Source organism: Plectropomus leopardus, chromosome 18, assembly GCF_008729295.1.
Source record: "Plectropomus leopardus isolate mb chromosome 18, YSFRI_Pleo_2.0, whole genome shotgun sequence".
Lineage (NCBI taxonomy): Eukaryota > Metazoa > Chordata > Actinopteri > Perciformes > Serranidae > Plectropomus > Plectropomus leopardus.
In genome coordinates this window covers 9833950-9978128 of record NC_056480.1, presented here as the reverse complement: position 1 = coordinate 9978128, position 144179 = coordinate 9833950, and the positions used below count along the sequence as shown (strand labels likewise).

The 144179-nt window shown below is 41.0% G+C and overlaps 1 protein-coding gene across 1 annotated transcript; it reads left to right on the top strand.

Moving 5' to 3' along the window:
* Positions 1-38619: 38619 nt before the first annotated feature.
* Positions 38620-125307, top strand: efna3a (ephrin-A3a). The gene is made up of 5 exons (XM_042507169.1): positions 38620-39112; positions 111309-111610; positions 111864-111929; positions 113449-113526; positions 125189-125307. The coding sequence occupies exons 1-5, from the start codon at positions 39003-39005 to the stop codon at positions 125305-125307; spliced, it is 675 nt and encodes a 224-aa protein (XP_042363103.1). The 5' UTR covers positions 38620-39002.
* Positions 125308-144179: the final 18872 nt, after the last annotated feature.

Here is a 144179-nt window from a genome sequence, read left to right as displayed (position 1 = left end):
TCCTCGCGCCACATTTGCACTCTTGTTCCGTCTCTTCCTCTCCTTAGTCTTGCCCTCTGTCCCGATCTGTCTCTCTCACGCTCACTTCTCCTCTTCATTTCTCTGCTAGTCGCACTGTTTCTCCTTCTCTCCACCGCTCTATCGACCCTCTTGGACATCCTCCTCTTTACCTGCACAGATGGTTTCGGTGACTCCTCTGAGTCTTAATTATTCCGTCAATTACTGTGGGAAAATGTGCAATTAAAGTGGACAGTTATTTTGCGACGTGCGGCTCCATATTTATTAGGGTTACACCTGATTTCAGGGGCTCGTGAGGTTTTCGATGCCATCTTTTCTGTCGCCTCAAGGTGTGCGTGAGGGACATCTTGGGGGAATTAGCACATTTTATTTCCCTAATCTTTTTCACGGCAGGGATTCCTACTAATGGATGAAATAGTATTGTGAGCATATGGCCTATGAACAATTATGCCGAATTCAGACGACACAATATCAACTCGATAATAGCCCGACACAGCGTTCTGATGTTGCCGGCTTGGATTGTGAACGACAGTTAGTATCATAAGCACCAATCAATCGTTTTATGTCATGTAATATGAAAGTAGACAACAACTGACAACTTGTGTGGGACAGAAAGTCTAGCATGTTTGATTTTTTTTTTTTTTTTTTTGTCGGCCACGACTTTCCATCACGACCTTCACTGTGACCGAAAGGCACACAGAGCGATCTGCTGTTGTAGACAGCTTTATTGCAACAACACCCCAGCCTTTTTGATATGCTCTCTAGGGACTACAGTTAACACCACAGAGCACTGCCGTTAGCAGAGAGCTAGCAAAGAAATTTAATTCTTCATAATGGAGAAGGATTGTGTAAACAAACATTTCATAAACGTAACAAATTGTGTCTGGGCCTCTACTTACCAGAGCTGCCGAGGGTTACAGCTTTATTTGTAATAGGCAAGGGTCTTCATTTTTTATTCCGAGTATGTTTATATTTTTCTTTTTTAATCTGCTCACGTTTGCCCCGTTACATTTAATGCATCACGCCGTCATATCAAACGCAGCACATTCTGTATCCGTTTCAAATTAAAAGCCTCTATGTCATTTTGATGGAAAGACTCCCTTCATTTTATAAAAATGCTTTTCTATCGAAACATTTGCAGGAACTTGTGGAGAATTCAGTGACTTGCAAGGTTTATTATAACAACATTTTGGCTGGGACATAAACACACAGTGACTAAAATAATAATAATAATAATTATAATAATTACAAAAAGGACAATAATAATCCGGTGACATCATGCAAATCGTGAAAAACAAGCACCGATCGACGAATGGACATGTAATGTGTCATGTCTGTCAGCCATCTCATAAAAAAATATTATGACTCCAAAATCGCCTAATCTGACATAGTGAGTAGGAATGGACATGTCATTCAGTCGGAACCCGGCATTGGATGACAGGTCGCAGATAGTTTAGAGATGAAATAAGAATTTCAGCACGTGCACATTTATTCTTCTGTAATTGCATTGATCTGTTTTTCTTGACGTGCCAATCTCACTCGGGCTCGCTGTGCTCATCGCTGGCTTCACAGCAACCCACCGAAATTATTTCCCTGGGAATGAGTTTGTCAAATCACGCACTGCGGTGCAACCAAACACTTATGTGCTGTGTTAATCCGTTAGAGTACTGTTCTAGCCCAACCTTTGGGTCTGCCGCTCTCCCTCTGCTCTTCATTACGAGGCCTTAATCCTGACAGCGACACTCCACACACAGGGCAGCGAGGAGACGGACGAACAACAGGAGACCTGCTTATTCGCCGAAAGCCCAAAGCAAACACTGCAGCTGCTACGGGTGGGTGATGCTGACAGCTAGAGCGGCGTGTGGGGGCTACAGAGAGAGAGAGGGGGGGGTGATAGGTGTGGGATATGCATACGTAGACCTGTACACAAGTATGACAAGCAGCAGGGCAATCTAGATTAATATCCAACGTAATCACAGAGAGAGAGAGAGTTGCGGAAAGAAAAGGGAAAATTTGAAGGAGATACTTGGCTGACAAGGAGAGGGGAGTGTGTCGTGCGAGGAGAAAAGACTGAGAAGAGGAAGCTGAAGAGAACAGCAAATAAAAAAAGGGTAGAGAAGTGGGAGGAAGGGGAAGAAAGAAAAGGAATACGAGTGAAAGATTAATAGGGAGAAGACGGAGATGGAGGATGGTGGTGGAGTAGAGTGAAGGGCCCATGGCGCCACTCTAAGTCATCCTAACCAATGAGGACCTGGATGCTGAGAGGGCTTGTTCACAGCAGGCAGCTGCTAGCACATCATTTTGAAACCTCTCTCACATCCCTCTCCCCCCCTGTCTTTCCTGCTCTCCCGCTTCCTTTTGCTTAGATTGCACGTCACTTATTATGAATTGTTTATCTTATTGTCGGTTTGGTAGAGGCTCAATATGAAGCTGCTGTCTTGGCTTGTAAATGAGATCCTGGATCATGGTAGGAGTAATTTGGATTAAAAAAAGGTTAATTAAAAATAAAAAATAACATAAAAAATCTCTTCTCCTCCTCCTCTTCTTGTTCTCTCCATCTGTAGACTGGCAGTAAACATACAGGGTGTAACTGGGCAGAAACGTCCTCCTGCTCATTAACGAAAAGATGTCAAGGAAGCCTAAAATAACATGATTCGTGAGTACATTTCACTCTTTTTTGAGGGATGTTTTAAACCTGTACAAGTTCAAGGGATTTTCAAAAAGCTTTGTTTTGTAACACTGTGGGTAATATGTGTAAATGAACTGTGGTGAACTTCCCTTGGTCTTTCCAGCGCCAAAATCTCCCTGCTCATCTCTCAGCCAGTAAACGGCTGAGCTTGCATCCAACACCCGACAACATGAGGGTTTTTAAACCAAATCACAATGTTTGTTGAAAATAATTTTGGGGTAAACCCCCCCCCCCCCACACACACACACACATCATGTACATAAATCGAAACGGTGCTAAGCAAACTTTGCCTCAGTTGGTTAGTTTTTGGCCATCTTAGAAAAGTCCCACCGAAAAAAGTTGAAATGATTGCTATTTTCAGAATATTTTCACGGCTTTCCTTTCTGATGGGAAACTGAAACATTTATCTTAATGCTGCCAGACTTGATGGACAAAAACCGTACATTTACTTGAGTTGCGTGGTTCGTTAGTATGTAAGGTAAAGCGAAGATTGTACTCTAAATGTAGTGTAAACTTGATTTAGCCCACTGAATGTGAATCGAGGGCATTTCTGTAAAAGAGCCGAACACTCAGTCAATTTTCCCTGAATAAACAATAGTTAATGATATTTATTTTTCGGAGGGTACAATATGTTTTATTGTGGCCCCGACAACAGAAGCTTGGCTTCTGTGCTGGTAGATCTGGTTGATCAAAGCTAGCAAAAGCAAGATAAAATAAGCACAGCAGATTGATTGATTGATTGATCTGATTAATCTTTATTTCGAACATGTAAACATGTTAAAGAGTAAGTAAACAAACAGAAGAAAAAAAACAAGGAAAGCAAAATAGCATTTACAAACAAGAACAAGTATAATCCCACAAAATTAGAAAATAAAATATAAATAAATAATATAAATAACAACAAAGTACCAAAAAAAAAATAAAAATTGTAGTTACAGTAGTACATTTGGCAGTTTTGAGTTCACATGTCTGAAAAGGAGCGGGCCGAAGTAAAAAACTTAAACATCAGATAGGTTGGACCACCATGTTTTACTTTATAACTTTAAACATTACAGAAATGCCTGAAAATTGCAACAGAAATGAACAAGTTTGCCTGTTTAACATTTGAAATATTCTGCCAGTTGTCAGTCTGATTGTGACTGTTGGTGTAACGTCACTGGTGCAGCGCCGTGCATTCTGGCAGTTTTGGGTTTTCTTGAGCAAAAGTGAACGCCACAGTTTTCTCTGGTCATATAGAACCAACTTCAAAAGTACTGTCATCTTTCTACTGCGTAGCCAGTCCATTTTTATGAAAGCAACATCTTTTCAAATGTAAAATACTTTAATAGTATAAAACATAAAGCTGATAGAAAACAATCATAATGTAGCCACCAACCTACCAGACATGTTCTCAAGTCTTTGGTGCCTAACTTCAGTCTCATCACACTGACTGACAGCTTGACAGAGGCCACATTGTGTCAGTTCACACTGTGGTGTCAAACATTAAGTCCATACTATCACTCCATTGAAGTTCAGTGAGTGAAATAGAGAGGGGAAAATGTATCGCACACTGATAATTCACAGTTAATGGGAAGCATGAAGAACAGCGGGGAAACTTATCAGCCGCATGATGTAATGTTTACCGCCTTTTTAATTAATTATGAAAATTAGCCGAAGCGGTAGGCACGCTGAGAAGTGAAATCAGATCTTTACGCTTATCGCTGCCTCACAGCACTCACAGTGCGCCGTTTGAATGACATCTCAGGCAGAACGCACGGTCCCACACACTGTCCCTCACAAGCCCACACACACACACAAACACACACGTATACCTTTGTACACACAGACATTTAAAAATACACGTACACTTGTACATGGAAGCTCATAAAGTTGACATTAATGTATGCAAACATTAAACACACAACGACACAGAAAAAACAAACTGCTATTGATTGGATTTACAGTTTTCAAGGTCTGAATAAAATTAGATTTTGCCCTTTGATCCTTGAATGATGACAGAGTACTCCTCATTATATTCATCTGTCAAAAATGGACCGCAAATGTGAGCTCGCCTGATCTATATTTGTAAGCATTGATCTGGAAGGAAAATAGGTGAACCAAATATGCACAGCGTAACACAAACAAGCAATTACTCCAGTGGCTGACATGACATTTCTGTGGTGTTAGTTTATTCAAAAAACATATTTTTCTTTGTGTCTCCAATCAGCGTTTATTCTTAAAGGAGAGGGCTTTTTTTTTCTTATTGCAGAGGAGAAAAACGTTCTTGGACTGTTAAGAATATGTGGGCCGTATGTGACACTATAGTAGTATCATTATCGTGGTGTCTTTGTTTCAGCTAGTAGTGTTTATCTGTAATTGTGCAGTACTGTAGCGGGGAATCTCCTCTCTGTTAGGTCTTGATTACTCATCGCACAAAGTTGGTCCCCGCAGGATGGAGATGGGCAACGAGCAGAATCCAATATTCCACCTTGGAAGACAACCTGCTCTGTTCCCATCATCTCCAGCCGGATTAGGGAGCAGGATATTTTCGAAAATGAGAGAGAGGGAGGGAAGATGCACTGCCAAGTTTCCTCCTCCTCCTCCTCCTCCTCCTCCTGCAATTGGATTTGTGTTTGGAGAAGTACAAGTGCAAAAGACGAAAGTGGACATGACAGCTTTTTTGCCTCCATGCCGACAACTGCAGAGGCCGGAGGCAATATTTTTTCGGGTTGTCCGTCGTCCGTCCCATTCTCCTGAGCGTGACTTCTTGGGAATATCTTGTGGGAATTTCCTCAGATTTGGCACAAACATGATTTTTGACTTAATGATGAAATGCTTTGAATTTGGTGGTTAATGGCCAAGGTCTCTTGGACCTTGTATCCGTTTTATTCTCTTGTAGGTGATATCTGAAAAATGCCTTCAGGGAATATCCTTAAATTTGGCACAAACATCCACATGACCTTGTGCTCGTCTCATTTTCTTGTGTTAGGGTTAGGGTGAGCCTATATCTGGTCATGGCGATATCTGAAAAAGACCTTCAGGGAATATCACCAGATATCTCACCAACGTCCACTTGGACTCAAGACAGACTCATTAGAATTTGGTTGTCAAAGGTCATGTGTCATGAAACGTGTTTTTGGCCGTGACTCAAGAAATCATACACTAATTATAACAGAATTTCACACAAATATGTATATCCACTATAAGACATTTATGAAAAATTCAGTATATTCTGTACCCGTAAGGCTTATAGGATAAAATTACGAAGTGATGACGTTAAATATTCAAAAGATCGAAGGTCAACTTCTGCTTGATACAGATCCTCTGTGCCGGGGGGAAGATGTGTGTGAAGCTTCCACATTTTTCCAGACACGGATGTTAACAGCAACTGCAGCTCGACTGGTGTGCTGAGGCAAACAACTGCCAGGCGGTAATTCTCGTTTACTCCTGCAACTTCGACTCAAAGGAGAGGAGCCAAGAGACATGAGGTGTCTGTGGGGAGAGGCAGGATTAGCTGGATTAGCCAAGACGCACCAGTGATAGGACTGGGCCCTCCTGAACAGATAGGCTTTCTCTTGGCAGCTGGGCCTGGTTGCAGGGGCCAGTTGAACGGGGCCCAGCATTGTCTTAGTAAAACATTGCTCAGGGCTACAGAGAAGCTTGAATCTACTCTTTTCGCTCCTTCCTATGTTTGTTTATCCATTGTAAAATGGACAAGCGTTTGCTGTCAGGTTCAATGAATTCTACTTTGGGTCCATAAGTAGGTCTTTCACCTCCTCCTCTTTGGAGAATTTCCTCTTTTCAGCTCCAGTGCTTTACAGGCGCTCGCTGATAAAGCGTTGTGAATTTGAATTGCATAATCTGTATCTCAACTGGCAGGCTGGATATTGAGAGGAAGCAGTGTTATTAATCACAGAATTATTAGAAATTTATGCAAGGATAAATAATAAATGAATAAATAAATTAGGTGGCCTGAGCAGAAACCAGTTATTTATTTGGTTGATCCGCCTTGTGAGACTGCATTAATGATACACTGTCATTGCACCCCACGCTCCTCTGATTTAACACAGTGTTTTCCTCTTAGGACATTAAATTTCCCGGCTTTTTTACTTCTCTGTGCATTGTGTATATTTTTTACGAAGGCATTTACAGTGCAGATGCTTTGTTTCAGGCGTAATCCTCATAAGTCCTCTATGGCAGCATATGCACTGCTCAACATAAGCACTGTATATCTATACGCATTCGTGTGATATGGTCTTGGCATTCATTTCTCTGCGTGTTGCCTCAAGGGCTCCCTGCGGAAAAGATTTCCTGTTTCTGTAACAGAAATCACAGAAGACGGAGAAAAAGAAAGAACAAAACAGCAAAAAGGAAGCACGACAAAAAAGGAGGAAGAGAGCAGTGAAAAGATGGGCGGGGAGCAATTAAACAAGTGCAGAGCCAAAGTGGGAAAGTGAGAAAAAGGGAGAGAGATGTGGAACTGTGAAGAAGGAGGGGGACTGCATGTTATTAGCGATGCTGGTGTCACATTACAGCACAGCAGAGTTTGTAAAGTGGCGAGATAACTCTCACCTGAGGCCGTGTGCTGCTGCCATCACTCACAAGGACAATCATGCGGCGAGACTAATGCTGCTGTGCCGACTGTTACAACTGCATGTGTTTGTGTAGCTGTGTGTATTCATCTCTGCCTGATGTGTGTATGTGCATATGTCGAGGACCTGAACTACAAAGGAGCAGCTCCTGTGTGCAGGCCTCAGCTGCTCTGTTGGACTCGAGGAGCGGTTGCACCGCCCGTGATTAATTCTCCAGTCCGCGTGGCGTCCAAGGAGTCAAGCATGCCCTGTTATTTATCTGCTCCCTGGTTTGTCCCTGGGAGGGCTCCCCCTGGGTCCCTGGTGACACCATGGGCTGCATTAGACAGTCTTATTGTTGTTCGCTGCTGTCTTATCTGCAGTCTTGTTGGGAGAGACGGGGGGAGCGAGGGAAAAGGAGGGAGGAGGCAGAAGGAGGGAAGGGGCAGCGAGGGGCAGGGCTTTACCCGGATTGTCTTTACTCCACTTTTGCAAAGAGAGATTGAGAGTAAAGGGATACTGGCCGATCCCTGGGCTCAAATACTCTCGGTTAATGGAAGCTGTCATAAATCTGAATGTAGATTGCTTTTTTTTTTCTCTCACCATCTGAGTGTCTTAGATGACAACTCGATGAAACAGTATATCAGACACTCCAGATGTAGCACCCTGGTGTATGTGTGTCAGGGGTGGCCTGTACAGATTTCAAATGAGCATATCATTGAGATTTAGTAGAGGATGTGGATGTGAAGGCTGATCTTATACCCCATCAAAACCATAGAAATATTATGAGAGTAGAACAGTGTTTCCAATTCAAATTAACGTAGCAGGATCGTCTGAGAGGCAGACGGTTTTATGTGAACCATTGCCATTGCAACTTTTGTAGTGGGCTACGTTTTGTATAAACTTCCATATAAACAAACTTACTTGCAGCAAGTAGCAAACTCACTGAGATGAGGTTTTGCACTAAGCAGACTAGCAATAGAGTAGTACTTATTCAAATTACCAATCACTGGATTATGATGGAATATGCTTGCGCTGCACTTTGAAAGTTGGACATTTAAATCATCAGTTGAAGACGACCAGACTGAGATCGCTTCAAGTCGAGTGGTTGTTTCTTATTTAGAGCGTTTTGGTCCATAGATTTTGCTGCGGAGTGAGCGCTCTTGCCTCTGCACCCTTAGGCTCAGAGATAGTGTTGTCTTCTCTCTTTATCTTCTCACCTCTCTAGAGGTGGTGAATTTGTAGCCCACAGCAACTTAAATATGATACAGTCTCTGGCTTTTGTTTGATATCTAGTTTTAGCAATAAGTGTTTTTGCCCATTTATAATCTGTTGTCAGTGCATTTGGTTTGTTTACTATATTACGTGAATGCTGCTGTCTGACTTTTAGCCTGTTCAAACGTTAAAATTTTTATTGAAAAAACAAAAATTACCGTCAAATATTCGTAGTGAACTGCCAAATCTTATTCATCTGACATAATTCTGAGTTGGGTACAGCCCAGGATTTGTCAAAATGTGGATGCAGTTTATAAAAGTGTTGTTTTTCTATCTGAAAGAAAAGAAAAACTACGCTACTAAGTTTTGGTGTCATTGTGCGCACGCTGCTTCTGTCCCCTCTCCGTGTTGGTGATTTCATCGAGGGTGGGGCTCAGCTTCTCAACACACACCAGCAGGGTCGCCGACAACAGGGCAACACTGGTCGTTGTCCCCAGGACTTCACGTTCAGGGCTGTTTGCACGTATAGTGTCTGGTTATGGAGATGCGACTGTAGCCTGAGGTTAGCTCGACTACAGTGTTTTTCTCCATCAGTCAAGCTGGGTCCAATCCTGTCCTTGTCCTGGGTCATCCCAGGACAGTGTCTGATGTTTGTGCAGCAAGCCAGCTGTCAATCGCATGTCCATGGTCAAACTGCTGCTAAAGTTAGAGTGCATCAATAGTCTGGCCCGTAATTGCAAAAAAACCCCCAGCCCAATTTCAAAATAAGGTGTAAATACATAAATGGAAATAAAATTAACTGGATTATATTCACAGAAAGCATAAAACACCCCACACTCCTCTCTTTTAAATCAAGGAATCCCCACTAAATTGTAATGGAAATTATTTCTTTTTCTTGGGTTGCTTGAAAAAAAACACTGATATTCATTCAGTTTTGAATATTGTTTTATTGAAATGTAGTCATCCATTACGTGATTAAAGACTCTTCCTAATGACATAGTCTGCTTAAATCGAAAAACTCAGAATACTGAAAAATAAAAAGACAATACACAGAAGTTAGGAGAAAATAAAACAGAATCTGAAAAAGGTTAAAACAGATCTCACAGGGCCAGACCTTAGTCTGAGTTCAGTGAAAGAGAGAAACTTGGATTGTTGTGCGGCTTTATTTTCGGTATGGAAAATAAATGTAGGTGACACACTTTGCAGCCCTGCTGACTTGTGTTGTCACCCTAACAACTAACAACAATCGGCATTTTCTCTTGTGCTAGTCAGATGACCTCGGCAAAGAGTTTAATGTCTGTTCTACTCTCAATCTATATCATCCCACTTGTGCCTTCACGGTGTATTACATGATCTGCGTCTCAGCTGTGCGGTGTTTGTGCGTGTTTGAGGGCGACAGAGACAGAGTCACAGGGCAGAGAAAAAAGACATACAGTAATAGAGAACGGCTGTTTGTCACAGTACATTAGAAAGCATTATGGCTCGGGCAGCAGAGCCATCAATGATAAGAGAACAACAACAGCAAGAGACGCACACTTGCACACACACACACGCACACACCTAGTAATCGCAATGTGCAATCACACAGCTAAAGGGTAATTGCACATGGTAGGAAAGTGCTGCAGCTCTGTACAGTATGTGCGGCACGTACTGATACAGGAAAAATGACCTCTACGTTCCCTGTTCAGTCTCACCTTTTTTTGTCTTTACTCTGCCAGCATTATCACCTACCCACTGTAGTAAAGGTGGGCTGTAACTGCTCGTGATTTTACACAGCGAGGCTCGGAGCACCCTGGAAGCTGCTCACAGTAAAAAGGAAGGATGGAATCACTCCCCCAGCAGGCTAAAACTACAGACCAATCACAGATTTATAGAGCCCAAGGGAGCACGACCTGCTTGTGTTAAAAGAAAAGCGATGAATGTTAGCATCCCCCGCTTTTCCTTATTCGTTCTCCTTCTTTTTTTTTTTTTTTAATTCCAAGCATCTGAGTCATATTTATTTTTTAATCCTAAAACCCAGCCTTTCCTTGTGTCCCCATCTCTCTTTACTGTAACAAGTATCCTGATTCTAGTGACGCTGGTAAATTGTGGCCCAGTTTGTCCCCCCTCTCCTCCTCCCCCGCGCTCCCGCCAGTGAAATTACCAGTTGGTTACTATAGAGACGTGTTTATAAATGCAGTTTGTCACTCCCTTTCTGCCCTCTCTCTCTCTCGCTGCGTTTACCTCCTCATTTTCCACACCTATCTTCCCTTCTCCTCTAAAAATGACATCTTTCTTTCTCTTTCCTGTCTGCTTTCTCCTTCATCTGTCCCTTCCACCCGCTTCTTCTGCCCTTTCTCTCCTCTCTCTTTGTCGAAATCTCATTATTTTGTTAATTTTCGTCGCCAGCCACCGTCAACGTGACTTGCTATGCAAGTCTCATTGCACAGAATTAATACCTAATTTACCTCAATACTCAAATGGGCTCCACTCTAGCAGCTTCCCAATCTAGGTGTTTACAATACCACAGGGCTTCCATCTTTGTCTGGCTCGCGGCACTAAACTGCTTTTCTCCCGTGATAAGTAAATGTAGGGCTCTTCTTTATGATAATGCATTTGTGTGGGTATGTGCCATATATCATTGTTTGCACAGCACCCCTTCTACCTTTGCGACCAGAGAGGTAATGTAAAGGAAATAAAAGCTGTGGGTTGTCTTTCTGCTCCCTCATGAAAGTCTAATGGAGAGCTGATTCATGCTCCCCAAGAAGACAATGGACATATAGGCGTATTTAGACCACTCAAAGCAAAGTGCTGCCGAGGCTACAGCTCCACTCCTACATGGTTCAGGTGTGGAGGGGAGCTAATGCACAACAAAGGGTTACGCTTTATGTAATTATGTAATAACCAACCTACCTCCGCCGACTCCGAGCGAAACACTTATCTCCGGTTTGATTTTTCCACAAATTCTAAGTGCTTGCTTAAAAACACATTTACTGAGCTCCTCCACTATGTATGTTTCTGTGATTGACAGATTTTCTTCAGTGATAATGATTGGCTTTGCTCTGGTCATTTCAGTAAAATGTCAGTCTTCTCTGCAGCCCGGGGAGTTTGCAACAGAGAAGGTTTTGATGCTTCCTTCTGTTGCCTGTCTGTTCAGCTGTAGCACCACTTTCACTCTGGCAATATTACAGTGTACTATTTTAGCCTTCTTCATATACACTGTCACCTTGTAACATCATCAAACAGCACAAAATGCATGAGCATTCCTGAGTATTTACCTTTACGGTAATGTAGGATTGTTTTTCAATGAAACTCTGTAAATTACCTTAATGGTGTATCTGCTTTCCTCCCACGAGCCTCTCCTTACTACTAATTTATGGATGTAATGTTTCTGTGTCTCAGTAACCTTGCCTACATTTAGTTGCACATTTTCCTCTCATTTTCCTTATTTGTGTGGCAGGGGAAACATGGTAACAGGGAAAAAGGTGAATTACTCCTCTCCAAAAAAAAAAAAAAAAGCATTATCTCTAAATCCAAAACAACACATTGTGTGGCTGCATTGTATTCTGGGCTATTTATACAAGAGTGTGTTTTATCTGTTTATTCTGCGCTGGATTTATCTTTGCACAACTGAAACATCAAAATGGTGAATGTATTTTTTTTTTTAAAAAAGCACTGCTGTCTGATTTTACAGGGCTGTCATCAGAAACAAATGATGTTTGCTCAGTTTGAGTAAACATTAAAGCACTGATGGTATCCAACTTTATGTTACTGAAAATCTCATTGTGATTTTATATCAGTTATATTTTGCAATTTATCTGCAAAAATCTAAAAAAAATATTCCACCAAACTACACAAAGGATCTGGAACCACAAGAAACTCAAAGTTTGAGATGGATAGAACTTTATGTGTGTGGTGGGATTTACAGTGGAGTAGTGAAACCCCCAGAAAGTTTTTATTTGGGTAAAGTTAATTTTGTTATGCTGTTTGTTAGGCTGGTTGAAAACTATAGATATTTATTTACATATCCTGCAATGCTGCCATGATAAAGGCCCTTCACTATGCCACCTTCACTACTTTAAACAGAACCAAACAACATTGGTTTTAGACATCATGCCAGATTTCTTAAAGAAAAAGAGGGGTGATGGGTTTGATGTGTAACTCAACACCATCATGTATCCAGCAGCACTTTCTAAAAAATAACAATGGCATATCATAGCAATTACAACCATTTTCCATCCCTGCCATACGGAAGCTGATCTCGTCGTCAGATTAGAGGGTAAGGTGCTGCTATGCTTCATTGTTTTCCCAAATTTTCAGTTAGTTGCTAACTGCTGCTAGCTGCTTTTGGGGCTGAACACACCAAGACGTGTCAGAGAAGTGTCGCCAGAAAAAATATTCTTTCCCGATGGTACAGCCCACCTGTGGGGCGCTCCTCTCTTGCAACTTTTCTTCTCACGGCGCGGAGTTGTACCGCTCATCAATGTTACTTTTGGCCACGCGTACGCAGCCCCGCTTCACAGGCACTCCAAGCTGTTCTTCCAAGGCGGTTTTGGAGTTTTCGCATCAGGCATGATGCGTCTCGTTGTGACTGGCCCCTATTCAGGTGGTGGCTTGCATTAATAAAAAATCGTCAAAATGTGACAATCATTATGCCGACTCACACAGACGTTAGCACACAGAACAGTGAGGCGGAACAACTCTGCAACATACTCACCTTGAACAAGCTGAGTCAAAAGGGGCTTATGTCAATATGAGAGTAAAGAAATCGCATACTGATAAACTGTGCTTTTTAAATGTACTGTTTATTTGACTAATTATCCAATGTGCATTACCTAATACCAGTAAAGTTAATATTTTGAGTCAGCAGTACTGTTTAAAAATTTCATATATCTGTGCATGTGTTAGGCGTTTCATTGTTCTTCAAATAGGCCAGTTGTCCTTAGAAAGACAAATACTCAGCTTTAATGTGAAGGAGTACATTGTATGGAAAACAACAATTACTGGGAACAAGCCTTATCAGGTTTAACCCTTAGAGACCCACCATAGACTCATTTTTGTCTTTTTTTTTCGGGGGTGGAATATTTTGTGGGAGATAGCATGTCAACAGTATACATAGCATAGAAGTGGTATACATAATCTGAAAGCTGGAAACCTGAACATTGGTTTGATGTGTGATAAATATTGTGTTTTTGTTCAAACTTTGAAAGTTAGGTGTGTATATTAGAGTGTCTAAGGTCTTAGAAAGTTTATAATGAGAGTAGATGGTGGCCATTGCCTTGTGTTTCAAGATTGTTGACACAGCTTTTGGGTGGATGGTATTTTAATATAGATTTGGTGCAAACTATTTTGACCACTTGACAAGTGATAAAAATAGTAAAAAAAAAACCCCTATTACCTTTGGGAACACTGTAGAAAAATCCATGGTGTAATTTGATATCAAATACTTGACATTTGGAAATTTCTGCAAGAACTGCATAGTTTGGCAATTGGATGGCAAGAACTTACATTCTGGAAAATGGTCAACAATCCCTTATATTGTAATATACCCATGAAAGTCAAAAATCCTCTGAATGCCCGAGGTCTCTCTTTTGTGACTGTAAAGTTTCATGAGGCTGTAATTATCCTGGAGGTCAGAATAGGTCATTTTATACAGTGATGTCAAGTTTAAAAAAAAGTTTTTTACTACAAAAAACATGTCTACTGTGGAGGCTAAAATCATCACACATGAGTACAGTTAGGTTCACTAAATCTACAGGAGTCTCAGCTCTCCAGTCATACTCACTGTATGCAATTCCAGGATTCCTGAGGGAACCCAGTGTGCAGAAACATGCAAATACACTATTTTTAGAATTGGCCAAAACAGCACATTTATACAGCATGCAAAAGGCTGCATGGGGGCTCCACTGCAGTAGAGTGCATGACGGATTGTGTCTGTTTGTGCATCACCCTGCATCTTCTTCCTGATTTTGCCCGTCTTGTCATTGCAACTCCATTCCAAGAAGCCATGTTGGCATGGCAGAAAAAGCCCGTCTTAACACCCAGGCTGGTTAGATTATACCGTACAAGACAGCGGGACGCGCTGCCATGACATCGATGACACGACGTGTGTCACCCCTCCGCTGTCTCTCTGCCATTTAGCGATGTGGCACTCTGTGTGGGGCCCTTGCTGTATTTCTCGCCGTCTCTCCTTCTGGGGATGTGATGAGGTGCAGTAATATATAAGAAATGACTCGGTGGCAACTCATCTAATATGATTTGTGTAGGAGCTCATAAAAACTCGCCAAGCGTAACTTTAAAAGAATGAAATGGAAGGGCCATGTTGATTCGGCTCCCTCTGTCGCATTGCAGGGATCATAAATGTGTTCAGAATCGGGCTGTGGGGTTGAGGATTTTCTGTGAATTTTCTATCAGCGCTAATGACAACCGTATCATAAAATGTGTAAGTGTACAACGTGTGTCATCCAGCACACCCTTTGATGACAAAGACCACTACCTGTGTAACTCTCCTTCAGCCTGTGTCATCCTGTAAGAAAGCAGCGAGGCGTCTGATTCCCCCTGCTCCCCCCCCCCCCCCGCTATGGCTCTGGAAATAAATAATAAACACATTTAATTAAAATGAAAATGCACCGCATTTCTGCGTTAATCCTAATTTATTCGCCTTAATTGAGCTTCCATTGCTTTGCCAATGGTTGGCAGAAGTGTTAATAAATAAGCCATTGTCTAGATGCCATGAAGCATTTAGCTGAGCAAATCCTAATATACTGTAGCACTTCACCTGCCTAATCAGCAAGAGGAAAACTCCTCAATGTCATAAACTTCATGCAGCAGTCTCAGACACATGCGCACGCTTATGCATGCCTAAGCAACACGTATGCACACACACGCACCCCAGTCATTTTTCTGCAATAATTACATCCTTTTCATATTGGAGACCCACCCTGGCATTAATTATAACAGTATAATGCAATCATAGTGTTGTATAATGTGCTGTGATAATATTTCCACACTCACTTATCTTTTTTTCGACCCAACAGTCGGTCCACGGTCGGACAATCGATCTATTTGTCCCTGTGTTCCTCGGCTCGATGTGTTGCTTATTAGTGTCATTTGGTAAGAGGATATCTCTCTGATGGCAGCCTTTACTCCCCGCTCATCATTTTTTCCACCTCGTCTCCCCACTTTGCTTTTTTTTTCCCTCTCCTCCTCTAAATGATGAAAAGCTAGCTTTCTTTCTCTCAGGGCTAGAATAATCATTTTTCCAAAGCAGGGATTTAATTGCATGTTAAAAGTCCTCTTCGGAGTCTTTCACTGTTCTTGAACTATGCTCCTTTGACTGTCACCAAACCAGCGCGGAAGTAAACGCTCTCTCTCTCTCTTCTTCTGTGTCTCTCTTTCTCATTAGTGAAGTTTTCCCTTCATTACCCTAATGTCACAATTTTGTCTCTTTCTTCTTCTTTTCAGAAAATGTAATTGGGCCTTTGCGTGTTGGTGATTGTCTCTGTATCTGCTGCATGTAAAATCACCAAGAGTGAAATTTCACCCTGGGCGTATTTTCACCGTCTCTTAACCTCCCTCTTGGCTTTCTCGGACTCCTGATGGGAGGCGATGAATAATTTTTGGTAAATTCGGAGAGCATGAAAGAAAAGCGATGAATATGAGCAGATTTCTCTGGCTGCCCCTCCGAATGCTTCTCAATCTAATACAGGCAGGCAGGCCGGCAAAATATTACACTTCATGAATTCAAAGCAGTGTTTATTCGGAGCATCTGATTAGAGTCCATGTGTTTTTCTAGGGGCGTCGCAGATATCTGGTGTATATATATCAAGTGGCATGGTCCTCTTCAACGTGGCTCCAGGCGAAGCATCTGCACACATCTGCAGAGTGCAGAGTATCCCCCGTTGCCTCGTTATCTCCTCCAGAGCTGCTTAGTGATTTATTTACCTGCTCACCACATGCCGCTCAGGCAAAAAGGACGAGCAGAATAAAGGGAGGAAATGGAGAGAAAGAGGGAGGGAGGGAGAGGGACCGGTTGAGGACAGGTGATGAGAGGCAGAGGAGAGGGGGGAGAAAGGAGGCAATGAGAGAGAAAGAGTGTTCAGGCGATGATAACATGCTGATGATGAGAGGAGCAGGTGGAAAGACACATTCAGACGTCGTTTACAGGCTGACAGAGCCAATGAAGGGCCGGGCGAGAGGGGAGAGGAGAGGACGAAAACAACAGGACTGAGATTCTTAATTCTGATCGGGGGATTTGGTTTGAAGAAAATAAAATTCAAATCCAAAGGATGCCACTTTACATTAGTGTGCAGACACAAGAAGACATCAACAGCAGCAGAGAGACGCCAGGTGGTGGTAGACATTACATATACGTCAATGAGAGACTGGTTTGTTCAAGAAGCAATATTAAACATGTTTCTTTTAATACATAAACATACACTGATGTATATACACTGTATTACATTTCAGAGAGCGTTTCCAGCATAAAAGGATATTTTTGTTTCACTTACATCTTTATTAACATATATATTTCTGACATTGACATGTCCGTCATGACAAAATAACAACCCAGGAGAAGAAAAGCTAAGGAAACAAAAACTGCTTGGGCGCATATACATTTTCACATTCTTAAAGGCCAGTGTATCTGTCGATTATTATTATATTCCACTGTTGTCCATTTTTCCAATTTTCTTTGTGCTTCTTGTGTTCTCAGTATGTTTGCATAAAAGGATATTTACAAATCTGTGATCCAAATCACAGAAATTGCTGAAGAATTTCAAAGCCCTGGCAGTTTTATATTGATTGACAGGTATGTCAATACAGTGACCACAACAAGATCTAAATTATTAGTATTTCCTGAGGCTGGTAAAGGATTTGTTTACATCAGTTATTTCTGTAGTCATTTGTGTATAAGTGTCTGATATTTTCAATGATGACTGGCTGACAAACTCATTAAATGCAAGCTTTTACCCTTTGAAAAACTCCTTACTTGTGTATCTGAATTTAGCTGACGTGCATTTGATGGGAAAAGAATTGGGTATTAGGAAAGGTTTATTGCTTGGTAGCCGTGCAAAGACTATATGGCACTGAGGGACAAAATCTTCAGTATTTCCCTATAACATTAAATATTCATGACTTAGCAAGCAACAATCTAAGTAAAAATTCAGAAAAAGTTTTTATTTACGACGATTTAAGGCCAAAAACAAATCAAGCAGTGCGAGCTGCCGTGCAATGTCTAAGGAAAGATGTGGCAGCTGCTCCGGGTTCAGTGTGCTGCAACCGAACTAAAAGTTTGGGATAGTTTAACTTTTGGCAGCAAATTTGTAGCAATAGAATACCATAGACTTGTGACACTAGTCTTATACTAGACTTATGAAATAATGGCCGTAACTAACGTGAAGTCAACTATTGTTCGAAACTTCAGCCATCACCATCTTGGCTCAACTAAGGGTTTCTGGGCAGAAGTTGCGCTTGTGAATTTTGGATGGGCATACGTGCATCAGTGTATATAACGTTTATTTTGAGCGTGGCTGTGAGCACTCGACTCTGAGTGTTTGCTACAAACACACAAATTGTTACAGTCCTACAAAATTGCATTTCATTGTACTGGTAATCCGTTCAATGAAAGTTGAATGTAATTTGATAAAATCTTAATGCAAAGTCCCTTTTGAGCCATCACACAAAAAGTGAGTGTAGAAATTTGAGAAATGGGTGGATGAAGATGTCAAAATATCAGCATTGTATCATTTTGAAGTCTCACTGGTTTCCTTGTACGGTATGAGGATGATTGTTTTGAATTTCATCCGCGACTTTTTGTGTCAGTTTGGTGATTGCAACGTTTTAAACATATTTTTCTCAAAACAAACATGTAATAGGGGTAACTCACTTACCACCCTAACCATTACATCTCTATAACAAGCAGATGGGTTGGCAGTGAGCGCCGGCTTGCCAAGGTCAACCCCGGGGTACTCAGAGATATCGGCGCCTGTGAGGCAGCACTTTCATCCACAGCCAAGACTCACGCTGCTCCCTGGAGCTCTGCCTCTCCTCCCCATGCCACCCCCTCTGTCCCCTCTAGATCTGCAGGCTTAGCGAACTCAACCGTGTAAGCACATCTCCCCCACCGCTGGAACCAGCCTCCGTGGGGGCCCGTGCTTGCTTTGCCACACAGCACGCACCAGGCATGCACCGCCAGTTTCACTGGAAGCCAGACAGACGTTCATGGAGAATTCCCCCACAACCACCCCCCTGCACTCTCAGCCCTTTCCCAACCCAGCGTGCCGGTTTTACTCCAGAGGTTCAGTGCCAGTCATGTCGCAGCCAAGCCCTAAACCGTCTGGGGGTCTGAGATCTCGCTACCACATTCCACTGATTCCTTACGGCTGCGGTTCGGGGGGGAAAGGCCTTGTTCAGCCCAATCAGGGTTTTCGAAGCTGGAGTGCTAAATGACCCTCTTAATGTCACCGAGGAGAAAAATGGGCAATCTCTCAATTTGGCATGAGTCGGTCCGTGGCAGCAAGGCAAGAACTTGATAGAGTGTGGAGGTTTTAAGCGGCAGGAAACCTGGTGACCTTTCCCTGTTTTTTGACGCGCTGACTCGATTGCCCTTTTGAAAATGCTAATACCAAATGGTTCTCTACAAAACAGGTCCTCCGAGAAAGCCCTCAGCGTGTCGTATGAAAGGGTGGAAGACAACCACAGGCAATGTGTGTTCAGAGGGCACTGTGTCAAGTTTTCGGGGTTAAATCCCTGTGTAATGTGAAACTGGCTGCACTCAGTATAGACGGCGTATTATTTGTCGGCAGCATCTAAATATCTTCACTTAATTAAGTCCCTGCACAAAACTGAATTGCTCTTTCAAAATTTGAGCATCTAAAGGGCCAATTAAGAATTTTATGGAACTGTTATGAAATCACCATAAGCCTGCGGTTTATGATAAAATCAGCCACTGAGAAACTATTTAATTCTCTCCTTGCAGCACCTGCGCAACCTTGCACATAGCACGTAGCTGCTTAGTTTGTTGAGCTCTGCAAAAAAACACATAAAGAGCAACTTAATTATTTGCGATTTTATTCATTCAACGGGCCACAGAGGTGTGCAAAAGGCAATAGAAAGCATAATTATCTTAATGGAAGACTGAGATGCATGCCCTTTGTAACACAAGCACCTCTTAACAACCAAATCAATAGCGCACTACGGCTGTGCCCTCAGCCCAGGAGTGGATCACCTCCATCTCCACTATCGAGCACTGATGATCATAATAAGCTGCTTTGATGCGATTCACATCACCACAAATAATGAGGCATCCTCAATAGAGAGAGCGCTATTACCTTCTCCATCTCTCTCTCTCTCTCTCGTTCAGTAAAGTTCAGCGTTAATGTAGCTAAACAGGTTTCTCTTCGAAGCTCTCCAGGGTTTTTAATCCCACTCAATCATTTACTTTCTCCCTTTTCTTCCTTTTGCAGTTTGAGTGGCATTTTTCAGGAGATTAATTAACATTTGGAAAAATCATGAGGAACCCAGTCTGGCAGCGAAACAGATGAAAATAGAACAGTAGAATCTGATGACTGTCTACGCACGAGTGTCGACTAAAAAGAAACAACGTGTGCATTCAGAAACACATACTAATTCTTTTTACTTTTAGTAGGTACTGCAGCTGCCGTTACACAGTATGCACTGTATAATGCATAAGGTATGCACACAGTCGCACACTGCGCTCTGAACTTTGAACCTCTTGCCCATATATACGTTACCATGGAGATCAAAGAAAACACCGTTCCTGGAGCTCGCTAGAGATGGAGATTGACTGATTAGAAATTGATTGATCTCTGTCTCTGTCTCTGATACATTGTGGATTCAGGCATTACTAAAATTGGCCTACATATGCATTCCTTTGTCGCTGTTTTGCTCTTTTTTTGTTGTTGATAATCTCTATTATAATCTCTATTATTCTTTTGTTCACTGAAACAATTAATATTCCTTTAATTGCTGTTTGGCTGGTCATCCAAAACGTCCTCATCCCGTTTCATCCACATCTTCTTGGCGTTTTAGATGTCCTTCTGCCTCAGCTGTTTATGCTCCAGAATGACGCAGCACGGTTTTGCTTTGTCAACATGAGCACATGGCAACCAACGCAGACTGTCAACAATTGCGCATGCTGGCATGAATGGCAACGAAGTCACAGATGTTTAGGTTAAGCCTGAGAGGCACGTAGTAAGGTGTAGAAAAAACCATCACATTCAGACGGGAAGCAAACACTGGCCTCAAGTCAATAACAACAAGACCAGCTCTGTCTGGCCACGTTCTCAGCTCATGCTGTCCAGCAGTGTTCCAGGTGGAGATGCACGGTCACGCACGCAAAAGCACGCAAAAGCACTGACAAAGCGGAGGTAATTTGACGAGTTCGGAATGAGAACAGGCTGGGTCATAAGTCACTTGAATGTGCTTTCATTAGTAATTGCAGCTTCTTGTGACGTATATTCTGTTGCAAAGAAGATTGTGGGTCAGAATAGCGAGGAAAGCATGCTGACTTGGCTTCTGCAAAATCCAGTATAAGTAGAACATCGTAGTACTTTTGGCATACTGCATTTGACATACTATGTTTTGTGACATACTAAATCTTTTCCTGGCATTCTGTATATTAGGGCTGGGTGATGGCTGTAAAATAATATCACAATATTACTATTGTTTTAATATGGTCAAGGTGTGTGGTGCTACTTTGGTTGGACCAGGGAGAACGGTCTCATTCTCTGTCTGTAGCCAGAAAGAAGTGAATTCAGTTGCTTCATGCTGTCATTACTCTCAGATCTTGCTTAGACTGTTGTTATCTCTGGCAAATTGTCTACACACTAGGAAGCCATCGGCTATGTCTGACGAAGATAAGCCAAATATTTTGGGAGATCTGGTGTAGCCAGGGGCCGAGAAGTTTCCTCCCATGTGCTGGTCAGTCTATAAACACTTATTTGCATATGAATGCAGATAAATTTTGTACAAAGCTAATCTAAAGCGAAAATGTCATCAAATGATTGGCAGTGGGTTTTGGTATTGCATTGCAGCTGATACGCTCCGTCTCTTCACATGTTTACCTGCGGCCCAAATGTGATTAGTCAGTACTATTCAGACTACAAACTGAAACCAGAATGTGTCAGATACCAAAATCTTCATATCCTTCAGATTCCACATACAGTACATATGCAGATATCTGTTTATAGAGATTAACACACTGTAACAATCAATTCGATCGGCTCAATTAAAAGACACTACTGCCATATTAAGTGGATAATCTGCACTGCATGAAGATTACTATTTATTCTCATTAATTGATCAAATATTGGTCACAGGTCTGGATAGAACCGTCACTTGGTTAGTCTAGGTCCGGATCACGGCCTGCCATTTGGCGTTGCCTGATTTAAATCATTAGATAGCGAGTAATCTCTGCTGGGTTTAATTAGCCAGCTGTTCCACACAGCACTCTCACATCTACACTGTGGAGTTTGGACAGAAGCACTATGTTAATGTTATTTTCTCCCAAAGCCTTTATCATCACCAATTTAGTAATCGAATAATGCTTCGACACTCACAAAGAACATCTGCAAGACGGTGACCAACCCAAAAATCTGTGCTCCAACTCTCAATTCAACCAGGCCACCTCAGGCGTATTCGTCCACACAGGTCGACCACCAGCTCACACAGTGTCCACTTGTTGGGAGGCCTTTAAATCTGCTTCTGATCACATGTCAAGATAGTTCTCCCTGACTGACCTTATTGACACCTCTGCCAACTGGGACTCACGAAGCAATATCTGCCTCCATTTAAATCCCCTTGTTCTGACTTCTCCCCAGACACCCTGCCTTTTTTATTTTTTTATTTTTTTGAACGTCAGTGAGAGCCACAGGGGGATCAGCTGATGCTCACAGAGCTATTTCAGCAGTCCGCTCCACTGTAAGCACTTGTACAAAAGCCAAGTGCACTGCCTCAGAGGAGTTTTGTTAGTCAGTAGTCCAGTGAGGAGGAGTAATGAACCAAGCAATCAGTGTTACTTGCTCACAGCCCAGTGACACAGAGCTGACGTGGTCGCATATGTGGAAGTTATACAAGCGTCATAAGGGACTTCGTTTCGGGCTATATCTGTTTTTTTAAGATGTATCCAGATGTATTGAGGCCATCTTGGAGGAATGTCTCCCCCACACTATATTGTAGGGCTGTGCGATATAAAGGTATTATATCGTATCGAGAAATTAGAGTATATATTGTCTTAGAAATAGGTTATTGCTATATCATGATGTGGAAGAAAGTTTTTTCCTGATTTTAAAGGTCGCATTACAGTAAAGTGATGTACTTTTCTCAACTTATCAGACAGTTCTACTTGTTTTAATACTTGCATTTCAGCTTTATTATTGGATAACCCCTTGAGATGAAACATCTCGTTTTAGAGGGGGTCCAACACAAAATACAGAGTACAACACAAAACAACAATTACAAGCACAATTAATTATAGTGATAATAATAACAACAGTATTCTGTTCAGAAAATAAGTTCCACGCTCAGAACCGCCCAAACGAACATCCACACAATCGCATACATGCACAAACCTGTACCCATAAGCACATACATATGCGTATATGCATACATATAATTACACTTATATTACCACATAAATGATTTAGCATGAGCCATTGTGTATATGTGATAATAGCAGCAACAACATCAAAGACAATAGTGTTCCAATAATACTATCATAAACATAAATGAATAGTATTATTGTCAACATTATCACCACCATCATCATCATCACAATAATGTCACTGCTACTAAAGTGCTAATAATAAGTGATAGGCAGAGGTCATATGATCATAAAGGTAAGAAAACATTTCCATCAGAAGCAGCAACATGGGGTTTTGAGTAATGAAAACAAAGAGTTTTTAAAGAGGCGTTGAGAATTAATTATTCTTATATTTGTAGGTAAATTGTTGCAGTTTGAGGGAGCTTTGAATCTGAATGCACATCGGCCGATTGCTTTGCTAGTAATAGGTATAAAGACGAAAGGTTGCCGGATGTGTCTTAGAGAATATGGGGATGTGTAAGGCACTAAATGTTGTTTAGATAAGCAGGGCTATTGGAGTGGATGCATTTGAAAATGAACTGGAGCCAATGGAAGTGTCTTGTTGCATTTAGCGGTAACCAGTTCAGAGTTTCGTACTTAATGCAATGGTGAGTTTGGTGAGCATTAATTATTAAGTAATGTTTGATCTGTTTGTCTTCCAGCTCTTGCATTAATTAAGTGCTTTTGAGGAGATTTATAAATATCAAGATATATATTGTGTATGGAGATATAGCTTAAAAATATTGCAATATCATTTTCAGCCCATGTCGCCCAGCCCTACTTTGCTAGACAAAATATATCTTCTGATGATAAAAAACGCCTACTGTTTCATACTGTATTATGATATATTGTTTATTTTGTTTAAATCATCTGAAAACTGACACTGACCATCCAACCTACTAGTTTACAGTAGTTTAGAGAAGATTGAAAAAATATAGGGATATATATTGTGTATCGCGATACAGCCCAAAACTATTGTGATATTATTTTAAAGCCATATCGCCCAGCTCTAGTTGCCGTCACATGCTGTTTATGTATGCAGTGCGGCCCGGGCGTAACTCACTTCAAGTCAAGATTCAAACTGCTGGCAGGAGAGTCAGATTTAAAAATAAAAATAAAAAAAAATAGATACATAGAAAAGGGGTTGCTCAAAGGTCTGTTTGATAATCCACATGCTGCTAGGCAATCGAGAAAGTTGGGGAAGGTTTCAGTTTGTGAGTTACAAAACCACCTGTTCACCCTCTGGTGATAAAAAAAATAAATAAAAAAAAAAAAAAAACCATTTACAGTACATATATGAAATGACATAAAGTACCTTTAATAGAGCTTTAACAAAGTGAAGTAGATTTCATGAGCAGAGGCTTTCACTTTCTGCTTCTTTTCACAGTTGAAGTGTGTTATTATAGCAGCTGATTACAGTACAAAAGAGAAATGATGTCAAGCCGTCTGATAAAACTAGACGACACTTTGTCAAAATAATCATAGCTGTTATTGTAAAGGCATTTGATGACTGTATTTTCAGCATGTAAAAGGTTCTGTAGGATATCTTGGACAAATTTCCTGGCAAATCCACTTAAAAAGTTCAACCCCTCACAGGTAAATGAGGTAAATACATCACGGTGTAAGACGCGGGTGAACACGTGAGGTCTGACCGCAGTGATGGCGAATTGTCTACTGTTTCCTGCAACACTGATTTGTCTTTCGCAATGAATGAAAGACACTGAAAATGTTTAATTTAAGCCGAGCCATCGACTATGTGTCCTCGCTGTCACTCCCTCTGTTATGTCGACACAAACACTCACACACACACACAAATGCACACACACATACATCCAAATCAGCCACATGCCAGACACTACGGCAATTATTCAAACAGCTAATTAGGTCAGTCAGCTCCTTCAGCCCTGCGGGCGGAGGGCTGTGCAAGATGGTCCGGCCTGACACAGTGACCTCATGACGGCTTGCCTGGGCATCACTAGCTGGGATTGGTCCAAAGCCAAAGGGATGAGTGACCCGAGCGTCAGTTGGACTCATGATTGAAATCCCGAGCATCAAGTACAGGCCTTCTGGGCACAGCGCCATGTGTCGCTGTGATACTGTGCTCCACGGATATAAGACGACCAGGAGTAAAGTCCTTTTGAACAGTTGGACAGGGTTTCATTTTTCATCCAGTAAACAAACACTTGATTGATCTGCTTTCGGGAGATAAACACAGACCATTCACAGACGTCTGCGCAGGAATTTACTTACAGCTAGGTTAAACTGTGTTTGCAAACAATCCCTAGCTTTTCTTTGCATGAAGTGCCAGATGGAGTTTGCAACATGGTGCAATATGACAAAGAGAGAGACAAAACATTTACAAAATATGATGCATTGTCTTCTTAGAGTTTGATGCTCTCAGTGCATTCAAATGCAGCCAAAGAGATGCTTTTCAACATTTTCGAATATTATCTAGTAATTGACAAGAAGGAACAAAGATGAGAAGAAATATTTTTTGAAAAGTATGTAAATTTAGATTTTTGAGCTGACAGTTGATTGTAGACTTTGGAAACAGCACTTGATGAACAATCTTAACCAGGGTCCGAAATTAACAAACGCCAAATGCGGGTTAATTTTTTGTTTGGTGAGTAAATCTGAAGGCTGTCCACCACATTTGGTGACTACAGCAGTGGCACAGTTAACAGGCTTATATACTGTACATGACACTGCATTCTGCTCTCTGCCTAATCAAACCATTAGTAGATGAGTATTGAGCCCACTGTGTCATTGTCCTCCATAATCAGCTTGTCTTCAAACTCATCTGTGTCCCAGTCCTGAATATAAAGCCATAATCCAGCAGCTGTGTTTTTTTTTACTCTCTAGAAAGCACACACACGGGGAAAGGTTGATGTCCACGCCAGGCCTTGCTCTGGTAGTGATTGTGACATTTCTCCCTCTCCCTCAGGGCATTGCCGCACCCCTCCCTCTCCCTCCTCCTTACACCCTCTCATCCAAAATGCTCCACTTCCTTGGGAGCAATATCTTCTGCTCGCGGAGAAAAAGGTCACATGCTCCATTATTTCAAAGTGAACTTTCGACCTAACATTTACAGAGGAGGCAAAAAATAGCTGTCGATGTGAGGACGCCACAGGTTTAGCACGGCTGTATATTTTTGGATGAAGGATGGATGTAAGGATTATCTCTGTTTGACAACACAGGGCTAAGTCTGTGTAGAGGCGAGGGATAACAAGGCTGAGTGGTCGCACATTGATCCGAGTGTTCCTGCTGCATGTACTGTACAAGCTATTATGGCATAATGCGAGTCGTTTCTATGCTAATAATAACTGTTCTCCTTGAGCATTATGGAGCCTGTACATGCAGGATACAGCCAACCCCTGCGGCTGTGATGGCAATGACTAACACTGCCTTTTGACTCTGATTCACACTGCCAGTCAGTTCCCTCTGCCAGTGCAGTTCCACCTCCATAGCTTCTCATTAGAGCAGCGGGCACGCACCATGATGAGATGCAAAGTGATTTTTTTCTCTTTCCGGGTGTGACATTAAGTGAACAATGAAGAGAAGCTGTGTGCACTGATGACGCCCACCTGCCGGCCAATTACTGGCCATTAAAGCAGGGTTCCCATGGTCAAGGAAAGCCTGAAAAAGTCATGGAATTTCACAATCACATTTTCAAGGCCTGGAATTAGTAGAAAGTTTGGAAAATCGTGGAAATTTGTTGTGTTTAATAACTTTAATTGCATCAGTGTAACATGACAGTGAATTGATTTTCTCTAGCTGATGACGTATACGGCTTTGATATGCATCGACAACGTTTTGGTTGTTTTTGTTTATTCGGTCATTATGAAAGTTTTTTCATTTTCTCTCCACCTTCCATTAATTCTTTCGTGTCTGTCCATTTGGCATGTCAAATAATTTTTTAAGCACCTATTTTAAGCACTATTGGCATTAGGGGAGGGGCATAAAAGTTTAAATGGCTGTATTTTCTTTTAAAAAAGTGATGATTTTTTCTTCTTCCTTTTCTTTACATTTTTGGGCAATTTTTATATAAAAAAAAATGTCTGGGATTTATAGAAAATGTAACATTTTTTAAAATCATTTTCTTTGTCTTTTAAAGAAATTTTAGCTTTAAAATAGGTTTGGAATTTAAAAAAAAGAAAAAAAAAAGCCTAAATTACAGTGTATGGTAGCCAGAAACTGTTAAAACAGAAATTATTCTTCGTGTGGTATGCTGACATCATATTTCAATAGAGCTTGAATCTTATTTGTTTGAAAAACACTGGGCAAGTGGGACAATAAAAAAAAAACATATCTTGAGTCCTTGAAAGATCAGGTAAAAAGTTTTGAAATTTTGTCCATGAAATTGTGTGGGAACCCTGTTAAAGATTTCCAGGGACACTCCCTTTACTTACCTACAGACAGCACCGAGGACGGATAGAGAGGGTGAGGAGGTAAACAATCCTGTATGAATACATTGAGACCTACTTAATTGCTTCCTCGATCGATGCTCGTCCTGTGGTCAGTCCAGGCTGCTGATTTGAGCCTGGTTATTGACTCAGCTGTTGTTTGCTTTGTCGCACAAAAACAATCCTCAGAGCTTCACTAAGAGCAGACCCAAGTGAGGAAAAAAACCCTTTTAACCGGATTGAAAATAGTGTACGGTGATTTTCTTTGCATTTGTTTTCCACAACTCTCTCAGCATGCTACCGGGTTTGTCAATACTTGTTCATGCTTGCACTCGTATTGTTGTTGCACAAGGCTTACGCGGGCATTCTTAATGCTTGGCGTTCTGTAACGACGTGCATCGCCTAATTTCCAGACAGTTGCAGTGAATAAAACACTTGGTAACAAGATATCCCATTACTAGTATTGATTTGGAATCAATCATGAAGAAGCAGAGAGATTTTTATTCATTTTCATCCATCTGTCCGCCTATCTATCTATCTATCTATCTATCTATCTATCTATCTATCTATCTATATGTCTGTCTGTCTGTCTGTCTGTCTGTTTATTCATCTGTCCATCATTCATTCATCAATTATTCATCCATAATCCAGCAATCTATTGATGATCCATCCATCCAGTCATTAATCCATTCATCTGCCTATCATTCATCTGTCCGTCTGTCAGTCTGTCCGTCCAGAAACCCATCTGTCCACCCACCCATCCGTTCGTCCATCCACCCGCTGGTCCATTTGTCCATCCATCCTTCTGTCCGCCCGTCCGTCCATCCACCCGCCAATCCTTCTGTCCGTCCATACATCCATTATCCGTCCATCTGTCCATCCATCAATCTGTCAGCCATCCATCCATCCATCCGTTTATCCATTCGGACATATTCATTTTACAGTCAGTTTCACTATATGTTCTGTATTGATTTAATTTCATTTTTTCTTAAACCACATTTAAGAACAAGACAAATAAATCTACCTTGTACCTTGTATTTATTAATTCATGAATTTAATAATTCATATTCATTATGAAGTCTGCCTTGTATATTGACGGCAGATTACGGGCACTTTCTTTACTGCAGAACAAATCAGATTATAACTGAATTGCACCTGTTTCTATCAATAATGCAGCATTACAGTAAAGTGCCAGCTCTGTATTTTCTAACCTACTTCTGATTTCTTCTGTTGATGAAACATCTCCGGTTTCATTCTCTTTTATGATCAGGTGCCTTTCATTCACGCCTCTCTTTCCGTCTTTATTTGCATGATATTAAATCATTCAGCATTTTTACTTTAAATAAAAAGCAGAACAGTGCCTGTGTGTCTATTTCTTCATTTTTATTGCCGTGTCAATATTCCCATCACTACTACAACTTTTATGGTAAAAAATCAATTCTGAGCCTTTTTGGATTTTTCAGTTGCAGTGAAAACATGTATGTTGTGCACTGTTCTGGTTCAGTCTCCTGAAGGTTCGTGCTGTGGAAAATATTTCTCTTTCCCGCAACACTCATGCTAATAATTTTCTCCTCTTTTTGTTTGCCTATCAGACACATGCTGCTCTGCTCTTGTTTTCTCTCTCCTCTCCCTTCAATATTTCATGCCATTGAAAGTGCATCTATTCTCGGCGTTCCCCGTGCCCTACCACCTCCCAACTGTCAGGACATAATATTTTATCTCTCGACACCCATCCACCTTTCTTAACCCTCTCAGTGCCTCACCGTTTTCCAAGTAGAGGCCATTATGTGCATTAAGCTGACCTCAAGTGTACTGAATAAGCTCGTCTTTACTTTTAAAAGGCACATCAAGTTTCAGATTCAACTATTTTGAAGATTAATTTGTTGCCTGAAGAAAAATTTTTAAACATGAATAAATATTTTGTGTAATTTAGACTCTTTTGACCCATCAAGTCTGTTTTCAAAAGGTTTTTGATTTGTTGCACATCAAATATTGGACATTATACAACAGTTATGAGATGATCAGGGTGCGTCCCTGCCTCTTGAGAGTGTACACCACATCCATGGCGGTCACCGTCTACCGCATCACAGATGCTGTCTTCAGAAAGACCTTGAGCATATTGCGAGTCTCCTTGTAGATGAGACCGAAGATGCGCTTGACTCCTGACGGTGGATGACGGGTTTGGTGATTCCCTGGATGTTATCACGAAGAACTTTGCATTGACGCTTAACGTCTCCTTTACCGAGTCCTTTACCTCCCTTACTGCGAAAAGACATGGTTAACAGTTATCTTCAGCACGAGGCCGAACAGCACAACATCACTCCCTCTCGAAAATTTTAGGGATGCCAACTGCCATAAAACTCAACAGGAAAAGATAAAGTTGGCTAGATGTATGTGTACATGGTGGAGGGTAGCTGTTTTTGTCTGGTGCCAGTCTTCTTGTAATGTATTTAAGCAGCTTGTTTGCAAACTAAAGACCTTGTATTGCTTGATTGCATAATGCATAATTGCTCAAACTTAAGCAGGTTGTGCATTCAAATATGTCACCAGCCGAGTTTCTTTTTAATCCTTTTTACTTGCTCCATGTGAGAGCATCTTTTGTCAGACAGACGTAACCTTTGACATGCTTTTCCTGCAATGTTAATGCTTTCATTCACCACTGTGCTGTTATTTTTCCTGAAATGTTACCAAGTTTTGAGAGGGGAAACTGGATGCACAGATTTCACAGATTACACATGACTTCATGCTGTAAATGTTTCTGAACATTTCAGGGAGAGACTGCATGTGTGAAAGAAGCTCAAGTGAGCTGTGAGTCAGTGACTGTGAGACTCGGTATGTCAGTAACTTGTTGACATTTTATCCAGTATTCAGAAACAAGTATAGCTCGACCAACATGCACGCTTCCTTCTGTGCGGTGACATGGTCGGCAGGTGTAGTTTGATTGAAAGAAAATAGTTCCTACATGAAAATGCTCACAACAAGGTTTGAGGATTATATTGAGTAACCGGGTCAGGATTTCTATTTTTCAAATGTATTTTTTGGCACTTTGAGCACCACAAGCCGAGTGGTTATCTAGTTCTGTTATATCAGAGAGAAGACAGACATCTGTACAGCCGATATGTCCAACACTCGGCAACTCATACAAAACAGGCAAGATTGATAAAGACAGTAAGAGGAAAAATATGCATTTTTGATTTTGGGGTGAGCTGTCCATTTAAAGCCCTGACCCACCCAGTGGTCTCCAAACCAGTTAAAACTAGCACAAAATCCTGCTGCATTGTAGTTAAAATTCTGCTCGTTTTCTAAGCTCTCATGACCATATTTATTTTCTTAAGAAGTATTGTGCCCTTAAGCCACGCCAATTCAGTCCTAACATTATTTTTGTTTCTTAATTTCTATTTGTTTGTCTTAACAGATTGTCCTAAAAGTTTATCTCTTTGTTCTTCCAGCCCTCTGTCCTTTTACGACCATTTACCAACACATCTCTCCTTTACCCAAAGGCTCAGCCCTCATCCTCGCATCCATTTCCTGTTGCTCCCTTTTCATCAAAGCTCGACGCTGAGGAACATTGTTCTTGATTGCTTGGCAGATGCCATTATCCTGGGCTTATATCTTCACAATCACATTAGCCGTTTGCACAGCTGGGCACTTACTGAAGCGAGGCAGGTTAAGCAGCACACTTGAGGGGGCAAAAAGATGGAGGCCCACCTGGAGCTTAGGCCAGGACTTTCCTCAGCACCATGCCATTACCAAAAAACACTGCTGGCCTTTCTTCCATTTAGCTAATGCCTCCATGTCCCCCTCTCCGTCTTCGCTCCTTACACTCCTCTGTTCCTCAGTTTAGTCTTCTTTAACATTCAATACCTCTCCCTTGTTTCCTGCACTGTAATTTCTTCCTTCCTCCAAACTCGATCTATCCCTGCCCCCGGGCGCTCTCTATTTCTTCTCTTTCTCACACACTATAACAGTTTTTTTGGTCCCTTACTCTTTTTTAGCTATTTCTCCCTTTATCACCTTTATGGGCACAGTGGAGTTAAAGGTATACTATGCAGAATTTTCCTTCAAACACAATATAGACTCGTACAAATGTAATCCCCCTCAGTCATCGCGTATGACCCACTAGAAGTGTGTGGCGATGTAGGCTATTTATTTGCAGAGACTCTGCTCTCTGACTGTATTTTTTTAATCTCTTCTCATTTTGCTGTATTTATTTCTGTGCTGCAATCTTTGGGCTGTGATGTGTAGCCCCCAGCGGTTTACAGTGCAGAGGTGAGGTCTTCATAAAAAAAAAAAAAAAATTAAAAAATTAAAAAATAGTAAAGTGGAACGCCAAGCTGACAAAACTTTGAGTTTTCTGTTGGACAGGTATGTACAGGTGGTCAGCTTAGTTAGCTTGTTAAAGTGTCGGCTTTTCCATTCCAACAAATGTAACGTCACCCACAAAGGATGTCACTTTTGGTAATTTTGCATACAATGCCAGGACTCTCTTTAACCAGGGTTGGAAATTAGCACCAGCTACCAGCCAAATGGTGGTAAAATATGCAAGTGGCTGGTAAATTTGCTTCATTCGCTAGCCAAAAAATGGCAATCTATTGAGTGGCTGGTAGATTTTGGGCTCCACCAGCCACAGTGGCAGGTGGACAAAATAATTAATTTCCAATCTTGCCTTTAACGGGTAACTAACCGCTTAATTTTGAAGGTAAAAAGAAAACACAAGCAACCTCTCCTTATAGTTAGGCGCTTCATTGACTCATAAGCACAGTATTTCAGAGTGCAATCCATTTAGAAGTAGTGAATTTTTAATGTTTTGCTATGTAAATGGGTGAGAGCAAGCTAGAGGTGCCGCTCATTCAGCAGTTACTGCTGGTAGAGCCGTCCTTGTGTTGGAACGGCGTTGCAGCAGAGACATGATGGCCATCCACTGGTCCCCACTCCCCAGGCATTATTGTTAATTGTGTTTATGTTAACTGGGGGGCTAACTAGCTCCCATCAGACCCAGTTGGTGCGCAGTGCAGTGAACAGAAAAATAGCAAATTGAACCTACAGACCCACATGCATAACTGTTCAAAATGATTCTCTGCGGTCAACTGAATAACAGTTAACCACTGACATCCCTAATTTCTGTAATAGTGTTTTCAGTGTTTGTACGAGCAGTGTAGGAAAGAGGGAACAATTCTGAATGTTGAGTCTATAAACAGTAACCAACAATTCCTTCATAATGTAGAGCGCCTCGGAGATGATGCTTTTCTGTAGATTGATACAGAAGTTTCAACCTGGTTCCTTTATCAAAAAGTCTATGGGGTTTTTCCATTAGATTTTTGATTATTTCAGAAAATAACAATTGAGACATAAATGTTTTGTTTGGCAAGATAATATCAAGAAATAAGCACCACTTGAGCACAGGAAAGATCAAGCGTGAAAGGGGCAGAGAGAGGGGATGAAATGCAACAAAGGTTTATACATTTTGAAGCCTAAATGTAATTGGCAGAAATGGAAAAGCTAATGTCAAACGATAACCGAACTACACTACGGTCGAATGACTAAACATCGCCACCACAAAAAAATGTGTTTGGAGCGGTTCGGCTTGATGACTTTCTGTAACCTCATTTAGCCAGTTGTTAGCAACCGCCTTTTATAAGATGCTTAAAAGCTTCCAAGTTCATGAGTCGGGTATTTACTGACGTATTTTATGTTGTAGAACAAAACATGAAAGTCTCTTAAGCTCATGTTAACCACAAACCTTAAAAACCCTTCCACTTTGAGCAAGGGAACTGTGAGTGCTGAAATGCTAACTCATTTCCGGGTTTTAGGACTCATTCCTGAGATGCTCTTTAACTTTAATGGTTTGCAAAATGCAGATTCACACTAAATGAAAGAGCTAAAGAAAAGAGGATGAGGGAAGTTGTGGAGGTGACCGTGTCAGCACAGTTTGCTGACACAATGCTGAGCTCAGGCGGCAGGACAGCGATACAATTTTTACACTCTCACACAAAGATGGTTACTTGTCTGCATCTCCAAGTTCAAAAGGCTCCTGTCTCTGTTGTTATTTTTGTCACAACTACTTAACATTCAAGTTTGACATTTCACTAGATTAACTGATTAATCAAATGAATTGTTGTTTACTGACACCACCACTGGACATTAAACTTAATCAAGGAAACCTCATTTTAATCCATTAACATTAAAGCTGAGATTAGTCTGGAATGACACGTAGGGAAGGGAGAAACAGGTGGGTGTAGAAAATTAGAGATCGCACAGATATAAGCCAGGAGGAAGAATAAAGAAATCCCACTGAGGTGAAAACCAGCACATTTTCTGCTGGAATATTGCTTACACCGGGAATGAAGTGAGTAAGGAAATCAATATGGAGTCAGCAAGGATATATGAAAGTGTTGAGGCTGATTGATGATAACAAATTATATGAATAATCAATATGCCCATAGCTGCTGTTCGTGAATTAATCACAAACGGATTCAGAGTCAAGGTAACGAGCCATGCTTGCTGTTGCTATAGGGTGCGCCCATGCCTGTTGCAAAATACAAACTGCTGCTGCAGAGGCTGCAGGAGGCAATAAGCATACATAAACAGTGCATCACATGGCGCAGAGTCGGGAGAACAACTGTGTTCAATAACTTATGACACCGGGAAGCCTCATTCAGTCACATGTTCAAAACACACACTCATACACACAAAGCACATCATAAATATGCATTTGTGCCTCTGCTGGCTGAGACGAGTCCAGGAAACATATTAAATGTCACTCTCTATATTTTCATCCTGCTTTCATTGGCACTGTGTGGTCGGTGCACGCACCAGGAAGCGAGAGATCATCAGTTCATGAAGAAATGGAAGAATATGCTTCTTATATGCAGCACTTTTTCCTCCTGAGTACGAGGCGACAAAAGGATGACAAATGTTAGAGTGGATGGAGGCGAGTGATCCACTGGAGCCGCACAGATAGGTGGTGGGACAGAGAAAGGGAGAGTTGGGAGGGAAAAAAAAAAGTGATGGTACTTGCTCTTTCATCCGCCCCTTTACTCCAGTCGCCACGGCAACATGCCTGGAGGGCACTCAAGAGAGGCGTCATTGCTGACAGAAACAACAGAGAGGAAGAGAGTGAGTGAGAGCAAACGAGAGCAAACTAGACAGTCTGTGTGTATGAATGAGAGCAGAGAGAGCAAAAAGTAGGCAGCAGATCTACATCCGGCTCGGGCTACCTCTCCTCACACAGAGAAGTGTGAATATGACCTTCAGGGACTCGGCTGAGAAGTGTAATGAACCTTCATTCATCATTGGAGGTCATTCGGATTAATGTTTGGATCACTCTGCTAAAGTTTCACCAACAGCGTCCACGACCACGTTTATGGGAGTGAATATCACACATATCCCCTCTGAAAAGGACACTATTATGAGATATGAAATTGGCCGAGTTAATCAAACCGAGGCTAATGCTTAATATTTGGAATTAACTGAGCCATTAATACTGCGGGCTGCCGTTAGGCTAGATAGAGTGGTTAAACCACCACAGGCGAAATTAAACAGGTTAATTAAAGTCTCCAAATTTTCAGGCACTCTCCCTCAAGTCTGTATTTCACACACATGTACACACACACACGTAATTACTCAAACACGTGTTACTGCTATACTTGTGATGGCCTTCCGCTGACTGTATTAATCTTTTTTTTCATTGATCTTTTTTATTATGGATCGACAAATGACAACAATACAGAATTACAAGTGTTGCTCCCTTCTTTTCTTTTTGAACAGAATGGGAACAATAAACATTATCTCTGCATTGAAAAATAGTAGCCATAAATCATCTAAATATTGTTAAAGATTTTTCCAAGCAAGACAGTAAAATGAATGAGTAGATAATCTGGTTGCAAGTAAACCATCAAAGTGAACATAAATTAGGTTAAAGACAAAGAAGGAAAAGTAAATAAAAAGAATAATAAAAATCAAATCAGATGGCAAAAAGAAAATAAAGGGGTGTTAGTCCAAGGACAGTTTTGTTAAGGATTTAAAGTAGTTGAGTATGAAAGAGTTCTGACTGTATTAATTGTGTAATATTAATGTGAATCCTAGCTATAACTTTAACCCTTAACCCTTAGTGAATCTGAAATAACCTAATTTCCTGGAAACCCCTCACTCTTAATGGCCTAAAGATACATACATTCAAAAACTAATAATGAAGAATAAGTAAAAATGGCAGCTAACAAAAGAAATTACACAGTTTATTTCATACATTTGGCATCCTAGTTTGAGCCTATAACCAGTTTTAGCATCACATTAACAGAGAGGTGTAGGTGTTGTCAGGGGCGGCCTTTGTCTTTTATGGCATTTTTTAATGCTACATTAAGATGATCACTGTGTCGGTTTGCATTTTGTGTGCATTTGCATTGTGTGTTTACCATCAACAGTGTAAAAGAAGTGGTCATAGCTTCTGTATTGTCAACAATTTATTTTAAGACTCCCATTCTGAAACCTCGACTTTGGGATTTCGGTATTGCCACCTTGGATTTTTGACTTGCCTTGCCTTGCAGACAACCGTTCACTCAAATTGGCAACCGCCTTAAGCCTTAAATGAAATGGGTATGTTTTATAAAAAATATACCCCCTGTACAGTTATCATGAAAGTTAAAAATAGTTATAGATACCAAAACCGTTTTTTGTACCAGGCTGTAAACAAGTTTATTTTTGCTGTAAGGTTGGATATTTTAACATAGAGGTCCGTTGGAATTAACTATCTTTTGGATTTAGCCTCAAGTGGCCATTCAAGGAACTACATTTTCGCGGCATTGGCTTCATTCTTCAGCCCTGGACGTTGCCGCTGAGTGCAGACTGATTGTAAAACAAAAAGACTATATTAAAAAAGCAAGTCGTGGATATTAAAATGTCTCAGAAATCTGGAGGATATAACAGACATCTTGGTTGTTGTCAGATTAGCATTCATAGTGTCTTGTTGCTTTGATTAGTGAAGTCTACCGTATCTCTTGGCCAGTGGTTCTTAACCTTTGTGGTGTCAAGGACTCCTAAATTGAAACACATGGACCTCCATTTGATAGGATATTGCTTCAGGGACCTCCATTTGAAAAGATTTGCTTGTTAAATGATTAAGATCAGAATTCTGTCAGCTGAGCAGATAACTGGAGCGAGTAAAACCTGTGAACACAACAGTCACTCAGATCACTCTTTCTCACATTGGGCTCACTTCCTCAGTGAATTAAGTTGTGAAAATAAACTATTTTTTAAACAAATTTTCTGGGGACCCTCTGAAACTCTTTCAAGGAATCCTGGGGGTCCTAGGACCACTGATTGAAAACTACTGAATTACACGATGAGCAATCATAGCTTGCCATCTTTCACAATCTCAAATTGGGCCGTGTTCTTGTAATCATGAAATGCGATCCCAGTATTGGACAGCGACTCTTCACCACTGTCAAGTTGATTTTTCCTCTAATTTGTCAAACATTTGTGCATCAAACAGCTTCTTTTTTTTCTCTCTGGTTGTTGACAGAATTTTGAACAGTGCGCTTGTAGCCTAATTAACTATGATAATGATTAAACGTGTGATAATGAGTCATTTCACAGCTGGTGAGGATTTGAGTCTTTTAGTGTGTCCCCAGTTTAATCCCAAAGTAAACCCTAAACGTACTTTATTTGCAGATTAAAACACGTTTGTAAATGTTACTGTGCTGTATTTAAACTACTTTTACGGTTTGTAAATGTTAATGTCTTTTAACTAAACCTTTTCTTCTAATTTCACTTTCAAACTCAAACCTTTTTCCTAATTTAAATCTAATAATTTACTTTATCTTAAACCTGAACCCTGGCCTTTAAATACAATTGATTCCTTGATAATTGTGTCCAGTCACAACATTTTCTTCTGTTTTAGGGACTTTTCATTATTTATGAAAGGGGAGGGGGGTGGTGCAAAAAAGGGAAGGCATGTCAAATCACTTTTTAAGCACTGGGGAAGGATTTATGTTTCAGCATCAGAATCACTTTATTCTACAATTTTTTGTTTTGCAAAAAATATACCACTTGTACTAACTATGCATGAAAAGTGAAAAACATTTTTCATCTTCAGGATTTTGTCTTCAACATTTATAATTTCAAACATCAAACATCATCATTTTTAAAATCTAGCAAGTAATTTATAGTGGAGGGAGGGTCACGTATTTTCCCCAAGTCACTCAGGGACGCTCAAGGGAAAATATTTGTAGCTTAAGTAGCTGAAGTATTTAATTATTTCTTTATTAGGATCTCCTGTAGTCACTACTAGGTTAGCAACTACTCTTCCTGGGGTCCACACAAGTAAACATTACCTCAAAAAATAAAACAAATGTATAATTTCAATTGTAGACCAAAAAGGAATGTAAAACATCAAGAAAACACAAAAAAATAAATTGTATATATAATGAAAGTTATTACAAAAAAATAAGAAAACCAGAAAAACTTAAATTAAAAAGAAAAATCAACAAACGAAAACAAAAAAGAATAAGAGGTATGAGGAAGGATATGAGGAAAACAATTGCTACAAAAAACAAAGAAAACAGAAAAAACTACAGAAACATACAAAAAAAAATCAATCAACGAAAGGAAAAACAAAAGGATAAATCAATAATGATTAGTATAATAATAAATAAGTATAAGTAAGTATATATATATGTATAAGTATCCTCACTATATTTAAGTTAGTTGGTAATGCTTTTGATACACTCAAAAATAATAGCAGTACCACGAAAAACAACATATGCAGTGACCGAGAAAATAAAGTAAACTAGAAATAAAAAGTTAAAAATAAAGACAATAATAATAAATACAATCATATATAAATAATTAGAAAATAAAAAGCTCCTCATTAATGATCCTATATTCATATGTTCAGTTTTCAAACTTAACAAACACAAAACAAAGGCCCACGCCAGCCACAGTCTCGTAAATAAATGAAGAACAGTCCCTTAATTGAAAGGATAACATTTTCTCCACGCAGTCACACAAAGGCACACATACGGAGGATGTTTGGAGGGGGCGGGGCGGCAGCAGAGATGGACATGTGCGCGCATCTCGGCCATCAGAGGGCGGGTTTGTAGCGTTGTGTGCGCAGCGTGTGGCTGCTGCTGCTGCTGCTGCTGAGAGGAGCGCAAGGTACACAAACCTTTCCACGGAGCTCTAAAGCTGCGCAAAGAACAATAACACCGACCTCAGCTGTCAGTCTGTGAATGTGCTCGCATTGCCTTATCACCACTTGTGTTGCTTCTCTCTAATGAAATCCAAACAAAACGCGGAGTGACTTCAGAGCGCGCAGACCGGTGCGAGAAAGATTTGGCACAAGTGTCCAAATGGGTCTCGTCGCAATGGGATTCGAGTTGAAGAACACGTAAGAAGTCACCCTGATTCAACCCGTTGTTGAGGTGACTGGGAACTTGACAAGACGTTTTTTTTCCACCGCTGGGATGTTGTGAACAGACACCGTCGCCTGGGACAGAAGGAGCAGCAGGACGAGAGAGGGGAACCAGGGCTGGACGAGCACCGGAGGGATTATGGCTCTCGCAACGTTTTCTCTCAGCCTCATCACGCTGGCGCTTACAAACTTACACCTGTCGAGAGCCAGCGACCGGCATGCGGTGTACTGGAACAGCTCAAACCTACAGTAAGTGGCTCTCTGCAGCAGCAGTGTCCGTGTTGAACAGCAAATTAACTTGTGTTCCTCTTTGTTGATGCGCACCTGTGCTGATAAGTTGAGACTGGCGAGCTGGGCACCCTCTGCAGCGTTTCTTTTGTTTACAGCAGTGAGACGTTAACACCACAGTAAAGACATTAGATTCCAACAATAAGCCAAATATTTCTCCAGTTTTAATATAAATACTTTTCATAACATAAATAATTTCTCCCTTTTTTTTGGCATTTAATCATGAGAGTACAGTGATGCATCTCCAGTGGTAAAGTGTTCCTATGATGCTCCCTCTCTCTCCGCCCTGCATGCAGAGTGCTTACTGTATAAATATTTGATATTCTGTCTCACATTTAGTCCATCTTCTGCTCCACAATAATGATTCATTTAATCTTTTCATCCACCCTTGCTTTCACTTTGTCCGTCACCTTACCTGCCCCAAAAAATGCAGCACAAATACATAATTCACACACTCAAACTTCCATGAATCTGCTTGTATGCTCACTATGAATAGCTTGGCACACATTAATGTATTAACACACACATATATATCCACATAAAGATAATGCACACAATTATTAAAGGTGCAACATAATGCAATCATGGACCAGTGGCACAGCACTAAAAAACACAATACTCAGTTTTTAGGGGTATAAGTAGCAGCTTCTCCGCCATATATGGCGACTGCCAGTGATAGCAGAGACAGCACAATACTTTGCAAGCCGTTAAGCTCTTTTTTGGGGGAAACCAAGTTGTTGAAGCCCTCTAATGACCAACCTGTGAACGCTTCTTAGGCTGCCAAATATGAAAACGTGTAGTCTGCACCTACAGCCCAGCTCTGAGATGATATTTAGGAGTGGTTGGTATTTAAACACACACACACACTAACACACACATCTGAGCCTATCCTTGGACTCCTCCTCCAGCAGTCAGGTTGCTTACCTCAGGTAAGCTTCCCCAGGCTCTCCTATCTCTCTCTACCTGTGAGCTATAAAGCCAGCTTGCTGTGGGGCAGAGATCGATGTGGATCCCACTGCCTTTGTCTTCTCATTAGCCAACAGTGAATCCATCTTTCTCACATTCTTTTATCTCCTCTCCTCACACAACCCCCCTCCTCCTCCTCCTCCTCCTCTATCTGTGTTCCTCCTCTGTCCATTTGTATGCACCTCAGACACGGGTCTCTCCTATCGCCTCTCTGTATCTCATACTTGGTTATTTTCTTCCCTCTCTTATTTTTTTTCTGCTGTGTCTCACCAGCCGGCCTGTCCCCCTCAATTCCCTTTTTTCTGCATCTCATTACCGCCCCCCCATCTGCTCCTGGTCCCTCATTCACCTCCTGGGCTCTCAGCTGAGAGTACACACATACAGTAGATGATTAGAATTAGAAATTGTATGAAAGTCATTTGAATGCACGTGGATGTGGGGGGTAATTGAAATATTCCAAGGGTTTTTTTCCTCCAGTCAAAAACTGCGATAAAACCTGATGGGAACGGTGAAGGTGCTGCAGCAGCGCTGTCACTTCCCTCATTAATGTTAATGTTTGAATGGCAGAGTCACATTCAGAACTATTTTAGATTTATGACTGCAGCTAATCCCGTTAGTGTGGCATGAATAGAGAAGTGGTATATTAACTGATGCTAGCGTTTAAGCTCTGTTAAAGTGCACAGGTTTTTGAGTGTCATAATCAGTATTAGTCCTATCTATCAATTTTAATTAGTCTGTTTCGCTGTGAGCTCAGTCTAAAATGATTTTCACAGCTTGGTTGAGGTTGCTCAGCGCCGTCATTCATTACAGTGTTAGCACATTTTCTGGCTTTAAATTGACATTTATGTGTTTAAGTGACAAATATGTGGTCATATTAATAAAATTCAGAATACTGTGTTTGTGTGAGGTTGGCGAGGAGGGAGGGAGACAGATAGGGGGACAGAGAGGGAGACAAAGTGCAGGTGTGGGTCTACATGCCTGCGTGTGCAAAACCTTTACTTTCCTCTACAAATCTCTGAAATAATGCAAAAATTGACCCAGTTTGCAGGTAGCAGACAAATCCTCAGAGGCTATGGCAAGAATACTGATGGCCATCAAGCTTTAAAAAGGCCTTAGGCTCGCGGCCACTTCTCCAACACTCTGTCCACATAGAAAACCAGCTGAAGGCCTTGCTTCTTCCTTCCTCCAGCTCTGTTATAGAGACGATCCTGTAGTGTGTTTTGTTTAATCGTAACTGTATATGAAATATGTATGATGTGTATTTTTCATTCTCTGTATTTGTAGTATCATAAAAAGATCATTTGAGGATAAGTGAACCACGAGTGAACTGGCCTTGGGGTCTGATGTGAGCTCCAGTCATAAGAGGTGGCAAAACGAAAGATTTTGGCGCCAGAGGGTGTTGTTATCGGATTGATGCGTCTAAAGGATAGAACATGATCAGCTATATTTTTAAAAATATTTTGTTCCTAGGGTCATAAAACACAAGGATAGACATGGAATTTGAAAATGGGAATTTCCAGGCCTGGAAAGGTTTTGGGAAACTAAGCATACCCTGGAAGTTTTGGAAAGTTATGGGTTTGTTTCACAAACCTGTAAACACTTGATGTGTTCAAGGACTGTTGGAAATGTGAAAATCCAGGGATAATTTAAGTTTTTTACAGTTTATGGCTAATAAAAATGAATAATAATTAATAAAAAAAAAAAAAACAATGGCCAAAATTTTGTACGGAAAGCATGCCTTCTGAACAAAACAAGCCAAAATAAAAACCTTAATCCCTCCCCAGTGCTTAAAAACTTGTTTGACATTCCTCCCCCTTTTGGCATCTCCCCCTCACCTTTCATAAATAACAAACAGTCCCTAAATTTAATACAAATATTCAGTTCTAATCCTGTTCTGAATTCATTATTTTTGAAGATAATATATCTATGAGGAGTACAGATGGTCATTTTTAAGGAATGTATGGTCCTTAAAATTAGCCTCAAACCCCCTCCCTCCACTTGTCTGCCCGGAGTCGCCCCTTGATAAAAAGTCCACACAGAGGGAATCTCCAGTGTTCGGTCGTCATCTTTCCGCAACAAAATGAAGGCAGCGACAGAGAGCCAGGAACCAGAGAGCCTTTAGGGCCGCATTCTGGTTGGAGCCTTAATGTTTTACCCTTGAGCGCAGCATTCAGCGCAGATGGTTATGGCACAGCTGCAAGAAATGGGATGACTTGGAAGCCAAGCTGTTTGTGCCAAAGCCATGAAAAAGGCTTTTTATGATATCGCGCAGCTATAAATGTCTTGCTCTGGTGTATTGAGAGTCAAAAGGGGATTGCCTCACAGTTGATACCCAGTAATACTGTGCTGCTCGGTTCTCCGCAGCCGTTCTGAGGTAAACAACATCAGACGGTTTAATAAAGCTTTTTCCTCCACCTCGGACAATTTGAAGCAAGATGTCTCGATTATCATAACCCAAAGAAATAACTCAAAGCGCTTTGATTACCGCCTTAGTCCGTCACGATCGCACTACCCCCCATTAGAAAGTGTTGCTCTCAGCTTCCGCTCTCAGCAGTGCGCCTGGCCAACTCGTTACAGATGTCCCTGCTAATGGCTGACTGAGGCAGGAAAAAACACACACGCAGGCCATTAAATCATCTCGCATCTGAGGCCATCTGCCAATTAGAGGGGGGAGATGTGGAACATCTTGAGAGCACGCGGGAGCAGCGGTGCACTGCGGTAGCCTCGCCTACCCACAAGCAGCGTCCCATGCTCCTGCCACCTCCTCCCGTCAGGTGTTTGGCCTCACTGGTTAGACAGGCTGCATCTCCATAATTGGGCACCCCATGTCAGCATGATCAAAACAACAGCGCAGCTCTCATTCACTCTCCCACTCCTTCCATAAGTCACAGTGTGTCTGCCGATGCTTACAACTTAGCAGGACACCGGAGTAAGCAGCATTTGCACGGGCGTGGGAAGGAATAGCGGGGAGTTTGAAAATGTGCCACACATCTCTTTGCTAAATCGCCATTCCCTTGCCTGCTCAGCAAGATGAAAGTCTTCTCGCGCCGTTTGTGGCTGATCCGCGGTGAGTTACAGCTGGGCTTGTTTCATGCTACACATTATAGCCCTGATTTAAACCTGAAACGGTGTCTGTCAGGCCCCTAGACCACATGAAGAAAAAACAACCCAATCCCCGACACACCATATCTGTGCTACAAAATAAATTATCACCTTGACAAATAGCCTCCCGGAGAGTTCGAGGTACAGAGGCTGCGGTGATCAATGTTGAGTCGAGGTGCCGTCTTACTCAACAGGCTCATTAACCGGCAGGTCGGTCTGTGTGGGTGTGTGCAGGCCGAGCTGGAGTTGGAGGTGGTTCCCTGCGGGGCAGAGGAGAACCCTGACACCATGCAGGGGAAGGTTTGTAGATATTTAGTTGCAGTAAAGGGAATTGTAGCTGAGAAATGAAGAGAGAGTGAGTGATGGAGAAGGTGATGGAGAAGGAGAAATCAGAAAATAGATGGAGAAAAAGAGAGGGATGCAAAGTGTGAAGAATATTACTGCAGGGGAGAGGTGGGCGTAATGGAGAGATTGGAGGGAGAACACGCTGGAAAGGTGGAAAGTGGAGCAGTCGTTCAGAGGAAGAAAGGCGAAGGCAGAGATTGATTGAGTTGGCCAAAAGTCAGGACGGGTGAGAGAGAGTGCGGCTTTTACCGGATATGGAAGTTAGGTTATTTGGCCGAACGTGTTGGAGTTGCTGTTTTCTGACGAGATGATACTCACGGGAGTTGATCCGTGCTAATGTGGACTCAGGCTGGGTCATTCATGTGGACCGATGCTCAGAGACAATAGCACCCACCGTTCACCTGCCCCTCTGCCCTGCGCGGCAAGGCGCAGACGGAGCATACAGGAGATGAGCTGATTTGATACCTGATTACATGCACGTCCGTCTGCCCGCAGCTCCGTCTCCGGGCTGTCTCTGCAATTTTGCATACAAATGCGTCTTATTCACTGCCATTCAATTTATTCTCTCACATTCATTGTAGCACACAAACAGCATTAGATGGCGTGTAGTTTTCCCCCTGGTTGCAGTTGTGTTAAATGAGAATGTGTGAATACCACTGATTGAAAAGAGCAAATTGACCTTTTATACATTTTTGAATTAAACATGTCTCTCCATCTGTGATGAAGTATTCCTTCCTCCAACTATTCAGGTTGTTTGTGAATGCTTGTTATTCTTTATCAGACTCAGACATTCAGGAGATTACTTTGATGAGCAGCACTTTTAAATGGATAGTTAACTTGACATTAGGCTTGGGTGGTATCTATTTTTTCATACATTTTCCCCAACTGGCGAGTTTGCCATGTTCAGCAGGTTATTTTGTCATTTTCAGTCTATTCAATAAACAATTCACCCACAAGATGTCGACAAGTTTGTATTTTACACCCATTTTCCTTATTAAACAGTGAAAGATAACCATACGCCTTCTGAATTCAGGTTTCTCTCTTTTACCGATCCAAGACTAGATTAATTGCCTTGTTAACTCTTTAAATCGTAAAACACGCTTCATCCAAACTCAACAGAAACAAAATAAAATTAGCCAAAACTGTGTTGGTCAATCTTGTTAGTTGTTTAGTTACTTTTCCCACTGTTTTAACGATCAGCAACTCTGGTTTGGTCAAAATAATCCCTTAAATCACCAGGAAAGATGTGAAAATAAGCCGTTTTCCCAGTGCTCTTTCTGCTCTCTCTCTGCCTTTGCAGGGATAGCGTGTGCTGGTGTAGACTGGGTGCTTACATTCTTGCTCTCTTCAACGCTCGCAGTCAGCTCAGCTGCCTGTTGCACCACACTGACCTCTGGTGGCACGTGATCATGCAAAAAATCCTTTTTACCATCTCTCTATTAGGAAATTAATAGAAAGATGAGGGTCAGTTTTTTTGACAGTTTTTAAAATCATACCATTTGGATTTCCAAATACGCTGGTATACCGTAATACCGTGATACCACCCATGCCTACTTAACAGTATAACCCGGCTTCATTATGCTGTAGATCTGCAGCAGCTACTTAAAGCTCTGTGGTCTGCTAAGCAGTGTGCAGGTCATTTATAGCTCACAGGAATCTGCTGTGAGTCACATAAATGGATGGAGAAACACTGAAAGGATGTTTTATGGTTCGTATGGATCCAAGAGTGGGTGAGCCAGTCAATACATTTATATGGTATGGAGAGGTGAATGGGGCCCCAGCAGAACAAAAACACTACAAGGTTGCTTTCTGAGTGGCAATCAATCTGGGTGCATCAGGTGATCAATGTCCAAATGCATTTTTAATTGGATTTCACAGTGTCAGTAAATTTCCATGAAGTATTCGGAGCACAGCATCGAGAAGCTCAGATGAAGTATCGCCTTGGAACAGCATGCTTGAGAATTGATTATTACGGGCTTGTCAGTCACTGCTCCAGGGTTCACGCTCCGTGGAGGCCTTAACTATGTCTACCCTAAACAAGGTTTGGTATGGCAGCGGCGACCGTTTCAGAGAAGACAGGGGTTAAAAAAACATGAGGCAGAGCACAGATAAAAGAAAAAGATATTTTTCAATACGTCTGCAAGACTTAAACTGTAAGTTATTCCTCTGCCAAATGGAAATGAAAGATTTTTATGAGAGCATACATTTAGATTCTGCCTGCTTCACAGATTCAAAGGTTAGGTGAGACTATCAGTGTACAGTAGGGGAGAGTCACCATAATTGTAACAATTTTCACCGTTCATTCTTTTATTCAGAGGTTTTTTAACCTATAATGTAATATTTATAGGCACACAACCTACATACTTCTGCTGACACAAACCACTTAAAGGTTTTTCAGTAGAGAAAACAGTTTGTGAAGAATTAAAGCAAAAGATGACACTGTCTGATGTTACAAATGATACGTATATACAAATGATGAGTCGTAGCTGTAACTGAGTGAATTATGGTTGGAACATGGCTAATAAATGGTATAAACACATTTTTCATGGCAAATCAACAATATTTCACTCAAGCAAATGTTTGCCCTTGCCCCTGTTGAAAAGTACATTTATTACATTGACATATATATATATTATTTTTTGGTATGTCCCTTTGTGATAACTCTGTGTCCCTTCTCTGACTTCAGAGATTTTTTTCAGGGTCCATGAATATAGCAGAAGGAAACCTTTTCATGACTTTTTATGTTTTTTTTTTCCCTCCAGCTGCAGTGACTTGAAGTTGCAGGGTCGATACTTGAGGAACAAACTGTTCGATTATCACATACAACACTTCCCCTCGATTACTTTGTGGTCAGATTTGGCCTTTCATTCACACGACAACGGTGTTTTTGGGGGCCTGAAAGGGAAAACTTTTGAAATCAGGTTCCAGAGTGTAGTGTTATGAAAACACATCCCCTTCTGTCGCTGTGTAAACAGGCAATGTGCGGATATTGTACGAAAAGCAGCCATAATAGTGTCATGGCTGCACTTAGCACATGCGCGTTACAATATACAGGGGAGAATGAGCAAACTTTACTTTTTTCTGTATGCTTAGAACTGATCAGATTGATGGATTAGAGGAGCAGCTGCTGCAGAGGGGAGTGAAAGCAATCTTTTAACCCTGGCCAATGAATGCGTAACTTTAACTTTTAATGCGCCAGATGTCCTTCTGCTCCGTCTGTGCCAAGACTACGGTCTGTTCTCCGAGCGTGTGGTGCAATGAATAACTAAATGAAATATATATTCCATTAAAGCTACTAATAAATGGTCCGTCTTAATAAAAAAAAAATCTATAGGTGGTGGCAGATGTTGTTATTGTGAAAGGCCCCCACAATTAAATTAATGTATGGTTGACCATGATTTAATTCCCAGAGGGAAAACTTGGGTTTGACAACGTATTACATTTAAGGGGACTCTCCTCTATATATAATAGACAAATGTCTCACTGCTCACCTACTTAACACTCTTAAATAAGCTAAGTAGAAATTTAAAAAATGTATCCTGTCACTGAAGATTTGTCATTTACATTTGATGCGCATTGTTAAGAATTCTCTACACTGACAATGGTATGTGAAAATAATTGCAAAAACAAAAGAAAAGAGCACAAAGGTATTAATGTTAATTCAAAGGGCTGTTACTCTCGGTAAACACTAATTTGACTCCACAGTGGAGTGAACGTGAGTTAAATTAAAAGATGGGTTGGGGGTGCAGATGAAACCTCAGGAGGGGCCACTTAATCAACCTGGAGTTTAATAGATGTGAACCGAAGGGAAACGATGAAAACTTTGAGCACTCTGTCACAATAAGCTCTCCCATCTTGGTGTTTCCGCTTTTTTATCCTCTCTGGTCCCTGTAGAGGTCCGAGGCACCCAGAGCTTCATTATTATGAGGGATTGGCAGGTTTGGTGGGCCATTATAGCCTGTTCATGGATTTGATGGGTAAGTACCATGGGGCTCATCTGGTGTTAACCCAGGTGAGGGGGGTGCTACTGTCTGAAGAGGACTCCAAAGAAAAACATGGTTAGGTTCTTCATACGCCATCAAAAGCGATTAGCATTCCTTGGGCTCCAAGGTTATAAAAACTGCACTTAACTGGCAGTGGGAACCCACAGGAGATAGTCCTGATCCCAGCCAGGTAGAACCAATTTCAGACTCAATGATTTGAATGCAAATGCTTTCTACAAAGAGGGCTTTCCAACTTCCGAATGGTAGCTCCACAGTACATTACACTGGGAGTCTGCACCGCCGTGCCCGTTACCCACTGGGAAATTACATTGCTGCTATGATGGAAATGGCTGCCATGTAGGAAAAAGATCAAAGCTGTTGATAGGTGGACGGTTACTGGCTGGAGTTTGATTATTTGGGAAATGGGCCTTGTTACGCTACATGGCCTGGGAAACGATATGGCAGCCGCAGCAGTTGGTCAAAATAATTTGTTTTGTTATTGAAGCAGAAGGCCTCTTCTGAGGTATAGCAGTTGAGGTGGTATTTTTGCACCGACCAGCGCCCTCAGAGTTATCAGTGTCCCTTCATAAAAAAGGCAGCGAGTGAGGACACAGGTTTGTGCTCTGTCATATCTTGTTCTCTGTTCATTCCCTTCAGGTCTTGAGCCGTGACAGGTCTTCCCTCTAATGCTCTTGGGTGCTTAACAACAGCGGTGTTACGAGAAGTGGAAACTGTCCTCACAGCTTAGCGGATGATACGGCTCCGGTTTTCCTTTCATGCGAGGGCAATTTGGAATATGGGCAGCGTAATAATTAGGTATTCTGTTATAATTGAGATTTTTCCTTTTGAGGATGTAATTATATGAAGGTCTGAGACCCTTTGGCAGGCGTCTCTGTAATGAGAATATTTGAAGAAAATTGAAATCTCTCTCTAGTGCTCTGTGCATCTAGAATGACTAAAGGTAATTTGACCCTTCAGCAGCAGCAGCCGCCACCTCCAGTGGCTTAATGTATCCCTCTTATATTGTTAGAGGGAACATTTAAATCAGTACATCTTCAAGCGAAACTGTTCTATTAAAGCTATGATAGCAAAGTCTTTAGAGCTTGAAAGTGTGATGTAAGTGGAATGGATTGGCCTTCCAGTGAAAAAAAATGAAAGTTATATTTTGTGAGGGAGCTGGAGGGCAGTGCTGCTCAAATTTTACATTTGTAGATATATTTAAAAAACTCCTGCCTAGTGAGGCAGTGACACAAAGTCATGAAATATTTTTTTTTGATAGAGAGCATGTACCTGTTGTAAACTGTACTGTGTGACTTATACACACAAGCCATTGTAAAAGGTTTTAGCCACAATTGTCTGGGAGGGGGGGAAATGAGCCAATTAGTATTTTGGGGGTCACACTGCTTCATCAAAGGGCTTAACAGTACGTTGAGCAGAGTCTCGCACAGGTCTGATTTGCTGCTTCTGACGTGCAATACCGCACCCGCATGTATGACAAATTACAAATGCAACCCGACCTAACTCGTCGACACGATCCGTATATACCTGTGAAAGTAAGATATATTTTTAAACAAACATAATCCAGGCAAATACAATTACAATATTTTTTGCTTATTTTTGAAGCGGCTCTTGTATTCCAGCTGGTGCAGAAGACAGCAGACACAAAGTCAGCTGTAAGAGGATTAAAACATTAAAACAGTAAATTATTTTTATTCTCATTCTATTAATGTCAGTAATGTTGTGTGTGCCCCCTCTCTAAAATAGGACATGTTTTGCAGGTCCATGAATGCAGTGCAGGCGACACTCGTCACGACTTATTTTTTCCCGAGCAGCAGTTTGTAGAGTTTGAGTCTCTTGAGGTTTCAGTTTCAGTGTGCCTGGCATTCTGCTTCTCTGGCTGTGCCCATAGTATGCTCTGCGCTCCCAAAATTTGTTGCACATGAATAAATGAACAGTATATATTTTCCAATAGCTCTTCTAATGAATAGTTCAGCTCCGAAAAAAACACAAACAAATGGATGTGTGGGAAACCCTGTAAAAGTAACACGTTTCCAGTATCTCTATATACTAATACTATAAAACTGTCAACCTCACCAAAAAAAAAAAAAATGACTTTGAGATGTTTGAACATAGTATGTGAGTGCCAACTGATCCCTGTCTCCCCTATAACTGAGTGATTCTGACTGCTGTTTGCTATCTGTTAGCATTAGCTTGTGGTCGGTGCTCGACTTTTGTGCACAGCATGCGGAGCTAGAAACTGACGCTACTTTATGGACTAATAGACTCATCACTAAACAGCAAAAACTTTTTGAACATCAACACAATACATTACACGATAGAGTTTGGGATGCATGTTTACTAGAAGCAGTGAGGAGGTTATTTGTACTTCGGCTAACACACAAAATTAATGTTAATACAGCTTATAAAACCTAAAAATGAGAAGCCTGCTCACAGCTTTGATTCTGCCCTTGATTTTATGGGGTACAATTAGGCGCAGCAAAGTTGTAGCGACGTGACATTTAATGTGTTAAATCGTTGCAATGGCACGCTCAAACTCTGAATATTTAATACAAAGTCAGCGGATCAGAGTACAGCTCTGTCAGCGGCGCCGCACTCCTTTCTTTCCGTCCGTATCTTCAACCTCATCATTTAATCAGGTCTCGTGTTGCTCGGCATCAAAAATCTATTTGGAATTCATTTGCCGCCTTGATGTGTAAATTCAGTTATGGTTTATACATGAGCTACGGCACATGCATAATCATGTCTCTCTACTCACACACGTGCATTATTTCTTTTCCTTCCTGGTGTTCTCACCCATTGATTTATATGGACAATACGTGACTCATCTCGCACTACTGGCCTCCTCCATCAATGGGGGGGGTGTTCCTTTCCCCTCCTCTCCGCTGCCTCCTCTCTCAGGATCAGCGTTGAGAAACAACCCTACAGCGCGGGCTGTTATTTGCATTTGTTACAGCTGAGGGGGGGATGATTTGAGCACCCTGCTTGTTATCACTACATTTTGAATGCTTCACTATTAATGACTAGATTATAGAGGATGTATAGCAGAGCCAGTGGTCCTGTTCGCCACACTCCCTTGTTAAAACTGTGCAAATTCTCCTCTGGCTATGTACCAATCTGCTGCAACGCTTTGTTTGTTAAGGTATTTATTTGGTTGGTTCAGCTGCTTTTTCAGTTGCTCTGGGCTATGTACATCTGTGTGTGGTGTTCCCATGGCCACATTTCTAGCATGTCATCTTTGTGTGTACAGTATGTGTCAGAGACTGGCTTACATCCTGTTTTATTCTCGTGGTAGCAACCTGTGTAATGCAGCATGGGACTGTCTAGACCAGTGTATGGTGTGTAAAACTGGGAGACAAGTCCAGATCCTCAGCATGCTGTGTGTGGGTGTATAGAATATCAATGTCCTGCCGAGCTCTCTCACTGTGTGTGTGTGTGTGTGTGTGTGTGTGTGTGTGTGTGTGTGTCTGTGTGTCTGTGTGCGTGTGTGTGTGTAAATGTTTAGGTGGCTCTTAAGTTGTTTTTTTTATGTCTGTCTGGGCTATTTGTGCATGCATACATGCTGGTTTGATTGATTGTTGGCGAAAGCGGAGTAACGATTGTGTCTCCTCGTCTTGGCCCTCTCTGTCTCTTCTGGTCAGTGCCTGTGTTTCCTCTCTCGCAGAGCGAGAGGCAGCCCTCTCTGTCTTCCTGCCGTGTCGTTTGAAGTGTTTTCGCTCAGCCTTCTGTTCCCGCTCCGTTCTCACCTTGTGTGGAGTCAATGGGAAGTCCCCAAAGACCGCTCCGCTCAACCGCATTGCCGTTGCGTGGGAGGAGAGTGGGCACTACCGCCCGTTTACCTCCCTTTTAATTTATTGCTCTATTGCTGTTGAGAGAGTGAATCGCACATTGTATCATTATTTAGAAATCCTCTCGCTCGCTGCAGATGCACTTCTCTTTCTAGTACACATGAGAGAAGCTGTGTTGTTCTTTTTCTCCGCATAAGTGTGTCTTTCAGTATAAAGTATACGTACAGTAAGAGATGGATGGTTATGATAAATAGATTTGCTTTTGCAGCACTTAAAGGGATTCTGTGCCACTTCCCTGGAGGAAGAGGAAGAGAAAGTGTTGGAAAAAGTTAAAAAATAACCAAAAGGAAAAGGAAGAAGGTTGGGAGAGGGAAGTGTGGAAAAAAAAAAACAGGGAGATGGAGGAGGGAGATATAAGGCAGTGCAGAGATGTAAAGGCAGAGTGGAAGTGGGGATAAGGGAGGAGGAGGGTGTTCGCATGTTAGAGGAGAGGAAGAGTCTGTATGGAGAATATTAATGGTGTGTCAGGAAGTGGAGTATCTTTAAAGACCTCAACCTTTCTTCTGCTGCTCATGCGTATTGTATCAGAACAAGCAGCTTGGAGGCACTGCTGTAAAACCAGGAGGCAAAAAAGCACAGAGTGGGGAACTGCATCAATGGCAGAATTTTATCCACATACATTCATTATCCGGAGAAGTGTTTGCTGGAAACAAATTGTGGAACGGCTACAACAACTGGAAAGGAAATACAACTGAAAAAGCCTACAAAATCACATTTGGTGTTGTTGTTGTTGTTGTTGTTTTTTTTTTACTCCTTAAGTCCAGGATTTAGGAGCATGTGTTTGGCTTGACAAAACATGTCTATTAGAATTGGTGGCTTTTTTGTTTTTCTGTCATTGTCAAAATCAGTTTGCCTGGAAGTAGAGATTTGGCCCGCAACATCTGCTCCACTTACTGATTTAGATACAGCAAGCATCCTCTTTTTCTCACACTGTCAGTCTAGCTTTCTTGCTCTCCATCTCTCTGTCTATTTATCCATCTATCTATTAGGTAGGTACCGTTTTATCAGTTGAACATCAGTATTGGTATCGGGGAATAAGATGACATTCACCGATGGCAGTAGCCGATGTTTTTCTTTTGTGTCACATACATTTTCCACAGGCTAAAAAAGCAAGCCTCAAGACTAACGGCTGCAAAATCAAATTAATGAGTAGGTACAGGAGGCAAACAATCACTGTTTGGCAAATATGCTCTGTGATTTCACTGTTGTGTGACGAGATGGCGAGTAGCAGCCGTCGTCCCAGGAAAACATCTTTGGAACAGGGATCTTGCCCGTATACAAAAGACGCAGTAAACTCTCTATCGTCATATGATTCTACACTGGAAACAATGAATCTGTGTTAAAATCGGCAGGATATTGATTCAATGATAAACAGTGCAATATGATCAATGCAAAGTGAAAACGTAGATCCATCATCATCTTAAGGATATGCATTTATTTTGAAACTCTGTCACCGTCAAACAGCGGCAGGGAGATAGCAAGCAGCCAAGAGAACGATAATGAGGTTAACATTATTTACTGCAGGACGAATCAGCAGTGTGGATATTTTGAATTTCGGAGAAATTAAGGGTCAGCAGACAGCATGTTATATGTAAAAAATTACGTTATGAATTTAATTACAACGTACTAGCCTGGCATCTCATTACGCTTGCAGCCGGTGGCTGCAACTTACAGCTCGTGGAGGTTGGTCGACTATTCAGTAAAAATGGGTATTGGGAGAAAGTAAATTATAACATCATGATGTGTCAATGTAGTCTTGTATCTTTGGTGAGAAACTTGAATAAATACAGGCGTTTTATTAGGTGGTTTTAATTACTTTAAAACAGTTGAGTCATTTTTTTTACAGTTTAGATGTGTTTGTTTCTCTGCCACTAAAGAGGCAATAATTAAAAAAACAACAAAACAAAAATAAAACATCTGTATCGGCTATCGGCCAAATTGTTATTTTAAACTTAAGTAATGGCCCAAAATTTCAAAATCGGTGCATCCTATCCATCTATCTATCTATTTGTCTGTCTGTCTATCTATCACTGTTTCACTCCATATCTTCTCCTTTCTGTGTCATATGCACATACTCAAATGCACTCACTGGTTTTGGAGTTGCAGCTGTGTCAGGATCCTAAAATCCCTCCCAGCACCTGTCAGCGGCGGGATCTACAGCGAGAGAGGGAGAAGAGTGGGAGCTGCAGGTGTGTGTGCATTTCATGAGAGGAAAGGAATCGAGAGGAAGGAGAGAGAGAGAGAGTAGAAGAAGTGACGCTCATTTACCACATGATGCAAGGAAGAAACACGCTGTCTTGCGTGGAAGCCTGTGTCACAGGTGACAGTAAATGACAGGGCCAGGAGCGAGCCTGTCACAGAGGCAGGAAACACGGGGAAATGAATATGGCATTCCTCATACAGCAAATGACAGAGATGCAAAGGAAGTATAAGGCATACAGTATGGTGGTAGGGTGAATAACAGCTGAGCACATTGTTAAGAGGTAAATGATTTAGTGAGGAGAATAACATATACAGCCCGAGGTCGTTGTTTACGAAAAGCAAGTGTGACACACAGCATCTGCAAAAGATGGATTTCTCATGTGGAAATTGGTTTAATACCAGGAGGTTTATTCCCCACGAGGCCCCGACTGCCGTTAAAAACATTGTGGGTCGTGATTGAAAAAAATGAGAGACTGTAGATAATCAAATTCACATCTCTGGCAGTTATTTTTTTCATTTGATCCGCAGTAATGTAAATTGGAACATCAAACTCCTCTCTGTCAACACGAATCCTGCCTGCTGAGAGAAGAGTTTACCGCTTCAGCTTTGTCACAATTTCCTAATATCTCTAACAACTTCTGACTTGGCATTTACAAATCATAAAACAGGTTGTAATCCCTAATTAGCAGGCTTTAATTTCCCTAACGGGAATGAACTTTTGGTCAAATTAGAGATTCCATTAAGTTTTGATTCTAACCTCCAGCGCCGGCTGTATAGGGGAAAATTAGAGCCAGGGAAACCATATCTCTAGCTAATGTGCAGTGCCAGGAAGATAACAGCAGTTTCAAAAATGCCAGGGACATTAGCATTCCTGCATCGTGCTGCGTGTGCGAGGTCTCAGTTTTTTAAATCTATAAAAAAAAAATAAATTGCTGTTCGTCAGCAAAAAAGCCCAGCTCCCCCTCCCCCCTCTGCCTCCTCTTCATTAGACAGTTCATCAGCAATCTATCATCATATGTATTATTTATGAGCACAGCCCCGTTCATTCAGCACAGGTTTCTTTAGTTATTTAGGTTTCGGTTATATTTTCAAACTAGTGTGAGCCCCATTGTGTGTGTGTGTGTATGTAGAGCGAGGGAGAGAGCTCTCTAAGCTTCAGAAAATGATGCTTTTCTGCTTAATGAGGACTCGTTCGTGCCACCGCCACCCGAGCGGAGAGCCAGGGTTTGCTGCTCTGCCAGCCCCCTGCTCGGTGTCTTGTATGCAAATACCCATTTTTCAATCAACCTTGTGGTTCATTCTGAGGCGTTCGATATAGGTCTGGCCTTGTGCGAGGTAATTTACCCAGAATTCTTTTGACCTCCAAGGTCACCTGGTGGAATGACACCTTTAATCACTAACCTCCACTCAGTGTTCACGGCCCCCGAAGAGACGGAGGAGGTCACTGAAAGTAAACTGAGTTTGTATTTAGAGACGGCACTGATACTGACTGAATGAAACATTTGGTGCTGACTAAATAGGTAATTTTGCATTATAATAACGTCAGCCCTGACCCGAAGTTGTGGTTGATTGACTCACCAGGTAGCTTCTCTGCAAAAAGGGGAAAAACTCACACAGGTGTCAGAGAAACTATCTCAGGTCAGACAACTTTTCACAGAAAATAACTAAGAGCACAGATTATAATATTTTGACAATGATGTTGCCCACATTTCAGCAGCTTTAATGAGGCAATTAAAAGTGAGTAGAATTTAAAATAAATAATGCAACAAGAGATTTTTGTGTTGGTGAAATTAAGTTTGATACTTTTTTGATTAAGTTGTAAAACTTTTTTTAACAAATGCGAGAAATTAGATATTTTGGGGATATGTTTTTTTGTATATATCATTATGAGTTTTTGAAAAGATACTCTATAAAAATAGCAATTACAAATTTGCCCCCTTAAAGGGACAGTATATCCCAAAATCAGAAATACATATTTTTCTTCTTAATGGTAGTTTTTTTTATTAGTCTAGATTTTTTTGGTGTGAGCTGCAGAGCGTTGGCGATATCGCCTATAGAGATGTCTGTCGTTGCTCCAATATTATGGAACTAGAAGTCAACTTGTAGTGCTCAAAGCACCAAAAAATACTTTTGAAAAACTCAACATGCCTAGAATTGTTTTCTTTCGTTTTTCCGCAAAATATGGCTTTTTTTGAATCGCCTGAAATACCACCTTATGTGAGCGTAAAAACTTTTTTTGCGATAAATTTGAGTTTTTTTTTGAGAATTTATGTGTTTCCATTAGACGTATATTATTTTCGCAATTTCAATTTGTGCAATTTGAGTGCTAATGTACATCCACCTACTGTGCTAAAGGAAGTGTGCCTCTCAGGCCCATGCTCGTGACAGCGTGAGATGTTACGTTAATGGTGATCTTCTTGGTTGAGCTGTAACGTTATCTAGCTCAGTGGTGCCAGGTCAGTTAATAGTAGACGCACGCTTCCTCCTGCACAGTAATATGTTTGGGAGGTGTAGTTTGGTACAAAGAAAATAGTTCCAACATGAAACTGCTCACAACAAGGTCTGTGGATTACCTTGAGTAACCGGGTCATGATTTCTAGAAAGTTTGAATTTGTCACATGTATTTTTTTGGCGCTTTGCGCTCCACAAGCTGAGTGCCATCTAGTTCCATAATATTTAAGAGAAGCCGGACATCTCTACGGCTGATATGTCCAGCACTCTTGACTGATTATTAGCACCGCTGGTAAGAGGAGAAGTATTTTGATGTTAGGATGGACTGTCCCTTTAATTATTGTGATTCTGGCGACTCTCTCATGACTGCCGTGCGACCTTCACAACTCTCTCGCAACCTTTCATTCACACCTCCGAGTCTCTGATGTGAGATGAGGTTGTGAATGACCCACTAAAGTGAAAATCCCTAAAACTCTTCCCATCAGTCAATAGAACCAGTGGAGTGTCATGATTCACAGTGAACACGAACTGCTTATTTTGCTCAGTGTTTAAAATGTAAAGAAAACAAAACAAAAAAAATGCCACAATTGTCTGTACTCCTTAATATGGTGCTCGCAATTGGCATTTTAAAACCCAATTTTCCACCGGATTTTTGTATTATTATCCTTTTTGTAAGATTTTCATACCTCAAAAAGGCCAATGTTATTTTTTTTTTGTGAAGTAAAAACAGACAGATATGAAAAAATAGTTAAATCAATGTAATTACTGCTGCAGCAAATACATGTGTGTGTATGAAGTTTCTGATACTATTGCAATATTTAGCTGAAAATATTCCGGTATCTTAACCATGTTAGAGCAGTCCAAATCTCGGGGTTTATGTTCAGTACCAGCGTTAGTGTTCCCATCACGTGGATGTGGTTGATGGCCACGGAGCTTGTCTGAATTTAATGCAGAGGACCAGAGTTCAAGACCTCTTACTTCTGGAGTGATTGAAGTAACAGAGTTTGGTAACAGGTAGTCACAGTGACAGGCAGGCAATGGTACCGGGGAAAGTGTTTGTAAGACTAGTGAAGCTCTTTTCAGAAAACATAAGGCGTTTTCAGAATGGAGGAACTTTTTCATAGCACGTAGCCCTTTTTGCAACCGCAAGAACTAAAAACGATCTTTTGTAGAACACCATTTTGAGGGACTTTATAGCTTCTTTCTGGGCACAAGAGAAAACATGAAAGACGCAAGAGTACGTTAAGTGGTTCAGAAGTTGTCCGTGTACATTGTTTCGTTGAACGCAACCAAGAGAGAGACGGCACTCAGAGCAAACAGATCTTAGTGATCGGAGCAGAGAAGAAATTAACTGCTAACTTGTAAAGTGGTGGTAACTACAGTGTAGTATTAAATATTTCCTATTGTTAGTTTATCTAAGGTGCCTGTGCAAATAGATGTAGTACTCAATAACCAGGCTACTAGTATTTTTTTATGTATACGGGTAATTTTCTCCATGCTCATGTGGACACCATATCCCAAATATGATGATAACTTGGCTAAGACATGTGAACAAGTTGTTTATGAAAACATACAAAATATCATCTGTAACAGTTTTTTCCCATCTGGTGGGTTGTGCTTCAAAATTGGGGTGCAGGTCCATACTGAATGGACCTCAAGTTTGTAAAAAAGCAAATACTTTATTTGGAATGCATGGCACTGGGCTTTTATTTTGAAGTGCTGTTTCCTGGTAGTCAGCTACTATTTCATTGCCCTGTTCTTGATGTATTTGGCCGATTAACACATTGTGCCTTTGCTGCATTTTTTTATGTCACAGATCTTCAAGTAATAATATGCAGTTTTTTGGTTGCAGTGGTATTTATTTACTAAGTTTTAAGTAATTGCACTTTATTCTTGCATTATGTTTTTTTTGTGTTCTAAGCCAACAGATTGTTTCCATTTTGCAAAATGACATTGAATACTTGATGATATCACAAATTTGAGTTTTAGTACTCCAGGTTTTGGACTTGGGAGAGATAATGACGTGAATTTTTGAAAATAGCCGCAGTTCCCCCTTCAATCATTTGATTGCCATGTGCAGATATTGTAGAAGTGACAGGGTTGAAATATTGCTTGTGAGCCCCTGACAGAGACACTCCACCCTCTTCCACCACTTACCGTCAAGGTGCCCTTGAGCAAGGCAATAAACTTTTAATTCCTCAAGTAAGGCTGTTTAATGGCCAGTGGTACAGGACAGGTTTTACTGTGTGTGTAACCCTTCTCCTCCCCCGTGACTGTTAAAACAAGTGTGGTCTTTGTAAACAACAAAAAAGTGTTTCTCACAGCAGTCTGTGTGATGGGTCTGAAACTGTAGGGAGGAATTACACCTGAAAACACTCACTCTCTGAGACGCTTTCCTCACACACGCTCGCCCACTTCAGCATCCAGTTACAACCGCTGAGCAGCTGAGACGTAGCGTCAGTCTCTGTGCAGTAAGACACCTCGTCTCGCACTTTAACTCACAAACCCAAATGTCAGATCTGCTGCTTTTCTTCCATAAGCCCCGCGATTTATGCCAAGATACACTCTAAATCCGCTTGAAGATTCTTTACATCCTCCGTGCACGGTGACAGACGCTCACACGCACGCTGGCAGTATGGCTCAGCTCTGCAAAAGAATCCTAATCGAGGAATAATTGTAAAATTGTATTGACTATTGAGAAATTATGCAAATGTGCCTGTTCCACCCTTTTTGCTCGAGATACATGGAGAGTAATCATGACAAACTGATTAAAGTTTTGATTGGGAGAGAGTTTTTGAACGCTACTTAGTTATCAGTGATGTGCTTTTATAAAACAGCTAATCAACTGAAAAAGTCTTTGTACGACCCGAATAATATAATGTCTGACTAATCAAGGAAGAAGGAGCTAGACACACACACATATACACACACTCGCATGCACAGACAGAAAAGCCGGTAACTCTGATTCCTCTCTGTAAAGCCCTGCAGGTGTGGTCCACTCCTCCTGCGCTGGCTATTAGCACAGCCTATCATTGGTATTCATTTCCCGCTCCTAATTCCCCCACAGTATTTTTTTTCCCTCTCACTTGACAGAGGACCGTGGGTTAAACGCCGGGGGGAGCGCTCCATCACGACTAGATCTGATCCAATTAAATACAGATTTAATCAGCCCCGCAGTCGGCGAGTGAATACGCAATGTGATCAGGCCCGTGGTAACTGGAGGACTTGCGGCGTGGGCGCTGGTTTCCATCCACGGGCCCGAGGATTGGCTTAGCAGGTGATGATACACCGTGATCCTATCTGACCTGTCAATTGAGCACATCCACGTATCTGCAGATATCAGCGTGTTCCTCACTCCTCTGCAGTGTCCACAAACCTCTGCTCCGATGACCCCATAACCTGCCTGATTTAGTGTTGTGAGATGCTGAGGCGGCAAGGCGACTGTGGAGGATCTGCGAGATTTACTGTGGATGCAAACACACAATTAATTAATGATTTAGAGACTGGATTATATCTGTGGCAGGCGACCTGGAGGAGGTTAATCTTTCGTTTACTGGCAGAGAAGTGGAGCCTGTCTACCGGCGGCCGCGCAGAAAGCGGGGCGAAAACACCTCCCCGTCCTGCTAGAGGAGGAAGATTTTCCCTCCTTCCTCCCAAATGGCTGCAGCTGCTGATTGTTGAAACCTTTTACTCTGCAGAGGAAGCAGTCCTGTGATATGAAGTACAGCTCCCCAGTGCCCCATCAAAGTCCACTGTAACTGCTGTGTCACCTTCAGAGTTCCAAGGGAGGATTGTACATGGGGAGCTGCTGCAGCGCCTACTAATGAGAAGTCATTGGGAAATGGGTTGCTTTTTAACATAGCCCGATGTCCGGGGTCATTTCAGTTGCGACCTGAGGCTTAATTACAAATCCTGCTGTTTAGTGTATGGCACTGTGTGTGTGTGTGTGTGTGTGTGTGTGTGTGTGTGTGTGTGTGTGTGTGTGTGTGTGTGCGCGCACACCAGTCTGTGACTTGATATAGAGTGCTCCAGGGATTGAGTTTTTCTGCAGGCCAAAGTTAGCGTCGTCCTGGTTACCTTGTTAAAGACAATATGGGATTTTTCCATGGGATTTTGGATTATTGCAAAAATGAAAGTTTATGAAACTTACACATTTAGTTCAGCGGGATAAACTTCATTATGACCACCATTTTTAAAGATTTTCAAAGTCAAAATGCAGTCGCTGGAGGTAAATAGTCAGTTTTAGGCTATTAAAACGATGACACTAGCATCACATGACTTAAAGTCTGGGTAAAGCAAAATCTGTGATTTCCCTCTAAACAAATGTAAGAAAATACTTCTTGAAAACGTGAAGAGAGTGACAACTGTTTACTACTGCATCGTGGAGATAGTTTAACTGTTTTTTTACCATTTATGACTTTTTTTGCTCGATGTCGCACTCAACATAATCCCACCATCAGCCATTATGAATCACAACTCTTCAGTAGCACAAAGCACACACGTCCCCCAAGCTGAAATTCGAGGTACCACACAGCTATGGACTCTTAGAAACTTAACTAGTATGGCAGTAACATACACACCCTGAGCTGAGAGAGCTGCTTTACAGTGACAGACTCTCATTCAGCTGCTATTGGATATTAATGTTAGCAAAACCAACACACAGCTGTGAGCAGGAACTGCTGATTCGAGCGAAAAAAAAACTACTGAACGGTACGTTTGATGGATATTCTGCTTGTTCTTATAGAATTGTGATATTTCACAGACTTCGTAATTCATGTATTCATTAGTCTGAAAGAGACAAGAGAGATCATAAAACATAGTGAACTCACAATGTTACAAGCGCTAACAACAGTACCTGTAACAGTTTCAGCATCTCAGGGCAGAGAGCACTGCTCCGTTTTTCACCATTTTGAAACCAAATTAAATATTCTTTTAACTTTTTACTTACCAGACTCATTACATGTGTTACTTTTGCTTTAGCTGGACTCAAATGCATCGCGTCACCAAGGCTTCAAAGCCGTGTTTGGCTTGATTACATTCTGTAGTCTCATTAAGCCACTTGTTAGTAACCGCCTTTTTTTCAAGACACATAAAAACATTAAAATGAAAAAGTAGAGTATTTACAGACGTTTTTTACATCATGGAGCTAAACGTGAAATTCTCTCAAGCTTGTGTTAACCACAGACCTTATTCTAGGCATCAAACCAAAAATCTATCCAAAAAAATCCATTAACTTAAAGATGAGGGAACTGGGAACGCTAAAATGCTAACTCATTTACGGGTTTTAGGACTCATTCCTGGTGCACATTATTGTTGTAAATATAGCCACTCTGGCCGTCACTCAAATGCGTAGCTGCAAATAAGTCTGGCTCAGTTAGTCACGTCCCACACAATGCAAACATAACACACCATGTCATTAAGTGCACTGTTTAGTGTCTGAACTGATTCCAACCTGGCAAGCACATCGCTGTGGCTGGCAAGTTTAACAAGCTGGGGGGGGTGGAGGAGGGGGGCTGTTCCTCATGCAGCATGCCAGTCATTTATGTTAATGCAAACAAGTTCCCTCATTCTCTGTCTCCTTAATGTTTACAGTGATGAATTATGTGCTATCAGATCGTAGCCTCATATCCTGAGTGTCATTGGCATTCAAAGCATTCCTGCAACCTTTATTGAAAACCCACAGAGGACAGATGCCTCGAATTTTCTGCATTATTCAGAAACGCTTATCTCAGCCTATTGTATGGAAAAACCTGCAATTAATGCAAAAATTACTCTAGGAGATCTCATAGTGTTTCCCATTGAAAGGTCTAAAGAGGTATAATTTGTTAATTACACTGTGAAATTATTCCGGTTTCCACTGTAAGCATTTCAGCCGCATTCTGCCCCTGGGATGGACATCTTTCTCTCCTCCGCCACCTCAGATCAGTAGTCTTTAATTGCCTCTTGTGTTTGGAGGAAGACCCACCTCACTTGTCATTTCCAGGTGTAAATGAGATGAGGAGAGAAAGGTTACTCGGAGCCCCACAAGACCGCACAGTCCTTCAGGGTGGTCTCGGCTCACCCCTGCCGTACTCTGATATCTCAAACAGAGCTGTGTTTGAAGTGCTTGGTTGGGTGCCTCCGCTTTCTGCACTCGGGCGAGAGTCGCGGTGCTTGTTCAACTCTGGCAGCCCCTCTGTAAGTTCCTTCTTTTTGTATTTGCATACCGAACAAACAGGAAATTGTGTTCATTTGTATGCAAATGTGTTTGTCCCCAAGGCTGGGATTTTGAATTAAAAGTTTTACCGTCCCATTAATTCCAAATTACACACAGGCACTGACATGGGCTCCTCCGCCCGGCAGGGGGGTATCCGACTTGCCATCCAAACGCATCTCTGTCAGTTTAGGTTGTTTAGTTTGCCATCTGCGAAACGGAGTCGGAATGTGGATTTAATCTGGTCCACTGATTTGCAGATTGATCGTCTGCACCACGTTGCAATCTCCTCTTAATTATCTCGCAAAAATATGCAGAGATTTTGGCGTGATTGATATTCGAGGATACTACGAGAGACAGACGTGAGGAGGCCTTGGAGTGGTTGACTGACAGGTTGTGGGGAACTTGGTGAATGAGTGGGAGTGGTGAAGGCCGTCCACCGTGCCGATTTAGCACACCTCATCAGCCCTGCTCATTAAAATACATGTACAACCTTATGAAAAATGCATGACCCCGTCAATGACGTGTGGCATGTATGGCCTGATGCTGACAGTCAAGGTAGTATGAAAAATTAGTAGCTACCCATTGGCTTCTCAAAAACATAAAAGGCCTTGTCATAATGTTGCACATAAAGGAATAATGTTATTTTAATTCAGTGATAGTCATAGTGATTGAATACGTGGTTGTAACATCGAGTATTCAATAAATACATCGACAGAATTCTGCCTTTTTAGGTGCGTTTATTTTAAAGGTACATTAGGGGCATTTATTGGCAGAAATTGTATAAATTATTCATAGGTTTTCTTTACCTTAGAATGAGCCATTTATATGCTCACAGGGAGCTGTTCCTCTTCCATTGAGTCTGCCATGTTTGTCTACAGTAGCCCTAAATGGACAAACCAAACACTGGCTGTGAATAGGGCCATTTGCACTTTCACACCAACCACCATAATTGTAATCTTATATGGCTGCACATAGGAGAAGTTTTAGTTCTGCAACCTCACCACTAGATGCCACTAAATCCTACACACAGGCCCTTTAAAAAATATAATAGAAAAGGTCACATTTTTATCTTATATTCTTGCCATCTGAAACGACTAAATTGCAGCCACAGCAGCTAGTGACACTTAAAATAATAAATGAGAAAGTCTGTGCGCAAGAAAATATTAATTAATTAAAGAAACTGATGGATCAATAGATGTTCTGATCTAAATTATGCCCTTTTCAGCCTTCCTGTTTTCACCAGTTTGAGAAAAAAAATCCACCATTGTAGCATCCAGCTTTTTATCAGCTTGTTTATTGCTTCATCTGTTGAAACACCATGATTAAGCAGTGATTAAAGCTTTTTACTGGGCTCTTCTTACAGTGTAACGTGATAGTCCTGCTGTCATGAGTTGTGTTCTTTGCTTTGTGTGTTTACTGCAACAGTGATTAATTATTTACCATGATCTGACTACATATAGGTCAAGACTTGTACTAGTTAGAGGTTGGCAGATGTATCGGTTCAGCTGATTTAGTATCACTGACTGGGCGTTTTACAAAGTTTCGTTATAACAGGGTTTGGCTCTGATAAGCTCAACAGTAGATCCAGCACTGTGGCGCCAGAGCGACAGTCTGTGAGTCTGTTAGTGACTGAGTGAATGCTGCTGCTTCAGGTTTCAAATTAAAAGCCCTGGTTTCAGATTAAAATCCAAATTTATTACATATTTACCTAGTCTTTTTTATGTCTGATGAGGCATGGAGAAATTATTTTGAGTATTGTGAAAACACAAAATTACCCCACTCTTAAGAATCTAGTTAAAAATTACATTTGACTTTTTTGCAGCCCTGACAAATATCAAAATGCTCAAAAGTAACTGAAGTTACCACATAACTGAAATCTTTCAAATATAATTAACAGAAAAAATGCCCACCTTTGATAGCGGTTTTTCATAGAGGCTGTAAATAAGAAGCTCAGGTTGACTTTGAGGGAAAATAATAGCTCAAAAAATGTTCAGTTCTAGATTTATATATTATTTAAGTATTTATTCATATTAATTTGACTTCAACAGTTATTCAGTTTCTAATAAAGTCAGAAACGTTTATTTCCGCCTTTCAAAATGTGTCTGCAGGGGATGGGGTAATGTTGATCAATAAATTCGCTTAAGGCTTTATCCTGCTCCAAACTATCGTTATTAGAGCAACCTTTAAAAATCCACTATCGACCTCCAGCACTAGTTCACCAGTTGCACTTTGAATGCACTGAAAACATTTTAAATTCTGAAAAATACAAATCTAATCTGGATTTCAACAAGGTGTTGCGGCTGCTGTTTAAAAATTGCAAAATCTTTTTTTTTTTTACACACACACACACACACACACACACACACACACAGGCACACACACAGACACTAGTGATCACAAATTAATAATGCATGGAGCACATCTTGTACACATGCAGAGTTTTGGCAGACATCTGATGTCTCTGTGTGATGAGCCAAGGGGGACACATCATTTCTGACTCTCTAGTCAGAGAGTGATGGTGGCAAAGTGCTCGGTTGCCAGGTTTGCTAATGAAAAGGGAAATTTGGCTATGTGTCTTTTCAAAGACTTTAAAACGGCTTTTGTTCTTAGGAGCTGTAACTGTACCTAACCTGGAAGGAGCTTATGTCTTGCGGGCTAAAAAAATGACTCAAGACTTACGATCTGTAATGTCAGTCCTTTTGTTTACTAGAAAAAAACATATAAATAAACACTTCATTGCTTAGACTACTGAGTTCAAGAAACTTAGGCAACATTAACACACTGGAAAATATTTTTTATATATATATATATAATAATAACAGCTATTTCCCTGACTATTCTTTGGTTATTTTTTAATTGCCTTTGTCTCGTCCAGAGGTGCTTAATGAGAAGCTTTTATTGTATTGGAATAAACACATTTATGTAAACAATAAAGAGAAAAAGAAGTGACGATATTTTAAAAAAATATAAAGGAATAAATTGTATATCGAGTGAAGCACAATAGACATTCAACCTTCATACTGTCTATAACAGTCTCCCTGTATTGATCCTGAGTGCTGCTAATACACAATGTTGGTATATTGGCAATACTTTATCTCAGTAATGAAACAATATTCAGAACATCTATTCAGAGAAATTGGTTTTCCCATTTCACACAGTTGTTTATTATTTGTTACTGGGAAAAATCAATGTGAAATTTATCACGAACAGATGGAATCAGGGGCATTTTGCACCTGAACAAAACCATTTCTCAACACTCGGAGAAGACGCCAGGCAGGTTTCTGTTTTCATTAGCAGAACTGGCAACCACGCTCCCTGCTCAGCTCGGCTCACATCACTCTGATTGCAAAAAGGATGCAAAATCCCTCACCGCCGTTTGTTGTCATGTCAGACACCCTCCTGGAAGCTGTATGTGTGAAAGATGTATCATGTAAAATTGAAATATAAACTGCACTGAGCTGCTGCTTTTTCCATACGTACAAAAACCTTTTGGTTATTTTCATATGGGACTGAAGATGCAGATTGGGTTTAGCTTTTACACATATTTTTTTAACCAAAGTTGCGGAATAAAAGGTCTAAAAATATTTGTGGATGCATTGTGATGTATGTTTGAGACCATGTCCTAGTTGCTGTTGCTGTTCATTTTCATAACATCAGTGGGTCTGGAGTAGATATGCAGTGGATTGGGATTCAGGTAATTGGAGCGAATATTGAATGTAGATATGATTGCGTAGTTATGTTTCATGCTGCACCGTCCTTTCTGAGTATTTCAGAGGGCCCGCTGCCTTTGTACCATGTGTGACAGAACGTACTGCTTTGTAATGAGAGCTGTTGATACGTTTCTGCACCAGTGCCACTGAGACAAATTAGAGTGTTTATTGTACTTAGTGGACAAGGTGAGTCTGAGACTGAGAGGGAAAAATACAGAAAATGGTGTTTCAGGATGAGCATACAGGCTACGTACTGAACACTGGAGCAACTAATTATGAGGTTATAATGAAAAACAATGTTGCAGAGGTGCTTTACGGTGGAATTTTAGGTTAAAGGGACGCTATTTCTTACATAGAATAAATGTGTCTGCTATGTCTGGCTTTGTCGAGGGCTGTGAATTGCCAAGAATCTGGCTATATGATATATATCACAACATAGGGATTATGAATCAATGTTTTGCAATACTGTAAGCAAGACAACGTGTATTTTTTAAATTCTAATATAAAGAAAACTCGTACTATGAAGGACACCACCACGATGTGCAAACAATAGTAAACTTTGTTTACTTTTATGCAGCAGGATCTATGTTTATATTTATCTCAGTCTCTGTAACATCCAACATTATAGCACTAGTTTTTGTGCATTCTTTGCAAAGGAATTAATGTTTGTCCATATCAGTAAAACATCAAATTAAAGCAGGGTGTAAACACAACACAAAACAAACTACTAAATGACAACAAATCTTTGCATGTAAACTATTGATCAAAAAACTCATGGTTTGGTTTGGCTTAAAGTAAGAGTGTTTGTTACTAACGTAACTGCACATGATATACGCCACATACGTCACGCATGTCCTGTGACATGTAAATAACTACCTAGTATGCTACACATAGTCACACACTAGTTTTGGTCTCACTCGTGTAATGAACAGCAGGCTCCCGGTTGAAAGTCCAGGATTTGTTTGATCCTTCCACTTCTGCTCAAACCTGCCCTGTGAGGACTTTCTAACTCTTTATGCCACAGCAGTTGCTCGTAACATCAGAAAATGCTGCCACCTTATGCGTTTCATACCACCGCTAAAGGTGCCTCGCTGTGTCAGTATCTGACGCAGATGGCACCGGGTTTAGAGAATTAATACAGTATCACAAAATATATTATAGCGACACTCAAGTGTATCAATATTTCTTTACACCCCTTGATTTGGCAGTGATTCACATTTAAGCAGATGCATGCATAAAATCAAAAGTAGCTGTAATCAATCACAAGACAGAGCGAGTGACAGCTGATTTAATATTCATCAGAAGAAAAAACATCAACTGTGCCTCAAAACTCGATGCAGAAAAGCAAATTTATTGGTTACTATTGAATGCGTTGACTGCTTGTGAGCCTCCCTGCTGTTTCAATTCCCTCAGCATTGTTCTGTCCTCAAATGAACTGTCACAGAGCACAATATAGCCAGTAGTGTATATTTCCTGAGATGAAGAAGGTTGTCACAGTTGCAACAATCCATTATGAGTCATTCTTTAATTAGTGTTGGAAAGAAAAGCACAGACTTGGAACAAAAACTTGGACTGGAGGAAACCTGCAGTTTGGGAGAAGCTGAAGGGAAATAGTTGGTGAAAGAGGACTCGAGGTTAAAGCAGGTGACAGGAGAACGTGGCACAAAATGTACCAGCGCCATTACCACGGCGCCTAACTTGGACACCCTATCAACCTGTTATTAGCTCTGAATTGGGTGAATTGAATTAGACTGACTTGTCTTTAAAAGCTCCTAGAATCTAGCTGCCAAAATCTTTCTGCCTTTTCGCCCGAGAGCCAGTGAGGGTCAGCGGGGGCGCGTGAGTGGGCAACGACCGCCAGTCACAGCCTCTCAGAGACACCCTGGAGGGGGGGGAGAGGAGAGAGCCGACCACAGCTTGGCAGCTCCACTGGAGTCTGATAAGCTTTAATGGCACCGCCACAATGATTCACACCATGTGAGACACAGACACACACACTGAAACACACACATACACACACACACACACACACACACCTCTAGCAGGCTTGTGAGGAATGATTTCTGGACCCTGGATAAATTTGCAGTAGCAGGGAGTCTCTATTTACCAGTAATTGCATTTCTCTGCCCTCTTTCAGCCCTGCCTTCAAAAATGTTCTGTGCCTCAGGAAGTTGAAGGTGGCTGGGGAAAAAGCAACAGAACATGTTGTCGGCCTCACACGGCGCTTTGCCATGAGTTGACAGCTTATAGGCCAATCTGTACCATACATGAATACAAGCTGTGTAGGGTACATAACCTGTCAGACAGACACGTTGCATCATCTGCATTTCCCCAAAGCCCGTTCAGCCGAAACCGAGTACATTTAACCGCAGTGCATGTGTGCCTACTCGCTCCACAATGACTTAATTGATCCGTTTACTCTCCATCACAGACGCAAACGAAGATGTTCAAACACAACATCTGTATTCACTACAGCTGTCTGATGGTGTAAATTATGATAAACGGTCTGGGTGTTTGGTTAATTTTTCATGGTTTAAGGTGCTTCGTCTTGCTTGTTGGCACCGAGGCAAACAGTTAAGGGAATAGCATGAAACAGCCCGCGATCCCAGGGAATTGTGCTTATATTGGACGATTCTGGTGCACAGCTTAAATCCAATGCCAGCGTTCAGTCCCAGTGCAGGAAGGATGGATGAGAGATAAGACGTACGGGTGGTATCAGTGGATGGGTGTGTAGTGCATCCAACTCTCGTACTTTACATTCTGTGACAGACCAACAATTCATGTTCACAATCTCTCCCTAACCTTGAAAGGGTATTCCAGTGATATAGCAGTTGAGAGACATGTGAGAAAAGTTCATATCAAAGCTGCAGAGGCAACAAATGCTTGATCCTACATACAGCAGCATCTTCTCAGTAGACCCCATGTTTTTTTAATATCTGCTAAATTCTATGCATTTTTTATAAATGCAAATGCAGTATTATGCAGTAGTATACTAAACTTATGCTATACAGGAGCCGGACTGTAGCAGTAGGCATCCAAGAGACGGTGCAGAAAAATCACAAATACAGCGTGTCAAAATGCCAGTTGATATGACATAATAATATACCTTTAAAAATCCCACTTCAGACACATTTTAAATTATGTAAAAGTAACAAATTAATCAATATTTTGTTTTACATGGTTTTCCCACATATAAAGTAAAAAAAAAAAAAAAAAAAACTCTTCTTGATCTGGCCTCCACCCAGCCCACCACCTCTGCTTGCAGTATGTTTGCTTTTGCTGTCTGCACATCGATATGACTAACATTAGCCTTAGAGGACCCATCTGACAGACTTGACCAACAAGCAAACATCCAAATTTTAGTGTGTTTCTGTGTGTCCCTTTTTATCATTGCGTGTCCTCTCTAACTTCTGACGTTTTGCGGGTCTGTGAACGCAGCACAGGCGGCCCTCGCAGGCAAACTTTTAGACCCAGCGCAATATACAGTTCACTTTCATTGTGCCTGGTGTTCGGCTGCTCCGTTTGTACCCAGAGTACGCTCGGAGCTCCAGGAGTGTGGGGCAATGAACTGATCAGTATATATATTCTAATAGTGCTCCTAACAAATGGGCCTGCTAACCCTCGCTGTCTATACTGACAAGGCTCTGCATTAGAGGTTCCAGGTTTCTTTACTGGTGTTGTGTTGAAGTCTGTTCTCCTGTCCATATATGTTTCCAGTAGTAGACAACAATTGGCTTTCATACTACTAATGTACCTAATCTAGCTCATGAGACATCCATTTGAATCTTAGATTTTAGGGAAGTGCACAGAGGATTGTGAAAACACCTCTCCAGTGGCAAACTTTGCACAGATACAAGTCAGTTAAGTCAAGGTCAGACATTTTAGGGGACATAAACAGGAGAAAGCACATTTTGGAGAGAAGGGGAACCATATGAAAGGAGTGTAAATTATAGGGCATCCACTGTGTACTTCCTGAGATGGGCTGCTTAATCACTTCATGACTGTGTAGTTGCAGCTATATTTTATTCAAAGTGCAGAAAAATCATAACTCCTTGATCCTACATGTCCCATAACATAACTTGAAAACATGTTTCAGTAGATCTTTAGATTTTCAAAAGCTTCCCACACAGTTTTTTTTTAGTCTCCAGTCTCAGAGTTATTGTCTCAGATTTGTCAAATGTCCCTCTGGGCTGCATAATACTACTACTATTACTAACACCACGACTACTACTACTACTACTGCTACTACCTCTACTAATAATAACATTAATAATACTACTCTTTATTTCTAGATTTTAAAGCACTCAAGGACACCTTACAAGACACAGTTAAAAGCAAGCAGCACCGTATCCACAGATCATAAAGTCAAACCATCATTAATATACAGTAATAAATTAAAATAATAACTAGACAAAATCACTGTCATAAAAACTAGGTTTAGAATTATTATAATACATCACATTATCATTGCAAATTAAGGTGTGTGTCACTATGATATCAGGCCGTTTGAAATGTTTTCAGACGAGATTGGAAGGTGGAAGGGTGTTAAGGCATTATATTTCGTAAGTTTGTGAAAACGTTCCTTATAATACTGACCATGACAAGCAAACTGATCTTTGTGTGTAAAAACCCTAGACTGTTCCTTTAACCATACTGCGGTTTCTGCGCACACACCACATTAGGTAGCAGACTGGACTGGCCATTAATCATAAAGGTTGGCGGCTTGATCCCCAGCTCCTTCTGTCTATATGCTGGAGTGTCCTTGAGCAGGACACTGAACCCCAAAATTGCCTCTAATGTGTGTAAGAAAAAAAAAAATCCACGAATCTTCTTTTGATAAAAGCATCTGAATGGAGTGTAAAAAATCAATAATTTAATTATTTGACAGTAAATGCAATCTGGCATTTTGCAGAGACTTATTATTAATGTTCTGCCTGGCAGTGAGGTTAAATAAAACAACAGCAGAGAGAGAAATGCACCAGCTGCGACATACATCTCCTTATTGAGTGTTTCTTGATTGAAAGGATGGCGTATAGAAACTGTAGGCTGTGTGACTGGCTGGAGATGAAGATATACGCTTGTGCTGCAGAGAAATAAGTGTTGCAAATGTGAGTGATGGAGCCGAGTACCAGCACGAAGTAGTTCCTCGACTTAAGTTGGAGACACACTGGGAAACACCACCAAAAAAATCAATAGTCTGAAACAGTTACTTGAATAAAATCCCCAACTCTGCCCAGCTCAGTGTAGTTTTTGAAGCGAGATCTGCTCCTTGTTAGCAGGAAGTCACTACAATACAATAATGTACTTAGCAGCTTTGTCTGTAGAGAGTGATTGCTGGGCAGGCTGCTAGCAAGTGGAACAGATTGCAGAATTGCATATGACTCAAAATGTCCATCTGCCCCCATTATGTGTGCAGTGTCTCCCCCCTCCCACCCCCCACCCTCTTTTTTTGTTGCTGCTTTCAGCATTATGCCGAAAGTGTGCTCACACTTTTTTTTTTTTGCTCATGAACACGCATGGGGAGGTACTTAAACACACAGCCTCGATACAACAGGTAATTATTTGCAAAGAATGGAGCAAGTGCGTGGGGGGCAAATTGCATTGTGGGACGGCTCTGCAGGACTGAAAGATGTCAATTGAAGAGGCAGCCATTTTTATGCGCACCTCATCCATTGTTCTCGGCGGTGAATTGCAGGGGGCAGTGTCACTGTATTTACATGCACCTCTCAGAACGTGGGTGTATTTGTTTGTCTCCGTCAGAGAGGATGATTTGCCCCCTCGCTGGAGAACACTAGCTGTGCACAAACAGCCGGTAAATGGGAACATGAGTTTAGCAATAATTTCGAACCCCCTCTTGAGAGAGACACCGAGGTGTGCGGCAAACCTGTCGCCACCTGTCATAACCCTCAAAACAGCAGGCAGGGCAGAAGAAAAACCACCTGCCTGTCAAAAACTCTTTTCTCTCTAATTGTTCTTCGCACTTCCGCAGGATTACTGGTTTAATTCTGCTTTATAATCACTGCTCATTGTTCCCGTTTATTGTTTCCTTGCTCAATTTGTTTGTTTGTGTTCACACTTTGGAAACACAAATGTTCTTTTGTCATGCCAACCAAGTGATTTGTGTGCAAGGCAATTGAATTTAATTTAATTTAAGGAGAGAAAAGAGGAAGAGCAGGAGCGGGAGGTAGCGATGTGGGAATGAAGAGGCACCTGCAGATGAAGGAAGCAGGTAAAGCAAAGCAGGGAGATGCACAATGAAGACTGTTTTTGTAATTCTTTCAGGCTACGTGGACGCTGTTTTAACCAACATACCTGACAGCAAATGATGGATTATTCATTTAAAAGGACACAATTACCATATTAAGTAGGTCGTTTTTTTTTAATTCATGGATCAGGCAGCTATATGTGGTTCCCATTCGTCTGGAGATGCAATACTGTAAGAACAAAGCAGCCCTACCACATCTGGCTGCATGCTTCTGCGTTAAGAGATGTGTTTGATAATCGCAGGTCGATGCTATGCACTTATCTATTGAGATTAAGCTTCCACATCCAGTAATCCTCGATATGATCTCCTATTCATTACAGCTACTACGACCAAGATTATGTTGCAGTATTTTCCTGTTTCACTGCAAAAAGCAAAATGTAAGTAGGATGAAACATCTTAAATCAAGGCAATATATGCTTGATTCTTTGATAAGATGGGGGGCACTTCACTTGTTTCAAGATTTTTTGTCCTTAATTATCTTCAGAAGATATAACGGAGATTTTATTATTGGTTCAGAGTAACATGATGTTTGAAATCAAATCAAATTAGCTGTTTGATCTAAACTGACAAGTAGGAAACTGCTTTGTCAAAGTCAGGATTTCTCATTCAAGCATCTTTTCCTTTTCATGTCTTTATATATCTAAACTGATGATGTCCAGATGGAATTCACTGTTTTATTGTCCATCTTGCTTCGCAGCACAGCAATTGTGTATTCCTGTAGACAAAATACTGTACGGAACAAAGACACTTTTCATATCTGGGGAACATGATATGAGTCATTTGTTGTACATTTATATTTTTTTAAAAAATGTATCTTGCCTCAAAGAACCCATGGATAGCTCTACCCATAAGTCGGCAGGATTTAGGCGGATATGTTGGCCAAAGTTATCCACCATAGTTAGTAGCCCCTCACTGACGAGCAGCATTGGAAAAACTGATTTGTAAAAAAGAAACTGCTTTATTCTGTGTTTTTACTGGTTAAAATCACCTCTTCTGTTTTGGAGTGGAGGAGACCTCTGCGGATAATTTGGCAGCCACTAAAAACCTCCGAATTGCCTGGATCAGAAAAAAGGTGAGCACACATTAGCAAGTACTTGTTACTGGCAGCATGGGAAAAACAGTTGTCATCATTTCGAAATAAGGCTTTATGTTTAGGAATCATATCTTTAAACTAGTACAGCTACACCAAAATGCATTACAATGACCATTTGGCAACCATGACCATCACAAGCCCTCTGCTGGGCAAACTCTGCAGTGGTGTTAAAGACAATTTTAAGATAAAGACATTAACATACGCTTAATTCAAGCACATTTTTCTAAATATTGAGAGAATAATTCCTAAATATATTTTTTTTTATTGTATCCAGACAAATGTACTTTTGAAGATATCTGTGGGTTTTTTGAGACTAGATATATTTACTTGGTCAGTGAAATTTTCCTGTTCTGTTGGCAGATAATTTCTGCTTATTTTAAGTAATATTTCCACCATTTAAAGCTTTTTTCTCTTGTTTTTTCCAGAGCATTTTTCTGCAAACAGAAAACACTATAATACATAGTTAGGCAAAAAAAAAAAAATTAATTACTTGATATATTACAGAAGGAAAGAAGTAAATTTGCAACTGCAGTATTAATAAAATATTTAACAGCACTAACGTTGTGATAAAAGGATGTGACTGCTACCGTAGTGATAAAAGAATATCACTACTCTCAAAGCTATTGCTGCTGCTAGAAGCATGCATGATATACTCTAAGATAAAAAAAAGGAGCAGTCGAGTTTAATTTTCAGCAATCCAGCGTTCACAGTACAGTATCGCCTGCTGTTTGTGCGGTTTAGGAGAGATCGGTACCTGTTTTGTGAAGTGTGACGTTCTGCCGACTGGAACGTGTCCAGCTCGCTCTCAGCTGTGGAGTCTACTGGTTCAAAGCCCTCTGCCCAGCACGTAGTTGTGCCCAGGGGCAGCAAGAGAGGAGACTGATCGAACTGGTTTTTACACTGGGGTTGTCAGAGGTCTCCTAACTTCCTCGCAAATCAATACTGGTCTTAAACAGCAGCCAACCGGCTGAAACTGGCCGCAATTTTCTCCCAAGCCGGGCTCTGTCCACGTTTCTCATCAGTAATGACTGAGCAGTTTGATTTGAGTCCAACGCCCCTGTGGGCCAAAGAACACTGACTCATGTTGTTCGCACACATTAATAATGCATTATAGCATGTAACACAGGATAATTAACTCTGCTGCTAAATACAAGCTCAGTCCAAAGTGCCATTCTGCCAGGATGCAGTTTGTCGAGAGTGAGAAAGCGTAGGGTGATGACTAAGCCTTCCATCTTTGTTGTGAATGATTATAGGCTTTACACTTTTTTTTTGTTTGCTTTGCATTTTGTTTCATCGTTATGTCAACAAGAAGTGCTACAATTAGATGGATATTAATCAGCTGCTCAGTTCTGAGCCAGACAGAACTTTCTTTATTGAATTCAAAACTATTCAGTGATAAATTACTGTATGCATATAATTATAATCCCCTCTGGGCAGAGTCTCATTTTCATTTTTCGCTATAGGCGCCAATACGATACCTGAATTTCAGAACTGATACCTTTTCTGAACATGAAAGAAGAGCTGAAACAATTGGTTTAGTCCTTGACCAAATATTCTGCTCTTCTTTGTTTTATGTTACAGTAGACGAAATATCTTTTAGTTTGGGGCTTTTTATTAGACAACACAAGTGATGTGAAGAAGATATTACCTGTGCTTTCCAGTATAATATGAAATTTGTCACTATTATATGACATTTGACGGATCAATCGGTTCACTGATTGCCCCTAAAATAAAGAGTTTAATCAATGATGCTCAGTAGTAATAAAAAATCATAACTAGAGATCTACTAATAAAGATCTCTAACCAGCTGTTCTTGGAGCTTTCAATTGCATCTTAAAATCTTTCCAGAACCGCCTCTGCTCAGACAGTCTGTGAGATGTGGTGAAAGCACTGGAAAAAGCTAGTAAATGGATTTCTTGTATTTTATATACAGTATATAAGTTAGAATAATTTTAAATACCTTTATAGTTATTATTCTTGGAGTGGACGTCTGCATACAAGATCTTAAATCAGCATGTACTGCATACTGCCTAAAATATTAATGATTAAGTATGCCATCACAAGCAGACTGTTCACACTGAAGCACGTATAGGCCTTCCTCCAAAAGTAATGGACTACAGTTTGTACATATATACTGTATCATACGAGTAAGTCGTGTACTATCCATGTACTTTGGAAGAATGTGATCACATGACTAATGCACTGAAGGGGGAAAAGAAGGAAGTAGTCCGTGTAAAGAGGCAAGTTGGGGTGATGGTTGACTCGCAAAACACAGGACTTTCCCCAGGAGAGCGGTGTTTGGAACCGGTAAATTTTAAGCTACATGGTCACCATGTTTCTTTTCCTGAGCTAGTGTTCAGATTTGCTTGCCTGCAACTAAAGACGCTCAACCATGTTTCATTTCCTAACTTTACTTGCCTAAACCTAACCTTAAATTTATGAGTGACTTTGTACACAGTATAAGAATCCTACCAACACTTTGATGCTATCTGTCAATACTTTTTGTACATTTCTTTTATACTTGATGCTACAAACGTGTTTTAGTCGATACTTGCACAAAGCACTACTTCTATACACGTAGTGTGTCTGTTCCCCAGTACACAGAATGACTCACTTGTTTGTGTTTTTGTACTTCGCAGCTCTTTTAGAGTTGTTTCCCTGTACTGAATGTGAAATCCCATCTCTCTCAGTATCTCCCATGTACGGATTTTTTTCACTGAGTGCATAACATCATCCAGGGGGGCGTAAATTCATTTGATAGTAGGAACTATTGTATGAGGATACTTCTCAGCAATTGAATAAAATAAAAAATAATAAAAAATAAATAAATAAAAAATAAAAAAAATGATCAAAAAATCAAAATCACCCTTCCTTTTCCACTGAATTTAGTATTTTCCATTTTTTCTTTAAGGTGAATTAATATTATTAAATATTGTAGTGCAAAATATGTTTTCTATAGTACACCAGCGCTTTTCCTCCTGACTGTACCTAAACATAACTCACCATAATACATAATTATTTCATCCAAAGGTTGATTACTTAAAGCGTCTGCCTCACAGTCTGCCATTGGGCAGGAAAATGTCACATTTTTGTGTAGTTAAACATGTCATCATCCTAAATTCTTGCTTATCTAAAGTAGTATACAGACATGCATTTCTCTCATACACAAAATCCACATACTTTGCAGTTTGAGCTCTTTGCATGCTCAGTATAATGCCATATATAGTAGGAATAGTATATGTGACTTCATACACAGCCTGAGAATCCTTTTGATGAAATACTTTTTCTACATTTTTTCATACTCGATGCTACAGACGTGTTTCAGTCGATACTTACACAAAGCGCTGCTTCTATACACATAGTGTGCCTGTTCCCCAGTACACAGAATGACTCACTTGTTTATATGTTTTTGTACTTCACAGCTCTTTTGGAGTTGTGCTGAATGCGAAATCCCGTCTCTCTCACTATCTCTCGCTGCTTTCAAGTCAAGACAATCCACATTGGCTGCACATTACAAATAGACTGATTCTGATTGTGATTTGCGTTCTGCCAACCCTAATCCAACCAATGTAACAATCTAATTGATCACTTAAGTGTAATTGGAATCATTTGAAGCTTTATGCTCCAATCCATGTTAGCCATGCTTCAGTCCCCTCTAACACTGCTTTTTCCTTCACCCTCCCTCCTTTCTCGTTCCTCTCTATCCCCAGTGGTTCTGGTCCGCTGCTCTCCCTCCATCTCCCTTGCTCTTTATTGACTGTTGAGTGTAAGGCGGTGTTAAACCGGCATCGATGTAATAGTGGGCATTACCCCGTTGAACCGCCCTTAATCTAACTGTAATAAACTCACATTTATTTTGTTTTTTTTTTCTTGCTCACACACACAAACACACACACAGTTATTTTGTGGATAGATATCTAGAGTGTGTGAGGGGCGAGAGCTGCATAAATGGCCATTGTTATGGGGATAGCATACCCAGTGCAAAGCCTGTCAAAAGCCATTCTGCGGTGCGGTGCACTAGAGCCGTGCTTGAGACTCGCCTTTAATTGGAATGTAATTGGAGAAGCACCATTGATCATGAATCACATTCAGCTCCGTCTCCCTCCTCCCTGAACTAAGGGCTGCTCCGTTTTCCACTCACTGACTCTGACTCCTTCTCTCTCTCTCTATCTCTCCATGCCTCCTCTTGTACACCTCCTCCTCTTCCTTCCGTAAGGAGAACGTCAGTCATGTGCAGTGGAGCGACGCAGAGGAACAAGGCCCCCTACTGGGTCCAGAGCGTGTGGGTCAATGTGTGTCTGGGGCGCAAACCACAAGAAACAGGAAAAAGGCGAGGAGAGGGAAGGGAGGGAGGAGAGAGGAGAGGAGATTAAGAGAAAAAGAGGGTGGGAGCGATGAGATGGAGCGCACGGGTGGAATCATTTGTAATAGCCTGCGCGCTCTATTGCGCCATTTCATCCAGCATTTAGTTAAGCGAGATTTGTTTTGTTTTGCCTTTGTTGTTGGGAATGCTCGGAGAAGTCAATTTGTTGGCTCATTTGTCAAACGCTGGACTGCGTCAGTGGCATCTCAGCGGTGTCATGGAGCGGAGAAAAGCTCTCTCACTCAGCTGGAGTGTAGATGGGAATCAGGCTGCTGGAGATTGCCTGTGTACCATTTTAAATGTGGACTGGAAAACAATGAAAACTAAGGGCACTGGCGGAGCACCGCTGTCCCAAATTGATTCTTAAGTGGAATAGGGCAGCATGAGAGACGAGGTGGGAGGGAGGTAAAGAGAGAAAAAGTGGTGAAAGATTGCAAGATACTGTAGTTAGGGAGCAGAGCTGGAACATTAATCGTTTTTAAAGTGTAGTTTTAGAGAGCCTTTTTATAAGTAACTTTATATTATAATCTCACATAAATAAAAGTCTTAACAAGCTAAAGGAGGTTAAAGTTTTACTTTGGAAAGATTTTTTTAAACTATAATGGCAACTGTTAATGGCAAATGTACTGAGTTTTGTCTCACTGTTAATTCTGCAATGTATCCTCATACAACAGTTTGTATTATATTTAACAAATTAGCGCCCCACCAATGATAGATCCTGAACATCCAGTCACGTAAAGTTACTGTGGTTTGGTTTAGGAAAAAAAAAACGCGTCGAGGACATACCTTAAAATGACTAAGCCATACACACGCTCTATTCGACTGTTTCCAATGGAGACTTGCAGCAGGCATGCTCATAAGCCACACTGATGCTGTTGCGACAGGCATGCTATCCTGAGTGTCTATTTTTCAGGGCGTAACAGCCGCACCCTGTGAAAGGCGCAAAGTTCAATTTTTGGAACACATTGGCCATCAGCCCGCAGATATCTTTCCTTTCTTACGTAAATATCAGGAGGAGAAGTTGATCATTTTAATGCAGATATAATCTGAGCTTTACATTTTTCCCATGTGTTATATTTTAGGCCCAATACACCTTTAAGAAACACCTGGATTCAGGATTTCTGGTAAAAGGGCAATGATGCGGTGCTGTTTATGGTTGCTTAGAAACCTCAGATGCAAACTGCCTCTGTGCTCATGAAGAGACACCCGGCGCCCAACCTCGCATTCTTCAGGCGGTTGAAGACGCAGCATGTGTACAGCCCTTTAAAGTTCACATGGTTTCTGTAATCCATCCACCACCCCATCCTGCCTCTTTATATTATCATTCAGAACTGCTTCCTTTGTTTACTGCCATCAATGCACCTTCAAAATAGGTTAGGTTGCATTACTTTTCGTATGAAAACATACAGTTTATTAGAACAGCTGACTGAGCATCTAAGACGTTCTTATCTGTAGGTCAGTCTTCTAACTGCGCTGGTTTATCACCAGATCTAGCCGCCTTTGACTCCTGATTTGAACATAATGACATCATGCCTTAACGGCAAACAGGTGTCTGACTATGGCGTTGAATCACGTAACATCAGAGCTCTCTGTTCATATTAAATCTCTAAAATATGCACATCTGTCAAACAAACTACATACGTAGCTATCAGCGTGAGACCTAAACACTAAAAACGGGTCTGTAGCCCATCTTCTTAGGTTTTGACCTTATAAACAGAAAACCAAAGACTTTAAAAATAATGGACGTAGCTACCATAACGTTACCCTATTGGTTTGTGGAGTCGTTAAGAAGCCTCAAATTCAACATTAGGGCTGTCTGCATCTTGTTTTTTTTTTTTTTTTCATTTAAGTTGACCAAACCAGCAAGACGGGAAACCGACCCAACAGTAGCATTGACATTTCCAATAATGATTTCCTCAAAGAAGAGGCACCACTCAATTTTATTTTGGTGTTGGAAAAAAATAAAGAGTTGGCTGCAACTTTATCGAGATAAACAATTTCACCAGTCAGCCCATGTCAGTTTCAGACAGGAAGCTAGCAGTGAGCTTGTTAGTCATCAAGTGTAAAAGATGGACAGCTGGCCGACAGAGTTGTGGAATCTCCCAGTTCAACAGGTTTTTTTTTTTTCTCTAAATCTGTTTATTTTTTGTTTTGTTTACTGAAGTCATTTTGACATGTCACAGTACAGAAAAGCATAGGCATATATTATAAAATAAATGATGGCTGGCATTTAACTGCTTCAGTCTCAGGGTCCCAATATTGTGCATGCTGGCTCACTGTTACAGCGTATTAGAACACCTGAATACAACAGAGCCCTTGTTAATGTTATTAGTAACACCTGTGCTGTTCCTACTACGACAAGTCAAAAATCTCTGCTGTGAATACAAAAACAGAAAAACAGGTCTATTTGAAGACAAAATATGTCCAGTTCAGTCGCTTCAAGATAATAATAAAAATTTGCATGCATACTGCACATTTGGAATACTTTGGATTGAAGAGTTTACATTTTTGGCGCACAGTACAGATTCAGTACCTGAATCGATGATCAGTTTTCTTGTGCTGCACTCAGATGCCTTTTACTTGCATTTAAACCTCTGAAATCTTAGAAATATTGGTTAGATTTCTTTCAAAAGTATGGAAAAAAAACATAAAGAGCAACTTTCCAAGAAATTTTCCGCAAACTGCAAAAAAACAAACAAAAAAAGTCAAAGGTGACAAGGAAAATATCTAAATATCAACTTAGATGGGTTATTAAATTAGGGTATATTTATAAATCTCTTGAAAATCTTCAAAACGCATTTATTTTTTTAGCTTTCTTCAAGAGTATTTTCTTGTTTGTTTGTTTTTGTTGTTATACTCTACTAATTTCTTGCTATTTTTGGGGCCATTTCTTGTTCAGTGTCTTGTTGCCCTCTTCCTAAGCTTTTGAAAGAAGTGCAGCGCCTAAATTAAAAATTTCTATGCTACATCCATGGCTGAGGAAAGTTCAATCAATATCTGTGAACATAAGCTACTCTCTCTCAAAGCCGGAAACCAGAAAAGTTATGCTGCAGTCTATTGTGCTGGCAACATCAACACGAAAAAGTGCAGTCGAACGATCATGCAAGTCAAAATTCCAAGGCGCACTCAAAAATATAACCCGACTCTGCCGACACAAACACACCTGATATCACAGCAATGAGGTGGTGCGCACAGTGAACCGAGGAGAAAGACCTTCTCATTATTCATTTTCTTCATGTGCTGATTTATGTTGTGCTTGTGTTGTGAAACATGTTGAAACATTGCAGCTGCCATTTCCCATCTCCATTCAGTTGATTTGTGCGTGATAGAAGTCTTTGCGAACGTGCATCTCTGTCGCCTTTTCCATCCGGGCAAAACTAATGCACACAATAACTTGATGCTATTCGCTGTGGTCGTTTACACGACTAAGCTCGTTACCGGTTCAACCAAGTTTGAGCTTTTTTACGTTATTTAAATGTGCAAGCAAGCAAGCAAGACAATTGGCTTATTTTATGCCCCATTTTTTTCACTAATGGCGCTGTGGTGATTGATGCAGGTCCTCTGTAGATGCTTGTGAAGCTCAGACACGTGACATACAAACATAAGTCTCCTGCAGGCGTCCTTGTTTTCCCGAGCAGATGCACTGGGACGCATTTAGAGCGAAAGGCAGGGATATCAAGTCGGAAATATTGTTTCTGCATTATATGACGTCAACTCAACAACTAGTTTGCCAAAATCTTCACCTGCTTTCTGAGTTTTTCCGACTTGAGGGGTCGTTCAAGTGGATTTGTAAGGAAGTTTTTTAAAAAAACTCTAAAGCAGCCTGATATTGTTGACACACAGATGTTTTTTTCTTTTTTTTATTTATACCCAAATCAGCTTCTTCATATTGGAGTGTTCTCGAATCTGAAACAGAAAATATCCCCATATATTCAGAACTTGTCCTGGATGCTTTCAGGGTCTCCAGACTTTATACTTGATGACATCAAAAATTTCAGTTTAGTGCTCTAGTTTTTGGATTTGGAAGAGAGATTTTTATGTTAATTCACATTTTCTGACTGTTTTAGACCATAGTAGTAACCAATAATCAATCAAAGAAAATGCTCATTATTTGCAAACCTACTACAAACAGTATTTTTTTTGTCATTACCCTTTACACAAATGCATCTTGTTTATTCCACATATACAGAACAAAATCATTCAAAGTTTGAGTGCAGTATTGCTCCTTTTTGCATTGCAGGTAGATATTTTCCTCAGCGAAGAAACCAAAGGGAGCGAGAAGAAGAGAGACGCTGATTGTGCCAGAAACTAGAGCAGGGTCAGGGATCCTTCTTGGGTATTTATGAGACATAAAGAGTGACATGAAAATGTGATCAAATGGATGAGACAGAGCGCGAGATGAATGTTTGATAGAGCAACGATTACCGAGGAGGGGCTGAGAACTGATGTCGGGTTGCACTATCAGAGAGAACAAGAGCAAACAACAGACCAACACAGAGCAATCAAACAGGCAAACAAAAAAGGCCGGTGAATGAGGAGCGGAAAATGAAAATGAATGGGCAATGAGGAAATGAAGCGGGGGGTCGTGAGATGTGAGGAGACGAGGGGAGAGGCTAGAGGGACCTGGAGAGTCAGGGTGATGGAGGGGAGGATGGAGAGAGGGAGGAAGAAGTGAGCAAGCAAAGGGGGGAGGTTGTTGTTTTAAGATCAGTACGGATGAGTGCGTTTCCCCTCTCTGGGGAGGGGGGACCATCGGCTCTCTATGTCTGTCACTCCACTCGTTTATGCCTTGCTCAGAGGGAGAGGTAAAGGGCGCTTAGTCATTTCTGGTGTGTGTCTGTGTGTGTTTGAGGTGCCTCGTGTGAGAATAGGGCCCATTTGGAAAAAGGTGTAACGCTGCTTTCATCACCAAATGAGTCACCCCTCCTTTCATTAGATTAGGTTGTTTTTCTCGCTCCACCACCCTTTTTTCTCCTCACCATCTCGCCTCTCACACCTCGTTCTTCCCAAATACAAGTAGTACTATTCTCGTGTAGTTCCTTTTTCTGTTGTATTCTTGAAAGCATGTCATACATTTTCATATCCCGTTGTTTGGTGACAGGTTTTGAGGTTTAGATGACCACTGGTTTGCTTTATTTTAGTTAATTATTATTCTGCTAATGATTGTTTTTGAATTAATCTCTAAAAAAGCCTAGAAAATATTGAATACTACTACTACTAATAATATATTAATAAAAATTAATAGATTAATTCTAATAATAATAATAACAACATTATTTATAGAGCACTTCTCATACAAGGAATGCAGCCCAAAGTGTGAATTAATAAAATTAAATAATATCAATAATAAAAAAGCAATACAAAAACAAGTTTAAACACTCGAGATGTGGTGATAAACAAGAGTAAAAATAAAAAATACAGAGTTATTAATATTAATATATGTTAATATTGCAATTATGTAATTGATTTGAAAAAAAAAGCATGGATATGTTTTTCATCATCTTTGTAGGATAGGAACGGCTGAACCATTGTAATGTTTCTTAAATGAAATTAAAAAAAATAGCCATGAATATTACCCAGAGCTGACAGTTGAGCCTTCAAATAACGTATGCCCACCATGCACTAGAAGACTGTGGAAAGACTTTTTAAAAACTGAAGTCAGACACTTTTTCACAACTTAAGACAATGTGAGATTTTAGTGACACAGAGATTTTGCAGAAACTGGGGAACTTGTAGAGTCACTATATGCAAAACTACAGCCAGATTCTTTCTGAGATTATTTTCCATCCTGCTCATGGTGGAAAATAGAACATCAAACTGTCTTTAAAAAATATGACAAATTAACAGTTTCTTAAGTATCTGCAAAAACACACAACTCTAGAAACATTAACAAGATTAAAGATGTCATATGTTGATAGTGCTCATGTCAATCCAGCATCAGTACAATTCACAGAGATTTTTATACAAACTTTCCTTTTTGAATTTTGTTGCCTCAAATCATTAGCAGCCTCTGTTGGTCAGCTGTGCTATTTTGGCAGAAGGAGATTGTGGTATTGAGAGGCAAACTGTTTGAAAAATTAAGATTTGCCATTGAAATAAGTCCCGGCTGGTGGATCATGTACATGCGAAAGTAAAAAACGACTCTAGTACACTCCACAAGTTTGTCCTCCTCCATAGTGCAAGTTTACTGTCTACTCGGTTTACTGTATCTTGTTTGGTGTTAGAGAAAGTACAATTAATCTTAAGTATTTGCATGAGCCAAGACCAAAAAGTTGCAATCATATTAAGCATGTTTGATTTTGTCGTAATATTAAGAGAAAAAAAAGACTAACTTTAGATAGTTTGGGTTCAGTTTTATGGCCACTCAACGATCAAGATGATGGGCGAGTGCACCAACTGAAGTAAAACTCTCATGATTTTACTCTGACATTGGAAATCTGTTTGCAACAGTGAAATTGCTTGGAAAGCCGCTGGCCTAAAAACAATCCAAAACCCCAGTTAGTACTTTTATGAAACAGAGAAAAGCAGCAGATCCTCACATTTGAGAATCTGGGAGCAGTAAAACATTCACTGGTTCCAGCTTCTCATGCTTTATGCTGAATAAATAACTTTGATTATCACAGTTTATTTTGCAATTCGTTTTTCCTTTTCTAATTTTTTCTGTCAGCTACAATCAACATTTGTTTCACTAGTTTGACCAAAACCAAAGCAGCCACTGACGTTGAAACACTGAGGCACCGTACAGGAAAATAAACAGATGTTATTTTCTGTAATGATGTCAGTGTTATTAAGAAGTAGTACACAGAGTTAAACTAATTAAGGAGTTTAGACGGCGAAAATGATCATTTCAGTTGATTCAGTAAAAAGCTGCAAATAAGATTCTTTTTTCATTCGTTTGTTCATGAAGTTATCCATTCATTCGTTCATTCATGTTGAACAGTTTCGGTGATTTAGATCAACAAACGCCTGTTTAACTCTCCACAGAAAGTGGAAAGAGTACAAACTGTTTCATTCAAGCGAAGGTTAAACTATTGTTTTTTTAAAAGTACAAGTGTGTAAAAAGTAAATTTGTCACAGTGATGATGGTAATTGCAGTTAGTCACTTTCCACCCCTGCTGTTCACTTAAAATTATAAACTAATTAAATTAATTCAGAATTGGCAGGACTCTGCAGGTTCCTGCAGAAGCACGGAGAGGTCTGGGACACATTGCTGCTTTTAAATGAAGTTGAATGAGTTCACATGAATATGTTATATGGATAGTTTGGCAATAGTTTTAGCCCACAGACAAGGCTCGTAGAATATTTTCACCGCTTAACCTTTCTGTCAGACAGCCCTGTCCGCTGGGGAGCTGAAGCCGTTATCGATGCTCCCGTCAAAGCCCTCGACTCCTTTGACAACAACAGTAATTTTACCTTGCAGAACACAGGAGTTGTTGGTCTGCTGCAGCCTCGATTGGTTACTCTGTGTAATTGTGTGACCTTTTGAATCGAAACTATCTCGTTAAATTACCAAGGTAAATATTGCGTACATTAATTTGATATTTATTTGTTTAGGTGGCTAGAAGATATACATTGCTGCGGTTCTTTAGTAGCACTGCTGCAGGTAGTACAAACTGTGAGTAAGTACCTCATACAGCCCCACTACCAAAAATCCAAACTATCCCTTTAAACAACCACATGAATGAATAAAAAATGAAAAAATAAAATAAATGTCACTGCAGGTTTTACAGTCTGTTTTTCAGAATCCGTGGAGGGACGAAACTCCATTATTTTATTTTACAGCAGAGACTGGCTGACATCTGATATTTAATTAAAGGCCAGTATCAGTCAAATATATTAGCAAGCTGATTTATCTGCCTAACCCAAGCAATATCCGCCCTGTCGTAAAATTAACTCTAAAATACGGCTCTGTTTCAACGCGATAACGTTCATTTGGCTGAAATTACAAACGTGTCAAATGCTCCATTTTTTGGTGGTAATAATTGTATCAGTATTGTAACGAACTGGCAGCAGCCTCTAAAGCCCCCCCAGACAAAGTTATCATTGTTTTTGCAGGTAGGCAGGCCTGTCACCCTGAGTGTGTGTTTAGCCCCGTTGCCATGAAGGTTATCAGGCCAGCGCACAAGAGGTGGAGGGGAGGCGGGGCGGGCTCCCCACAGGTTAGGAGGCATAAGTATGCAGCACCAGTTAGGTGCTTATTTTTACTTGTGTGTGTGTGTGTGTGTGTGTGTGTGTGTGTGTGTGTGTGTGTGTGTGTGTGTGTGTGTGTGTTTACAGAGCTGTCTGTCTATGTGTCTGTTTATCCACCTGCCTGTGTGTGTGTGTGCGTGTGTGTGCGTGCGCGCGCGTACAGAACCTCCCAGCAGGAGCAGCCAAAGTGCGTTCCTCTAATGTCATCCTGTGGCCGTCCTCCAGCTAAAAGCCAGCGGCTCGCTCTCCTCCCCCAATGTCACCTTTCCTCCCTCCACTTTTTACTTTCTCCTCCTTTAACGCCTCCTCCTCCTCCTCTTCTCTCTCTCTCTCTCTCTGTTTGTCATTTTTCATCATCTGCCTGTGTTTGCTAATCTCCGTCCTTTCTCTGCTCTCCGTCTCAATTCATCATCTCTACTTGGGTCTTGTGCTGAAGGTTACCGAGTCGCTGATGGAGAGAAGATGCGGAATAGACGATCATAAAGACTGACAGGGAGGGAGGGAGGGGGCTGTCCTCTTATCTCTCTCTCTTTTTCTCCCAGTTCTCCATCTCTGCATCCCCTTTCTCTCGTTTTGTTTCCCTCTTTTTCCTTTCTTTCACTCCTCCCTCTCCATTCCTCCTCTCCTGATCCCTGCCCTCTCCATCTGCTTCTTCCTGTCATTTCTGCTCCGACACCGCTCACCTCTCCCCCCCTCCCCTCCTCCCGCTGATCCCCGCATACTGACAGCTGTCAATTCCAGCAGACTGACACACCTCACAGAAACGCCACGTGAAGTGTCGTCTGTTTTGCACTTAATGTGACGTGAAGCCTGTTAGCGTGACCCGTGCGCGGGGTCAACTCTTAACCCCGTGTTTGCGCTCGGCGCTCCGTGTTTACAGTTTGACTCGCGCATGTTAAATACGGTCAGATCGGCTTGCTCTGTCAAGCTTCGGCACATATGAATGCAAAGCTGCGCTCGCAGAGCTCAGTACATTAGGCTGTTAGAGTATTCTATCTTTACGCACATAAGGTCACATTCAGAGCTGCCGTATGCCTCGCTACACAGGCCGGCTGCATTAGGCCCCGGCATCATGGCAAAGCGGCCTGCCTGTCTCTATCTGAAATTCTAATCACCACTCGCAGACATTACTATTCAGTCTGTGCTCCCGCCGGCTGCCTGCACAACGGCTAAGCTTTTGCACTAAAGTTTTGGTTAAACCGTGAAGGCCAAAGCCCATTTCATAACACCCACATTTGTATTACATATTGATAAACACAATCTGTGTGTTACTTTCTGCCCCCAATCTGCTGGCCCTCCCTCCTCCCCGTCGCTCCCCGTTCACCTTGGCCTCCAACTTCAAAACAATGTTTTTTCTCCATTCAGCGGATCCGTTCCCTTTGTCACGACTTATTTATGCATTACACATCTTTTCTTAATAATCTCGCCTCTCATCTTTCAATTTTCCCTCCTTTGCCGCCCTCCGTCTCTGCATCCCTTTCTTCTGTCTCGCTTAAAGCGTTTCACCTCTCCACTATCTCCCGCCTGGGCACACTTCCCCCATCCGACTCAATTCTTATCTTCCCTTCTGTATTCCTTCATCTCTTCTTTTCCTATCCGTCCTCTCTATCTTTCTGCCCAGCCACCTCTCGCGTCCTCCCTCCCCATGCCCTCTATCCCCTCGCTCTCCGTCCCCCAGCTCAAATTAAACCCCGAGCCCGGCCCGACCACGTCTCCCGGCGAGGCCCAGCCTCACGGACCTGAGAAACAGACCTTGAAAAACAAGATAAAGTACATCAAAACTGCAATGGGTTCAGCGCTCCATGGGCAGTGTATATTTTTGGATACCATTTTTACACTCTCCCCGCCCTGCTCCACCCAGTCTGTCTGCGTTTCTCTCCCTCCGTCTGTTTTGCTCCGTCTCTCTTTCCCTTCCTTCTCAGACAGACATTGTCGCAGTCTTGACAGTGAGGCGAGTCTGCAGTGATTAACATTGATTAAAGTGGCTAACGAGTCTCCTTTTCATTCTGTTGGTGTGAGGCTCAGTGTGTGTGTGTGTGTGGTTGTGGTGTGTGAGAGTGTGCCTTTAATGTGTGTGTTTTTGTGTTCAGAACGTGTCCATAAAGCTGTCACTCATCTGGGCTGGGTGTGTGAGGGAAGAAAAGCCCAGCTGTGAGTGCTTAGCAGTTGAGGTGTCTGTGTGTTTAATGGGGTTGTACACAGGCAAATGCGTGTTTGTCTGTGTGTAGTTGTGTGATTGTGTGTATATGTAGTATACAGCGCACATGAAACACACTATTTCAGCTGCCTGTTTAGCAGAGACTCTCATCCTTTGTTTTGCTGCCACATGGACCATTTTACCCACAGATCGGCACAGCGAGGAATCAAACGCCCCACAGCTTAATTCAGCTTCCAAACAAGTGACCAATCAAACCTGTCGTTTCACCTCGAGAACACGTTGAGGGTGTCAAGGTGTTTCATCTTTTAAAAACTGGATGTATGCATGTGTGTGTGTGCACTTCTCAGATATATTTAAAATTTCTGTTTCATTCAGACGACATTGATGACAGAATAAAGACAGCTGTTGCTGGATAAGTTGTTGGCTGGGGCCGGGCAGTATGGCTGAAATCAATACTGAGATATTTAAAGCTGCTTCTATCAATATTTCACAGTAATAGTCGTTAAATTACTACGTATAATGTGAAAGGGTTCGCCCGTAGTGACAAACTCACGGAGAATTGTCACCTTTTTCTTCAGTTCCCCTGAGCTTTACAGAGAATTTTTTGTATCTTTGTTTTGGTTTTATGAACCGCAGCTCTAGTGTTTTGTTTAAGGGTGCTCTGATCAATTTATAACCGATCATTATTGGCCAATATTCATTCTAAATAGTTCAATCACTGGTCTCTATGAAGGCTGATACGAAGAGCTGATCAGATGATGCCGAACATGCAGGACAATTTCTCTGCACGCCACTGAAATGCGGATGTAATATTAAGACTGATCAGCAAATACGAGTGTGTGTGTGTGCGCGCGCACGCATGCGTGTGTGTTGGCCTCTGTCGCAAGTATGATTTAGTCTGTGTTTTTCATTAGATAATGATAAGATAAAATCTCATGTGAACTTAGACTCACATGATAAATTATTGGTTTTAGCTCGATTATATTGACTTCATGTTTAAAATAATCTGATGACCAAAGTATAGTATATACAGCAGGCTGTATTAGTTAAGCTCTAGGCACCTCCAGAGCCAAGCATAGGCTGCAATGATTTAAGCTATGTTTCTAAGAGACAGGGTGCTCATGTTGCCTGTCAGCAGCTGTCAATTCATGAAACTCTCTTATATCTAAATTGTAATACTTAATACACCATGTTGTTAAGGGTAATGACATAAATAGATAATCCTACACAAAAAGTCAATACTGCTTTGAGCAAACAATAATCACATTCACTGGTCTCCTGTGAGAATCTTCCCAGCAGCAAACAGAGGACCAAGTTAACTATTACGTGGTAAACATGGTGGAGCATTTAGCAGCTAAAGAAAGAGTCAGATATGTCCCTCAGGAGTTGGCAGTGACCACTTTTTACCAGGTGGCCAGAAACACAACTGTAAATGATCCCCAAAGCTGCTCTATATAACTGTTTGTTTTTATAAGTTGACAATATGTTATTATTATGTTCACAGCATTATGTAACGCTGCCCCCAAGTGGGCAAAAAATCAGGGAATCAGTTTAATGAATATTTTATCAAATATACAGCATGTAACAATATGCTAAATCCATTTAAAACCACAAATAAAATAAAAGTCAAGTTCAAGCAATACATTTTTAATATTCATTAAAATAAAAACTTCACTGACTAGTATTTTTAGTTTTTAATTACTGCCAGCACAATGAAACAAAAGCAAATCTGTAGAACAAAGAGATGATACAATAAAGGATTTGATTTTTTGCCCAGCCCTATTGTTGGCTGCATGAAAGCATACTAAATTGACTTTGGAAAAAAAAGCTGGTGTAGTCTTTGGAGGTTTAAACAAAAAGCATTTGCATGTACTATATGACCCAGGTGTGATTGAGCGTGTTGATTCAGTGCTGTATGGTACCTGAGCACAGTAGCTGGAGCTGGAGCCCTCCTGGCTGAGCCGGTGCAGGCTGAGTGAGCCTTTGAGGCGCACAGATTCACATCCGACATGGCTGCCTGAGCCATAAGAACAACTCCATGAATTATGAAAGGGCACAAGCCCATCGCTGGGCTGCTCCGAGAGGGGAGGAGATGGAGGGAGAGATAGCTACACATTGTAGATAGATAGAAAGATAGTGTAGAGTGAAGCAAAGTGGAAAGAATGAAGGAGAGGAAGATGCACTGGCACAATAAGAGAGGGAGATAAAGCGTGCATGTGTAGTGGAGTGAGAGGGTGTTTGTTTTGGAGTGAGGAAGGAAGCGTGTGTGTGCCTTTGTGTGAATCTTTGCCTGTCTGTGTATGTCAGGAGGATGCATCTAAAATCTAACCAGCTGCGTAACTATGCTATTGGATTTAGTTTCATCACTGGGTCCACAAAGGCAGCATTTTCACACAGACATAACATACACCACACAGGCTTTGTTCCAGCCTCTTCAAACAGTTTTCACTGCGGAGGTGTGACAGCACGCCAGGCGGGGATCTGCTGCCCACCATTTCCGAACCTCGGCGGAAAACAGAGGAGAGCCGGAGACGGGGGATTTTTTTTACACCAATTATCTAATGTGTGATCGCGGGGCCTGGCTGCCTGTCATGCGCAGCCTCTGGTTTATTCTGTCTTTTAATCTTTCTAGTAATCTTTTCGCCACTGCTGAGCCGGTGTCACAGCAGTGAACTCCAAGACAAGGCAATTCCATTAGGAGGTGGCATGAGGCGGCATTCATTAATGGCCCTGGCCAGATGCTGCGCCGCATATCGAACAGAGGCAGGGGGGTGTTTGAATTTGATTCGATTTCTCAGGATAATGTATTGTGCCTCATCACAAAGTTGTTCTAGAAAAGCGGGTTTTCTATATTCAGAAGGAGGTATTGTGGCGACTGAGAGAGCAGGTGGATTTCCTTGAGTATCATTGTGCGGCGTAACAACCCTCCTCCTATCCTTCGCCATCCTTCGCCATCCCTCATTGTGTTCTAAGTCCATCTCATCGCAGCCTGCTGAGTATTCAACTCTCTCAAACATCCACTCAAATCATCTCTCAATCGATCAGAAGTCAAGGCCGTGGCCATGGATTTAACACTGGGGGGCACCAAATTTGCCGGAAAACTAATTTTCTACTATATTATATTAATTTTAATAAGCAGAAGAGTATAAGAGTAATGAAAGCTGCTACTGTCTCATCAGGGTTTCCCACACATTCATTTATTGTTGGCGGCCTGCTTCGATCAAAAATTCTGCCGCCACAATGGATTTTATATATTTGGAGCTGGACCGTTCTTTAGGAGCGCTATTGGAATATATTGGAAGATTAAAATGAAATAAGATACGTTTGGTAACCAACCCTAACACCCTGCCGTCGCCAGCTATCGCCACACTGAGTCATGTTAAACATGCAGCACAACATAAATAAGTGACACTTAACAAAATTTTAGTAGAATACGCCCGTAAGCGTTTTTTTTATTTAACCCTTTGAAACTTAACTAAATTTGCTTAATTTCCTCCAAAAACTGAAGAAGGCAATGAGCAACTAAAGGATAAATCTTTCAAAAAAATTAAAACAAAATGAACTGAAAATTGGGGTGCCGGCAGCTCAGTGGATAGAGTGGGCGCCCCATGTACAGAGGCTGAGTCCTCGCTGCAGTGGTCGCCGGTTTGATTCCGACCTTAGCCCTTTGCTGCATGTCGTCCCCTCTCTCCCCCTTTCACATGTACGCCCTGTCCTATCAAATAAAGGCCAAAAAAAGCCCCAAAAATATCTTTAAAAAAAAGAATTGAACATTAACTCAAAAAAAAGAAAGAAAAGAAAAGTAAAAAAAATAAACAACGAAATAACCTGAAAAAACTCTTTAAAGAATAATAATTTCGTAACTGAATTTTAAATATGCAATCGTGATATGTAAAAGTATAGTTTTCTGGACACTTTTCTTCAATCTTTTTAAAAAATATTTTTGTAAGTCTACTAAATCTTGCAGGGTTTTTTTTTTTTAACCCCGTGGTGTCAAAGAAGAAATCAAACCAATTTAGCTAAGGTTAAAGGTTTAAATACTTGTGAAAGGTGTCTGAATGCACAAGAAAAATTATGTCTCTCCAGGTTTCAAAGGGATAATGAAAGTGTTGAAAGGTTGCTTGAAAAAGGCAAAAATGAACAAAAATTTTACATGAATGCATCAGGGGATGTGTCTCTTCTAATATATATTATAATTACTGCCTTGTCGGAAGTGTTTAAACAGAAAACAGGACAAACATTTCATCCTCCTGCGCCCAGTCCTCCCAGTCACCCTCTCTCCCTTCACTGTCTGCATGCATTACCAAACAGCAGCTGTGGTGTTAGAAATCGTCCCGCAGAAGTAAACACGCGATGAGAGATGCCTCGCCTCTGCAAGGATGTCTCACATCGAGCACTTTCAGAACGCTCCCTTCTTTATCTCGTCGGTTACATAAGTGCCTATATGTACCGGCAACCTTCACAATTCATAGCCTTGGGAGACGCAGAGTGATGGAAGGGAGAGGAAAGATGGAGCGGGAGGCGAAGAAAGTATGAAAGAAAGCACAGAGAAGTCGAGGGAGGGGAGGAAAGAACAATAGAAGAAGAGGAACTGCGCAGGTGACGCAGAGGAGATAGAGAGGAGCGAGAAAACGTGGGCTGCGGTCAGTCAATTATTCAGAGGAGGAAGGCCCGTCGTACCTTGGGAGCTGCTTTGAACATGGCTGCCTGGCATCACCTGCTAATGGGCCGCAGATTGACATGCTACCTGGCTCCCCCCCCCCCCTCCTCGACAGCTCTTTCTCTCGTCCTGTACGCGCTCTTATCAGTGCTCTCTGGTGGAACGTGTAAATAATTACTCCATGACCACTCTGCTGTGCAGGCTGGAGGGTTGTTTGCACAAAGAAAAGAGGATATATTTTAAAAGGGCGATGGGTTATTTTAAGAAAATGGGTGAATTATTTATGGAGGCCTGCTCGGAAGTGTTTGTGCATTTTCTGTGTGTTCAGGGGATATCGCGAGCTGGAAATGACGTAACGTTAAAGTGTTAAATGTTGTGTGTAAGTTGATTGTATCTTGCCTCACTCATCGGGGAGTGCGCTCATTTCGCTTTGACGTTTCTTTTATGGCTCTGAAAGTGCGTGTGTGTGTGTTTGGTGGTCTTTAGGGGGGCTGCGTACCTACATGAAACCCTGCAGTTGCCATGGCTTGGAGATAAAAGAGCAGATTATTCTACTTGGCACCCGTTAGGTTGGCGCTGCATGAATATCGTCCGGTCTAAATCTGACCCAGAACTACTTTCCTTCATCTTTCTTTCTTCTTCTCCACCTCTCCCCCTCTCCCTCTCTCCTGTCTTTGTTCTCCTTCCTCTCTTTCTCTCTGGCTGAGAGAGGGATATGTGTGCCAGCCCGGAGTAGAGGCTTAAAAACTGAGCTTTTTTTTTTTTTCAAAGTGAACACCCTACTGTGGATGACTTCCTGTGAGAGCAGCCGAGCCCCTCACACACTGAACTTCAAAGCGCGCACACCGCACTTTATAAAGATAATAGAAGTGGCTGGGTTGTCTCATAGCGCACGAGCATCTCGGTGGATTTGTGTCATATTTTAGTAATATATGTTGTGGGGTTTTTTTTGTGTTGGGTTTTACCTGCACGCTGCTTTACATGCTTAATTTATCAGTTTATTCTCATTTCATGAAGCTGATGTGTGTTTGTGAACCCTCGTAGTTTTTCTCTGGAAGGAGAAATCCGCCTTGTTTTAAGTGGATATCCAATCAGTGTTGATAGTAAATACATTCGACTGAAGCTATAAATCCATTAGTGCTGTATCAACAGAGAGTTTTCCTTCTTGCACGCACATTGTTACACTTCCTATGTGTACACAGACGTGTTGCATCTGAGCTCCTGTCGCTCAACACCCAAACACTCCCAAAACCCACCTGCACGTGGAGGTGGGTATGTCAAACACAGCTTTGTTTACAAAAAGTAAAGGCATTTGAAACAACATACTTCAATGTTTGACCAGAACACCAGAAAGAAAATGTCATAAATCTAATTAGGGCTCCCATTTGAAAGTGGGAAACTTGAATCATCTGTTGTTTTTTTTCTGTTCGGTGTACTTCAGCGGACGTTTGGATCCCCAGATTTTGCTGTGGAGTGAGCACTCTGACTTGTTTCCGATATTACTTGAATGCCGCTGTCACATTGAATGTCCCGTGGACCCCCGTTCAAACTTTAAAACTTTGTATGGAAAACAAAACAAATCGTCGAATATTTTTTTGAAACGCCAAATCCAACATCGACTGGCATAATTCTGAGTCGGGTACTGCCCTAAATCTAATAACACTATGGTGTTATCAACGACCGACATGTCTTATTGTTCTTTTATCACCACCACAGTGAAAAGCTAATACTTTGTTGACCAAAATACAGCTTTTGGTGACAAAAATTCTCCCTCAGTGATCATCTGCCCTCCGCCGGTTGTTTATTTATCGTCACGACCCTGAAGAAGTTCTCCAGTGAGTTTACAACCAGCCATTGCTAGCTAAAAGAATGGCCAAATGTTAAAATGCTCCACAAAATGTATTTCCCCAAAACAGCTTGTAGTTCTTCCGTGTACCACTGACGTCGCCGGTTTGCAGAAATGCAGCAGATTTTGAAGCAGCCGTCAGAGACGCAATAAAAAAATATGCTTCATGTCACACTATACCCCAGACTTGAATAGTAAATGTTGAAAAATGGCATAGTTTTCTTTGAAGTGTGTCCTCTGCTCTGTCGGGGGCCAGACAGTTGGAGATGAGCGAGATAAGTGCTTTGTTTTTGGACATGACCACGACGGGCTAGCGGGAGCCGCCTGGCACCCTCGCTGAGGGTGTGCACTGTGGAGAATCCGTCTTGATGGGAGCTTCTTTTATGTGCCACAGCCCCTCTGCTATCTCGCTTCCCGTCTCCCTGTCTGTCTGACTGTCTCTGAGGCCTGCACCCTTTACATTTAGGCAGCAGCGCAGGAGAGACAAAACAGAAATCAGTGTGTTCTCACAGGTAACATGTCCAGTCTGTGACAAAAACGGGGCTGCGTTTGGCTTTGAATGCCACAATGTGCCGACACCTCCGGTCAGAATCAATTCCAAGTGAAAAGATATTGATTGTCAGTGGTGATTGTACAGCTTCTGTGTCATTTCAGCTGCACCGAGAGCGTATTTTAGCAGTCATTACAAATGTGCGAGACGGAGCAGGCTGTGGCCGTGATTAAGGTTGTGTAGATTTTTTTTACACATTTTAAATATTCACTTTCTTCAACACTATTTTATTGTCTAATTTGCGCATGATTAATCGTTTCCAGAATTTAGACTTTAAACTGTTTGCTGTTCCATAATGCAGCACGCACCATATGGGCATGAGGTCCATTAACAGATGTTAAGCAGAATTGCAAACAAAAATATCCGTACAGAATGTTTCAAATATGGTGTCTTCTGTTTTGAAAGAAATTATACTAATATACTTGCTTTTTTTAATGATCAGTGCTTTGTTAGTGTGGTGGATTTCATTCTGGAAAAAACGAAAGTGCAGATCCCCACTAAGCAGTTGCTCAGGATGATCACAGCCACTACGGACAATTTTTGTAATTCCACGAGACACGCCATGGAGTGTTTCAGTAGAGTCTCACACACACCTTGTGTATTTCTGACGAAGCCGCAGCAAGTTGCTTTCTTAATCTGCACTGATCTGATCTATTTTTAACAGGAGCTGTGTAAGAAAAATAGATACAATTTAATTATGAGGATGAATGTATTGTTAATAACTAAAATACAGCCTTATATCTTTGATCCATGTCATTCATAACTGGACTTTTAACAGTATTAACCAGCACAATTAAAACAGACAAAAAGGAAATTATTTAAACACATATATTGCTTATTTACTTGCAGTAGAAGCACAAATATCAAGGGGAAAAAAAGGAGTCATTGGTCTTTTTCCTGTCTGCAAGTCTACAAAATCAGGCAGGCAAAAGCGTAGACTTCTAAAAACGCTCCTGGTGTAGTATGACGCTGTGTGGTGGATGGAGCAAAACCATCCTCGCAGCCTGTGGAACTGTCCCTGCAGGCTCCCTTACAGTCAAGATTTCAGCAAAGCTACCAACAGCAGGGACTAATCATCTTGCAATGTGCCTAACTTCAGTGGATCATAACACATTATTAATCTGCACATGATCCAGTTCAAAATGAGACCAAACTCTTCTATAAATGGCAGTTTCTGAGTCACAATGAAAGCCAAAATGTGGCCTGTTTGTTTGCTTTTAAGCTGTGCTGCCGGCGCTGCATTCAAGGACCCACAAAAATGTCCTTATTGAGAGAGGGGACACAAAATGATTAAAAAGGGACACACACTCACAAGATTAAAAAAAAAAGAGAGAAGTTTGTTGAACGACCCCAATTCCCCCGTTGCAACAGCCGATAAAGCTTGAAATCTTTAAATAAGAGAATTTCCAGAAAACTTGCGGCCCCAACCAAACGGATTAGAGGAGTGATGAGTCAGCAGTCAACGATCGTATAAAATGGACAGTAAACCAGTTTTTTTCAATGATAGTGAATCACTGTGATCCAGAGGGATCCTTGAGCATACAGTCGTAAATGTGCACACAAGAAATTAGGCTGATTGGACCAGTAGTTTGAGAGATTAGCTGCGGACAGACTGAAACACACACACACAACCAAACGCATGACCCTCTCATTGCTTACGCTTGGCAAAATTAAAAGGTTTTATTAAATAAAAGGCACTTATTTTGGAGAGAAAAAAAAAGAGACAAAAATATCACATTCATGCATGCCTCGCTAAAAAGGGTCATTTATCTATCCGGTGTGAATTTCTGTCCCCTGTGCGGTATTTCCCCATTAAAAAGCAGTTTTGATCATTTTCTTCCTCCTGTATCATTAACTGTGAATTCATGTCAGTCTTAGCTAGTCGCGTCTTTGTTTGGGATTTCATTGTCAGTGTTGATTTTAGATGCCTTCTCCTTCATAAACAGTCTAGAGCAGCGCCACATTCAGCGACCTGAGCACACATCAGATCCAATCTTGTTTTGGAGTATGAAGCTCCCTCACCTGAACACATAGAAAAACACACAGAAACATTTTCCACAGCGCTGGAACGGACCATTATCCATGTATGAATGTGGGACCTTTGCAAGAGAACAGGCTGAATGGAGGAGAGAGGAGAATGGCTTCTGCTTTTCATGATCCGGCAACGTTATTCTGGATAAACATGCACGGATGTAAGATGGTAAATGAGAAGTGAGCTGGTGGAGAAAGCAGATGTGAGCTATTGAGCCTTTAATAGTGAGATACGACTCGAGCCTCACCTTGAGAGAGGTGGACCCTTGTTATCACGGCTTGTCACAGGATATAATAACAGAGCGAACTCAGTGGGATGGATGGCTTTTCAAGGCTGTACAAGACCGTGACGTCACCCACTGAGACCTCTGTGAGAAGGAGAAAAAAAAATCACCATTTAATTCTCTTTTTGATAATTAAAATTTCAACATGACCAGACTTTTGGACCTTACAGACACTGTGGCAGATCTGTTTTAGCCACTCAAATTCCCAGTTGCATTAAATGAAGCCGTAGTCATTAAAATATGGAGTTTAATTGCTGGATTTGAGTGCTCACTAAAGTGTAAGCCGCGCTGCTGCCAGTCTGAGTCGCCACACCAATGCAAAGCCCAAAGCACGGGGGCCAACTACAGCCAGAAAACATTCCCAAGTGGTCCTTGGAAACATTTCACTGTAATAAAAGTGGAAAAAACACGCCTAGTGGCCTCTATTACATATGCAAAGAGTCTAGTTGGAGGAGAGCCACGGTTTAATATTCAACTGTGTCATCCATATTTCTGTTTGATATTTAAACTTCCTCTGTGGATGTCTAGAAAGTAAAGAGCAGCTTAAGCCACATAGATTAATCAATGGAATTTATGCCGGCTCATATTTCCACTGAATGAGCTGGCAGCAACCCATAATGCTTTTCAAGTGATTTAATCAGAGGTTGGCGCTGTGGCGTTGATGTTATTATGTTGATCATGATCAGTTTTGTTTCCATCACTGCAACAATTCAAATAAGGACACCCACTGAGCCAACTAGCAAACACAAAGTGCCCTTTGTGTTGGGCCAGTGTCTCCCAGCCCTTTTTGACTCACGACAAACGGAGTAAAGTCGACCCGCGAACACGTTTAAAAAGCTGCACATTTAAACACATTCAACCCATCTTCTCATACTGTTGTGTTTTAATTAATTTGAAAGACTTCAAGATGTAGAACAGTCTGGTATTTCACAAGAAAATGCTGAAAGTTGTGTGAACGTGCATGAAAGTGTGTATGAATGTAACATGTAGTGTAAAAGTAAATTAAGTGGTCGGATGACTGAAAAAAGGTTCTTTACAGGTGCAAGTCAATTTACCAGTCATTTAATTTTTTTAAAATTAGATTGGATAGATTGGAAGAAATGACATTTTGCATAATTTTAAAGCTAATTTGGGGATTAAATGTGTAATTATTGTTATCTTAAACAGCTATATTGTGCTATTGTTTTTGCTGTTTTGCTGTTTGTTGTGGTCGGAGAGTCTGGTGTGGAGGATTTATCTCCTCGTACCACAAAATTTTCATTAAATTTTCACTTAATAGTAGAAATAATTACTTGGTAAATGAAGTATTAGGATTTGCTGTTGTTTACCTTTTTGTATCATTTTAAACTGAATCTTTTTTGTGTCTCCTTAAGCTCTCCTGGTACAGCAGGTGCTTTATATACAGGGGCTATATCGGTGCCACAGTGGCTGCAGGTTCAATTCCACCTCTTTGCTGCATGTCATCCCCTCTCTCGCTCTCCCTCTTTCATACTGAAGCTGTCCTCCTGTTATTAATGAAGACCAAAAATAATCTTAAAAAAAGAAAATTTATATATTTGGGTTTTGGACTTCTGGTCGGAAAGAGCAAGCAATTTAAAAGCACTCCCATGGACTGTGAGAAATTGTGATGCAGATTTTTCGCTTTTTTATGTTTTATCGACAAAAGGATGCATTCATAAATTTAAAAAAGGATAGATGAAGCCCTCGTATCAGACGTTTTGGATCTGAGTTGCTATCATGTTCATCATATTGTGACTCCTCCGGAAACTGAGGTTTGGGACCCTTGTGTGTATTTGTGGTTTATGTTGTTCTACTGACTCATCTCTGCGTCATCGCCTCCACCAGCCTGGACTATAAATCCTGGAGTGCTGCCAGAAAATTGTGTGTTCCTTAATATGTGACACAGCGCGCCCCTCTTATGGGTGCATTTGCCTCAGTTAAGTTGGCTAATACTTTACATTTCTGAACGGGTCCCTCGAGCTCCTTCCCACCCACTTTACTAAAGGCACGCCCGGAGCGAGGCTGGGGGAGACGGAGACACCAAGCAGCTCAACAGCGAGGCAGAATAGTGAGCAGATAGTCCGCCTTTTATTAACTCAAAGATCCATTTCTCAGCGCCTGTGTCGGCAAGAATCGGCCCCGCGAGCTGCCGGATGCTGTTCTTCAGCTGAGGCTGCACTCTGTGACCTCCCACCGAGAGGGGAAAGCAAGCAAAGAGATCCTGCTTATAGGAGATCAATAAAATATCACTTTAAAGCTGAAATCCATAACTTTCTGCATGTTCAAACTACAGCAGCAATTAAGCATTTTACTGCTGCGCTTATGAAGTTGTTTTACCTCCTTGTTGTTTGCGTGCAGTGCAAATGTCACGACCAGGCGACATCAACGCAAATGTATTAATTACCGCAGTGATTAATTCATTGGAAAGCGTTGGCATTTCAGTGTTTCTCAGCCGCAGAGGAGAGAGAGTGTGTCCCAGCAGAGGAGCACACTGTGGATATCAGTTGACTTTTAACTTTATGGTCCAGTCTGTAGGATTTAGGGGGATATACTGACAGAAATAGAATATAATATAAGTCTGTTTTCTTCCGTGTATAATTACCTGAAAAAACAGGCAGGCAGAATGAGTGTTTAACACTGACTCTAGATAGGGCAATTTGCTTTTTTAACTTCGGCCGCTGTAAAAGCCCCATCACAATGAGCAGCAAAAAGATTTTTAACTCGAAACTACTTTATTTAGCATTTTAACAGTTTAAATCACCTGGTCTATTTGTTTTGGAGAGGAGACCTCTGTGGATAATTCAGCTCCTAGTAAAATAAAACATGAATGTCTGGATCTGAAAAATCAGCCCGCCACAATTAAAACATCTGCTGCCACAAATAGATTTTCTGTTTTCGCAGCTGAATCGTTCATTAGGAGTGCAGCCGAAAGATATATATCCTTGGGTTATTCGTCACAGCACACTCTCAGAGTGTAGGGCGCACTCTGGGCACAGATGGAGCAGCACAACGTCATGCGCATTGAAAGTGAACCTGCTCGATCTTAGAGAGTGTATACATTTGCAACAGCTGCTCCTCTCATCCATCAGTCTACTGTGATCAGCTCTGACAGATCAATTATCCACCCCCGAGTCACAAACTGCTGCTGAGGAAAAAAGACCTCCGCCTGCGCTGCATTCACGAAGCCACAAAAACCTCAGAATGTGAGCTACTGCGAAATGTACGCTCTGATTGAGTGGGAATTATTGTAAACATGAAGCTGTTTTTTTTTTTTGTTTTGGTGTTTTTACCGGTTTAAATCACCGGGGCTCTTTGTTTTGAGGAAGAAGAGACCTTTGCTCAAAATTTCACTGCCGTTAAAAACCTCCTGAACAATGAGCACTGAACAAATTGTAAATGGGAAGTTTCAGCGAGTTGCAATCTGCAATCGTCACCCCTAGATTTCACTACATCCCCCTAAATCTTACACACTGCTCCTTTAGTGTGATCGCCATGAAAATATAATTGCCGTTAAAGTGTCCTTGAGCAACACTTGTAATTTCTTCAGTAGAACTATTTGCTGTAGGTGATGTAGCTGTACAGGAAAGCCCCCAGGTGTGCGTGTCTGCAAATGTTGAAAATGTTCTTGCAAAGCTTCCCTGAATTAGATAAAGGCCAGGAAAGAAATGTGGTAGAGCTTCTCGAATGAGGAAAGCAAAAGGTGGAAGGCCGCAGAATAAGCCGTGGGGAGGTTTATACAGGAATGGGTAAATATGAAAAGGTAATGTTCCTCAATTTCTCCGAGGCCCGAGTGGACAGAGGTTGTGGAGGAAACTGGCGGATCGCTCCCGGTGGTCTAATAGTAATAGAAGAGAGTTGCAGCGTCTGCCTCTTCCCACTGACTGGCTCAGCACTTGTTTCTTCCTCAATCCTCCATTTTGGATCGAAACATTGTAAACCGGGCCGTTAATTGCGGCGTTAACTCAATCAGTGACAAGTCACAGGAGATATTGTGTTTGTGAGCGTGTGTGTGCGTCCCCATGCATGTCTGATGGGTGTCTGTGTCCTTTGTGCGCATGTGTGCGTGCACAAGTAATGAGTTTTGGTGCTGAGGTACGGAGAAAAACAGCAGAGCCCAGCTTGTCCCTGCCAGGGGACTCGATCGGAGGAGTCTTGTCGGCGGTAAACAGACGATTGGCGAATGGCATTTAAGGCACGCCATTTCGCGCATCGGTAGTTTATCCTCCTGATGAGGCTGATGTTGATTACCCCAGAGAGTGTGTTTTTAAGGTCATCAATGATGATGCCACGCGGCTGACCTCATCTTTACTGAGAGAAGCTTCTACAAGTCTGAAACAACACAGATAGACAGTGATGTTGGAGAGGAACACAGCAAGTAGAAGATTTTACATAATTGCTTTAATAAAAAGTTTAATTGACTAATTTTTCACAGCAGTAATGACAAACAATGCAGACACCAAAAAACACCTTGTACTGTTAATTAGACAGAGATGACTTAGTGTTGGTGTCTGTGCACCAACAAGAGAATTTATCCAAAAGTCGATTCTGTAAATTGACTCATACTGACTCCAAAATGCAATTTTTCACACTGAAAATGTTCATAATTGTTTTGTATCATGATTCAAGAAGAGTTGGGATGTTGCGTAAACATAAATAAATGCCATGATTTGCAAATCCTTTAATATAAATCATCAGTTAAATTCAGTAAAGGCAAGATATTTAATGTTAGAACTGATAAACTTTAATCTGTTTTTGTAAATATACGCTCATTCGGAAGTTAATGTCTGCAACATGTACCAAAAAAGTTGTGACAGGGGCATGTTTACCATCGTGTTACATCACCTTTTCTTTTGACAACACTCAGGTAGTGTTTTTGAGCTGACAACACTAAAGTCTTTTTCCCACTCCACAAAAAAAAAACCACTAACATCTGGGTTTATTTAATAGGAAAGGTTACAATCAGCATTTACTCAGCCTGGTGGATGCGCTAATTTTAGCCCCTTTTGCAGGTGCCATTGAGCGCAATGTAATGATGCGCCGCCACAAAATACCATCTGTCTCCATCCAAGCAGTCCCAGAACATCGCACCACATTTAGTCGGCACAAAGTTTGAGAGAGAGACAGAATAAAAAAGAAGCAACTGTCATCACATTGTCACTGGCCTCCATGCTGCTTTATACTGTTTACTAACTTGTTTCGGGCACGTCTGTGATATAGAACTTGATAAACTAAATTAGTAAAAAAAAATGGCATACTCTTCTGCTGTCTGCCGTATGGTTTTATTATGCTGGCAATGGAAAATGATTTAATCGCCTACTTTTAGAGGCTTTTCTTGGGTTTAAAAAAAACAGCATACACTCACTTAATTTAGTGGAAAAGGGGTATAATTGTTACCTTTGAAAGTAAAATTATTTCTCAAGATTCACAAGCGGCCCCTGAAATCTTCGAGATTTAAAGTCTGTGTGGAAGAACGAGCTAAATCCCCTTTAAACACTAAGAAATTAGTTTCTTCATACAAGAACCATCCTGAAGCTGGCACCTCACACAAATAAATACATTTCAGTTAGCGTGTTTAACACGTCTTTCCTGTCGTTCCATTTTATTGCACATGATTTTTGTAGATTGAAATGTTATGATTTTTTTTTATCTGTGGGGTTTTATTGGATTGATAACAATGTCTGGTCTGAATTTCATGTGGATAGCTGCAGTGGAAATGTTATATGAAAAAAGTAGACACGCTCAATTATTTCCTCCCACCGTATGTTGAAAAGGATTTGCAAATCATTGACTTATGTTTTTATCAGTTTTGTTGGGGATTGTTGAGGCCTGAAATGCCTGATTTCATTTTCTAAAAAATTGCAATGGTTATAGGCATTTTTTTTTTTTTACAGTGAAATTTCAGGGGCAAATGAAAAAAGCAGAAATAGTTGCAATGATGCCTTGGCTTTGGAGCATTTAGTGTTTCCTACAGAATTAGAATTAATCTATTTGCGATTGTGATGGTTCTTACACAGCAGAAGTCTAATAAAAGGAGATAAAAAGGAGAAAGAGAATAGGGAAAAGGAGGGCTGAGCGAATGAGATTTTACCTGTTTCAAATGTCAAATTTGCAATAAAGTTGCTGTGACTGCAGTAAAATTGCAGTGCTGCGTAGTATTTAATTTACGTTAATTGTTACAATTGTAACATGGAAATTTCCTGGATGGACTGTTTTATGTGATTTTAAATGTTCAAGCACATAAAGCAAGTTTGAGGAGAAATCTTTGATATATTTGCGAGAAAACCTAAAACCTGGTTGAGCAAAGTAAGGTTTTAAAAAGCTGTAAGCATGGGAAGTAAAAGCACTTTGCTTTATAAGAGTCATTTGGCTTTCTTAGGACATTTTCTTTTTCCAGTGTGCAAATGTGATCTCCTTCTATAAAAGTGAGCCTGTAACAGTTGCTGAAATGTGCATTTGCAGAAGAAAATACGGGTGTCGTTTTATTCTTTACAGCACCTATCAGCGTTAATACCTATGAAGAGTTGAAACCCACAAGTGTGTTTTTTTTGTCTCCACAGTCAGACGCTATTACTGTCTTTTCCACAGCAAGGTTGGACTGTGTTTGTCAAAAGCAACAACTTGTCTCTTCCAGCTGTTTTTAATGGATTTTTGAAAACAGTTGGAGCCTCTGGCAGTAATGTAGGGCGAACCTGCAGCAGAACAAACAGCACTAACTTCAGACTGTGAAGAATACCTCGGTGGGTTTAGACTTTTCATATCCATTCATGTCAGTGGAAAAAAAACAAACACAATTGTGCTAGTATTATTTTCCTTGAAAGTCAGCGTGCTTCTGCTTTGATGCTATCGGGCAAAATTATTATACTGAGAAATGACAGAGGACGTGGATTTGTTTTAGTTTTAAAGCTCGGTGATGCAGAAATGATTGACGTGTGAAAAGTGAAGGAAATATTTCCTAATAATGCTTCACTTTTGCTGTGATTCTTTATGGTGTTTTATTTTGGACTCCGGGAGTTATAGATCTTCTGTGGCTGTAGGAGATGCTCTGTTTCTGTCCACTGTATGTTTTTAAGCGTCTTTAGCTGCAGCGCTACCTCACCATTGTTATTTATTGATACCGGCAGTATTCTCCGAAGACTCTTTTTAGCGCAGATGTGAAAGGTGCAGTGGTGCTATCTTTGTCTTCCTCGCTTGTTCTCCTCCTCCTCCTCCTCTCTGCCTCTCTCTCTCTCTCCCCTGCTATCTGCCTCCCCTGGCAGTCTTCACCAGCTTGTGCAGCCTTTACTAACTAGCTGCGCACTCCCACTCATAGGAAAATGATGATGAGACAGCAAAACCGGCACAGAGACAATGCACAGCGGTAAAAGGAGGGAGAGTCGGAGAGAGGGAGCGAGCTGCAGGAAAAGAGAGACAACAAGAGAATGAGAGCCATCAGTCTTTTTTATGCGCTTTTACCACATATATGTTCATCCCCGGGGAGCACTATGTCTCTGTCTGGGCCTCGGCCTCCCTTCCTGCGCCCTTTTCTCTTTGTTGTCATCATTCAGTGCATTTTTTCCTTCCTCACCCGTCCCTCCCTTCTCCCTCCCTCCGACTTAAGTTATTAAATCTCCTCTCACCCCCTTCTTCTGTTTCTCCTCTCCTCCCTTCATTCCTCTCTGCCCCGCAACCTTTCTGTCTTGTGCCACTAAGTGGACTGCTTATATAACAGCGTACACCTAGAGGGACTCCTCTCACCCAGCCAGCCTGTTCTTCTCACTCCACCCTTTTAGTTTTTTTCCCCCCTCTCTCTCTCTCTCTCTCTCTATCTCTCTTTTCTGCACCACCTTCTGCACTTCTTCCACAGTCATTTTTCCTTCTCCTCTTCCTTTCTTCTCCGGCTTCTTCTGTCGCTGAGTTGCTGACTTTACGATCAGAACAAATGTTCCTCCTGCTGTGTAGCTGTGAAGGCTAACAGCAAACAGCAGAGTAACAGGGCTGAACCTACGGATGAATAACTGACCAGGTGCAGGGGCCCAAAGTGTTACGGGCCCCTCTGGCCGTCATCTGCAAAATGTCACTCAAATTAATGTAAGATGTCTGAGCAGGACGATACTCAAAGTGAACACAAAGGAGATGCAAAAAGAGAAAATGTTAAAAAAATGGCACAAAATGATCTCAGAGAGACACAAAACCACAAAAAATGCATATTAAGGGATGCAAAACAACAAAAAAAATTTATGTATGTCTCTGTGTCAGAGAGATGGTGGGGTATATCTGTGCTCAGGGCCACTGTCTCATAATTGGTCCATGGCTGAAATATTAAGTTGAACAGCAGAAAATAAATAAACAATTAAAAAATAAATAAATAATTAAACAAACGACAAATACAAAAAAAAAAAAATTGTAATTTGTAAAGCAAAAAAAAAAAAAAAAAGTCCCCAAAGTGCTGCGTACATGTGAGGATTTACTTCTTTATTAAATCGTATATCTTTACGAATCTTATATAATTACGAAATTAATTTATTTGAGTTTTGGACTGTGGAGGACAGTAAACTTGTGCGTCGTATTAAATGTGAAGATCCGCTGACAGAGCAGCAGTTTTTACGGATGAGAACATGTTTTGCATACCATTCTTCGTACGCAAGCGCCCTCTAGTGGTACATGGAGTAACATCTAAAATATTTTTTTAAAAATTCAATAAATTAATTTAAATATATATAATGTAATCAAAATACTACACATTCAAAGATTATACTTAAATTATGAGATTACTGAAAGAATAAGTTTCGCCTTTCCATATTTCTGTTCCAATACGTAGTCATGTTTGTGAACGCAGCACACATATATTCAGGATTAGTAACAAGCTAAACTGCAATAGTAGGCGGAGGTAAATGAATGTTTTAAAAACACTCCATCTGTGGCTCCTAACGGGAACTATTAGGAAGAGGAGAATATTTGGAGCAGCCCTGTTGAAGCTGAAGTGAACGGCAATCAACTGAGCGCAACTGCTAATGGCTACTTAAGCAGCGGCAGTGAAGTCTCCACAGCACCTGATGATGTGTGGAACAATTTAAGTGCCAATTCTAGTGCCACCTCTTTGTGCAGCGTCGCCGTGACCGACGTCAGTCAACAATAAATAATCTGATTAGAAACGTGAAGTGTCTGTAGCTTGAAGGGATAGTTTGGATCTGTTTTAGTGGGCTGGTATGAGGTACTTAAACATAGACAGAATATTACATACAGTCGATGTCAGTCAGCACGCCGCCTGTTTGGAAAGGCAAGCTGGAGTCCGACGTGTAAGCTGAGTAATCTGCTGCTGTGGATGGGGTCGGCCACAAAGTGTATTTTAGCCACCTAAAAAATGAGAGAATTTTCACTGCTTTACCTTTCCATTAGTTCGGACAGGGAAGATGTTACCGGCTTTAGTTTTCCATCTGTGCTCTCATCGAATCCACCAGACTTCACCGTCAAAAACATTTCAGCTCGCTGAATACGGGAGCTGCTGCTCTACCACTGCTTTGATGGGACAGTTAACCTGCGTTCAGTTCAGTTATTATTTGTCCCAGAGGGCAATTTGTGTTGCAGCAAGTGTAAAAACACAATAAAAACACATAAAGCAAAAACAATATGTCACTGAAACATACAACAGTTGACATTAATCTGTACACAAGGTGACTTGCACCTATGCACAATCAAGTGTCCACCATAACTCCATAGGGCCTATAATAATACAGTATAGGCTCTAAAAATGACAACATCTCCTAATAACATAGTACACATCACCATCAGCATGTCATGACAGTCACGATAATGCAGGACCGGTACTGTATGGCCGATGCTGCAGCGTAGCACACAGGTACAATATGTTACTGTCACTCTCACATTAATATTGTCCTTAACATCAAAACATCAATAACAATATGTATAGCTGCTGTCACCCAATCATCATCATCATCATCACCATCAATACTATGTACTTGGAGTATTGTGTGACTTTGGTGAATCAATAACAAACAAGCTAACTGATTAAGGCAGCAGTATACCAGCGTCCAAGTCAGACTCCAGCCGGTCGGTCGGTTTGCCGACTGACATCTTCCGTATGTAATATACTGTCCTTGTATAAATGCTGAATACAACCTCACTTCGAAAAATCTGAAGTATCTCTTTATCGGCCTATGCTACTGTATTTTAACATCGCCCACAGTGGTGGGAGTTGAAGAGCCTATATTTGAGTTTTGAGAACCACTGGACCAAAAGATCAATAGATTAGATTAAAAAATGATTGATAATGAATCGCTGAAGCCCTACTCAAGCTCCATGGATGCACCGAAACACTTATTATTGCACATTTTAGTAGCTACTCGTTATTTTTCTGTCTCTCCAGCCAGTAAACCATAAAACAATATGTAAAAATGCATCGCTGATGAGTGAGCTGCATTTGCTGTACTGTCTCAGCAGCACCCCGCAGCGTTTTATCCATAAATACTATTGAGTGCTCACACACACACACACACACACACACACACACACACTTCCTCCTGCTCTTGCTTCCTTGCATTCAGCTCCCCTCACACTCCGCCGTCCTCTCACCTATTTCTCAATGACTGCATCACTCTCCGACTTTTTACACGCCACTCGCATCCCGGATTCTCCTCCTGGCATGTTTTCATATTCAACACACTCCTCTTTCTCCCACTTTCATCTTCAGTCTATCTGCTTACCATTCTCTCTATCCCACCACCCATTGTACCGCTTTATCTATCTCTGCCCCCCCATCTCAAACTTCCTCCCCTCCTCCTCCACCGATCCCCCCTCTCTAAATATAGTCCCTTTGAAGCATAGCTGGTGTTGTCTCTTCCCGCAACACTGCAAGACAAAAGTCTGTCATCTCACATCTGAGCAGCGGGGATAGAAAGCACAGATAAGATTGATGGCCCAAAAAGAACACTGGTTAAGAGAATTGATATTCATCTGCCTCAGCATGTGTGTAAAGGAAGAGGAGAGGAGGAGGAGGAGGAGGAGGAGAAGTGGATCCAGAAAAAAAGGGAGAAAGATGGCTAGACAGAGAGAGAGAAAGGAAGAGAGGTGTTGTGACATTTCTGATCCACATTTTGTAATTGAATAATCATCTCTCTGGAGGCCTGACCTAGTAACGTATGCACGTGTGTGTGTGTGTGTGTGTGTGTGTGTGTGTGTGTGTGTGTGTGTGTGTGTGTGTGTGTGTGTGTGTGTGTGTGTGTGTGTGTAGGCACAATGTATATGCAGTGATGGTTGTGTGTTGCTCCTTTGTGTAACAGAAAATGTGCAAGAAAAAGGGGGGAGAGAGAGAAATGAGTGCAGAGGAGAAAGACAGAGAGGAAGGTTTGCTCTTTAAACACACACACACACACACAGCACCATACCTCCACCTAGTGGTGCAAATGAGTCATTACAGCAGTAGATGGTGAAGTTACACGTCTCGCTGCAGCCACGGACAATTCCCATCTCATCAGCTCACCTGCAGGAGCCCTTCTAATGACTTCTACTTTGTCTAATTACAGATTGTGTAATTTACATAATAAGTATACTTAGTATTATAAACAGTGAAGATCACAGCGTGGCGGCTGAATGCAAAATCACATCATCGTGTCAGTTGTTGAGTGAGGAGTCTTGAATCAGCTAAAGCAGAGAAACTCAACTTGTTTTGCTTGAAAGACACTTTTGCAAAATAAGGAGGCCAGGGGCCAATCTCAGCAGTTTTGTAAATGTTCTTTACATTTTAGGACATTTCTAGGTTTTTAGGACATTTCTAGGACATTTCTAGGATTTTAGAACATCTCTCTGATTTTAGGACATTTCTAGGTTTTTAGGACATTTCTAGGATTTTAGGACATAGGGGCTAAGCTAGGACCTCTTTCGTGGGTCCGGGGGATCCTTTGCTGGCACTTTTTTTGATAAACAAGCTCTGTTTCGTTGCTGATTTATGCACTCTGGCACCTTATGTGCACTAAAAGTACAAAACAATTCCCAGTGTGAATCACTATATTGCGAAATAGAAAATGGTTGGGGGAGATTTGGCCTGTGGGCTGTAAGTGAAGTATCATTAAAGGGTTTCATCATTATGTACGTCTCACAGGCACACACACACACACACACACACACACACACACACACACACACACACACACACACAACCTTAGCGTGGCCTTCCTTACCTGCTAACATCCTGCTCGTCCATCAGCAGCAGTTGCCAGGGGAGAAGGGCCATCATATGTACCGTGTGCGGGTCGGTTCCCCTGCGGCCAGAGCATACATCGCCACTGACAGGATCTCCTTCCGCCTCAGTGACCCGGCCTGTAGCTGGCTCAGGGGGAAAGACAGGAGTGCAGATTATCATTCTGAGCACCGTCCTCAGCACTCGCCACGAGGCGTTTAGGGAGGGATGTGTGTTTTTATATGCAGAGGTTGGGGAGAAAGGTGTAATAGTTTTCCTCTCTTGAAGAGAAATGGGTGTTAATGTGCGCTGAGGGACAGCTCTGCAGCTCTCTGGCCTCTTTGTGTTGCTTTTACGTTGAGTGTTTGCTGCTTTTCTGTCTTATGTTATTATATATTTAATGTTTTGGGGTTTGACTGTTTGAAGATATCACCTCGAGCTCTTTTTGGGCTTTAATTGAGAGTTCAAAGGTATAGTTCAGCATTTGCAGGGGGCTTCTCTTTAGGGTTGAATAATTAATTGAAATATTACCAAAATTACAGTATGGCCAAGTGCAATATCCAAATGGCAGGAGTTGCAATTTTTGATAAAAATGAAATGTGTCACAACATACCATTAGAAATGAAGAACTGTGGTGCTAGAGAGAAACCCCAGCTGAAAAGCTGATGCTTGTTTGTTACAAACCCGAGCAAAAATCACATCATCATCATTTTTATATATTTTTTGTCAGTGAATATGAAATGCAAAAATTAGCCTTCCCGTTAAAATCACAATTGATAGTAAATACAAAATAATTGTAACATGTTTCTTTTTCTTTTCTTTTTTGTGCACATATCCTGGCAGTCAGGAAATATTTAGCTGATCTTTGCATAAAAACTGCAAACTGGTCCAAACAGCTAGGCTGACCCTGTCAAAAAAATCACATTGATTTATCTATACATATCGATTCTGAATATATGAAACTGTGTCAATACTAATTTTCTGCAGTATCAGTTCACTGCTGCTTGGTTAATTGATTAGTTTTTGGCTTTTAAATTGATGGCCAACTAATTTGGACTTTGGTAAATTGAAAAGAAGAAAAATCTTCTTGGGCTTTTGGAAACAATGATCAGCATTTTTTTTTTTTTACCCTTTTTTCACCATCTGACAATTCATAGACGAAACATCAGGAATATAATCAACAGATTTATAAAAAATGAAAATAATAGTCATTTGCAGCCCTAACCGGCAGCAGCTGCACTTTTCTCGCTTATTGTGAATGTCTGCTGCTGTTATTCTGCAATGGTAAATGGAAAAGGGCTTAGAAATATTATAATAATTTTGTAAAATAATTTTAAATATGTAATTACGGTCATTATAAAATATAATTTCCCTAGCTTTTTGCTTTTCCTTGACATTTCCACTTAGCTTTTCTAAAATAATCTTCGAAATGCACTAATTTCTTGCAATTTGCGTGACATTTATTATCAAGTTGCTCATTGCCTTTTTTCCCATGGTTTTAAAAGAAATCACACCAATTTGTCTGGGTTCAAAGGTTTATAAAAAAATACTTCTGCATCTGAAAGCAGCACAAGAAAGTGATGTCAGTTTCAAAAGGTTATTTAATATAAGTCCTCTGGCTAGAATACTTATCCACATTTCTGTCTGTCGTTTCTGTCTTATTCCACTTCTCTCTCCTCCGTCTTCTATCGCTCCTCCTCTATCTGTCTGTATTTTTCATCCAGGCTTCGGAGGGAGGGATTCACGGTGCAGGTCAGCGTCAATGACTACCTGGACATCTACTGCCCGCACTACAACACCAGCCAGCGTGGGACGTTAGAGCGCACCGTGGCCGAGCAGTACATCCTCTACATGGTCAGCTACCGCGGCTACCGCACCTGCGACCCCCAGCTGGGCTTCAAGCGCTGGGAGTGCAACCGGCCCCACGCGCCTCACGCTCCCATCAAGTTCTCTGAGAAGTTCCAGCGTTACAGCGCCTTCTCGCTGGGCTACGAGTTCAACGTGGGCCAGGAGTACTACTACATCTGTGAGTCAGGCCGGTAAACGGTGGTTTATTGTGATGGATGGAAAAAGCCTGAGAGTGCTGAACATCCAATATTGTAAAATCTCCTCTTCAGCGGCTGTCACCCACATGTATTGATGGCGTGTGGGTGCTAATAGATTCTGGAAGTTCAGCCGAGGACAGACGGTTGCTCAGAGCTGCAGTGTGTGCTGTTGAAGGAGGTGCAGCCTGCAGAGGGCACAAGGTTGACATGCTGTGTGTGTCTGCTCTCTTATAGCCACGCCCACCCACCACCACGGCCACAGCTGCCTGAGACTGAGGGTCTACGTCTGCTGCTCCACCGGTGAGACCCGTCTCGCCTCGTCCTCCCCCCCCCCCAATCATTTCATAACCTCTCTTTCTGTGTCACTTCATCTTCACTTTCCTATCTCTTTGTATCTCCCAAACACACAGAGAGACAAAGAGTCAGAGAGAAACAGACAGAAAAACTAAGATCTGACAGTCTTGTCTCAGAGAGAGGCTTCTCTGCCGCACGCTGTCTTGGCGACGTTTTGATGATGGCGTCTTTTCCCTCGAAGCGGCGCTTTGAGAGTGATGGCTTAATGTTATTCTCTGTCTCAGTGCTATTACAGTAATGCTCTATCTCTCTCTGTGAATGACACGCTCTCGTGAAGCCGCACAAAAGATGTAAAAAAAAAAAAGTGATTCAGCTGCGAGATTCAGCTCTCTCTGTCACTCCCCATCCCTCTCTTGACCATCTCTTCCTCCCTCCCTCTCCCCCACCGTCTATCTCTTCTTCACTCTCTCTCTGGCTCTCTGATGCCTGCTGCCCTGTGTTGTGTGTGTGTTATTTTTACCCTGGTAGCCTGCTCTCTCCCCTGCAGGCCTTTGATCAGGCAGCCCTGTGCTGAAAGCCTCCCTCTCTCCTCTAACCTTGTCAGCACTAATACATCCCACACTCAGGCCAGTGTCAGGCCCTGTGTACACATCACCTTAACACCCAACCCCCCCATCCCGGTGTCACGGTTAATCTATTGATGTGTCTACCACGCCTCTGTTTGCTTCTGTGTGTGTGTCGCTGTATGCATTGGAGGTGTAGGAGTTTGTGCACATGGTAGTTTGTCGGCCGTAAATCTTTTTAACGTGCGTATGAATGGCTGTGTGCGCGTTGGTGCATTTAGTCGGTTTACAATCCACAACCTTTACTCAGCAAGGTCGTTTTAACAGCTTGCTATCAAAAAGCTGTTGATTTCAGCTGCCTGCGGCCCGTTTTCCTTCTCCTCCGCGTGTCTCCCACCTTGACCGCTCACAAGACTTTGAGATAAGAAAGAGAATATTCATGACATATGCTTTACATCTGCGTGGAGCTGAAGCTTGATTGCTACCAGCTTCTGTGTAAATTCTCTCTTTGAATCCACCAAACTATGCATCAGAATTACATTTCTCACACAAAGACACACATTTAGTTAAAAAAAAAAAAAAGGCAGAAAATACACAAAGAACCCACACATCATTCATTCACGGATAATTTGGCAATGCAGAGTGAATGTAATTCTATGTCTAGACGGTGAGTAAATGTAAAAATGGTTTCTGTCCACCAGTTCCAAATACTTTTAATCTTCAGATGGAAGTCTGGATTCTCAGTCCAGGATTTCTCTGTGACAGGGGCACCAACTGCTCCTGCTCTGTGCTATATCGGTATACAATTTAGTGGTGCCTAAAATGCACATTTTACCCGGTCTTGTCATTTTAATGAGGTGTTTTCTCTCCCCCGTCTCTCCTCCCTCTCTCCACTGTCATTTCTCTCCTCTGCTTTTTACTTCTTTCTGTCTTTCTGTGTATGTGTGTGGTGTGTTTCTCAGTTTCCCAGGCAGATGATGACTCCAGTCAGACCTCTCCCGACTACACAGTCAGGCCAAACATCAAAATACACAACATTGGTGAGTGACTCTGAGTTGCTGAAAATGAACAGCAGCCAATTGCCAGATGCTGGTCAATATTTGGCTGTGGCTGCAGAGCTCGATGTGTGTCCCAATCACTGTGGCAAGGAACCAACCATTTGTTAGTTTTTTCCATTCTATGGTTGGCAAAAGAAAATCCACAGGCCATGACTGGTTGATGAGTAAAGCCTGTATTTTCTGCTTTTGAAAATTGGGCAACATGGGTAAGACAAAGAACAATGCAACTTAAGTGATTCAGCAGTGCTGACATACACTGACATGCTCACGTACATACGGGCATCTGTGTGAGAACACAAATACGTATGCAAACAAATGAACCCACTAAGCCCAACAGTAGACCCATGACATCTATTACCTAACACTGAAGGGTAATTCCCATTTATTATAACTTGGCAGTGTTATAGACCACCTTTTACTGAGACCAAAACCCCTTTCCCACTGGACGAGGAGCACACCAACGTCTGGCTTTTGTATCTAATACCCCTTTTCCACCAAAATTAGTGCATGCGCACACATTTTTGGCAGGACTGCAGCATGCAAGGCCAGCACTATAAACAGGACACTCTGTGAGTGAGTGAGTGAGTGATGAAGTTTGCACCTTGGTCATTGTGACCCCTTTTGTGTGACGCTGCTGTTTCCCCATTGGCCGTTGATCTTTCAAAATAAATAGGTGCGGACATGATGGACACGCTGATCCACATTCCCATAAAAAACACAAAAGATCCCCCTCCATTCAAAAAAATACTAAGTGGCTGAAATCAATTTAACCATCTTTATTCAATGGTTCTTTTTGTGCAGGCAATTTCGTGGTATCCCCACAGTTGCGGTCTTGACCGGTCTCAAATTAAAACTCCAAAGTCCTCTTTGTCTCAGACCGAGACAAGGCAGCGTTAAAATGTGGTTCTGTTGCTGAAATGAAACCGAGAAAAAAGTGGTCAGGAGGCTGATCTCAAGTACTACAACGCTGCAATTTAGGTCTTGTTTTTGTTGTTTTGGCCATCATTTCTATTGGTTTTGATACCATAATAATCACCAAAGTAACATGGAATCATTGAGGAGGTATTGGCACAGATACTGAACTTATTTTGCAATTTAAAGTAGTCTTTGGTCGCACATGGGAAAAGTAGCGTTCAGAGTTTTTTTTTTTGCTAGGATGCTCAGGAAGTGTAACAGGACATATTGGTTTAACGTTTAAGCAAAGGTCACTCAGCATCTCATTTGCTGGCATCTGTCTGAAACATGGAGTCAAACATGAATATGAACCACAAGCTTCATTAGTTCCTTGTAGCTTGCAACCTGGTTGTTGCTGTCATTATAAAAATTCAGCGTTTCCGTAGTTACATTAATTCAGTCATGACAGGACACTAACTCAGTTCTCAGCACCACAGCTTTCCTCAGCCTTATGATGCCTTACATAATTATTTTAATGAGTTGCACACATTGAGGATGGCAGAGGCAGATTGAAAAATTGGGGAGCACTAGAAAAGAATAGCATGTTTATTGAAATGATTTTACACCAAAGATCAGTTATTAAATTGGGTAATATCAACCCAGAATTAATATGAAAAAACAAAATGTTTATCTCCCACAGTGTAACACACATACACACACTCACCCACACACACAGGTGAAGCCTCCACAAGGTCAGCAGAGGTCTTGTAAGGAATGAAAGGTCCATGTTTACCTAAGGAGAAAACATGTCAGCGAGCAAGTCAATTGTGCAGCTGAGTGGTTACATAAACCCTCTATTTTTCTTTCTCACAAAAGCCTCTTGCCGGGAATCATTTAGTATGCTTGTTTCTAGGAGCTGTGGGCAGTGTGTGACGAGGGCTAAGAGAGTGTGACCTGCCTGAGATGGAAACTGAGACCAGCAGAGACGGAGCGAGGAGAGCTCTTGAGCCATCAGCAACGAGTACCTTCAGAGAGAGAGAGAGAGGGCAGAAAGGAGAGAAGAGGGAGACAGACAGGGAGGCAGGGGGAGGCCGGAGAGAGAGGGAGAAACACAGTGAGACGGAGAGATAAAAGACAGGAAGGAGGCAGTGAAAGAGAAATGCAGCAGGAGAAAGGCTGACAGAAAGAGGGACAGATAAGGCAGAGAGAGAGAGAGAGAGAAACCGGCAGAAAAAGAGATAAAAACCGGAGTGGGGGCAGAGAAAGGGGGGTCGCGGAGAGAAGGGGCAGAGGAAGAAAGAAAAGCTCAGTGGTGGGCGAATTGCTCAGCAGTAACTCCGGCTCCGGCTTACGTAGAATTTAATATAAAAAAACACACACTGGCAAGAAATCATAAAAAATCATAGCCTCTAGCATTGTGATGCATTTTGCAGAATACATTTGGAGGAATAACAAAATCAGGACACATAGATTTATGCACGCACACACACACATTTTAAAACAACTCGTACCCTTGATGGCCCTTCTGACCGCTGGACACCCACTCTCTGACTCACCCTGAGGACCAGACCAGCCCACAGACTGACAAACAAATCTCTTGCTCTCTCTCCGCATATGTTTGGACTTGCTGTCATCCTCGTTACTTTATTATTAGCTGTGCTTCTACGTCACATTTTCCTTATTCAACGGGGTGTTTTGAGGATAATTCTAGTCTATTACAACTCCTGTTTCTGTAGTTTCAGCCATCATTTCAAGAGGTAATAATAAGGCTGTTAAGTTAAAAGCCTCTTTACATTTGACATTTCACATCGTTGTGCTGTCCAAATGGAGGGCAGGCAACTGGAGGCAAAAACTACCAACACTGCACAAATGCGTATGATTTTAGCTGTTTACCAGTCCCTCTAGGATGTTGCGATGTGGCAGTCACAACAATTAACGCATATTCAGCCAATCCCAGTTAACTCTGTGCAACCTTGCCATTTTGTCTAATCACTACTACTACACACAAATGTAATCATGCAAAATGGATAAAATCTCACGTCATTGTAGAGCTACATGCCACGTATTGATCCGCTCAGCCCCTCTCCCTCTCCCTCTCTCTCTTACCTCTTTTCCACCAGAATTTAGGCATGCACGTTTAAAATAGGCCATAAACAGTGTTCCCATTGCCAGTAGAGCAGGGCTCTGTACACAGCTCTGTAGCAGCAAAGCATGTGTGTAGGGCCATTGTTTTGGTGTGTGGTTCGATATCACGGACAGGCTGGAAAACAGGTTAACAGTAGAAAGCAGCATCAACAGAAGTCTGTGAAAACTTCATGGTGGTTACTTCTCTTTATATATCTCTTACTTATTCAGTCTCTTTCAAACTTGGTGCGGACTAATTTGGATCGATTTTTCTGCTGCCAAAGATCAGATAGACGGTAATTAGTTGTGGCACATCAAATTAGCACCTTCACTAGGGTGTTGTGTTTTCATTAATGCCGATCGGAGCTGGAGGCGATAAATACTCGTGACTACTGCAGTCATTTGACCTGCTTGTGAATGCTATTTGTACACATTCTCAGTTAGTGGGTGTTAGTGGGACTGCTGCTCTGTGCCTGAGAGTCACACACATAGTGACAAGGCTAACTGTTAGCATCACACGGCTAAAGTTACCCAACAGTTATTTTCAGGTTTAACGAGTCAATGTAATGGAAGTGTGAGATAAACAGCTCAATGTCATATGTTAACCACTACTGCAGGGCCTCAGCCCAAGCAGTAAAAATAATGAGTAGGGATAGGATGCACTGCATCAAAAGGCAGGAACAACTATATATTATGTTATATAAAGACGGACAACATTAAACTCCCCCAAAGTGACGCTGACACATTCTGATCTCCCCCTGGTGTCTGGCTGCAGTACAGGTCATAAGGCTTTATGACTTGTACTGTCCCCTCTATGTCAGTGAATAGGACATGGGCTGAGCTAAAAGATCAAATTACACACCAAATAAACTTTTCTTAAAGATGATTTCTGTTATTTTTGGTAATTCTTATCATGCTACTGTATGTCCAAGTGATTATTTTTCTCATGATTATAGTTTTAATGAGTTATTCAATTCTATAAAAAGGGGATTTTCTGTCATGATTGACAGTTGTGTGAGCCAATCTGTGAGCTCACATTCACTGGGGCTGCTCGTGATTGGTCGAGGCAGCATCCCAACTACTTGTGCAATTTTCACTTGCCCCACAATTTCATTGCAAACATGCACAGCAGTTTTTAGAAAAGCTGCCATGAAATCAGGCATTTCAAGCTGCAACAATCCCAAAAACAGCCCACAATATCCTGGAGTGACTAAATAAATGAAGATTCACTGAGAAATAGCAGCATCCAAAATCTCCGTCTTCAGTCTGTTGGAGCTGAGTCAACTAATGTCAAAACGCTGTGTCGCCTTGGATGACAGCTTCTTGATTTGACAGCTTCTCCATGTTTTTCGTCACAACCCAGTTTTTAACAGTGTTTCACCAGACCTCTGGGAACAGTTGACCCAGTAGTTAGTAAATAGTGGTAAAAGTTAATGTTAGCTAGTAACATTAGCCTGACAGAGGTGCATCAAAGTTCAGAGTTGAATTATAAAAGATAGTTACAGAGAATCCATCAGCATTTTAGCACCTCAGCTTCCCTCGTCTCAAAGTCAGTGGGTGTTTTGAATGTTTTTTTGTTTTTGTCAGAAGCCTTAAATAAGGTCTGTGGTTGACACAAGCAAAAGAGACTTTCACGTTTGGTTCTATGGCATAAAATACCTCATTAAATAACCCACTCGCAAACTTTAAAGTTTTTATTCGTCTAAAACAAGGCAGTTGCTAACAAGTGGCTAATTTAAACTACAGAACCTCATTACGCCAAACCGCACAAAATACGACTTTACAGCCTTGTAATGGTGGTAACGCAACCATAGTATAGTTCCTTTTAGCTTAGCAGTAGCTTTTTACTTCTGATGATTGCATTTAGGCTTCATAAATTCTAAAAGTGGTGTTTATTTGTGAAGATTGTCCTGCTGAACAAAACATGTAAGTATGGAAAACACAGAGAGTATTTTCATGTTTTATTATCTGCAGTAATTCAAAATCCAGTGGAAAAATCCCATAGGCATTTTGACGAGCGAACCAGGACGACTGTTAGCTTCCGGGTTGGCCCACAAAAAAACATCAACCCTGGGGCACTCGATACTCAAGCACGTACTCAATGGCCAAAAACTAGATGGCAGTTGTTCTAGTCGTGGACCTGACAACAGACAAAATTAGTCATTGTCCACTGGCACTCTTGCACACTGTAATTGCCTCGCTGTTTAACATATTAGTAACGTTAGAAGATCTGGATTACAAGGTAATTTCTTACAACTTCTGGAAAAAAAATACCAATTCTTGGTTTTGTATGGATCACATCCCACCTGAGTTTATATTTCTGATGATACCTTCTGCCTGCAGGTTCATATAACTCTTTTATGCAGTCGCATTCCTTCATTTCCAATTCACACAGTGTATAGGTTTATCTCTTCCTGCCCTCCATCTGAATTGCAAATTGTGATTGGAAACAAGCTATTGCCGAGATGTGGAAACATTGTGACACTGCTAAAGTCAGACAGGGAAAGAAACACGAGCAGTAAGATGATCAGGCAGGTTTTAAACAAATCCCCAGGTCAGCCACAGCTACTTGGAAGAGAAAATGGAGGCCAACAATAAAAATATTACTCAAGCTGTCGGCTGTAATCATCACAGTTCATCATTTGTGAAATGAGACGCTGCCACCATTTGCAATCTGTGTGCAAGCAGTGCCTGTGATTCATTTTTGTGAAATGGGACGCTGTTGGCTTGTTTACAACCTGCCTCATCATCTGACTCGCTTGTCTTTGTTGCCCCATTAGAAAGTGTTTCCATTAGCTCGGCAATTACTTTGACTGAGTCCACCATGTAACATCAACTGCAAAAACAAGACCCATGTTGTAATAAACTAGAATTATCTTTTTAAGTGTAAATTGACTTGATTTAACTTTTTGTTGGTTTTTATTTTCTAAACCCCTTGAAACACACATATGTTCTATAATGGATTTTGTTACAACAGAGAAATTGAACACAAAAGTGCCACAAGAGTTCAGCATCAGTGTTGCCGCTTGAATTAATCATAACCTGTTAGTTTCCTGCAGCAGAGCTGCATACACTCTGTGCATTCTTCCGTGTGTGACATACTTAAACGCTATCCTCCTATATGGAGCAAGTGCAGCAGTGGCAGAGGGCGAAAGGCTGTGACATAAATTAGTTGGTGGACCAGAAAATGCGACCGTAAACATATCATTTTAAGACGCATCAATAAGCACCGGCTGCCTTGATTCATCTGTTCTGAGTGGCTTGTTATGTGCAGAACATCAATCATAAGATATAGCTGTGATGCACCAAGCAAACCAAAAGACTTTATCCCATATGTGCAGCCTGTATAATCAGTGACCAGAAGAATTAAAACGATGCCTCACAAACATGTTATTGCCTCAAGTGATCTAATTTAATCGAGTAAATGTCCCTCTGTTGGCCTAATACTCAATTCCAAGTATTGAAGACCACATTTACTTGGCATTGTTGGATGTCTTTGATTTTCAGTTAACGCAGCCCAGATTATTATGGCATAGATTCAAATGCAGCAGATTTGTCAGATAATCATTCATTCTGTGAAATCTTCTCTAACATAGTACCACAAAAATAGGTTTCAAGGTTAGTAATGCAAAATACTAACCTATCTATGTTACGTAACTTCAAAATAGTAACATCAGATGATTTTTGCCTCCCTTTAGGTGGCAGGAGTGAAAATGAATCATCCTTGACATTTGCTGTGTTGAGGTTTCAGAATGATGGAGGCAGTTTTAGAACAATTAGATAGAAAATAGGAGCTCTACGAGAACAACACATCTTCATACAACAGCTTGTTTTATATGTTAAGAGCATGTTCAGTATATGATATCTAATGAATTAGCATCATTACATAACGTACTTAATGTGAAGTTACTTGCTTAGCGTAAAGTCAGGTAGGTTAGATTCACGGTGATGATGTAGTCTAGTATGCTTGTATGTGTAGCATACTACACTAGTGACATATCTGACACATCACATGTGAAGTTTGTCACATGACATACATCATGTTACATTAGTGATAGAAGTATCTATTTAATGCCAAATCATGATGTTTTTCCTAAACCTAACCAAGTAGTTTTGGAGCTGAACTGTAACGTTTCATTATGTTCAGGATGTGTTTAAAACTGTGACCGTAAGAAAAGTAATATATGCTGTTTTGAGGTTAATCATAGGAATTGTTTTTAAAGTCAGTGGGAACTAACATATTCTGTCATTAAGGTATTTGAGCATTGTGCGGAAATCTTTTCTCCCTGCAACCACTATCGCAGCTTTTGTGTCAGTTAGCAAAGTTGACAGCTGGATGGACCCCAACAAGAAAATGGCTAACATGAACACAGTGTCAGGTTGAAAAAAATTAAGTAAAAAAACTTCATAACAGTCTGATTACCTGGCTAGGAGTCTACATGTTTGTTGTAAATTTCCTATTAAATTTGCAGCTGCTTTCAGCACCGAAGGTCCAACCAGGGGTGGAGCCAGATGCTGTAAACATTTGGGGCTCAGTCCATTTCTGAGAATACAATACAATATTATGCAGAATTGCGTCTGAATTTCACCGGGTCTGTTGGCGTTACAGCCACGACTTGGTCTGTGGAGCTGATTGTGATTTCTAGTCAATGCTCAAGATTCCACTGGGCATAGGAGATAATGAAGCACTGTATTTAAAAAAGTTAAAATGTCTTACATATCTTTTTTGTTCATGAGTGATTATTAATTATTCATCCGTAACATAGCCACAAATCTTCAATCTATTCCATGTTTAGCCTTATTCTTTTTTATGATCTGTGTAATTATCAAGACGAGCATGTTTGTTGACTGAAACACGGCCAAAATTGTTTGATCTACTTCGTTCATGGCTGGACTGTAGACTGCAGCACATCAAAGTGGGAAAAAAACATCAATGAACATAATTTAAACAGACAAAAAAAGGAGAGCATTTAAAAATGTGTTCAATTCGGCCATGGTAGAATCACAAAAATCTTGAAAAATGACCACAAAATCAAGGGGAAATTATCAAATAAGCACAATCTCAAGTGTACAGTATCAGCTCTGCTTCTGAAACACTCACGGGTGCTCCTGGTGGGATATAGAACTGCATAGAGGGCAGAGTGAAACAGTGCTGCAGACATAACGTCACTGTCACGCGTCCAGTGAAATCAACGGGCTAGTCGCTTTTTATGCTATGTCACTTCACTTCCTCCTCAGTTTCTGTAATCATAATTACAGCCACCAGAGGGCAGCATCTTACACCTAAGCGTAGGTCTTAATAAGCTGCACAGTTGACCTATGTGGTGGTTTTTTTGCGTGAGTGTGAGCTATTTTCACAACGATTGAAGATATGTGCAGATTTTAGAGTTGTTTTTTTCCATTTTTGGTGTTACAGAACTTAACGCAGCATCAGTCTTATATACGCTTGGTGCTGTTTTTCTCTTGCTCTTTTTCATGGAGGTAGCTGCAGGCGAGTCTGTAGCTATGGAGGAAGATGGCATTTAGAATGTAAGCCAGCTGAATGCCACATTATAACACCTCCCCCTCTGACCTATAGAGCTGTAAGCACACATGATGGGTCTATCGCCTCATGTTGTTTACGCACCACTAAGAGTCTACCATCGTCGTGGCGTAGTTGGCACAAGGATTTATCAGACCAGACAACCTTCTTCCACTCATCGACAGTCTAGAGCTGAGGTTTCTTATCTCACTGTAAGTGCCTTGGGCGGTTTTCGGTGAACAGGAGAGCTACCCCGCGCGCTCTTCTGTTGTTATACCCCATACAGACGAGACTGCACCAGATTGTGCGCTCGAAAATTGATTGCTGTATCCCACAATTGTACTGTGATGTTAGGTGTCATACTGTGGACCTTTGATAACTTGTTATGGCCCGAAGCGCCCGACGTCCCCCACATTTATCTTCCAAGGACGGCCTCCCTAAATAGCAAGGGTTTTGAAGAGGTGCATATTGTGCAGCTTTGTGATTGTCAAAGCTCCTGGCACCCACAAATAAAGTCTGTAACATCACACGAAATGAGTCGGTTCACATGCAATGCAACTGTGGAAATGGAGTTGTTGCTGCTGCATGTACTTGTTTTTGTTAAAGTGAGGCAGAGCTCTCTTCGTCTGCAGGGACAGGCTGTTTCTTCTTCTGGTCACTGAGTATACATTTTTACTTATGGAGCCTTTCTGATGAAACCTTTTGGAGAAACAAACCGGATGGTGTGAAGGCCCCGCTGTGACACGTTGGCCCTACCTGAGGCAGTGCTGCTTTATATTCTCCCTCCTGCCTCGAGTTCATTCGGTGCACTGCGGTGTGAATGTCACTGTTGTGTGTCAACGTCACAGACAGATGCCTCGTGTTCCTTAAGAACAATTCTGACGCGGTCAAGAGTCACACACCACCAGGACAAACCAGAGAAGTCGGATGGTTTACTCTCAGACAGACAGCAACAACAAAATTCCTTACATTCATCAAACATCAGCTGTCATATGATTGTTGTTTCTATCTGTTATGTCTTTTCACATCCCTCGTTTTTTTTTTTACTTGTGGCCAATCACTGTCTCCACTATATATAGCAAACTCAAGACAGAGCTTTAACGTCACAGTGAAACAGCATTTTTAAGACATCTTGCCTCTTTAATTTGATGTATTTCCTGTTGAAAGCCAGTTTGATTTGATGGAAGACGATATGCCGGCTGGAAATTTTGCGCACTGGGACATTATGATGACAGCATAATAAAGTAAAAGTAATGGGATTTTGATAGACAAACACAATTTTTTGACAGTTTTTGAGGCACAATTTGTCAAATAGATTTTTTTTTCAACCTTCCAGGGTGAATTTAAAGGGGACCTGTTATGCTTTTCCTTATTTTCTGTCATATATTTAATGTGATAATGTCAGATGTTCATATCAAAATTGGCCAGAGTTTCAAATAATGAGGTGAACAAAAAAACAGGCCTCAGGCAGTTTTTAACACTCTGTTTCCAATGTATTTTTTTGTATTGTTCGATGCACACTATGGCAGGTGTATACATTGCAGACAGCGCTACATATAGCTCCATGCTAACATTAGGAAACGTGATCATGGTAGCTGGTGTTGTTAATTTCTCCCCTATTTTGTTCATATTCCTGCTAGAACATGTGCCATGGAGAATTTGGTTTAGAAACTTTTCTTATTGGTTCTTCACAGTTGAAAGTGCAGCTATACTCCGTTACAGTCATTCACCTGGCTGCAAGTACACTGCTACATGTAGCTACATGCTAACAATAGGAATCATGGTATATAAGTGGATAATATTTTGGTTTAGAAGCTTTTATTGGTGCTTTTTCAGGGTAGAAAGTGCTGCTCTTGTCCTCTGCTGCACCCCACCCACAAGTAAACTGCTACATGCGAGGTAAACATGTAATCTTGTTTGCCAGTTTTGTGAATTTTTCCTCTATTTCAGATCATATAGCTGCTCTGCAGTTGTGTTTAGAAGCCTTTATTGTTTATTTTCAGAATAAAAAGTGCTGTTATCTTACTTTACAGTCATTCCCTCATCTGCAAGTACACTGCTACATGTAACTACATGCTAACTTCAAGGAAACATGTAACCTTGGTTGCTGATGTTATTAATTTCTCCCTGATTTTGGTTCATAATCCTGCTGGAAAAATGTCTGGTTGTGTTTAGAAGCTTTTATTGGAGATTTTTAATGGTGCTGCTATCCTCTTTTACAATCATTCTTTGGCTGCAGGTACTTTTGGCTGCAGGCTGCTACTCTACATGTAGCCACATGCTTACATCAAGGAAACATTTAATCTTGGTTGCCAATGTTGTTATTTTCTTTCCCCAATTTTGGATCATATTCTTGCTGGAACATGTCCAGTTGTAGTTAGGAGCTTTTTTTTTTACAGTAGAAAGTGCCACTATATTCCTTTACAGTAATTACCCCAGCTGCATGTACACTGCTACATATAGCTACATGCTGGTAAACATATAATCTGGGTTGCCACTGTTGTTAATTTCTCTGCCAGCTCAGGTTGTTCTTATAGCTGTGTGAGCAACATAGCTCTGTTTGGTCCCCTTTTGCTTTATTTTGTAATAACCCTCTAGATATAATGGGAAACATTATGTCGAGACAGCGCATAATGACTCAGTGTAATCCACTTTTTACCGAATAATACAAAATGTGTTCTTCCAGCTCTTTCTCTGTCTATCCCCTCCAGCTAATGTTCTGTTGTGTCTAATCAATGGCAAGGCCATAGTAATTTGGTTTGATTGAAATCCCTCTAGGATAAAAACATCATTAGTGTGAAAAGAGGAATACATGGAAAGAAAAACAGATCAGAAACAAAAGTGTTTTTAATTTTCCATCCCATGGGGGAAAATGGCCATATGTAGCAGTACTGATGATAATTGGTGGTTTGTTGATAATTGCATCATGTCTTTTTCTCTGCATATGTTAAAGCGCAATTTGCATGCATCACAAACTGTCTTTAGATTGATGAATTAATAATGTAGTAATGGTTCATTTCCTTCTGTCTGGCACACAATTTCTCTCGCTCTCTCACACTCTTCTTTTTTTCCCACTTTTTTCTCTTTCTGTGACTTCCTCTGCAGATGAGTTTAACCCCGAAGTTCCCAAACTGGAGAAAAGCGTCAGTGGCAGCAGCCCATCACGTGACCGCCTTCTTCTCACCGTGGCGATGCTGCTCGTGTCCGCCGTCCTTTTGTCCTAGCGACTTGTCACTGTGAGTGACACTTCATGCATAGCTGGGACCGCCTTGTCCAAAGGGCTTTGTATCCACTGAGTTGTTGATGTGAAAGTTGGCAGACGAGAATCAAACGGAGGTGCAACACGACCACAATCAAAAGGACACAGAGAGAACATCCTTGAACTTAACTAGACTTTAAAAAAGGAGAGGCCTTTTTGCTGTCATATTTACACCCGTGTATTCTGATACTCCATGTGTTGTCGGACATCATTATCACATGAACACCACGGCATTTCAACATGGAGACCACAACCAATATTCAGACTTCTGCGCTGCTGTTATGCTGAAAATGGACTTGTAATGATTTAGACTACACACTTTTATTGTAGCATGGATATTAAAATCACCTGAAGCTGCTGATGAAAGCAAGGTTTTCTAAAGAAGATGGCAAACTTTGTAGTGGATTTTCAGGCCTTGGACCACGGACCAAGTGTGTTGATGGATAAAACTCAACTTAGACGTAGTTTAAAAAAAAAAAAAAGCAAGCAGGACTCTGGAACTGTACTGATCTAACCTGTCCTACACAGGATATTTATATTATCAGTCAGTGATGAGAGCTGCTGCCATTATCCTGGACACTGAAGAATGTTTTCACACTGGTGAGAGGGAACTGCTGGTTATAAGAGCCCAAGGTGTTTTCTGAAGAAAAAGGGAAAGACTTTGTGAGGATATCCACGGGCCTTTCAAGAATCCATTTTCACCAGACATCAAAAATACCCCTGGCTTTGTGATAGGTACAAACGCAAAGCCTGCGTTTCTTAGAAGATAGCGAGTGTCCTCTTAGAACTAGTCCTTTGTCTGCATTTCCTGCCTTCACACTGTAACAACCTGAGAAAAATACAGACCCCGGACTAGTAATTTGACGGCACTTAGACTTGTGTGTTTTATTCCGATGCATTTACCCTCAGCACTCCGCGTAGATTTTCCGGATGTCAAACCTTTCTCCTCGCAGCAATCAGCAGTCATTCAGAATACCACTAATTTACAATTCTTAAAAAACCCTCTCTCTTTCTCTCCGCAGCAAGTTCCCTTTTAATCCCAAACAGCCCCATCTATTCCTTTTCCACTTCAGAGGTTCCCAGCCAATCAGTGCTGATGGCCATTACAGCAGTCACCATGGAAACCACCCCATACAGTCGCCAGAGTGCGGCAGGTGCCTGAGGAGAAATTGTGCTTTGAGTCTCAAAGTAACGCTGCCGCCATTTTGTTAAAAAAAAAAAAAAAAAAAGAAAAAAAAAAAACAACAACAACAACAACACGTGTGAATGTGCAAATAAAGAGTTCACTTTTTTATATTGTAATACAGGACAACGTAGGCTGGCATTAATCAGATTACAATGTTGTGCTTTTTTAATTTATTTACTTTTCAAATGTATTTATTTTAACATTAAAGTACATTATTTATCTACCTAATTTATTAATGTGCATTTGTAGGCCTTTGCTCAATAAGCTATTGTGCCATTTTTTATTCTTTTTTTTAAAACAGTGGAATTTTTACCGCAGCATTTTTGCTTGTGTAGATAAGTAGGCAGATGTAATTCAGCCTGACAAAAAGAGAGGGTTGTTGGTTATGACTAATCAGTAGGGACGTACACTCAGTAACCCTACTCTCATGTAACAGATACTGCTAACCAGATTATGTTGCTGAAGCGCATGTCATAAACCAACTGTGGATGCACAGACAGAGCCGATGTTGATGGAAGAGCAGCATTCCTCCAGTGCTGCACTTGTGAAACAAAGGAGTCTGCATTGTAATGTATATTTATAATACATGCCGGTTATGGAATGTGTGTGTGTGTGTGTGTGCACAAGCGTGTGCGAGAGTGTGAGTGTGTGGCTTTATTTGCCTGCTTTCCTGCGTGTTTGTGTGTGTGTGTGAGAGTGAAGGAGAGGAGAAAACATATGTGTGCACATTTGTGTGCGTATGTATGTAGAATGTGTTTGTCCGCGCTTTTCGAGTATGTTGCATTTAGAAATTTCGTACCCGTTAAGGAGTCGTTTGTAGGATCTGAATATGCAAGTGTGTATGAGAGAATGTGCTCTTCTGTAATGTTAGTTTACGTTACGGGGTTTGGGAAGCGGGCGAAAAAGCATTTACTGGTGTTGAAGACAACCACAAGAATTGTGTTTACCTTTGACAAGAATGAATTAAAAAAAAACTGTAAATTGATCCAAGAATGATTAAAACAATGCCGATTAAAATCTTTTTGCAAATTTACGTCTGTGTATTTAATTATAAATGCATCCCAAACTAACTGAAGGGGAGACTGGGGATGGTTGTAACATTTCTGACATTTCTTGTCCGTATCTTGATGCTCTTTTAAGCCAGTGTGTTCAAAATGTGACATGTAGTTAGTTACATGCGACTGCTATTAAATCATGTAGCTCTTATCTCTGTAAGACAAACAGAAATGTTTGCTTTAGTCTCAAACACGAGAAGTGAAATGTCACAATTCACCCCTAACAACACACACAACCCGGGTGAAATGTGACACAAGGAATTGTGACAAAAATTTAAGATATTTAAAGCTTTTTATCCAACACTTAAATTGGTTTTTGTCCTAACTGGTATGTATGTGGGCGGCACAGTGGCGTCGTGGTTAGCACTGTTGCCTCACAGCAAGAGGGTCCCTGGTTCGAAACCCGGTTGGACCGAGGTACGGTCCAGTCCGCCTCTGTGCGGAGTTTGCATGTTCTCCCCGTGTCTGTGTGGGTTCTCTCCAGGGTCACACAGTCCAAAGACATGCAGCTCAGGTTGATTGGTGTGACTGTGAGCGTGTATGGTTGCCTGTCTATATGTGTCTGTCTATATGTGTCGGCCTGCGATAGTCTGGCGACCTGTCCAGGGTGTACCCCGCCTTCCGCTCGATGACAGCTGGGATTAGCTCCAGCCCCCCCGCGACCCTTACACGTCAGGTTGAAGGTAATGTAAAGGGCTTAAGGGGAGGGGCAGTGGATGGATCCAACAAACCCCAGACTTTCACGTGGGAGTCTAGTGTTCGCTTCCCGTCTGAATGTGATGGTTGTTTTTCTTCATGTTGACATGCGCCTCTTTCCCCTAATCCTAACCATCCGCATGTGCGATTGCTGACATCTTGGCGCTTGCTGCTGTTGTCTAAATGTAACCACATCCAGCGTCATACCACTCTGTGTTTGTGTTGACATCACAGTAGCAGCATCCCATAAATGTAAAGAGCAGGCTTAGAGGGATACCCAAAATGTAATATGTAGATGCTGAAGTCCACTGCAAAGCAGCAATATGGGGCGGGATGAGAATGTGTTATTAATGCGCCATCGAAAGCAAAATACATGGAAACTGGCATGTTACACCCATACCTGGTCTCCCCTACTGTTTCTTTGCACATAAATAACATGTTGCTTCTCTTCGCCTCCGTCTGCCCTTTCCTTATCTTAACTGTGACTCCCTCACCTTCACTCACTCTGCACTCACTTCTGTTTGTTTTTCTTGAGCACTACTTGAAAGCAATGCTCTCCCTCTTTCTCTCACACTTCACATTTAGATATGTTGTGAGCAGACGTGTAACCAGACAGCACTCTTGCCGCTGCTGCTGCACATACTCTCGGTGTAAAACTATCACCCTCTCTCACATGGCCCATCCTCACAGCACCTCACTTGGGTTTTGCAAACACTTCTTCTGCCATAAAACATAATGACAGCGTGTGTGGGGGGGGGAGTCACGGCTCCACATCTCCCATTCTATCCATCGCTCTCTCGCTCTTTAAAAAAGAAAAAAACACCTGCAAGCCATTCATGTCTGCACAAATCTGTCTCCTCCTGTTGCTCTCCTTTCCCTTTGCCCCTGTCAGCTTCTTTCTAATCTTTGTACGCAGAACAGAGAGAAGCTGACAATGGGGTGGGACGCATGTCTCAGATGCACTAATGTCCATGTCAAAAGGGACAGAGGGCACAGATAAGATTTTGTGTTTGATGTTCCACATCAGGACTGATAGCACATTAGAGAGAAAGCCAAAGAAGTAGAACAGATTCTGCTGTCGGCTGTCGACTTCTCACTTCCAGTCTTGGGTCAAAAGACTACATGCAAGTGTGTGAATGTGTGTGTAGAGAGCTAGTGCCAAGAAACTTTCAAAGTTAATTTGATATACTTCATGTCAGGGATACACAACTTGCTTTGCTTGGGGGCCACTTTTGCAAAAATGGCAGGAGGCCAGGGGCCAGTTGCAGCTGCCCCGTACATGTTTCTAGGACTTTAGCACGTTTGTAGGATTTTAGGATACTTCTAGGATTGTAGCACATTTCCAGGATTTTAGGATATTACTCAGTGTTAGGATGTTTCTAGGGTTTTACCACATTTTTTCAGATTTTCACTTTTTTTTTTTTTTTTTTTTTAGATTTTAGGACATTTCTAGGATTTTAGGATATTTCAGGGATTTTAGGACTTTTCTATTGTTTAGGACATTAAGGGTTTAGCCAGGACCTCTGTCATGGATCCTCCATTGGCACTTTTTTGTTAAACCAGCTCTATTTTGATGCTGTTTTATGCACTCTGACACCTTATGTATACTAAAAGTACAAAACCAATTTCCAGTTTGAATCAGTTTATTTTTATTGTGAATTAGAAAATGATTGCCATCCAGCACAGATTTGGCCCACGGGCTGTAAGTTTAGTCTCACTGGTGTAGAGGGCTAGTGCCAAGAAACTTTCAAAGTTAATTTTATAAATTTAATGTGATTGACAATTTACTGGACAAAATGTGAGTCATACTTAACCAAGCGATGAAGTGATCACGTCCATTAATATCTGTTTCACAGCTGTTTGACGCCTGATTCAGTCTGACATTTATGCATTTAGCTGACAGACTGATAATTGTTGAATATTACAGTAGGTCTTGGCTTACAGTCCTTTGCCTTCTTATAGGTTTGAACTTGCACATTTTAGCGTTTTGACACTGAGGGAACAGGGGAAGGGTTTTAGCTTCTGCTCCGGGGCCTTAGTTGACAACTTAAACCATCATTTTGCAGAAAATCGGCCTGCTTCGTTTTTGGCAGTGAGGCTGTCTCTGGTTAGTTATGTAAGGGAATTAACACTGTCATTTACACCTTAAACTCCTGTCTGGGAAAGCATATGTTTTGCTTGTGCCTAAATTAAACATTAATTGATCCGCTTACTATTCAAATGAGAGGATCAGGAGTGCTGGGAGTGGATTAAAAATGCCCACCTTTCCCAGAGCAGCTCAGTTTCACATTTCCACGTTGAAATACTGTATCTACAGAGGGCTCTGTCCAGACTCTAACCACAGAAGACACTCCATTAGCAACAGGAGATGACCTCTTCTCCGTTTGCAGGCGTATTATCGTTTTCTGAATCATTCAATGTGAGATAAGCCATCTGTAGCATGGGCAGGCCTGTGCCGTCGAGAAGAATTCCCCTGACAAGCTGCACCGTCTGGCCCAAACAATGAAGCAGATGCCTCCTCCTCAGAGAACTTGTTATAGCTCAGGACATCAATGAGACGATCACAGAGACTGGTGCTGCCTTCAGGTGCTCACTGGAAACTCCTGTCTCAAGGTTGGGAGTCGTGAAGAATGACTCCTGCAGATGCCTCCGACCCGAAAATGATTGATTTGACACAATCGAGGAGTGTTTTATTTTTTTTTTAATCATGCAGCTCAAGAAAGACATTATGCAGATGTTTTTTTGTCCAAAGCACCAATTTTCCCCCTCGTACAGCACACGCATATCAGAATGGAAGGAGGCGGGAATCAAATACCAACTCTACAATTCATGATGCAGGCTTAATGATTACTTTTGTGCCAGCTTTTTTTTTTCATGCATTGCAACTACATTTCAAGCAGAGTGAAGATGAAAACATATATCAGTGCCAGCTACACAAACATTTCACACACTTCACTGTCTACTGTCTTTAGTTTTCAGCTTTGTAATTCTTTACTTTTTTTGAAATTCTTTGCAGTCCAGAAAAGCTGCCAAGTTTCTTTCTGTGATCTTTAAGCTTTTTTCTGCCTGTAAATCTGCATACATACTATCGTAGTTGTAGGAGTAGTTTTCAATATTTATTTTTATTTATTTTATTTTATTTTTTAATATTTTTGCATTTAGCGGCTCCTCTTCTCTTTGAGAAGCCCTTTTCCCATTAGGTGCTGGTAATTTTTATTTATTTATTTTGAAATGTGTTTTATTTTTACTTCAGCTTTACAAATGTGCTGTATAGCTTTCTGTTTTTTTTTTTTTAATTGTTTCACTTTTTGGCATTGATTTAACAAAGTTCATAGCTGCTTTGACATCTATCCAGTCTTTTATTGTAAAATGTTTAAGTACGGTGGAATGTACATAAAATCACAGGAGAATAAAGATAAAAAGGAAGAGAGGCAAAAAAGACAAAAATATTTGATCCATAGTGACAAAGTGAACGCACTTTTAGCAATTTTTAGCAAATCAAAACCTGAAACCTCTCATCTACATACAAGTATTTAGGCCTTCTGCTGTGGCACTCCAAATTGTGGCCAGGTGCATCCTGTTTGCTTGAAGCTGTAGAGTCCACCTGTGGTCAATGCAACTGATTGGACACAGATTGGACAGGCACACACCTGTGTATATGAGGTCCCAAAATACACACTGTATGTCAAAAACAAAGCCAGGAAGTCCCTGTGTGTGTGTGTGTGTGTGTGTGTGTGTGTGTCTGTCTGTGTGTGTGTAACAAGAAAGGTTTCAGCTTCATGCACTCTCATTTCTCACAGACTACACTTTGGACAGAAATATTATGTATATATATATATGTTTTTACAAGACAGCAGATATTATGAGAGTATTCTCCACAATGAAATAACCTGGTCTGCTTCCCACCTATAGGTGTCGCCAAAGATTTCTTTCCTCCTGTGTCTCTGCTGAGGAAACTGCCAGTGAGATGCATACGGGACATCTGAAAAACAACAGATTTACAGTAAGTATGTTTACCTGTAGGATGAAACTTTAACTCAGACAATGATACGTCTCTTTATGAGTTATGTGGATTGTGTACTTTGAGTAGATTTAACTGTCTTTATTTATATACGCAGGTCTGCACACATGTTAACCTGCTGAGAACATGAGGACTGAAATAATGATATCTGCACAAACCCAAGTGTATCATCATTGCAGCCAATGTTTAATTTATATCTAAAGGTGCCAGTGAGGCTGCTCAGGGACAATTTGTGTTAACAACATCATGAATCAGTGAGGAGAGTTAAGAAAAATAAAGCAGGTTTTAAGAGGGCTATCAGAGGCTTTATTCATATGACCTCGGTGAATATATTGTGTTATATAACTTATGTAACTTAAAAGATGAGCTGACCTACTGTGCTAACAATTTTTCTCAACTCCTCAGGATTATATTATTTCGGGGTGAGTCATCACAGCTTAAGACAAGAATAGATTTCCATGTAAAACAGAAATGGTTGAAATTATGATACGACAAGGGTGAACTTTTTCTGTTTTACATGGAAATCTACTGAGTTTGTTAGTGTTTTTTGGCTCTGACACTGACTAAATGTTCTTTTAACAGTTCACATATGATTCTGTCACTACATTAACAGCCGTGTTTACAATTTAAGACATATTTCACATTATCTTATGGCTGTCAAATATGAAGATTTGTTGCTTAATTTAGTGAAAAGTGTGAAAAGATGGTGAAACTGGTAACCCGGCTCTGTTCCACCAGCACCTCTAAAAAGCATCAATTAACACATTAAGTGTCTCCTGTTAAATTTGTTTTCACCTAATAGTGTCAAGTTGCAGGTTTTATTTGGGGTTGACTTCAGGAAGTCACTATTCTTTGAAAAAAAAAACTCAAATAAACAAGTCAGTCAAATAGTCCCCTGTAAAACTACATTTTGACACGACACTTCATTTTTTCTTTTTATATAAATTAAAGGGACAGTTTTAAAACACATATTTTTCCTCTTACCCGTGGTGCTATTTATCAGTCTAGATTGTTTTGGTGTGAGTGTTGGTGTCTTTTCAATATAATGGAGCTAGCTTTTGGTGCTCCAGACCCCAAAAAATAACATTTGAAAAACTCAACAGCAATGTCTCCTTCCAGAAATCATAACCCCGTAACTCGAGATAATGCACAGACCCTGTTTTGAGCAGAAGAAAACACGTATTTACAGGTGGATGAGCGGCCCGCGCAAAACACAGCTCAACATTAACAGCGTCCTCCTCCGTAACGTTAGCTAGCTCAGTGATTGGCGCGTGTAGTTCAGAAGAAAGAAAATAGTTCCTACGTGAAACTGTGGATTATCTTGAGTAACCCTGTCATTATTTCTGGACAGAAACATTGCTTTTGGGTTTTTCAAATGTATTTTTTTGGTGCTTTGAGCACCATAAACTGAGTGCCATCTAGTTTCATTATGTTGGAGAGAAGGCGGATATCTCTGCAACCCACACCAAAACTAGACTGCTAAATAGCACCACAGGTAAGAGGAAAAATTATTTATTTTGGGGCTAAGTGTCCCTTAAAGAGACAAGATATAACGTGGAGATTAGTGAGCCGTAGAGCTGCTCGTAGGCAGATTATTTCACCTTTAGAAAGAACGAGGGCTTCCTGTTTCCAGTGTTTATGCTAAGCTAAGCTAACTAGCTGCTGGCATTAGCATACAGACACATAAGTGTCGTACCAAAATTTCATGTGTGTATTTCTTATTCTTAAAACCCTGAACTATTCCTTTAAGCCTTTGAACCCTGTGCAAATTAGCTTGATTTCTTTCAAAAACATGGGAAGAATAAGAAGCTCCGAGTTACAAGAAAATTAGCAGAAATTTAGTAATGAAAAAAGTAAAAGTAACGAAAAAGCAAAACAAAAAGCTTAAAATAATAATAATAATAATGATAATAATAACAATGCTAAGCATAATAATAATAATTAATATAGTTGTCTGGACATGTTCCCTTTTTTAATGATTATCTCCTAATAATTTTCTCTCTCTTTCTGTCTCATCCTTTTTAAAAACTAATCTTTCTCTTTTCCTAATTTCTTGGAAATTGCAGAAGATTTCTGGTCAAGTTGCTCCTTGCCTTTTTAGCCATGTTTCAAAAGAAATCAAACCAATTTGCCCAGGTTTCAAAGGTTTAAATGCATGTGAAGCACATCTGAACGAGCACAAGAAAACTGATGCTGATCCAGGTTTCAAAGGGTTAAGTTTATATTACTGAGTAAACTGTCACAGCACCGCTAATGATCTCAGCTCCAGCCCGTTCACCTGGTCACAGGTGGCGTTGCTCAAATGCTACTCCCCTCGTGTAAAAGTATACTAATGGGACGTCTTCAATTCTTCGCAGGATTTCGGATTGGACCTGACACTCATCAAGCTTCAGGTCACCGTGAGTCAACTCTCCTCCTCTGCAGATGGAAACAAACCCAGGTGGAGGTTTGAGTTGAGATGAGGCAAGGAGACATTTTGGGATCCACAATGACATCACTTGGTCCTCTGGGAAATATGATACCAGCTCCTGCAACAAAGACACTCTGCAGGATCGGGGAGGATGACGTGATGATCCACGAGTGACGTGAGCAAGCTTTTAAGGCAGGTAAGAAGTGTTAAATGTCATTTTATTTCACAGGTGCTGATCTGATACATTTGACACTAAGGGTGAGAAAAATCTGTATTTAATCACATTAATATTACTTTTTGAGCTGATAATTGGCCCCCAGAGGAAAATGTGTTAAACCTATAAAAAACTTATAAACACTTATAAAGAAACTGCACCATCAGTAGGCTTAACAGCTCTTTGCTTGTGAATATCTGTGTGTGCATATATCTGCTTTTTGTCTGTTTCGACTCGCCCAAATTGCCTAAAGTTCTATTGAATTGCAAAAAAAAAATGAAGCCTCTTTGATTTCGGCAATAACATGCATTCATCCAATAGCCACAGTGAGCCTAAATTAAATGAAAACTTCTAATTTTACAATGACAGCACACTAATTTCAGGTTTTATGAGGCAGACTTCCTTGGACATGTTGTTTAAGTGAGGCAGGAAAATGTGAATGTGCATCTTAATTAGAACGGCGTTAAGCTTCCTAGAGGGCTTTGCTTTTGCGCACATTAATTTGGGCTCTTGCCAATCCTCTACAGATCAGTTGACTAATGTGTTGACAAGTGGAGGAAAGTTATCGCAGAATATCAAACAGACCACATTCCCCGTCTGCAGCAGCCTCTAGTACTTGCTGCAAACAGTGTGTGTTTGAAACTGTTTTGAATATTAAAGAGGGAACGATTTGACTGTTACCCTGGGCTAAAAGAAGTGGAGGTAGATATCAAGCTGCAAAAAGGACAGAGATTTGATTCCCTTCAGTTGAGGTCTCTGTTATGTATTTACATGTATAAACATATCAGCGGAGTCAGACACCTTCTGTTTTCTAATGTAAACCGTTATCCGTTGTTCTGTTTAAGGAGCTAAAGCTGCTTATGAATTATAGAAAACACATTTGAACTAAAAGTTGCACTGTTCCTGCTTGCAAAAACATTCGGCTGCTCCCATGTGTACGTATATAAATGGATGTGAGATGTAAGATGCTTAAACTGCGGCGAAGAAATCAATGAATTTGTAATCAAATGAAAAAAAAGAATGTGCTACAGCCTCACAGATTCCCACGATGGGATAGTTTTTCTTTTTAACAGCAGTTTTTTTTTCATCCCTCTAGCTTTCACTTGTTAAAAAAAAAAAAAATCTGCTTCTCATCTCCCCTTCGCTCCTTAGTTCTTTTGCTTTCTCACAATTTCTCTAATTTTCACTACATCTCGCTCTGCACTCTGCCTCATTCATGTCTACTTTTTCTTTCTTTCTTTCTTTTAGTAAATTCTTAATTTTTTGGACAGCAGTTTGTGTTACAGAACATACATCGAGACACAGTTTCATTTCCCCAGCTGTTCAGATTTTCCAAAATTTGAGAACGTCACGCGCAGGCTTGAAAGAAAAAAAAAATAGTAGTCAGAATAAAAAAAAAAGAAAATAGGGACATTTATATATCTCCACAAAATCTGGCTGGAAAAGTCTTACAAATTTCACCCACAAATCTCAATGAACACATGTTTCTGAAGGCGAAGAAAAAAAGTAATCTTTTTTCCATAACATAAATATAATTTACTCTATCTATCTACTCATGTATTGTCCGGGGTTCAGGAAGTAACCGACACCTTCTGAGGGCTTTTTTTGCAAGCAGATATCAAAATACCAAACAGATATTTATCAGGGCGCTTTGTCTGAAAATCAGCACATCCTAAAAAAGAAAGTGGGGAATGTTGTAAGCGTCTAATCTTTTTATCATGGGGTTGCATTTCCTCTCACCCCTCTTAACCCTTGTCTTCGTTTTAGACAGTCGTACCTTCGCTCCAGTCTCCACATTGTTCATAATCACCCCCGACCGTCTCCTCTCTCCCTCCAGATTTAGCTGTAATCCCCCATTTCTGGTTGCTACATCTGCACAGCACTCAACAGCTGGGGACAAACAGACATAGACCGTGTGTGTGTGTGTGTGTGTGTGTGTGTGTGTGTGTGTGTGTGTGTGTGTGTGTGTGTGTGTGTGTGTGTGTGTGCAGATGTGTGCATGTGCCCATACTTTGGCATCTGGTCAGAACTTAAGCCCAGGAATAGCTAATGCTTGTCTCCAAAAAAGATGTTGTGACAGAGTATTTGTGTCTGGCTGAACGATTCAGGAAGCTGCAGACTGACACAAATAAGTATCAAAGCAAACAGATAATGCCATTTAGAGTGTGCAAAAAGCTGCAAATAGAGTGCGTCTAGTCTGGTTTGTCAACAAGTCTTAAAAAAAGGAAATCCGGACTAGAGATTACATGTTTTATTACCAGGAAGTTGGATTTCACACGTTCTGTTCGTGACTCTGAACTCCTGCCGATATCTGAGCTTCTCAACTCACGGAGACTGAAAGACGTTTTTTACGGTTTAATTTCAAGCATCTGAACGCTATATCCTGTTCAATTTTTAAATCATCCGTCTACAGCCATGCTAGCAGTTTCTGGAGGTGATACTTAAGGCCCTGACACACCATGTTGGGCCACTGGTGAGCGTCTGTGTTGCTAGTTTTTGTGGTTTGTGCTGCATAGTTGACTCCGTAGTCGCCCTTGTCGGCTGATTGAGCATGTTGAATGAGTGGCGGAGATTGTAAGTCAGAGAAATCGCTGATTGGCTGTTCATCTTAAGCAAAATAGTGCACAAGAAGAGAAACAGAGGTGAGGAAAGCAAGCAAATATCTAGTCAAGAAGGTGCCCACTCACAAGTTGTTGTTTTTTTGTCTTCACTTCATCTATGCGTCCAAATGCACAAATATTTTCACAACAACATGGACATCTAGAATTAACAGTGTGTTGTACAGTGTGTTTAACTGCTACGTTTGGTGCGTAGGTATAGCTTCGGCTGGAGCAGCTATGTGACCCGCCCACCATATCTATGTGCAATATTTTAAAGGGCATTGTGCAATGTCTGATACACGTTACTTGCTATGAATTGACCTGTGCAAGGTATGTGTGCAGATATTATGTATGGCATTTGTGCAATGGGTTCCTCCTGTATTGGCGGCAGGCAAGTTTTGTTTTGATAAGACACAGCCGGACTCTGTGCACAAGCTAAATTTTGCAAGCCAACAACTGATTTTTAACACATATAGCATGCTGACTTTTGCTAATTAAACTATTAAACTAATTAAGTATAGCTGAGGCTGATGTGATTTGTTTTGCACGTAGTTGGTCAAAGCATGGAAATTAACCTTTAACCAGATAATAGTGGTAGATGAATACTTCGGGATCAGTCATAGTCATAATGTTGTTCTGCCATAGCTAAAAATCAGGGATCATTAACGTCATTAAGGTTCATTGCATCATGAGTAGTTGCTCCAAATTTCATGACAGTCCACCCAAAGCTTGTCAAGATATTTCACGACATCACAAAAAAACAACTGTGATGAAGGAAGAAAAGACTAATAATAATAGTTTAAGTAATAGTTATTGAGATCAAAGTGATGGACCAAATAACATTGTCATATTTGAGCTATGCTGCTTCTTTCCTGGTTAAAAGTACTCTCATGTCCAGTACAAGCATAAGGTTTTACAAATGTACAAATACGAATTAAATCACATAAGTTCACGCGGCATTAATATTTCGTAGGGGATTTTTAGTTGAATGACACATTGGTTTTGTCAAAACCAATTTTGAACATTTCATCTGCTGAACTCCAGTCTGATGAATCACTGATATGACGGGGCATTTTATTAAAAGGTAAAGTGTGTTGCACTCCATAACTATATTTTATACCTTGTGTGAGCATGTGTCAAATCTACTTACTTCAGCTGACTGCCTCAGATGTCACAAGGTATCTTGACTCACTCCCCTCGGGGAATGTTTTCCCAAAATGTCATATTGACAAACTAATTTTGCAAATGCCTTTCAGTTTCATTTTTTCCCCATTTTTTGTAGCCTTTGATGCAAACTATGACCGACACGCTGCGTGACTCAAAAATATACATCCGAGAGGAAACAGAAATACGGGAACCAATCTCGTGAAAACATTTTTGATTTTACAAACAATCTGTGTTTATAGGCTGTCAGTGTTTTCATCGTCTTTCGTTGACAGCTATATGCATTGGCTTCAGCAGAAAACTGTTTCTTATTCTGAAGCATAAATAATCTTTGAGGCTGAAGCCAAAGATCTGTTCGCAGCACATAAGACTCGTGTGAGTGCCACATTACACTGCAAAGTGTTACTGGCCATAATGATAGATGAGACGTTAACACAGACTGTTGCAGTGAAAGAAAGAAAGAACAGAAGTGGCATCTTGTTGCTAAAAGGATGGAAGATCGATATTTTTTATTAATCAGCCATATAATCATAAAGTCACAGCCTTTTCATAGGTAGATTTAATTGTTTTTTACAGTAGGTACAGCAGTTTTTTTTTAAAGTTGGCAACGTCTGTGGATAACGTTTGCAGATTGCACGTCCTACATACCCTACAAATTTTTTCCCAGCTGGCAGCTCGGATTTACGGGAAACCCAGCATCGCATGAACGCAGCACGACTGTTGGTTGGAAGCCAGCAGAGGTCGAGCATTTAACAAGCCGCACCTGTGCCTAATCAAACCCCTGCCTTTATATCTGTGTGTCAGTAGACGCTGTAGTGAAGAACGACTTTTTACTTTAAACACTTCATGTAAAACTGTGGCTCATGTGGTATGTTTCACACGGTACGACCCCTCCAAACTGAGCCACGGTGTACTGTACCAGGAGGCTTCATGTAAAACAATTAACTAATAAAATCCCAGCATTTAACAATCACTCCCCATGAACCAACTCTTTAACTGACATCCCACTGATCTGCTCCAACATCCTCTGTCAGCAGGAAAATTTGACTTATAAAAGAAGATAGGAAAGGTTGGAGTTGTGTTGAGCATTGCATCAGTAGGTCAGGGTTTATGTGGGTGGGGAGGTCATCCTGCTGAAAGTGTGCTACGCTTTGGTCTGAACACTCATCAAACAGCTCATCAGCAAAACCAGCAGGTCGGCCCTGATGAGTAAAACCTGACTGTAAAACTAACCCAGCCTGGTTTGCCTCCCAGCAGGGCCGGAGGTCACACCGTGTCGTATCCATGTTAAATGGGTTTTAATCCCAATCCCTCCCACAGAGCATTGATAGAGCCATCAGATTTATATTATCTTTTATTTTTTTTTCTCCCTTTGCATATCCACTTGTTGTTACTGCCCTCTCAAAAGAATATGCACATGAAACGGTGGAAGTGGAGGCAGCATTTAAAGTGACGGAGTAATAGAGAATTCCCATGTGGAATAATGCAACGTATCCTCACATAACAGTTCATACAATATCTAATTAAAATGCATATATAACATTTCGAATGGCGTCATCACGTAACGTTACATACTTAACATACTTAACATTAAGTTAGTACTTGACTTAAAGTCATGTCGGTTAGATTTAGGGAAAGACTTATGGTTGGCCATCTTTACATTTTGAACTTTACGTTAAGTTTCGTACGTTGGGTTTTGGCAATAACGTAAAGTTGCGTAGGTGTGGCTTGGGAAAAGAATCACAATTTGGCATTGTCACATTGCATACTGAATGTAAAGTAATGTATTTAACATAAAGTTTCATAGGTTAGGTTTAGCAAAAGAATCATGGTTGGGCGTTGCATTAGTAGTTAATGTAAAGGTACGTCGGTTAGGTTATGGCAATATTGTAAGTTAGGTTTAGCAAAAGACTCACGGACAGGCTTCATGTTATATTCATAATGTAAAGGGATGTACTTAAAGTAAAGTCACATCTGTTTGTTGTAGGCAAGTAAACTTATGTTGGTTATGTTTAGGAAAAGAGTCATGGTTGGGTGTTGTCATGTTATGTGCTTAATGTTCGTAGGTCAGGTTTAGACAATAATGTAAATTTGCAAAAGTAGTTTAGTTGGGTGTTATGTTGCGTACATAATGTAAAGGGACGTACGTAATATAAAATTATGTAGGTTAGGTTTAGTAGTTACATAGTTTAAGTTTAGGAAAAAAATCATAGTTGGGCATCCTTACAAAAGTAATTAATGTAAAGTTACATACTAAGGTAAAGTCACATAGGTTAGATTTAGGCAATAACGTAGAGTTATGAAGGTAAGGTTTAGGAAAGAATCATGGTTGGGCGTTTTCACGTCAATAAAAAGTTACATAAAATTGCTTTGGTTTAAGAAAATTATAAAGTTAAGTTGAGGATAAGAATCATTCCCAAGTTATGTACTTGATGTAAAGTTATAAGTTACGTACTTAATGGTTGGGCATCATTAAGTTGTGTACTTAATTCAGAGTTCGGTACTTAACGTGATGACGTAACCTAAAATAACTCAAAGTTAACTTGGTTTCATGTGGTTTGGACCACCTGTCTCCTCTGAGTCATTTGAGTTTGTTTGACTCATCCAACAACCGCGATCTGCCTCCTGAAGTGGACTTTTAGTCTTTATATCACTTCTTTATTTCTGTCAGCACACTCTGGTGCACTACTTCCTGTAGGTATACATACAAAACAGACCAACAGTCCACGAGAACAGTCTAATTTATTGAAAACTGTATTTTTTTATCTGTAAATAATTTAACAAGCGTTTCTCACTTTTTTTTACTTAAGAGGCTCAATCTTCAACATCTCAAAGCTGTCAAATAAATTCTGACACCTACATATACAATATATTAGATCATGGAAGAGATGATTAACAGCCTGTAAAATTAAGGAAGCACTTCCCATAAACGCCTTTTGTTTCCCGTCAGAGAGGATGTTTCTACTTAAGCCTGTGTGCTTTCTTTCCCTCTCACTTCCCTGAACACAATTGAGATTTTGGAACAATTTCTTTTTCCCACCACTTTCACTTTTTCCCCCCAGCAGCCACTGTGAGAAACTCTGAAAGCATTAGCAACGTTTACGCTGAAAAATTGATCTAAAAAGTAATCTTAAAGATTAATTGATGTTTAAATGCCAGTTTGCACTTCTGGCAATCTCTACTGGATCCAACTTTTTTTTTAAGTCCCGCACATCTTATTTCACTTTCATGAAGGATGATAATGATTTTTAAGTATTTCTTATCCATTACATTTCTATGCAATTTAAATAAAAGAGGCTTTTAACGGAGAGCCTGGGACTTCCTAGTTCATTTCCCCTTAAATGACCCAGAGCAAACCTCGCTCCCACTGTGGCAGCGAGGGGCAGGAGTCAGTACTGACAGACGCTGATGACTTCCAGGCACGGCCTCAGTTTATCCTCGTACCGCTAATGCTGCTATCCTCAACTACACCCCATTAATAAGAGTTTGAGAGCATTTTTTTGAATGGAAACCTAGATGTAGAGAAAGAGTGATTAAGAGACCTTAGATGGCATTTTATCCTTTCCAACAAGGATATATGAGAGGAGGGAAGTCTGCAGTCGTGACATCTGCACCGACATACACGGCACTAAGCTCTTAGGCCATCGGGATGTGTTATGAAATACTGTTTATTTCATTAAGTGAGATCAAATTGAGGTAAAACATACACATCTGCAGCATTTGTGTTTAAATCTACAAATGGATATTGAAAGAGCAAATAAAGTAGATGCAGGATGAGTAAAAAAAGAATGACGCATGAGACGTGGTCTGTGTCACAGGGGGCTTTTTTGAGTGCAAATGTGTGTGTGTGTGTGTGTGTGTGTGTGTGTGTGTGTGTGTGTGTGTGTGTGCATGTGGATACATGCTTAAGGCAGTACTTATTCAACAGAATGAAAACAAGTCAGAACACGGTTACATGGTTCACCTGTCCTGGCAGAGCTGTTACACAATCCCTGCTCAGTTAAAAACACATCACAGTGAAGTAAAGTAAAAACGACACTGGTTTTCTGCTGATATCTTCCACAAGTTATTATTAGGCTTATTCATATTATATAATTTTTAATTAGGGTCACCATGGGCAGTGGTTAATTCAAATTCTGTGTTCGCTTTACGTAACAAATGCCCCTCCTTGCAGTGTGGCTGCTCTGTCATGGATTGTTTTTCTTAGATAAATTTGTCATACATTTGTCACCGCAGACTGAGCAGACAATGTCTTCAAGTGAGGTCGTGTTTGTTGTTTTAATACGAAGACTTACTGTACATTTGGACGACACACTGACTTGGTATTCACAGTTTCGTAAGTGGAAATTTCCCGATAGCTCCAAGTTGTGACTTACACAAGTGTCAGAGTCTATAGAGATTTTTTGGTCCTAAAGATGATAATAAAACGCAAATAACACCAAAGTATTTACATTTTTGTAACTGCTGCCTACAGCTACAGTCTTCTTAAATGCCAGGAAAAATGTGAACTTGAACTCCCATGTCAAAAATACCTCAGAAGTTCATTTTGAAGGCAGTAAGAGTACAGATTAGCTACAAAGCAACATTCCCAACAACCTGTAGAAGTTTAAGGTCTTATGAAAAGACACTTCAGCTGTCAGGACACTTTCTGTCCTGTATTATTACTTTAACCCCGGTATGTTTAAGCGTCCTTAGAGCTTGGGTATATCAACATTTATAACAGACTGGCTTTTCCCCCGACTCTACTTTGATGTGAAGTTGACTGGCTAACTGGTTGTGATTTTAGTGTACAAAAGGTTAGTGGTATTTATTTTTTCATCCAATCAACAAGAAAGCAAAACAGTATATTTCCCAAAATATTCAACTACCCCTTTAACTTAAGTGGATTGCAAAAAATCTCTTTACTTATCGTACAGAAAACAGTACGGTGTTGAAGAAGGGCAAACCAAGCGGAAACCTCAGAGGATGGTTGCTGAAGCCGGTGTGAAAGAGACAGAGAATAGCGGCTATATGTTTACAGCTAGTTTAAAAAAAAAGGAAAAAAATGGTTTTGGTCTCTATAGGTAATTTCAAAATTCATGAGAACTTTATGGGGGGTGACTTTTTTTTTTTTATAACTCCCCATTTAGATCTCATTAAGGTCCACATATGTTCATATTTAAGGGCGGGGCCACTTGAGTGACAGGCTGTCTGTGAGGTGTCCTTATAGTCTGAGTCAAAGACTTCGCTCCTTCACAGCTCCAACCTCCTGTCCACAAATGGTAATTTCCAAATCCAAGACACCAAGATGTTAGAGACCAAAATGTTGAAGTTGAGGCTTTAAAATGGCAAGTTCACAAACCAGCAGGTGGCGTCAGTTACATCCTTGCACTCCATGGGGCAAACTCACTAAAACAGCCTAAAACATTTCTTTAGGAGAAACGCGCTGCAGCTTTAGAAACAAAGCCAATGGCTGATGGCAAAAGCAAGGTCACCTTTAGTTTTAAGCTTC

Bases quoted from the DNA above. Each gene is read 5' to 3' on its own strand.
- efna3a (XM_042507169.1), top strand. From the start codon at position 39,003: ATGGCTCTCGCAACGTTTTCTCTCAGCCTCATCACGCTGGCGCTTACA. The intron at 111,611-111,863 runs GTGAGTCAGGCC...GCTCTCTTATAG, and splicing joins CCAGGAGTACTACTACATCT to CCACGCCCACCCACCACCAC. The intron at 111,930-113,448 runs GTGAGACCCGTC...TGTGTTTCTCAG, and splicing joins CTACGTCTGCTGCTCCACCG to TTTCCCAGGCAGATGATGAC.